Below are 144179 nucleotides of genomic sequence, written 5' to 3'. Positions count from 1 at the left end.
TATGTCCATCACTAGACTAAATCTAATCTTAGATCATATTAGATCAAGGACATTGATGTATATGTATAATGTAGTGCATTATTACAAATTGTGTTAAAGGATATATTTTTATTACATAATTTTTATTACATATTATCTTTTGATTCCATTACTGCACTCTTTTGTATGGTTTAATGGTAATTTGAATATATATTTTTAATTAGGTGGACACTATGTTTTTTGTTAATTTTAATTGCAATTAACCTTATCACGAAGATATAGTCACACAATCTTTGTTAATTCATCTTTTATTACCTTTATCAAATTACAAAATTCTGAACAAAATGTTTATTTTAAATGTATTTACATAAACTGTTTCATTAATGTTATTAATTAAAATGTATTAAGATTAATTAATAATTAGTTTTATAATTAAAAAATAATAATAGTTAAATAATAATAATTTTTTCTGACTGTGGTTCAAAATTTACTTGAAGTGTGCCACCGGTTAAATTACAATTCACATTCAAACTGTTGTAATGAATGTTGGAGAGAATTGAATCTTTGAAATCAAGAAAAAAACGCTAGGAGGCTTAGACCTGAAGAGAATTACCCTTATAGTTACCATTCGCATGTGCGCTAGATCATAAGCTTTAAAATGGGCCCTTATCATAAAATTCAATTGCCTAAAAAAGCCTCAAAAAGTAATGTAACTGAGAAATACCTTATTGTATTAAGAATATAGTATAACATATTATGTTGTATATTATGTTTACTATTAAATTGGTTAGTCCGTCATGTTTTGACAATGATATTTGTTTTGTTTATTGTATTATATGCTATTTATTATTCAATGTTACCTACTGCCGGCCGTGATGAGCACTAGTGGCGTGTGGTATATTTGTGTAGAGAAGAGTTTATAATGCGAAGTTTGATGTAAGTCGTGTACTAACGATTTCGTTATTAATCCATTTGAAAATAAATCCTAGTTGACATTATTATTCATAGGTGGCAAAGTTTTATTAGCAAATGTGGTAAAAATAACTCAAAGTATACAAGATTTTTAAGAATATTTCAAATTAAAATTTATAAATTTGCTAAGCAGCATTCAATTTTTGACATTTTAATACCAGATTTATATGTTAGAGGTAAAGTATATAATAAGGTATTCGACACATAGCCCAAAATGAACAAGGCAAGGTATGAACTAGAGCTTATCATACCTTGCCTAGTCATTCTAAAGAATGTCAGTTGGCACTGCAGGAAATGTATAACCCAAGTAGCACACATTGTTGGCCCAACGGAAACTTGTATTCGTTGGCTCTACAAAGGAAAGAATCGTTGGGCCTTTGTTGGATTTAAGTATAAAACATTCTAAAACACATTTTAACAAAAATATTTATTTATAACAACATAATTGCTATGGCAGCAGAATATAAGACGATTTTGGAAAAAATTGGATCTTTAATAAATGTAGTCATATGATGTTGTGATAGTTGTGATACTAGATACAGTGGTGGATCACCTGCTTAACATTATAATAATTATCATAATGCAAATAATTTGTTTTCATTAATATTCTTTAACTTATTTGAGCAAATTTATAATAGTCGAACAATTGAAGGGGTAAGAGTAATTATTAATCATATAAAAACAGTAATAATAACATCACTAATCTAATGGTAATTAAATAATATATATTCAAATACCAGTATCCTCTCCAACTCCCAGAAAAACAATTCAACTATTTGATGCCTAAACAGATTAACAGAAGCATATTAAATACTTAAGTATAAAAAATATTTTATGTATTGCGACCATTGCAACTGTTGGCTACTCTATTACCACTTGAAAAGTCATAATTTCAACAATCACAGATAGCTCAGAGATAATGTAAGAGGCTTATACGTCAAATGTATAGGGTTCGAGACCCGCCTGGGCACAAAAATATTTCTCTCGTTTTATTTTTTTTTTTTATAAACTATTTAATCAATTTACTCAAATAATAATAGTTATGCTTTCAATAATAAATCTTTATTATTTTGCGTTTTTTGTGTTTAGGCCCCATGGGAAGGTTGGCCCTTTGTTAAAAATTGGTTGGTTGGCCAACCGAAAGACTTAGTGCCAAAACATACCGATGGCCAACCATCGAAAGAAACGTAGGGACAACAATTTGCCAACACATTTTGCTACTTGGGAAAATACACTTTTGTGGCGCTTTTGTATCGTTGTTTGGATAGATTTTACCCAATCGTAAGTCCAATCAAAAATGTATCTACAGTTTTGATTCTATTTATAGCATTTACTAGCCAGAAAATTCGTTTTTGGATTTGTTCATAATATTAGTCATGTTTTAGTAATTTGGACTTAAATAAAATTAATAGCTTCCATTTTGGAATTTTAAATTGGACCTAGTAAAGTGTTTCCCTTAACGTATGTCTTTATTCCCTTAACATACGACAGTTTCGTAAAGATCGGTTTAAACAACCCAAAGATAAAAATGAAAATTGCCGATATATGGTTAACCAAGCGATCATTTTTGAAAAATGATATCATTGATTTTCTTTATATTTTGACCTGTGTATCCATTTATTTGATTTTTGCTGTTTACTTACAGGAAACTCGGTGTATAAGTTAAATAATAACTATACAGGGTGTCCCGGAACTCTCTACCAATATTTTAGGGCATTGATCCTGGGTAAGAAACTTACCTAAATATCATATTTAAATTGTCCGGAAGTCCTTAGCTACTCACACAGCCGCCATTTTGTTTTTTTCAGTTATTATTTTTTTTCTAAAGAATGGTTAAACATACGAAATGGAAACTTTGCACAAACATTTATGACAACTAGACAAAGCTACAAAAAAATTATGAAGATTTTTCAAATTCATAAAACAAAATGGCGGCCATTTAAAAATTTTTTTCTTAAATAACTCAAAAACCATTGATTTTACAAAAATTTTAAATGGCCGCCATTTTGTTTTATGAATTTGAATAATCGTGATAATTTTTTGGTAGCTTTGTCTAGTTGTCATAAATGTTTGTGCAAGGTTTCCATTTCGTATGTTTAACCATTCTTTAGAAAAAAATTAATATCTGAAAAAAAAAACAAAATGGCGGCTGTGTGAGTAACTAACGACTTCCGGACAGTTTAAATATGATATTAAGTTATGTTTCTTACCCAGGAGCAATGCCCTAAAATATTGGTAGAGAGTTCCGGGACACCCTGTATATTTTTTGTCACTTGTACTTTTATTTATAAGAAAAAGGGCAAATAAAAATATCAAGTTTTTCCAATAACATTCTGCAAAAGTACTGGCGTTGAAATTGTCCAATCTACCAATCAACTGATCCCGTAGGTGCCGGGTTGAGTTGGCGTCATTTTACAATCCACAATTTATGACTGTACATTCTTGTTTAACAGATTTATGGCTTTGTTAACTGTTGGTAATTTACGTTCCGGTTTGTTTGATTAAAATTCCTGACCATCTACACATTTGTATGCATGATAAACTTGCTTCATTGGCATATTATATATAATACAGTATTATATTATATAATATTATATTCATTGGCATATTATATTTTCCTTATAAAATCTTTTTACGGCCTAATATTGTAGCGAATAGATTTTATTACAGTTTTGGTTTTTGCTAAATTATTTGTAGCTAAAGAAAATAGACAATATTTCCTGCTGTTTATATTAGACGTTTGGATCATTATCAAATAATTCTTATAACCTCCTAACGACATTAAAACCTTTCCAAATAACAAAATAAAAATAGCTTTATTTTGTTTGTCATACATAAAATACCAAACTCTAACCTAGTTTATTTTTATATTCTTAAAAAATATCAACTTATTAACTTAGTACACAAACTTGATGTAAGCATTTTACATTATTGCATAGTCTGCATGTTTTTAAACATTCTACTTTAAACGTATAATTCATTCTGATAGCCCCTGGACTAAGTACATATGGCATTAGGCTTACCTCCTCCATCAGTAGTCCAAATTCAATTACTTAAAACGTACTTGTTTTGATGCATGCGGATCCGATTCAACTAAAACAATGTTGCAATAGAGTACCAATTTTTCCAATGGGTGCATTTTTTCCAGGCCATTTGACTCCAAGCTTTTAAAAATATGTTGCATTAGGTCCGTCCCTGCGCCTCTTATGGACTGAAAAATGGTAAGGTGAATACGGCTACGCATTCGATTATATTAATCAAGAATATCTGTGTTCATTTGTGTTAAATGTTGTGTTTTTGTATATTGACGACGACAATGTGCGTTATATTAATTTTAAGAAGCAAGAGACTTGACAATGAAACCGTTGTTTTGAATAGTCACAAAGACTTCGGCCTAATTAGGATTGAAGAGGTGGTAAGGTATGTAAACCAATTTTATATTGCTATAATATTGCACTACGTTAAGTAGCTCATAAAGAAATATTTCTTTTATTGAGATACAAATGAAATTACACTGATAAAGCATTTTTAATAATAATACCCCCGTCGCAGCAAACCTGCTGACTAAGACTAAATCTATTAAAATAACATTACGTTTAACAAGTACCACCTAGGTTTGCTGTCACAGTGAGGCTACTAAAGTGTGGTTTTAAAATATGAGTTGCTTACTATAAAATAAAAAAAAATTCCAAGTTTGATTAAATTATTTCCTTAAACTACGACATTTTAAATTTTTTTTAGCTATTTAAAATTGTTCAGAAATAAATTGGGAAATTATTTGTTTTGAGGGTCAAAAATAAAAAAAAACACATTTCTTACCCCATATTCCCAATATTCTCATATTCTCCGTAAAACCCCTATTCCCATGATCCGATCATGCTGTTTAAAATTCTCAAGTCGTCATGTTCACGGAAGTATATATATATATATAATTTGAACTAATTGTGTTTTTGGCCTCTGGGGACCTCAAAATGAAATAGTAAAACGGTCCCGAGCCTAGGTCTTACCGTGCCACCTACGGTAATAGCTACTTCCCTATAGGGAAATTTGCTAAAACAGAGGATAAATCTGTTATCGATTATTCTAAATGCAGTATCACGATATAATTTATGGGGAGGTTCACAAGCAACACATTGAAACTAATGTGACGTATGGCCGTATCATCAACAAGTATGATTTATTAACTTCTCTTATAAACTTTGCAATCAATCAGTTGAATGGAAACTTATATATCGATAGCCATGATACTACCAGCTGTCCTCCTAATTTATATAACATGTTAAAATCGGAATGTGAATTCACTTTACCATCTATTCCCCCGCAGTACATACAATTACGCAATTCACTAAACGCATGACGTTATGTACGACGCGGCTAAACTTTATTTCTTATGAAAATAGCTAATTAGTAATAACAAAAAACTTCTTCTGTAAAGTCGTACTTGTTGGACATTTACAACATTTCATTACGTTAGCAAAGTTATTCAGATGATGTAAAACTGTTATTTCGTGAAATCAAAACCTGTTGTTCCCTTGTTTGTTAGACAATTAGGTATTTTGTGTTTGTTTTCATCAAAGAATTAGATTGTCAAGATCAGTAACAATTGTATACGGTTCACTATCCCACTCCAACTTCCTATTCACAATAAGCCTAAAAAGTAAACGAGAGTGGTTCTACCTTTTTGAGCCATACAATACACCGTGTAAGTAGGTCTAAGCTTCACAACACAGTGTAAAGCTTTAGTCGTATATAACAACAAGAACCCCGGAGCTGATAACCATTTATGCCAAGGTCGGAGGCCTCACATACACAATCATGACGTCATAGGTTGGGTTTCTCTACTTCGGACGACACTTACCTATTATATTTTTATTTAAGTAATTAGCTGTTTATGACGTAGTTTATATCTGTAAGCTTGTACCTAGAGTAACCCCAATGCATAAATGCATAGTGAATAAAAAATATGGTATATGTTTGTAATTGTATGTGTTTTACAAATATAAAACAACGAATTATTGTTGTGATATTAAGGTTTTTTTGGGTTGAAAAAAAAAATAGACTAAAAGATCATGTATTATAGTGTTTGCCAAAGGTTTAGACATTTTTACAACCACATACCTCTTTTCTTTAGTAAATTGTAGTGAATAAATTTGCAAGAGAAAAAATTTTCATTTGTTGACTGTAATTAAAAACATACAAAGGTTTCCAGAAATAAAAAAAAATATTTTAATTTGTAACCCTAGATTTGAAATTACAAAATTATTTGGACACTAAAGTGGCCACGCTTTTATTGAAAAGTTAACTGTAATACAATTAATTAAATATATATATTTAATTGGTTAGGAAGCTAACTTGTAAATAAAAAAAAAAACATTTATATGCATAACCAGCAGCTATAACAGTAAACCTTTGGGATTGATTGTGAAACAATATACTTTTATACAAACGTTGAAACATATAATTTTTTGTATTATTCTTTTACTTTAAAACTTTAACACAAACTTAAGCTAAAAACTCCAATATTTACATTCCGCTAGGTAACTTATCCATGGTAAATAAGAATATCCATATAACAGTTGTTAATATTATGCCTTATGGTAAGCTAGAAGAATAGTAATCAGTAAGTACTACTAATCAATAGACTCAAATCAAATGAATGGAAAGAGAGCGAACGACGAATGGTTTAACGTAATTTTACTCATTACAGTGAAAATTATCTTTCAGCCTCATTCTATCATTGTCTAATTCGTTCTAGCCCATTAGCAACATTAAATATAAAATTTCCTTAGGGTTATTTTTTACAAAACACTGCAATGATAAAAATGTCTGGCCATCAATTGTTGTATTATAATATGTAACGAAGTGTTAGCTCGTCCTACGTACGGGAATTCAGTAGTCAGTTAAAACCGTGTACAATTAAGATCAGCCAGTTATACAAATAAAGGCAAAGTTTCTTGAAGTTTTAATGTGAAAAATCATCTTGTAAACAAATGTTGTGTTTCCAAATATGATTTTATTCAATCATAGGCCTATACGATATGCATTTTAAATCCGATAATTTTACAATAAAACAGCAATTCTGCAATTTTTACGATGTGAAAAGCGTTGAAGTGAGATTTGCAGCCGATTCGCACAGACGCACACTGTAGCCTACGGTAGAGAGAGTAATAGTCAATTGAGAAGTGTATAGACCTAGTCAACGATACCACCTTCCATAGCATACCTGCCTCTTCCATTATTAATCACCAAAATACAACTACTATACACAATTTCCAGTAGGTCTGAATAGAAACGACCTAAAATAAAACGGTAATATCCAGTAAAATTCACAGTACTTATAATTTAACTTTGGTGTCCTAACATCAATCCTTTATATCAATTTCACTGCATCAATTATAAATAAATAAGTGTAAACAAAGAAAAGTAAAATAAATAACAGTTTGTTTAGAAACAGCTGTTTAGTTCAAATAACATTCATTTGAAAAAAAAGAACTGGTCACATGTAGCAGGAATATAAAAAGTAAACACGCTAGTATAGCTAATGACGTAATTGTCAATGTTTACTATCCATACCGTTATCAGTTCTATCCTTGATAATTATCCACCCTCATTGAATAAACGTACATCATAATTTCCCATATTAGTTAATTTAAACTACAATATATTCATAGTTGAAATAAAAGTGATATTTTCACGTTTGGGGGCGCTGATACAGGCGCCCCTAAACGTAACCACAACTGAACACGGTTTCATAAAAGGATGGTTTGTCTAATTGCAGTATCCTAGGTCAATGTTGACGTTGTGTTCAATCTATGTCATCCATCTGTTTATCTTTGTATAAAACCCGGCTGAGGTTGTGGTGGTAATTTAAAATCGTGATTCCTGATTATTCTTGATCTTCTTTTTATGACATCAATATTTTCGGGCTAATCCAAACAAAGTTAAAGCAGACAAACATTAATTGTAAACAAAAAGCTACCATTAAGAATTAAGACATGTAAACATTGTTATTTTTCTAACCTTTCCTTGAAAAGTGGACCAGTAAAATAATTTGCATTTATCCTTTTTTATTAAGACTCGTGTACAGAGCCTCGATTTTGTACTGTGGTTTGATTAATTTTGGTTAAAACTGTGGTTTAAACTGAGGTCTAATTATCTCTACTAATCTTACTTATTTCCTATAATCAATGACAAAATTAGAGTAAATAAAATAACCTCATAGTTCCATAGTTTATATTTAACCAGCTGATAGTTAAAAAAAATTATACTAGGTGTACAATGCAGCTGTCTGCTTGCAATATTGAGCGGAGCCAGCATATTCAATGTCAATGATATATTTGGTTCGCATTTGAAATAGAATGCCTATTGGCAGTAGTAGGTATCCAAAGTCAATCATAAGTCATCAGGATTAAGTGAATAAATTGTCTACTTGCAGGAACCGTATTCTATGCTTCATCTGGTTCTCATAAATTAAATGTCTACTTGCAGTATCCAATGCCAATGATATATTTGGTTCGCATAAATGGAATGCCTATTTACAGATTCTAAAGTCAATAGTACGTATGGTTCATGTAGACGGATTGTTTACTTGTAGTATCCAAACTCAATGGTGCATGTAAATGAATAGTCTACTTGCAGTGTCCTAAATCAATGGTCCATTTATTTTGTTCACATAAATAAAATGCCTAATTGCAGTACTCGAAGTCAATGATAGGCTTAGGCCTACTTCTGCTTCACTTATATGGGATGTCTATTTGCAGTATTCAAAGTCAATGATACGTCGGGTTCACGTCAACGAATTGTCTAATTGCAGTATCGAAACTATGAGTGTTATATTTGGTTCACATTAGTGGAATTCCTATTGTATACTGCAAATGGCACGTCTTGCTCACATAGAATGCTGTAAAAGTTATTTACAGTATCCAAACGCAATATGGTGCTGCATCAGCCTAATTCCGGCAACCATTATTATTGGTTTAAGTCCTGTGGTACGATTATTTACATTTCAGATTCATACCTTCCCATATGGTTGGTTACTATGACTGTGCCAAATTTCGTGCAGATCGCTTCAGCCTTTCAGGAGGAGTATTTGTAAAACAAAAGCAGGAGTGTAGTATAAATAAGAGCTTCGCTCGCTTCGCTTCACTCCGCTCAATAATTTCTATACTGCAAATGAATCATGTTAGGCCTATGCAATACCTGTATTATTAAAAGGCGATAACGATTATTATTATATTATTATTACCTCGTTTATGTAGAATTTGCTTTTCCCTATTTTTCTTCAATGTCTTCTTTCTTCATTATTACAAAAATAATCATTTGTTTGAAGTCTTATTTGCATTGAACATTCATAAAACTCACCAATTCAATTACCCCAATAACTGTTAACCAGTATTATTGTTGTGAGGGGTTGGGGTCAGCCACTGGGATCGTGGAAATAGTTTTAATTATATTATTTATTATTTAATATTTTTTAGCTACAAGTACATTTTTTTACAAATTTACTTTCAAATCAGCAAGGGCGGTGTGATTTTTGTTGGTATGATTATGTAGTAGTGTTTTTTTTATGACCTCGTTTTATCTTCTCCTTCTCCAAGCAACATAGACTTAGGCCTAATTAGTTGACTATTCATTGAAGTTAAAAAGAACAGAACTATTTTACAATTAAATATAAACGGCATGGTTTTAATCACTCAATATAGAACTGATTGTTAATCAATTCGTATTACATGCAATACAACAATACAAATATGCTCTTTAGTATCCATCCGATTTTTTCTTTTGTACTGTATTTAAAATGTGGTCGATTTGTTGACTAACATATGTCGAGGCTCTTGTTTACTTTTTAGTGTTTACTCGCAAATAATGTCATGGCGACCAATTAACTCATAAGGCCCATGTTAAATTTCGAAAAGTTTGCATTCATGTAGGGAAAAGTCCTATGGTCAGATTTGTACCATTTCAGATTTATACCTTCCTATGGCTGGGTACTATGACTGTGTTAAATTTCGTGCAGATCGCTTCAGCCGTTCAGGAGGAGTATTTGTAAAACAAAAGCAGGAGTGTAGTATAAGAGCTTCGCTCGCTTCGCTCGCTCCGCTCAATTAATCTAAAACAAATCGAAGATTACAAAGATTGCTTTAAAAAATAATTTGAACATCCTAGTATTTTACTATGTATATTTTATTAATCTGTCATCCTCTTACAGAAGAATTTGACGTATCAATGATTAGCATTACACATAGTATAAATAGTCAACCCTAATTATGTCTTTACACTTTTATCCAAATGCTGAATTTGTGACACAAAAGCTGAATGTTTACAGCTGTTTTGTTAAGCAAATTATTTTATGCCAAAAGCTAGTTTAGAATCTTAGCGTCGGCTGCTAGACTTTAAAAATATAAAAATAAATTTCTAAAAAACTGGGACCCTAAACTAAAATTATGGCTTCCAAATTCCATATTTCTCAAAATTATATTTTTTTCAACACAAAAATCATGAAAATCCGTCGAGTGGTTGATTCAGAATTTTGAAATAAAAAAACACTGTTTCGTTTTAATATTATAGATAGTGGTATGCGCAATAAAATCGACAGGTATAATGAGATTCCCATTTATAGCTTTTTTAACTGAAACCTCAATTTTTGATCAACCACGTGGTTCTTTCTAAATAATTAATGTTGAAAAATCATTGACCAGTCATAGGTCCAAGATGAAGGGTAATAAAGACTAGCCTTCAGTAAGTTTAGATATTATAATAGTGAATAAAAATCGTGATTATTATTTCTTTTCGGTGCGATGTATAGTTTTTAAAGCTTTTTTCACCTCGGTAAGGCTCAAAAATATTATGGCCTATCAACATTTAGATAGTATTTTAAACAAGATTAATGTACCGGTATATAATGTAGCCTTATTACAGTGTACAGAGAACTACTTGTCCTTTCTCAAAACAGAGCATCTTGGCCGTTGTGACCGATTAGATAAAAACATATTATCTCGGTACATGAGGTTAATATTTTTAAAACCAAGCATGGAAACTAGTTTTATATAAAAAGAACAGTCAGTAGCTATTTTTTTATAACGGCTGGTTCAAGGAAAATAATGTGTTTCCAAAGCATTAGTTTAGAGCAAGGGAAAGAGAATAAACTGATTTGACCTTGTTGTTTTTAATTAACTTTTTCTTACTCTAAATCAGTTATTAATTTTTCCCACACGCAATATAATTTATTTACAATTTTACTTTTATGATTAAAATCAGCCGTTTTTACTTTTTTAGCACTGCAAATGCAAATGGATATTGGCATAAACTATTTTTGTCTAAGCATAGTGCGTGCTTACCGCACAATAAAACTAACCCTTATCTTTCAATTTGTACGTAGGTAGTTGTGCAGATTTACAACCCGTTTGCTTTCATTCTTATATTTAAGAAAGTATTACTAACAATATAAAAACTTACTGACTAAAGTACTGAGGTCCAATATTCTTCTTGTTTGCATTTTTGTGTCGTAGTGAAAAGTGCACAATTTCTTCAATTATTCCCGTCTTTGGCTTTGCCTCGTCATTTAAAATTTTGTGTTCCTGTGTTCGGCTTTACCTCACAACTGAAAACTGAGCGTTCACCGGAAAATTACCCTTGTATAACTATTGTACATAACTTATTGTGCATAACTATTGATATTGCAAAACTATTAATACAATTTTCTATTTCTGGCATGCTAGTTCCAAGCCTACGAACAACAACTCAATCTAAAGATAAGCCTATTGGGGTGTTTTGTTATTATTAATACTTAATAACACCAAAATAAATAACCAAATTCTGTGTGCATAATTTATCGCACGAAATTATCAGGTAAGTTCCCAAGCTCTTTGGAGGTTTACTGAGCTAAGCTAAACTAAACCAAATTACTTAGACTAAAACAATATATCAGTGTGATATGATAACAATATAGATAAGATAGAATTGGTAAAGAGTTTTGCACCGTATGTAAAGGGTTGGCAGCTGTGGGGTTCTTGTTGTCATTTACCTCTTAAGCTTTACCCAGTGTTGTTAAGCTTAGACTACTTACGTGGTGTATTGAATGGCAGTCCAAGGATAAAATATGCTATGAAGCTATCGGAAAACGGGCATTTGACATGCTGAATCTCTTTGGTTGTTAATGTGAGTCACAAGAAAACGTTGCGAGTTCGTAAGCTCAACAACTCATACCTATTTATTATGAATCTTAATTTCAGGAGTTTAATAGTACTATAGTAGTGCATAGTACTTTGAGGTTTAAACAAGTTATCGAACAATAAATGAATTGTTCTCTATAATTACAGCAGTTATTTACTATTTTGGTTTTTCTTAACAGAAACACTTTAAATATTTAGCTCATAGACGGCTTTTGTCTTTGTGGATAATGAACAGCTAGCAATCATTCACATTCCGTTTTTAGCGTATTTTTATGAAACAACTTACTGTGCAAGATGCTTACAATTATATCATAAGAAGAATGCTAGGTATATAAATATAATATTGTATTTTATACGAAAGTGACCCCTGTAAAAAGCAATAATATTACGATAACTTTTTCATGAAGTCAACACTTTCATCGTTTACGTTTCTCTCAGATATTGGTCAGACAAAGAGTTTTTTATCCTGGAGGTGGTCTTCTATTATTTGACTACGAGTAACTTGATTTGTGTGATTTTATAAACTTTGCTTAACCATAAAACTTATACTATATCTTTAATTTGTTTAGGCATAAATGTTATATGAGAAATGAAGCATCGTATGAAATAATTAATGTACTAAGCTTACATATGGAAAACTATTGGTTTTATTGTTCAAAAATACGTTAAACATGTTAATATTAATACTTTTACTGACCTCAATCCTGCACTAAATAGACAAAGAGCTGTTTTACCAATTGTTTTTAACTCTGCTATATTTTTTAAGATACTATTGTAGTGGGCCTGTTTTTAATAATACATTCTTATTTCTTTAAACTAAATAAAAAAATGTAGATAAAAATGGAAAATGATAAAGAAAGAACCCAACAAAGGAAGGGTCATATTTAAAACTATGGTGGTGGACTCTTCAGAAATTGTTATTTAAAGAATGTGTTTGACACTTTTTACCTAACTCTCTCTGTATGTATGCACCTTTATTTTCAGTGTTAGAAACCTAAACTGTTTTCAAAAATGTATGTATTACTACTAATGTAACTATGTGCAATATTATTATGGTGTATATTATAAATTAAAGATTAACTTTAAGTTTATTAAGAAATATGGAAATGGTAAAATTACTGTCAATTTAATGTCAGAAGAGTTTCTTTTGTTAAACTTCACGGTAGGCCTATAATTTGAGCTTGAGATTATATATTAGTGTTATACATAATGAAAATATAACTTTAATAGGATACACATTAAAAGCACAAAATGAGCATATATTTAAATTCAAATACGCTATAACATACTTAATTTACATAAAATATTGAAAAAATTATCCAAGCGTTTAGGTGGGAAATAGAACGTTATCACGTTTAAAACATTAGACATGTTTTAAGCTCTTCCTCAATACACTACAATTTGATGGGATACGAAAAAACTGATAATAATGAATAATATTAAATTAACTGCTAGCTTCCGTATTAGAATACATGTTTCTAATTGCAGTTAATTAACAATAGTTCTTTTTGGCAACTAAGCTATGTTATGTATTTCAAACCTTAAATAACTACTAATTAAGGTTCAATAACAAACAGACAAACTGCTATATAGAAGTTGCCAATTTTGGCATCCCGTCGTGTGATGTATGCGCTGACAAAGGGATTTGGCTAATTAACAGACTTTGGCATACATTACTCCGAACTTAACACGTTCCCGTATAAGCTGTTATAAATATTTTCATACTACTGTATTTAATTGTACAATACAAATTAATTTAATTAGTTTTACGTGAATGTCCCTACAGGGAAGACTTCCCCTAGTGTCTTGAAAAGACCTTGACCAATTCCCAATTTCACTTTGATGTCTCCAAATTATTTTTTTTTTAAACGCTTGTGATTTTAGCTTTGTAAGTAACTACTCTTATGCACCATTAACTCCAATCGAGTAAATTTTATCGTAATCAATGCTTATAAAACAAACTCTATAAACGAAAACTAACAATTCCAAAGGATTTCCTCTTATCATTTCACAATGTAATACACATTTTCAAAGCACTTAGGACTTCATACTACAGTTTTGTCATAATAACAAAGTGTAACCTTGAGTGAATTTTTTGTATATCAGGATGGTTTACATCATATATGTGGCCATTCATACGAACCCTAAATAACTATACAACTCTAAATCACAAGTTCAAATAATCCTAACACAGATAATTTAAAGTAAATATCTAAAATTCATCACCCAATACTTTCATGGCCATTACAAAGTTAATGATGTTTTAAGAGTAGCACATAATATTCTTTCAAATTCACCTCTGACCCATAATTTGTTTTCAAAATCACCAAGACTAATAGACAAAAAAAGCTCCTAACTTGAATTACATTCTTTGAATACCCAAACTACCTCCCACTTCCGAACCATCAGCAAAACCTCCGGGCTGTAATCAATGCCACAAACCACGATGTGCCACATGTAAATCGATCATCCCATCAAAAACCTTCATTAGCAGCCAAACTAAAAGATCTTATAACATAAATAGTAACTAAATAATGGTGTAAATACCTGCATCTATGTGATCAATGTGTTGCTAAAATGCAACCGGTTTCGACTCACAAAGGAGTCATCGTCAGGCCAGTACAGATGTCTTCTTGCTTCATTTGAAGGTCGTCAATTTGTGATAAATAAATACATTTAACAAACACACGTACACGAACATAGAAACGAACATTTAAGGTTAAAAACGAAAGATAATACTATAGCAGTAACGGGACACGACGTGATCGGGCGGGGGTTATGTCTAGACTCTCATAACTAAATAGTATAAAAAATAGCATAAAAAATAAATAGTAACATCACTTGTGATTCCACCAATGTCATTTACCAAATTTCCTTTCAAAAACTGTTCTAAAGACTACATTGGCAAAACCACAAATGCTTTTAGAGTACGTATGAAAGGCCACAGATAGTATGTAAACCATCCTGATATACAAACATACATGAACAAACTGTAGCTATTCATGCGTGAGAGCATTCTCAAAATTTTCCACAATGTTATTTATTAAAAGGAATAAGAAAATTGGCAAAAGACGCATCAGGCTAAAAATTAGGACAGCTTGAGATATTAATACTTAAATCTAAAACACCATCTGGTCTAAATTTGAGATAGTATACAAAAAATATGTTCTTTATTTTTTTTCTAAGTGTGTGATTAGTTTATTTTGTATATTGATTTAGCCGTTTGGCAATACGATGAAGAAACAATATATCACAAAAATATCGTCAATCATTGTGTAAATCGTAAAATTTTAATTTATGTCACTGGAGTTCTACCGTATTGAGCTCGTCACATACATGAAGGCGGTTATTCAGATAAAAAAAGTGAAATTAACTAAAACTGCAATTCTGCATATAAGAGTTAGTATTTCGATGAGAAACAGGTTCTAAGTTCCTATACAAATATATTTTATATAATTTACAATAATTTGACATGTAATAAACAATTTTGGAATATATTAGTTATATTTCAGGTGTAATGTATATTAGAGTATAAAAGTTAAAGCTTAAAATGATTTTGAGACAGGCAGAGTTATTGCGTCAAATTAGTGTTTTTGCCGAGCCAGATAGAATTAGACAAGAGTGGAGTGACAGGACCGAGAACATTTTTCACGCTGGTGAGAACAATTATGTTGAAACATTTGTCGCTCTCTTTGACGTTCAATCTAGTTACGTGAGTAGCTTCGTGTATCCGAATTAAATTTACACGAGTTAGAATTGTTAAAATGTAATTTATTTAGATAAAACTGGATATAGTGTTCCCTACAACAGATGATGTACACTTGCCGTAAAATATGTGAACGCGAAACAATAAATGTTACTATCAATCTGTTAGGATTACTTTTAGTTTCATAAAACTATAAATCTATACTATTATATAATTAAGGTGATATATGTTTGTCTGTGTGGCTGCCATGACTAAAATACTAAACCGATACAGCCAAAATTAAACACACCGATAGTCCACATATCTAGGAATGTCATAACACTATTCAATTCCATGAATTCTTCTCGGACTACGCCCCTTGGAAGTTTTATGGTGAGGTTGTCAAAAGTAAATATTAAGTGGTCTCCATGGGAGCATGAGAACATTCACGACTTGATTCACCTTTGTGTTGACATTTCAATGTAAACAATCAGAACTGTTGAATGCTTAAAATTTCAGACAGCTGATCCAAATTAAATAAATACAATATTTTACGAAATTATTTCTAAAACTATGTCATTGATTATGAAATTAAAGAAAGATTCTATAACTGTAAGTTATGCCAATTATGTTATTGATACATTTTAATGTTAAGAGTTAGACAATTCAATGTAGGCCTAGGTCATACTTTTTTGTATAAATTTTGTGCTTTTTGTTTATAAATTCGTTGGATTAGGCGGTATAGTACATCTTCCCGTTGCGAAGCATGGGTACAGAGCTAATATATTATAAAACAGCTAAATAGTTTTTAAGAAGAAGTATACCCTTTTATAAAGCAATAATGTAAATAATCAATAATTGCATATGCATACAGGTAACTTACATAATTATTTATGCTTTCATAGATTGCGTTTTGTTAAATAAAAAAATATTAGAGAACCCTAAGCTGAAAATTGTTTGATTTTGGTTTGTGTTTCTTTTTACCTGGATATGGCGTGGCAGTGGTAGCCAAAAAAATGTAATGCAATTTGTAATTGTAATTGTAATATAATTTAAATGTAATAATTGTAAAGTATTGTAATCAATTTTTAATTAATACAATTAAATTAGTTCATCAATAAATAATTGTGGTCACATTGTTTAACATTAATGATATATTACTTTACCATATAATATAATTAGAGACATTAATTTCCTAGTCAGTGATTCTAGCAATGTGTTGCGGGTATATTAAAACTAGTGGTAAGTGTCCTTAAGCAGATAGCTTACTAAGTGGTATAGTTTAACAGCAAGAGCGTAGCCAAGTAACCACAGATCACAACTCCTTAACTACTCTAAACTAACAAGTACCCAGTATGCCTTCAGAGCACCAAGTAGGAATCCCTGATACATAATATTTTGGTTAATAAGTTGCTGTCAAATTGTCTTATACAACAATTGATAGGACTCATTGTTCTTGGATATATTTTAACTTATATTTTAATATTACTTTTTATTTTTTATTAAATGTTTGTTAATGGCTTTTAGGTAAATATTGAAACAAAAATAATAGGTTTGTAAAAAACTTAAAAAACCCATTATTAGCGTTTTATAAATAAATAAATACAAAATATTCTCGCCACATCATAACTGAAGACTAAGTGATCAATTTACCTTTCGTTTCATTGGATTTTAACTAGATTATTTCTTGATGCATGTAAGATTAATTCCCTATTGAAGAAACTTCATGTTTTAAGAGCAACTATCGAGGATTTAAACTTTATGCTAAAAGGCAAAAAAGTATCTTTTTTGGTTAAAGGATATTGTACAAAATATTTCTCCATAAGAATAAAATGAGGATTAAAAATGAACAGTTTTTGGAATTTTCTCAGTAACATTTAATTCTACAAAACGTTCCAATATTAGAAACTCTCTCTTTTTTGTAAGCCCTACACGATGGATACATAGAAATGAGCTTTTTAATCTGTAGGTTAACCATTTTAAAAATCCCATTCTTGGACAATTTTAAAACTTCATACATAACATCATGTTTTATCACCCAATTTCGCTGTTTGTAAAGTCTATCCAGCCCTGCAATATTAGTGCCAATTTTTTTCAAAGACGGATAAAAATACTAGAGTAGTTATAATTCACACACACACACACACACACACACATATGCTGGGTAAATTTCATAAATAGCAAGGTCGGGTTATTATACTATATAATAGCGGGATTAAATGTGTGTTTGTGTGGGTGCACGATAAATTGAACAATTTTGTCTAAATTCAATCTAAAGCCTGCGTTCCCGTGGACAAACTTCTAACTAAACAGTTTGAATACAATCCAATGTATTTTTTTCAAAATGCATTTGCAATCAGTGTATTACAGCTTAGTTATATAATTTGTTTATTACTTGCCTTCTATTGAGTACCTTGCTGACAGATGGGATTCATTTATACAAGAATAAAGTTTAGTTTTGTTATAGTGTGAAATCACACATTTCCTTCGAGTGTTATTTTTGTGGATAATATGTTAAGGGAAATATTTTAGTATGAATCCAATCAGACAAATAGGAATTCGTTTAGCCAGCAAGTTTTCTGCGGTGGTTTATTTTGCATGCACGTTCGTAGTAGATGTGGAGTTCCTAAAATAATAATTTAAAATAGCTGCCTCTTCGTTGGACACTCTGTAGTTTGACAGTCTATCGACGATTCGTGCTACAACCTACTCACAGTAATGATGTGGGTTAGATGGAGATCAGTTCGTGTCTATAGGTATGGTCTGTTCATAAGTCTTCGTAATGTAAAATAAGTTGTACTATGACAGTGCTGCGATCCTTACCATTGCTTCCATACACGGCAACGTCATATTTAGCCACAGCCTACTACATCTTAGTAACGTTCAATTAGTAAACTAGTATGAATGTATTAGTAATATTGCGAGCCAAGTATTTGACGGTGCCCCGGACCTCCGCTGAAATTGTTGGGAAGTCTACTGCTAAATTCTATGTATTGCACTAGAATATTAAGCTCAAACAACAACGGAAAAATACAAATGTGTATACTAACAAAAGTTATTATTTCTTCATGTAATAAATATGAGAGACGGCTGACGCTTTATTACCGGCCCAACCCGCTTGGAGTGTATTTGCATACAGAAAAGAGACGTATAAGTCTCCGCATCAGCAGTCAATTTCCAAGTATATTGCAAAAGTCTTGCCGAACGACATAATATTGCATGTTTATTCTCTTTGCAGCTTTTATTATTCTTCCTTAAAAACTGTGTTTTCATCGAAATCTATATATGCTTGTTGTCTACGGAATTTATGAAATAATTCAAGCTGGCTTTGTTGGAATTTGAAGGTTCACACAGTGCTAGAAAGTTTGACAACGCGTTCCTTGGGGTTAATAGAGGAACGGTTATTGCTAAACCTATGTTACAAATTAAATCAATTTTAGTTTTTAAGTTGCCATTGATTTAGTTAAAAAAAAAAATAATATGAGAGGACGGGGCAAAAAAGTGAATTGCCTCTAGGTTTAGTATGTAAAACTAATTTCGTTACATTCCCAACACAGCAAAGTACCATCGTCCTCGGGGGTGTAGGAGGCGACGCTGCTGCCATAGACTCCACCACGACGACGCTGCTGCCATAGACTCCACCACGACGACGCTGCTGCCATAGACTCCACCACGACGACGGTGCTGCCATAGACTCCACCACGACGACGCTGCTGCCATAGACTCCACCACGACGACGCTGCTGCCATAGACTCCACCACGACGACGCTGCTGCCATAGACTCCACCACGACGACGCTGCTGCCATAGACTCCACGACGACGACGCTGCTGCCATAAACTCCACCACGACGACGCTGCTGCCATAGACTCCACCACGACGACGCTGCTGCCATAGACTCCACCACGACGACGCTGCTGCCATAGACTCCACCACGACGACGCTGCTGCCATAGACTCCACCACGACGACGGTGCTGCCATAGACTCCACGACGACGACGCTGCTGCCATAGACTCCACCACGACGACGCTGCTGCCATAGACTCCACGACGACGCTGCTGCCATAGACTCCACCACGACGACGGTGCTGCCATAGACTCCACGACGACGACGCTGCTGCCATAGACTCCACCACGACGACGGTGCTGCCATAGACTCCACCACGACGACGCTGCTGCCATAGACTCCACGACGACGCTGCTGCCATAGACTCCACCACGACGACGCTGCTGCCATAGACTCCACCACGACGACGGTGCTGCCATAGACTCCACCACGACGACGCTGCTGCCATAGACTCCACCACGACGACGCTGCTGCCATAGACTCCACCACGACGACGGTGCTGCCATAGACTCCACGACGACGACGCTGCTGCCATAGACTCCACCACGACGACGCTGCTGCCATAGACTCCACCAAAACGACGCTGCTGCCATAGACTCCACCACGACGACGCTGCTGCCATAGACTCCACCACGACGACGCTGCTGCCATAGACTCCACCACGACGACGCTGCTGCCATAGACTCCACCACGACGACGCTGCTAGAATAGACTCCACCACGACGACGCTGCTACCATAGACTCCACCACGACGACGGTGCTGCCATAGACTCCACGACGACGACGCTGCTGCCATAGACTCCACCACGACGACGCTGCTGCCATAGACTCCACCACGACGACGCTGCTGCCATAGACTCCACCACGACGACGCTGCTACCATAGACTCCACCACGACGACGCTGCTGCCATAGACTCCACGACGACGACGCTGCTGCCATAGACTCCACGACGACGACGCTGCTACCATAGACTCCACCACGACGACGGTGCTGCCATAGACTCCACGACGACGACGCTGCTGACATAGACTCCACCACGACGACGGTGCTGCCATAGACTCCACGACGACGACGCTGCTGCCATAGACTCCACCACGACGACGCTGCTGCCATAGACTCCACCACGACGACGCTGCTGCCATAGACTCCACCACGACGACGCTGCTGCCATAGACTCCACCACGACGACGCTGCTGCCATAGACTCCACCACGACGACGCTGCTGCCACCTGTCGGGATGGACTCGAAACTGTCAATGGTCATGCGAACTTGTACAGAGCAGTAGTTGTCGAAGTCCATTGAAACTATTTGCAAGGAGGTTTCCATCCACCTTACAGTTGGTAGTTCTCTAGCCTCGCTGCACCGTATAAATGCTGCTAGCTAGAAGCACTGTAAAACGTCAGTAATGTATATAGAACTAAAGTTACTGCTATCTAGAATTTTGGGTAGTTATTTATTATTTGGTTTTATGTTTCAAGCTTAAATAAATGAATGCCCTCCTTCACTAATATTTAAAATTACATATATCAAATATACAGGGAGAAATGAAGTTAGTGTTAAAAAATGTATGTGTGAAACTACTTAGTATTGGTGACAAAATGGCACTAATTTAGATTTCCATACCCTCATAGGTAGGAACTAGCAGAAAAGTTAATATATTTTTTAAAATATTTGTATTTGCTTAGATTAAATAGCCATAAGTGCTCTACAATTGTTTTTTTATTTAAACTTTATTGTCATTTTCAGAATCCTAATACATTTTTCCAATAGCAATAGTACTTACGCATTGAGATGAAAAATCTGTAAAAGCTTTTATTCTGCAACGGAGGTTTAAATTTGTGATTTTTGAGAAAATGCAAAAAGTTTTACATACTTTTTCTAAATTAAACTGGACTATTGAGAATGTCAAATATTACTAAAAACCTTTTCAGTAATAACCTTAAAAATGATATGTAAAACCTACTGTTTCTATACTTTTTAAATAGTTTCTCTAAAAAAAACCAAAAAAATGGAATGGCCAAAATCGCATTACTTTAAAATAACATTATACTGAGCCAGCACTCTGACACGCCAGCTAGAACTCCTTCGCCGCACTTGTGGCTGTTAGGGCGCTCAGCTCTTCGCTCATAAAAACTCACTAATTATCTTACTCCGAAACAGGCCTTTTTGGGCCTAGTAGCACAGAGAATATACCATGTCTGTGCTAGTGGTTAAATATAGGCCTACAATAATTTTGTCTATTTTAAGTAAATGGATAAAACAGGTTTACAGGTTTGTCTAGGGTAATTGGACAATTTCGTAACAACCTTACTATTAAATACATTACACATTACACATTATTTATTAGGACATTATTTAAGGTTGTACATTGTGCATGTTGTCAATGTTGTATTTAAAATTGAACATATTTTTATTAAAAACCAAATCATTGATTGTTTTCCTTAAGTACAAAAGAGTGGTATACATTTTAATCACATTTTGAATAAATCTTGTTTATGTAAAAACAATAAAGTTTCCTTTGTTTAGGACGAACAAAATATATTTCCTACAGTTTCCTGACAAAGTGGGCTTCCTTGCATTGATTGTAACGCGCTAATCGGTGCATTTAGTTACTTTTACCGTACTAATTCGTTTTCTCCCCACTCCAGTATTCCAACCAAATGACACAAAGCAGTGTGTTTATATTAGGCACGTAATACGTGTATGCTTGAAAATTGATTGGCAACACTTAAAGATACTACGACTACGATCAGTTGGTGCAGCGTTTCTCATTTCGTTAAACGAATGGATTTAAACATTGACTATTAGATACAGAAGAACCTAACCTAAAAACGTGTTGAATAGTGTTTTAAAGTATTATTATTTATAAACTTTATAATCACTGTAGGAATAATGTAATGTGCAGCCCGATCACAAAATTTTCGATAAACTTTCCTCTTTTTCTTGCGGCTAGTTCGTAAAACTTTCTCTCATGTGCAGCAATGCCACTTCACACACTAGTTGCATAAATAGCCTAACTATTGAAAGTTAAGTACTGATGAAAGAACTATTCTTTTGTTTGCAATAGTTCTTTGTCTTCTGGGCATTGCACACTACTGAATTTACTCAAACGTCCCTCAGGACCTTTTTGTCTGACTGCCTTTCACTTTTAGTCCCAGAAACACGAACTTTCTCAAAAACAAAATGCAGTTGCAAAATCTGATCAAAGACTTTTAGAGTGGTTAACAAGCGCTCTTTTATTCTTAGCAGTCCTCATAACGATGTTTAACTGAAAATGTCAATATGAGTATACTTCGATTATGTAATTGTTATTGTAAAACGGACCACGATAAGTTTTTTGTGTGCTAATTAGTGGTACGCCTACAGTATCATAATTAAAGTTGATGTAGCATGTAAGATCATTTTTTTAGTTTTATCCACGTATACAAAATAAGTACGACTGCAAAAATAAATCTCACTACTTTATTTTTACGTCAAAATCTATGCCACACACAAAGTTGAAGCGGATAAATTGATCGGATCAAAACTAGTGGCAAAATACATATTCTACATTATGACAACATTTGATTAACAATTCTTTTTAGGCGAGTATAAACTGTTAACTCTTTACATTTTTGTCATTCCGTAATTTTATTTTAGATTTTGTGACAATAGTCGACCGAAAATAACGTCATCAATAATTTGATTATTGATGACGTTATTTTCGGTCGACTATTGTCACAAAATCTAAAATAAAATTACGGAACGACAAAAATGTAATGTGGAAAGCTACGTGTTCCAATAAATAAAGAGCAATAACATTGCTCTTTATTTATTGGAACACGTAGCTTCGGTATTATAAATTTATTAGTTATTTCATTAGGTAGGATTTTTGACGAAACATACACCTTCAGCTAACCTAATTGTGCCTAAATTAATTTGACTCCAAGGAAATAAATGTGGCCATATGTATGTTACATGCAATAATCCTAATTTAAACAACCACACACAGAGTCATGTATCGGATACATCAGGTTTAAGCTTGTTAGTAGCCACATCAGCTATATCTTGGACGTAAGGCTGCTGACCACTGATCAATTATGTATCAGCACTTCATCTTGCCGGCTTGTGGCTAAACAGTCACTCCCTATCCAAAGGTTAGCACTTTACATCATCGTTAAATGGCTTTCGAACAACCCGTTGAGTATTTCATGCATAAAACCTGTTTGGATGTGACAACTAAATTAATATATCATCATATAACCACGTTTACCTGAATATAGTTTTCCTTACTAGTTTGTGTAACTTATATAATGTTATGTTTTAGCTTCATTTAGGGATATAGTTTTGAAAGTATTTAGTAGCCTACCTACTTGACAAGTAAAAACATTTGATATGATTTTTAATCTGTATTCTTCCACTGTCAGTTGTGTAAGTACCAGGGGACCAAACCATTACTTGGTATATTTTACATCAATTATAAAAGCAATATGAAGAAAACTCACGTTTTATCATAGCTTATATTGGCTTTTATTATATAGGGGGGTGCAATTTCAATTATCATGATTGAAATATTAACCAGGCAATCCACAACACATTAGTTTATTTTACAGCTGATGGATACACCTTTATAAAAGCCTATACCAGCATAAATATTGTTTTCACCACACTATGATTAGTGGTAATAGGGTATAGTGTGGTGAAAAATAGCGTTCGTACCACGGACCGAAATGGTTTTGCAGCTCTCGATCGATTTAAGTTTTCGACTTCGTCTCGAACTTAAAAACTATCTCGAGCCGGCAAAACCTAATTTTCGGCCCTAGGTACGAAATATACTATTTGACAGTTGAAATCTGACATAGTTTACATTTGACATAGGCTAGTTACATCTGATTGCAAGTAAAATAACTCTTTTTTCCAAGGCCTTGAGTGTATCTAATATTATAAACTTTTTACATACTTCAATTATAACAGCCCATGTTTTAACTATTTTAACATTGTTCCAGGCATGAAATGTGGACACACATTTATACATATATAAGTTTATATATGTATAATTCAACATATGCATTTATAAAAATACACTATATATGGTTTAAAATGGAACCAAACAAACTTACTAAATAATACTGAAATGACTAACACAACTGCAAAGGATTTTTTCACCAAACTAAGATGTTTTTAGCTGGTTTACAAAACGTTAATTGGAGGCTGGAAGCTACGTATTGCTGTCCATGCCAGTTGTCATCGTCATTTGGGGGCCGAGCAGGTGATTACATCCCTTGGGCCGAAAATCAGATGTTCACTTATGTACTTGAAACATTAATGTATATTAAATACCCAAGCAGTGCATTGCAATAGGTTTGTTTTACTGCGCTGCCTGGCAACTATTATTATTTCTGCTGATTTCTTTCAATATTTCTTCACGTAACCGTTTTAGTTGTGTCGACTTTTTATTTTTATAACTACGTGTAGTGTGGGGAAAAATTGTGTCTCAGCCACGGACCGAAAGTGTTTTGCAGCTCTTCATCGTTTTAAGTTCTCGACTCATTTAGTGTTAAAAAGTAAGCTTCTTTATAGTTAAAGCGTTAAAAACATTTAATTGCAAGTATATGGTCTCCCGAGAACTTTACGTCTACAAAAGAATTATTCAAATTGTAGGTACAACTTTAGGTTCTCTTACAAAACTTTGTCCACAGAGATGCAATATTAAAAGGATTAAAGGATTAAAAGTCTGGTGTTCTAAAAATAAATGTTCTTTATACTTAAGGTTCCTTGACTACAGACTAATACATATATTGTTTGTATTATTCAATATGATTTTTATTCAGACATTAATTTGTTATCATCGACATTTTCCAAGGGTTTTCAGAAGAGTTGAACATTTACAGTTTTATTTCAGCTGAAATTGCCATTTATGTATGAGAAATTGCCCGTAAAGTTGTAATTTAATTATATTTAATTAAGAAGGTGTAATAAATGTTTTTTCAGTCATACATTTTACTTATAAATCGTCCAAAGTAACATGTATGTAATGCTATATCATAAAACACCCTCTTACAGTTTTTAACATTCCTACGTTCACGCAAGAAAATAACTGTAAAACATGCGATTACAAAATATTTTATTTTGATTCGTCTACAGTAGTAGTAAACTTAACAATACTGCCTTTTCCATCAATAGGTAATCCACTAGTTTTCCTAGACAGGGCTATTAATTTGTTTCCCAAGTAAACGACCTAGTGAATTCTACGGACATTACGGCATGATGTGAACGTTGTTTAAACAAATGGCTTTAATCGTGCAAACATCTTTGTATGGTCTTTCATAATCCTCTGTAACCTAGATTTTTGACTGATGAAAAAATATGTATAGTATTTAAAATCTATGTACTTATAAAGGTTTTTATACAACAAGGGTTTTCTCAGAAACATCCCTTTTTCAGCTGTCCATTTTAACTCATTTACAAGATTGAGGTGTTACTTTAAATGTTACTTATCCAGCGCACCTACAAATGGCAACAAAAAAAATCATTACTTTAAGGGCATTACCCCCCTTGCATTTTGATTATTTCAATTATTTGAGAGTTCGGGGGTGAATCACTCTTATTTTTTTACAGTAATTATCTAGATCTTTGAAAAGTAAAACTGTATTTAATTATTAATTTTATGTTGCAATTTAGATTTGAATCCTATTAAAATGCGCAATTTTTGAACGGGTCCCCTCGTAATATTGAATAGTAGACAGTGAAACACCGTGAGTTAAAGTATAAAGTATAATTAGTGAGTCGGTGGCTCAGTCGGTAGCGTCGCGGACTTCGGGCCCATGGCAGCGATGTCGTGGGTTCGGATCCTGGTCACTGCCGATAACATTTTATCAGTACAGTTCACCTTTGTACTGTACCGGCTCACTCCTTGCTTTGCTGTAAACGATCCACGCACGGGCGCTTAGTCTATGTGGACGGGCAAATGCAAGGTTAAAAGAGGCCGCCAACCTCTTTTTTTTAAAAAAAAAAAAAAAAAAAAAAAAAAAAAAAAAAAATCGAACTCCCCGCAGTTAAGTATTTTTAATTTATTTTGGTAGTAATTAAAATCCCATTAGTACAAACAACTAAACAAAAGGAATTACTATTAAGGTTAAACCTATGTTAAACCTATGGCTTTAGTTTCTATTCGTAAATATTAGAATAATTAATTAAGTGTACGAAAATGCGATTTTAGGTAAACAAAAAATATTCAATTCAAGTGGGCTTCTGTATAAATGTATTAAAATATTGGACTTAAGTAAGAGGTAATTATAATTCCAAATAACAATTTCAAATCTTCAGTTCTTGGTGCTGGATAAATTATTTGTTCGCCCTCATTACCATGATTTGATGGCCTATGAGCTGTGGTCAGCATTATCTGATCTCTCTCTATCAAAGGTATTGCTGAGAATCACTCTCCATCATAAAGATCGTTGTCTTTTGTTTAGAGTGTAGTGTAAAAACATCAAGTTTCTTCAAAGGATGTTATTTTACTCCACATAAAAAAAATCATTTCCTTATTTTTGTGCGTATCATAGCATGTAGATTTTTTGTATTTGAGGTTCAAAAGTGACTTATCATCGAGCAGAAAACCTAAATATATATTTTTTTTTTATTCTACTTTTTCTGGTGACTGGTAAGTACAGAGGTACAGTCTCTAGGTTGAGGAATTAAGGATTAAATGAGATGGAAATTAGAAACCGGTTTAGTAATAATAATACATTTGGTTTTGTTTTGATTTACCTGTATTCTATTGGTCAAACATCATTTTCTAAAAAATATCATCGTTTATTTAATTTCCCATTAACATCAAATCGCTCTGTGTGTAAACAATTGCAAGGTCATCAGCAAAAGCAAATATATGTCGTTATAAGGCATATTAAAGAGGGAGATATTAACACAATAAATTGGGTACCTGAGTTCGTTGACCCATGTTATTACACACCTGTTATTACCAGGGGCGGGGGCGCTACTGAAAGCATTATTTTGTTTTTACTTGTTGCCTCCTATATATGATGAAATTCTTATGTCACTCAAAGGCTGTACCTCTTACCCCTACGGTTTACAATTTATTCAAGAGAATGTTGTGGAGATCCAAGTAATTTTCAAGGTTTTTTCTATCAATATAGGTCTTTTGTTTTCAGATTGGAATTAAATCCTTGGAAAATGTGATCAGTTATTGTTATAATTACATAAATAAAAGGCAAAGCCCTCACTGACTCACTCATCACTAATTCTCCCACTTCCCATTTACCTAGGAAGCTGAAATTTGGTACACTGATTCTTTAGGCATTAAATAGGAAAACTAAGCTATTTTTATTCTGATCGGACTCTCGGGCTCCGCCCCAGTGGCTCTGGAGTTTCCCATGTTAACCTTATGAGTACTCATATTTAAATGGAATTAATGAATCTTAACAGCTGTTTCAATTAAACAAGTTGGTTCTGTTCTATGATGTGCAATTAGCATTTAAGTTACAAAGATTACCAACAGGGTGCAGCACACTATTATTTTTTTAAATTTATGACTACAGACATCTAATTTGCAACCAAAAGGTGAGTGAGCGTAGCGAACGAACTTCAACATGGAGGCGAGTTAGCGTAGCAAACGAGCTAACCTGAAGACGAGTGAGCGCAGCGAACGAGCTCCAACCTAAAGGTGAGTGAGCGTAGCGAACGAACTTCAACCAGGACGTGATTGAGCCATGCGAATGAGCTCACTTATGAAGTAAAACGGGGCAAAGCCCGCGGGTACAGCTAGTAATTACATAAAAGGTATTGATTTTAATAGATTGAATTCAATAGATATTAAAAATACAAAGAAATGGACTGCAATTAAAAACAGTGTAGTGGCGAAAGGGATATCATACGTTGCAGGGTCATACCTGCTGCAGATATTTAAAACTAGTAGACTTCTGAGGAAAAAGTCCATGTGAAATAAAGATAAGGAAACTATTTGTTCTTACAACCTAACTATACATTTTTAACTATTGTAAAACTTTGAACATGTTTTTTATAGACGTTAAAGATTTTCGGGAATATTCAATATAGGATTTCGGGAATATCTAAAAAAAGAGTAACATATAGTTCCCCAATAACTTTTTAAACATATATTTGTTGTATAAAGGTTGTTGTTACTTTTAAATACAATAGTTAAAACAAATTTTCCTGATGAGTTGGGCTAATTTCTTTTATTACAAGCTAATAACGAAGAGACCAAAACATTTGACCACCAAACTAATGTATTATGTTTATCTTACAGCGTTCCACTTGACACGTATCTATTAAACATTCCGTTAATTGTATAGAAAACCATTTCGTGAAATTACCATCCATCACACAATATTATTGGAAAAAGTTATAGAAAATTAAGAAATTATATAAACACAGTCTATGTTTCGACTTCAGACTGAAAAAGATTCAGTTTGCATAACAGTTAAGCAGGTTCTTTACAGAAGGCTCCTAACACAGTTTAAAATATTACTATGGCAAGTCCAAGTTTAAATCTTAGTTTTTACGTATATAATTTTAAGTTTATGTATAACAATTTAGATTAAATAAAGTAAACTATTTAATATAGTGCAGTAAGAACTGTATATAAACTGCACCTGTCACAACAAATATAGTTATCCAACATGTTGAGCCGCGGTAAGAGTGATAAATGGGCTCTGGGGTGACCCGGAGAGGACCTGCGATCAATTATAGACACCAGGCTGGACAAACATCACATTTATCTGCTACGTCTCCTCTCCGCCTAGTATGATAAATATATATAGAAGGAGCAATGTATCAAGTACATTTTATTATGATTACCTTCTAAAATCAATTATGTATTGTATAGCTATTGTATTTTTATCAAAACAAGTATAAGTATTTTGAATGTTCACTCAAATAATATTGCTAAAAACACATGGAAATAGACAAAAAAAATCTGGAATCTAATATTGTACATATATTATATATATACAACTAAAAATTTAAGAATAATACGACGTAAAACAAAATGCAATGACATTCAAAGGATATGTTTTGGCCTCATAGGACGGATGCGATTTCTGTATGAATCCCAAGGATCCACAAACTTTCCACATATACTCTCTTTCACTACGCACATCACAGAGGTATTTGTACCAATGTACGTAAATTCGTAGTTGACAACCTTGTAGCAGCTTTTGGCGAATGTCCCTATAGGGAAGTATCTTACTGCAGGTGGCACGGTAAGACCTAGGCCCGGGACAGATATACTTTTTCATTTTAATGTCCCCAAAGGCCAAAAACACATTTCGTTCAAATGCATATATTTTCTCTCTCTCTCTCTCTCTCTCTCCCCCCCTCTCTTTCTCTCTATCTCTCTCTCTCTCTCTCCCTCTCTCTCTCTCTCTCTCTCTCTCTCTCTTTCTCTCTCTCACTCTCTCTCTCTCTGTGAGAGAGAAAGGGGAGTTATATATATGTCCGTAAACTCGATAGCTCGAGTAGTTTTTGTCCAATTTTCATTAAATTTGGTTTAAAGGTGTAAGGCGGGATAAAACTTTAAATAAAGTCTTTAAATAAAAGTTTGCGAACCAGCGTGATCAGACCATGAAAACGGGGTTTTACGAGAAGTTCTATGGGGAAAAATTGGTTTTTCTCATTTTTGACCCTCGAAACACAAAATTTCACAATTTATTTTAGACCTTTTTAATGAGTTTAAAAACAAACAGTTTAGTATATCAAAGTATTATAGTACGGTTATTGGTAACGGAGGAAATAGCAAATATATAAATTTAAAATTCACATGTTATTCTTAGGGAGAATGGGGAAAATATTGTAAAATGTTGTAGTTTGCTTGTTTATGGATATATTTTGATAAAACTTGGAAAATTTATATATTTTATACTAGACTATTACTATTTTATCAATAAACATACTTTATTAGTTTCCTTGTAGCAGCCAACCTAGGTACTTGTTAAACATAATGTTATTTTAATAGATTTAGTGGAAAATCAATTATGACAAATGGAAATTCTCTTAGTCGGCAGGTTTGCTGCAGCAGGGGTATTTTTACTTTAAGTGTACGTAATCTCTAATAAATTATAAAAATAAGTTGTATAGGCATATCTCTTATGTATAGTTTGATTACCTGAAATAATAACAGGTGATTTTATATAAACGTTAGTAACAAAATGTATTCGCTGTTACATGGATCATGTCATTGATTCGCTGAAAATACATCAAAAGTCATGTAATTCTTTGACCAACCGCAAAGCATAGAGAACCACTTCGTGTTAACATGTGGTGTGGCAAAGTGGCCTTCTATTAAATAATTCTAGAAACCATATCATGAAACCTGCAGACCCTTACAGCTTCGCTTAATTGTTATCAAAATTCCAGGGGTATGGTCATTAATAAATAAATTAGATTATGTAAGTAAACATTATAACATTAAAATATGTATATATTTCATTTTTATCCTCATTTGGCTGCAACAACAGGCGATTCAATTTAATTTTGTTTACCGTACACCAAAAATTGTTTTTTAATCCATGCAAACAAATTATAGATTATAAACGAATTATTAGGTTAATGCAATAGACTACTCTTTACGTACTTTGAAATGGTGTATTGTTCAGACAGTTAGATTTTCAACTGACCGGTTTAAACTGAGAATACTTTTTATCAGACTAAATACCAAGTATAACTTAAAGGTTGATATTATGTTCAATAGATAAATTATAATTTAGTTCTTGGCTGTTATTTTAACAGAACAATTATTTTGTAGTAATATTATTCTTTAGTTATATAAAGATAAAAATAAAAAATAAGAATTATTGATGCATTTGGCTAGTACAAAATATAACTTTGTGTTTTATATTTTTATATCTCGTGTTTTATATTTTTATTAAATTCGACCATAGTTATATTTCTCATGTAGTTTTGTATATATCTTTTTTGGATTGAGGACCTTGACTATATAAACGTATATAAAGAGTTTTTTTTTTCCTAAAATAAGTAATCGTAAAGATTAAATTACAATAAGTTTTAATACATTCTCCGATTTATGATTTGGGGATTAGTACAATTACTTTAGATGTGATCCAAGAAAAGAAATAGTCGGTACACTCTTAAGCTGCGATAACAGTGCAAATAATGTGCTCTAGTTTTTTTATGCTGAAAAGTCAGCTAAACAAAATCAATGGTATCCTTGAATCGTTGAATCATTTAAAATGTGAACAAACCAACATACTCAAGATTTCAACCTATATGAAACAAATAGGTACAAATATTTTTTTATAAACAAGCATTTATAATCAGTATGAATCCAAAATGTTAAAATACAAAATTGTATAAATGAAAGGAAAATATATTCTCGGTTACGTACTCATAGTTCACCATTTGGTCTAGTAATGATAAAGCAGTTTTAAACAATCAAAATGTTTACTTTAATCTATATATTAATAGATAAAAATGTTTCTTTAAAACCTTTTTCCTCAGCTCGTGTGCATCGCATAAAAATTCTACGCATACTGTTGAAAAAATATATTCCTGTAGATGTGCAGAATAAATTAGAATAGGCTCAAAAGTAAGCACAAAAAATCAAAGTTAAATTAGAAAAAATTAACACGCGCCTTATGGTTTGCTATGCTGGTGACCAAATAACAACGAAATATAAACAGAAAATCAAAACAAATAGAAGCAATTCCAATCACATGTTTTATTTACAGCGTAGGGTGAAGATAGATAAGTCTGTAAATTACATATTTTTGGTCGAGTATTCAACTACTGGACGACCCCTAATAATATTTAAAATGGAAATAAATGTATTATACTTTTCTATGAATGCTTAACTTAATAGGTATAAATACAAATGACATAGTCTAATACTGGATCAAATAAATATCACAAGAGTTAAATATTTAGTAAAATATGTATTTAATATTACATCAAAAGATTTACTTTTATTAACTTTACAAAGTAAATTATATCATACCAAGAAATTTCGTCTAAACTATCTCTATATTTTAAATTTACTGGGTGCATAATAATTTTATATCTACAACGCAGCAAAGCAAAACGATATTAATCTTATTCTTTTTTTAAACGATTAAACGTGTTAAGATATAATAAACGGGTTACTAATCATAACGTTTTTTCTAAAAAAATTTTGTTAATTTACAGTTTGTAAAAAGATAAAAGTCAAAGGCGTGTTGAATTAAAATATTATTTGATTTATTATTTATTTATTTATTTACAATACCTAAAATATTTATTTTGTTCGAATAGATATTTTGTCTTGAACTGTAATCCAAACCGATGAATACATTGTATTCATTGTCTTAACAAACCTTGCCCTACTGTGGCCGGAAAAGTAAATACAGGAATGCTTATACACGCCCGCCATCTACATTTTAGATTATGGCTAGTGGTTTGATGGTTGAAGGGGTGGAATAGGTTGAGCAACCTTTAGGGTTCATGAATCTCAGGGGAGTCAAACACTTCCCTAACTAAACCTTGGTAAAAGCCTTCATGGGTTTATAAGATTCAATTACTTTTTGTTAAGAGGAAAAATTAATACTTAATTGTGTAGAAAAATAATGTCAGAAAGTGTGATATTAGTTTTGTGAATATCTTTATAAAGATCTTTGTATTACAAGGAGTTTTGTATGGGAAGTTACTAGATACCTAATGTAATTGCAGTAATTATTCGAGTATTTATTACCTACCTTTTTAATCCCTTTTTTAAATAAATGTATTATTGTTTGATATTACTTTGTTTTCAAGTTAAACTCCACACGGAACTAATAACCAAAATAAAGACTAAAGAATGTTTCACTTGCCTGGTTATTGTCAAAAAGATTCCGTGTAGTTTGTAAGACTACAGTGATTCTTTTCTGCAAATTTAGCTCATCATTATCATGAGACACTAAACTGAAAATGTACTATTTTATTTACTTACAATAAAGGGAAATTACCCTTAAATTATTTAACAGATAACACTTTTAATGAAACAATCACTTGTAACTTGTACTTTCAATACTGGAGTTTCACCTGTATTACAGGACCAGAACCTGTAACTTTTATAAAATAGGCCCCAGTGGTACCATCTATAAAACAGGTAGGTTAGTTATATGTCCTGAACACTGTAAAAAAAAAATCATCAGGTGACGCTTCATTGTTTAGTACTGGTCTCTGGATACGGTGCCTACTTACAAGACTCCAGATTTCTTTGCATGGATTAGAAAACATGATAGCCTCGGAATTGAAGGCTCTCTTATTGTAGTGGCTACGGAGAAGCTGCATAAAAATCAAATTTGGCAAGTTATGGAGAATACAAGTTTTATCAGCCTTACGAGGAACTTTTCTACTACCTCCAGGCACTATTTTTTGTTCATAACTGAAAAGACAGTGTCACACGTTTCAGTAAACATACCATATGGTGTAAAAGGCTATTTTCGAATAAGATGTATGCTGAAGAGAGTAAAAATTATGGCTCACAAGGCACCACTAAGCAGGGGGAGATCATTTTCATTATCACTCTCTTTACATCCTGGTGACTAAATATCGGATTTTCCTTTATGTTATGAGAAAATTACAAAATTATCCATTCACAAAATAAAGTAAAAACGCCTGGGGCCTGTTTCATAATAAACTACATACTAATATTAGTAAATCAGCTAATCCCACAGGGCAAATCGTAGCTTGTAACTTAAAAATACTTTGTACTTTGTTATGAAACCGGCCTCAAAAGAAACCATTATTTCCCACATACAAGAAATCATCAAACATTGGACCACAGTGTGATCTGTGGCTCATTACACACAAACACACACACACACAGAAATAACTAACTTCGATCTCAATTTTTTTTATCGCGGGCCCAAACGGTAATCCACCACAATTCAAACTAAAAAATGTTGACGATAACAATACTTCTTCCCTATAGGGGGAGAAATTAAAAAATAACTACCTTATCTGATATACTATTGTTTCTTTTACTAACTCACAATTGTCACAAATATAAATGTATACTCAGCAATATTATTGTGGTTTTTTTCTGTTCGAGTCGTGTTACATGTTACATTTGTTACGAGTGAATTTAAGACTTATTTTTATCACATCCATGTTAGTAAGTACTACTTTAAATTTCAATGAACTAACCAAGACGTTGGTTTTACGAGAGGTAAATTTCATACTTTATATTAGGATTCGTACTAGAAAAAAACTATTAATGTATAAGCTCTTGTCTCAAATGTAGCCAGACTAAGGTTAAAATAAATATCACGTGAGTTGATTGAAATGTTTGGAAATCAGCTTACCCAAAGCTATGTTGTCCCTGCAAACACCATCCCATCTGGACGAATCAATTACACTTCCCTGAATATTTACACCATACAACTCACTGATCATATAGTTATATTTTCCCCTACTTTTTTATATTAAAATAGGATCAGTAAGTAGTAAAATAAACGAAAACACCGAAATGAAGTAGATTTTTATGTACAAAGAGTTTAGGTTTAAATGTATCCCGGTTAACATTTATTTTTGACTGACTAGGGACTTAAAAAGGACCACTATACAATTATAGTAGTTTACACAACGATTGCGTTAAATTGGTCTTTACTACACGAGAAGGCTCATGCCTTAAAATCTTCTACGAGTGTCGTAAAGACTATTAACGCGAGTTGCGTACACTACTTTACCTACGGCCGTTTTTTAATTACTAACATTCTGGTTTTAAAATACTAACAATTACTACTCATAACTTCTTGGAGAGGTTTTGTTTTAGTTTATTGTCATTGCCACTGAAAGTGATGCAACGACTTATTGTATAATCAGCTGATTTCATGTAATTACGTGTTTGTAAAACTTAGTTAAATAATACGAGTTGTGTGAAAAAGTGATTAAGAGGTTTTCAAAATAAACCAGAAGCACATTTTCATTAATCAATTTAACCTTATTTTGTTTCGTCCATTTAATGAATTGCTGGTATGCAATTTTATACCTTTGTTTCGGTTTTGGTGGCAAAAGATTAGCACAAACAGTTTGTGCTCTCATTTCCATCTCGTCAACTTCACTTTCACGCTTTCACTAACTGACATTTTTAAATCAGTTTAATCTATCTTCCTTTAGCTTCCACCAACTTAGGTCAAGAATACGCGAGTATCAACAGGAACAAGTCAGATATCAACAATTAAAATTGTCAACTGATCAGCTTAACCTTTTCATGTATTTTATAATTTGAAATGTTAAAGTTTGTTCCGAAATATTTTAAAATTTTAATAATTTTTTACTGTTTAACCAATTGACATGATTTCATTTTTATTTTATTCCTTACAACTTAAAAAAAACTTATGTCTTTTGAAAAATAAGGTAAAATAGCTAGACAAAAAGTTACAAACTTAAAAACACACTTAAAATGTAATTTTCCTCTAAATTATATAGAACCCTTTTTAGTATTTAGTTTTAAAGCCAGAATTATTATCATAAGAAAATATATTAGCAATTTTATAACAAATAAACAGTGGTAAAAATGTCATATTTTTATGTAATACTTTAGAAGTTATTCAAACGTTTTTTTACAAGAAACACGAAAAAACTAACATTCGGGAAACGGACGGAAACAGCTGACACTTTTGTGTAAGTACAAAGTAAATGAAGTGTGATGATGCATACAAGAGGTTCCAAGTAAAATATTAGCTCCCTAAAGAATTATTTTAATTTTTTTTTAAAACAACCATGTTTTTAAACATAATACAGCAATTTCTCAATTACCTGTAAGTGGACTTGAGTAGATGATGTCAATTTCATGTTCTACATTAAATTTTGAATAAGAATAGTAGAAAATGATTGTAGATGAAAACTCCATTGTGAATAGTTCCAAAGATATGCCTATGATAAATATTTAAAAAAATATTGGTCTATTGAATTTTTCTACACATTGAATACAAGAAAGAAGCAAAGTTTGTTGAAAACTGTGCCATTTTATAACCTTTCCAACCATATGCTACACTATTAAGCTTTAGATGTGCTTATGTTCGCTTAAGTGGTTTGAGTACTCCAAAACATGGTGTTTTTTTTATTTTTTTATTTTAAACATGGATGGATAGTAGGCATGTATTCAGCAAAACCTGTATTATTGTTTCAGGTTGAACAGTAAAAACAGTAAAAAGGTTCCCTGTTTTTTAGAAACCAGTAATACAAACAATACCCCCGCCGCAGCAAACCTGCCGTCTAAGCGAATTTCCATTCGCCTGAAATGATTTAAAAATGAATCTATTTAAATAGCATTAGGTTTTACGAGTACCTAGGTTTGCTGCTACAAGGAAACTAATAAAGTGTGTTTTTAAGTAAAATAACTATAGATTAGTATAAAATCAATAAATCTTTTACCAAGTTTGATCAAAATATATCCATAAACAAGCTACAACATTTTACAATATTCTCCATAAGAATAACATGGTAATTTTAAATTTACAATTTTTTGAGTTTTCTCCGTAACAAATAACTGTACAAAAACACTTTAATGTACTGAATTGTTTGTTTTTTAAGCTCTTTAAGAAGGTCTAGAGAGAAATTGGGAAATTTTATGTTTTGAGGGCCAAAGATTCGAAAAACCAATTTTTACCCCATAAAACCGCCCATAAAACCCTGTTCCCATGGTGGGTAACATTTTATTATTTTTTTATTATCAGATTGACATTAAATTTTACACACATACTCAGAAAGGTATGTAGAATAGAAAAAATGACACATTTTGCAAAATTTTAAAATAAAAAAAAAATTCCATTTAACGGTGGCGGATCCCCGTAAACAGGAGGCACTTAAAATCCAGCTGGGGCCCTGTTTATATTCTAGATGGCAACTTATACCATTATAGGTATATCTGATTTCGAGCTACAGTCAGCATCCAACCATACACTCGGGAGTAACGTTATCAGCTTGTGTGGCGTTAAGTGTTAAGTGAAAGTGGGTTTATATTTGGGGTTTAACGTCTAAACATGTACTAACACAATGTATCAAACCTAATGAATATGATTTCACAATTAAACTATATTTACCCTTTTCATATACAGGGAGCGGCAAAATGATCCGACAGTTTTTTTTGCCGCCCTGTTGAGCGAGTGAGTAGTTGAAGGTGGTAGGATAGGGGCGTTTTAAAGCCGATGTGCGGACATTTTTAGTAGCCATTGAGCTGTAGACGGCTGAGCACCATGTATTTGTAGTGGAAGTATTTTTAAATTGGCAGTTCCTGTGTAGCTGTTCAGTAGACGTTTCAATGTGGGTCAAAGAAGAAAAATCCCAACTCGAAACACCATTTTTCTGTGGCTGGGTAGATTTAGAACTACTAGTTCAGCATTGAAACTAAAATCAACAGGTCATCCAAGGTCAGCCCGGACGCCAGAGAACGCCAAGAGAGTAGGGAAGACTGTGTGGCGTGGTTGAAAGTGCGATTCGTCACTCATAATGACATTTTTTTCACGTTTACACTACACAAATCGATCACTTGTTCTGAAAATGAGATGCACTTTGCATGACCACTGGGCTTCAAATTTTGGACAATTGCCTTTTTATACGAATGGAATGCAGGTCATATCGTAATACTTTTCCACCGAGCGGCCCGACATGTGCAGAGCTGCAGTTTATCTACGTGCTGGCCGCCGAGGACTAGCTTCCACAGCTTCTCCTACTCTCTAGACGTTCTCTGGCGTCCGTTTGGACTTGTTGACTTTTTTTAATGCTGAACTAGTAGCTCTGAAGTTACCCACCCACAGCAGAATGGTGTTTGGATTTGGGACTTTTCCCCTTGGACCCACCTTGAAATGTCTACTGAACGGCTACACAGGAATTTCCACAAAAAAACACTTCCACTAAAACTGCATGGTGCTCAGCTGTCCAAAGCTCCATAGCTACTAAAAATAACTGTGCATAGACTTTGGAACGCCCCATCACACTCCACCACTCACTCACTCGAAAGGGCGACAAAGAAAACCATCAGATCATTTTGTCGCTCCTTGTATTTATATATTTTTTTAAATATATAATGTTATTATTTGTGATGTGTTTGTATGTGAAGTGTAGTACTTTGAGGATCATTTATAAACACTATTGAACACGATATTAAGTCATAAGGTCATTTATTGTTAAATTGTATCAAAACAACAAATTATTCCAGTGATGTTTAGTTGTCAAATATTATATAGGAGTTGTCTGTCAAGAAATATAAGCTAAAATACTTAAATACAATTTAATATATTACACATATAAAATACTAGTGAGTTTATATAATTGTGTCCCATTGTTCTATACGTGCAACTGGAGTCTAAACTTGTTTATTAATTAGCTTATTTCTATTTGTACATTTTCCCTTGTAAATATACAATTCTTCTTCCATAAGCATTCATCACATTTCCTTTCTTACAGTTCTTTAAAATACACATTGTCTTTCATTTTGTCTAATGAGTGGCCATTTTGTAACAAGTGATGTGCGACATTTGATATTTCCGGTTGGTTGTTTCTCCATGCAGATGTGTGGTTTATATATCAGTTCATGGTTAAACAATAAAAAGCGTAACTACCCATATGTAAAAGCAAAATTACTTCTGTACAAACTAATAGAAATGTCTTACTTATTATGTAGCAGTTAAAAAGAATAAAATAATCCGCAATAGTAAATAAGTACGCAGTTTTTGATCAGCCCAAAGAAGAAACTTATTATCACGAAAAAAGACGAATTGAATAATCATCTGATCAGACCCTTATTCGATCAAAAATCTACCAACAAATTTGGGGTTACAAGTTTCTGTGAACTATCTTATCAATTTACCATTTAATAAAATTCTGCGAAGTTATTTACAATTTAATTACTGAGCTTTCCACAATACTTTTAGGGCAAATCTGAATTTTAAAAACCCATTTTAATCTTTTTAAGGCTAGAAAGTAATGGATTTGATTCAAGACTCTTAAACTTGATTTTTTTAAATACTTTATTATATTTTAAACTGAATGCAAATCAATTATTATGCGATGAAACTTACAGTCTCTTCTAAAAAAATCATAATTAAAAATCTAGCTGTCTTGATTGTTATTATTAACTTACATTGTAAAAAATTGTGGAACCATTGATAATGATAAAATGAATAAAAAAAACTCTTAGCTGCAGAACCTGTAAGAATCATGCATTAAAACATACTTTACCAAAATACATGTAGTGGAAACCAAATACCACTACAATATATATTGTGTTAAAAAGTCCCGGAACAGCTTAGTATTTATTTTATCCAACATAGGTACAGTTTTGTATGAAGATATTTATCATAAAAACCTACCTTTTTAAGCAATTATCAATTTTCTACTCCTCCAGGGAAACGGCCCACAAATAGTAAGAAGTAAATCTCTAATGTAAGCATAGATTAGCATATGCACGTCAAATTAAAGGTCTTTACCAGTAAAATACTATGCCGCAAATTGAAACTCAAACGGACAACCGAGTCCAGTAATTTATAATACGTACGATGCTGATAAAGGAGTTATCTAAACTTTTAGGCACTTCTCTACATAATGAGTGTACGGTAATTTAGAAAATGTATTTTTATTTTATCTATAAAATATTTCTCATTTATTGTTTTGCCAACAGACATGAAGTGTGGTGTAGCTACTATGGCAAAGGATGCTAAAACCTAAGGGTTAAAACCACGTAGGAATATAGTAGGAGAAAGCAAAGATGTGTTTATTGTTAAAGCGGATTTTGTTTGATGACCAACCGTAATTTCAGGGTAACTGATGCAATTCAGCAATGTTCAAAGCAAAGCCTCTTTACAATCCAAACATTACATTTTTTGGGATTGTTCAAGAGCATTTGTTTGTACATGGATTTTCCCACTAAAAATTATGTAATTCGAATTATTTAGTTTAATAAATAATTATATAGTTCCATTTATTCAAGCGCGAATTTTGAATGCATATTAAATTCAAATTCACTTTATTGTCACATAAAAACATTTGTACATAGCAAAGCTGTTAAACTGGTGACATTCAATCTAATTCAATCTAAACCTAAAAATACAATTAAGTTACAGAACATTTTGTCTGACTCTAAAACAACAATTAGATTAGAGAGATATAACAATACTCTTTTAATTTCGTAAAAAGTCACTTACAGAGTAAAAGATATAAAGTATTCTTAAAACTCTTTAAACGGATTTGGCTTTTAATGTTTGTCGGTAGATTATTAAAAAACTTCATACCCATGTAAATGGGGCCCTTTTCATATATTGTTAAGTTATGTATTCGGTATTGAAAATTGTCTTTGCTCCTTGTGTTGTATGCATGTAAATGCTGCTGTCCACAAAGAAGATCAAAATTCTTCTGAATGAACAGTAAGCATGAATATATATAGAGAGAGGGAAGGCTCAATAATCCTAACTGTTTAAAGATTGGCTTACATGAGACTCGTGCCCGCGAAAAATAATATATTCATATCTAAGAAAGAGTATTGATATTACATTCTAATATCGTTATATTTTTCTAAAATCTTTAGGCCTAATAAGATTTGAATATTAAATAATGATTACTAATACTAAATGAAACGTATTACGACAAGTTGGCAGCATTTACTTCCACATACCAATCTCAAAACATTTAACAACTGAACACATAAAAGTATTTTTTCTGTTTTGGCTAATGTCCCAATTTATAAAGGACGTTATTGAAGAACATGAAGCCACTTTAGCGTAGTATATTTAAATTTTTTTTTATCCATGATTAATTCAGAACGGTTTTAAGTAAAAAAAAAAGGGTGTTGCTAAGTCAAATAAAACCTCCCCTATGAAACAAGCATCTATCCGGGTGCAATGAGGCCATGAATATTAACAGACTTTTTAAACCTCGACTGATCTTTTGAGCACCTATTTATCTTGCTTTAGCGTCAGAAGGGCTTTTACTGTGGGACACTTTTGTACATAAATTGAGAAATTAAAAAAAATATTTTAAGAAGATACAAATGGTTATAATATAAGGAAGTTTTGTAATTTAATGTTGTTAATATAACCTTTTTAACATATATTATTAGTTGTCCGCATCTTCAACCACATATCCACTTTAATGGTTGATAAATATTATTTTAATTAATATACGTGATCAACTTTAGTCGATTCTAAATTATAAGGTGTGCTAGCAAACCAATAACATATATATTTAAAATGTTGAGAATCGAATCCAATTAACACATGTATAGTTAAGATACTCATTAATAGAAAATATGTTAGCCAACCACTCGGACTAGAATATTTCTATCTATATTATCTATATTTTTATAACAAATACCATTTGTATGGTTTAAGATGTTTTTTACCAAGCCTAAATTATGAAACGAAGATTATAATTTCATCCCTAAGATTAGATTAGATCCGATTATATCACTTATCCCTTACTTTGCAACTCACCTTTAAAACTGCATAAACATGACGTTATTATAAAACAATGACCGCTGACTTAATGCCAATGACCTAATATATTATTTTCTAAGGGAAGAAATAAGCACACCAATTTCAATATAATTGCATCATTACTAATTAAATTTGTGTAATCGTAAATCTGTAAATAGTAACTTATGTGCTATTTACTAAAAACAATGTAGTTGTAAATTGTATATCACCAGACCAGCCCTAGGAATGTTAATCCAAGTAAGATCTATTAACTTGTACAGAGTCAGGAGTCGAGAGCAAGTTGACTTTAACTCAAGTTTGACGTTGGATGCTGTCAGAGGCTACTCCTCACAATTAATCACTAGCAGCGGAGACATTCTGTAACCATTACCTCTGCCATAGGCTCCGTCAAGTAACGCAGTGACTTGCTATTGGCAATAATATAAAATGCACTGTATTGCAGTATTTTATTTATTGTGTTTACTTCTTATGCCTAACAGTTTAGTGTAATAGAACGTTTATGATGCAGTAGAAAATCAATGAAAACTAAAAAGTGATAATAATATGATACGCCTTGTCTTATTACTGTATTTGCTTCGATTTTTTAACCGTGTATAATATTAATGCACCTGTTGATTAGTTTTTTTATTAAAACAAAAACGTTGTTATTGAGGATATATTATATTTTACTTCTATTATTAGTAGTAAGATACAGCAATATATTATTATATCACAAAACACCAATGATATGTAGTCCCCGTTAAACAGTGGGTGGTGTTGAGGTTCTTTGTCATTGGGCGTGGCTAAGTAACAAACAACACTTTTATTTTTTATAGCTTCGCTCGCACTACGTTACCAAGCCTCTAGTCCTGGCCCTACCATTTAATATGTTTTAATATTTAATATGTTTAATTATTTTTCTTACTACAGTAAAGATTCGTTTTACCAGCGATGGTTTTACCAGCGAGACTGACAAGCGGAATTATACGTGTATTCTCAACTAACATTCCACGGGCGTTGCACGTAAAACGAGTCGCGGGGCATTGCGGCTGATGGGAGTGAACACACTCATCTTATCTCGCTGAATTTTTTCCACGGACGTTTCTAGTTTTAACCTGACTGATTTACTGTACAGTGAGCGTGGAGGGGAGGGGGGGCGGAACACGGACACGGACGATTTTTATTGCCAGTGTGGCATGCTCTATCTCAGTCTCACTGGTTTGCCCGAAAAACCTATCTCGTAAGACGAGTGTGGCTACGGGACAGCTATTTTGAGAGAACGGCTGGGCGTAGAAACTCGGTAGGGGTGTCTAAAGAAAGGTCTTGGTCTGTAGATACGCGATCAAAAGAAACAGGGTAGATTCCATCGGGGCTTTGCCCCAGTGGCCTTTAAATTACGACCATATGGATAATTTTACACTACTTTTAATGAACCAGCTGTTAATATTAAAATTGTATTCAAAGGTCTACTGAAACCGTCAAAATTGATGTTTACATTATTATTTATGATTTTAAATTTATTCCCCATTGCATGGCAAGTTTTTTTTTATAGTTTCAACAAAATGATGAATTTAAGATACATTTGAAATGTTTTGTTAAAACATCTATGCTTTATTGCCCTTAGAAAATTTTTTATTATGAAATCAGTGCGGCATATCAATTTCAAAGGAACATATGATTATTCCTTATCGGGTAAGCATATATTTATTGTAAGGTTGGCACTTGCCTTTTTTTGCCTACTTTCAATCACCATTTATTATTGAATTCAAGAAAGAACACCAGAAATTCATTTATTGGTATAAAAGTTGTCGATAATCGGGTTGAAAATTGTGCCATAGATGAGTACCTTGAGGATGAGAGCTCAAGTCCAAGTTTTGGAACTATGGAATATGTTTCATCTATGGTTTTGGTGAAGTAGGTGAATTAATGTCAATTCAGGTATTTAAAAATAAAAATTGTACGGGGTTTTTACTTTGATATACACATCCAGCTAGGTCGAACAACACATCTAAACTTACTACATACAAAACATTCGGAAACACAACAGTACCATCACATCTCATCGCATTTGCATAATTTGTTACCAAGGCTGGACTAGGTTATGGATTTGGTTCCGCTAATGTTCAAGATTTGTGGTCAATTTTCCTACAATTATGGTTCATTCCATCCACGAAATACATGCACAGCTTTATGTTATCGATCTGGTCAAGGCAAAACTACCCCATAAGTTAATCAATTAGCAAGTAAGTACAGGATGATTAAATACATGGGTCGATATGGCATGAGAAGGAATTAAAATTGCTTGGATCGAAATAAGAATGTTACTGCTTTCTGGAGAATCAGATATTTTTATCAAATACAAAAAAAAACTGATTTAATATGCTGATAAAATTCTGTATTTTTATGACCAAAGATGAAGATTCACTTATAAATCCGAATACAATCTGAATGATTTTCCTAAAGCAGTTGGAATTAGTTGTTATTAATATTGACTCTTTCCGTAAAATGATACACTAATTATATGAACTCCTTTTCCCATATAGTGAAAGTGGCTTTGACATGGAACAAACTCATGAACAAACAATTATAAGACTCCTAAAAACCCTTTGGGGCAACCTAAAGCCGATAACAAGGTAGGAAATATTGTGTTAAACGAATTTAAAAATCACGTTTTTTTTAGAAAACATAACCGTCATACTTATTATTATGCTTATCCTCCATTATTTAACTAAGATTTTAATAACTTCACTCTATCTATTGCAGTTTGCCGAATTTACACAAAACCTCAATATTAACCATCGATTTCGACGGGGTTTCGGTAGTATAACTTATTTTAGAAATAAATAAACTTGAATTATATAAACTTTTAGGCCTAATTGTGAATAACTCTTGTTACTTACATTCTTGACAGCCGGTTATATAACTATGGAGGGTTAAACGTGGAGAACAAGTGGTCACATCACCAATCTTGACAAGACTGGATAATTTACTTTCGAATACAACCAGTTAACTTTATTCGTTCATATATGTTATATTTCTATATGAAATTTTTATTATAACAAGAATATTTATTTTTCAGTAACTATAACTATCGTTTTATTCGTTTTTGTTTAAAATTTTAAATAGTGGTCAATACTTTTTATTCATTAAAATTGATTGTAAGATAGTACCATGCAGTCCTGAATTTGTCTCACTTATTAATATAAGTTATATTATATTAATATAATTTATTCGTTTAAGATGAAGCAGATGACGACAGCGAGTAGAGGGTAACCTATTTGGATACTGCGGACGCATTTGATGTAAAACTACTCTAATGCTGAGCATTTTGCCACCAACCTAGAGGATACGTTGTTCATGATACGTTTACGTTATTTTTCTTTAGTATAAAGTGCTTCAGCTGTTCAAAAACATACTTTGACAATGAATAGGCGTAAAAACATTATACTACGTTAGCTTTTTTTACTTTTTGTAGGCTTGTTTTGGTTATTTATTCAGTTAAGTGTTAAGTTGTAATGGGTATAGATAGTTTTTAAGTAGATAATATTTGGATATTTAAGGTTTCGGATATCGGGAATAACCTGCAACACATCAACTAATATACAAAACACAGATTTTGATTCGTGGATGTTTACTTTTTCATATTAAATCTCTGCAGGTAGGGTTCGTAAATGAATAGATTATTTGGTTTTCCAAAGCAAGAACAGGCCACATAAATATACTGATAGTGTAAATTCAAAAGTATCGATCTGTTTAAATGCAAAATAATATTTTCTTCATAAGGATAACATTGAAACTTTCAAGACCACTGGTGCAGAGTCCTGAGAAGTTTTCGAAGATTTGATATCACAGAAACCTTGCCGGGGGCGTATAGAACATCTCCCCAAAGTTTCTTTACTATCGGTTGGCCAGTTTGGTAAAGCATAAAGGACAAGCAATGTTTTTTTTTAAATCAACTAATGCGTGCTATACGAATCATGTCATAATAAAACGAACATGTAACGTATTTGATTTAATATTCCCTTTAAACTCCATTGTTAGTACTGTAACACTATTCAATAGGTTCTCACATTTAAAATCTTTAATAGCTTTTGCTATTTATGCCCAATGTACGTATTTACTAAAATGCGACCTAAAATAATAATATATATTTTACTTGCCACACCCATTTGTGGTTTACTTAACATTTCAATTATATAACAAAACAATAATATACTGGAACGTGGTGACGTTAAAAAATTCAATAGTTTGTAGATATATTTGTGGTTGTTTAGAATAGTTAAATTCAAGATATGATTTTCATTTGTTTTTATTGACCTAAAGTAGTGTATTTGAAATTTCTTAAAACTTACGCAACAGTACATTAATTTAGTATAATTTTTTTATTAGTAAAAAAGAACAATATTGTTCTTTAGATTATGCAATATTTAATAATATTTGTATTACCAAATTAAAATTATATGCTTTGACAAGCATGTCGAGAATAAGTGAAGCATTCTTGTCAAGTAGAATGGTAAACAGACTCTGGGGAGACCCAGTGAAGGAAGAGCTGTGACAAGTCATGGACATATTATATAAGCTGTACAACTATTTAGCATATCAATTAATTGTGGATATAAATTAGTTCCAGTCTTAATTAATTTAGGAATTTAAAGGTTAATTACGTGTTTTCAACAGATAATAATGCTCTTTGTTGTTCTTAAAAGGTTAAACAATTATCCAGTTACTTTATCGTATAAATTGGAATCGTATTACCATTAGAGATAGTTTTCATAGCCACTGTCATTGCGTGTTAGATCTCATAATCATCTAAATGACAATCAATTGGAAATTAAATAAAAACACAATTCTATCAATGATATATATTTAGTTCCTTTGAAATATATTCTGACAATTAATTATTGTGAGTAGATTTATCGTATTTTTTAGTTTCCAAAGTCGAGATTAATTCATGATTACAGTATGTGCAATGTACGACTAATAGCTTTAAATGGTTCGAAATGGTCAAATAGATGGTTAGATTTTTTATGGTATCTGAAAGTTAGTCTTATAATTATGTCAAAGGTACGGTCTGTCAAAAAAGTAAGAAAAGGTATATAGGCTAAATACTCAGGTTGAACTATCCCTAAAAGAGCCTCTTTGTACAGAGAGGCGCTTTAGGTTGAACTAAATCCGCACGACATTCTTAACAGCTTTTACTTGGGCTGTTTTACAACAAATATGTTAACACTATATTTTAATTGTATTAACTAACCATATTTGGTTAGTTTATTACGTATATACCAATGTTAAGCTTTTTAGTGTTGACGATATAAATATTATTTTGAGACAACATGGCAAGGAAAAAACTCTAAGTCTACCCACCAATTAGAATGGCAGTTACTGACAGTGAATAGAAAAAAATACATGTGAAGATAAGCTAAATTCCCTCCTCTTATTTGTTTCCTTTTCATATCAAACATTACGACCTTTTCTAATAATATGCAGAATGTTATAACATATTCAAGTTCACACCCTTGAATAGCGAGTTGTGATGATAATTTATTTCTGGTCCTTCCAAATCATAATATACATAGTGTCATGTCATTCACCATCAATTCCCACCACGGTATCGAGTAAACAATCTGACAGTAACCCCTTTAACGGATACAGCTTTGTTGTTTATTCCCCTATAAAAGCTTTACTGAAGGACATTCTAGCAGTAATGGACGTAATTTAGCATAGTTGTAATTTGTTTTCAATTAATCTACGCGAAATAAATATTTCGGCAATTTAAATTAGTTTTGATGATAAATTATGTTACTATGGTGCATTTAATAAATTTATATTTGTAAATATATCATATTTTTCTCCTGAAATGACACAAATAATGACAATATACATATTGTAGTTTTTATCCTGTCAAAATTTTAAATATTTTGTATATTTTAAATACAAATATTAACAGAGGGCCAGGCTTACAAGTGACCATGGGATTGCATCTTAGCTGGAACAGCTTATTGTGCACCCTCATTCACAGGTCCTCATTCTCCGTCAAATCCCAGGTCCTTTGTGAACCACGAGAAACTTTTCACTATGATAACCTGTTCTTTCCTTTATAATAGTAATAATAATAATAATAAATGGTCTTTATTCAGCAAGCGTTTTTCAGATATTTACAATTCTGCTTTACAAAACAACTCTTGTCATTAACCTACCTAAACTATAAATAAAAACAATCCATCAAACAATCTAAAAACAATATAAATAATCAATCTTCTCTGTGGTGATACAATGTAAAAACAATCAATAATAGCGATCTTTAATAACAATCTATAAAAATAATCTATGGCAGCTGCTTATCCTGACGTCTTTGCCACGAATGGCTTACCTGGACAGCTTCCCCTTGATTTTTTTTTGGCCTCAGCCTCCATCCGTTTCCTGTCCGGGCATTTACATAAATAGTATATTAACTTACGATTAACGTTGTTTTATGATGCGTCGTTAATTCCATGATTCTCTAACACAATGTAGGCTATAATAAAAACATTTTTTTTAAATTGTAATTATTACTTTACTTATTCAAAATAACTTTAATACTGGCAAAGTTATAATAAAATGAAATTCGTTTTATGACAGGCAAAGAAAGTTATTGCGTCAAATTAGTGTTTTTGCCGAGCCAGATAGAATTAGACAAGAGTGGAGTGACAGGACCGAGAACATTTTTCACGCTGGTGAGAACAATTACGTTGAAACATTTGTCGCTCTCTTTGACGTTCAATCTAGTTACGTGAGTAGCTTCGTGTATCCGAGAGAAATTTACATGAGTTGCAATGTTTGTAAACTGGCACTTGATTAGTTGCAACAAGATGGATTTTTCTATTGTATGATGATTTTCTTATGATATGTGCCGTGCAATGGTGAGTCGCATTTCCATATAAAAATGTGTGACCATATGATGTTAAATGTGTGTGATTATTGTAGGTTTGAAGAGAAGTATTTTATTTTTAATTTATTAAGCTTGGAATTACTATTACATATCAATAGACTTATGAAGTAATGATTTCAACTTTTAGAATAAATTACCAAAGATAATTTAAAAGATAACAAAAATATCAATGATTAATTGTTTATGTTGAAAAGCTTATATAACTTCTTGGTTAAATGTTTTCGAAAAGTTACAGACGTACAGATAATTAATTTTTATCAGCATACGATCCAAAACGTTTTCATTGGTCACGAAAAGGAATAATCAATAATAATATTCACAAGCAAAGCATTCGATGTTTTCAAACAATAATTGTAATTTAATCCTAACATAGTAATAACGTGACCACAGTGGAGTCTAAAAATATAATGTACAAAAGATAATAAACGCTGGTAAGGAAACTATGGATAACAAATAATAAATCAAGAGCATACTCACACTTAGGGATGTCAATGAAATTATATTAGTGGATCACTATTTATAGCATAAAATTTATTTGTAAAATCTTAACAATTAAAATGGGTAATTCCTCTTTGCTAGATCAAGATCATGTTGAATGAATTTAATGATTAATGTTATAACATTTTGCTATTAGCTCAAATTGCAAACTGTAATCTCCTGATCATAGATTATGGCAATGTCTTGCAGGTTTTAAAACTAAGGGTATGAGTTTTCAAACGAATAGTTTACCAAGTAGTCTAGTTGACGAGCAAGAGCGAAGTAAGTAACCACAAGATCGGGCGCTACAGTCCCAAACTCCTTAACTACTGCTTTCAATATTAAAAAGTACTTAGAACATAACACTGATTCGAAAGGACTGGTATATTCCTTTTCCTTTAACAGATAGCGATATAATTTGTCTTGTTTTCAACAATCATTTTGACATACAGAGCTAATATTTTTATTTGGTTGTTTAGTTGTTTATAAGATTGCAGCAAGTTTACTTGAAAGACGTATTTATAAACATTGAAACTAAAATATACGAGTATTGTTAAAACTGAGAAATCGAATTACATAGTATTCAATTATGTATTAAAAAACACATCAATAGTGTAACAATCACGCTTTCATTCATTCAGTACACTTGTTCTAGCTATATTTGAACGTTAGTTAAGATTGCAACCCAAGTTTACCACTAAAAAAACAATAAAATTGGAAATTCGATAACCGACAATAATGTATTTCACAAAATTATGGAGAAGTAAGCATTTTTATTTTATACTATGCACGTAAGAGTTATTGCAGTAAAATAGTACAGATATACTTAACGGTGGACAGTATACATAAGTTTCTTTTAAAATTATGGACATAGCTTATTTAATATCGATAGGAGTTTTGGTAGTATTAACCACATTAAATTATTTTATGGCCCAGTATATTACGATAACTATTATAGAGTATATAAAACCTACGATTGGTTTTTACGAAAGTATCCGTTTCAGTTCAGTTCTTAGAATTGAAAAGTTTCACATAACAGCATTGATTACTTTCTTATAAGCATAGTTTTACTCATAACAACATGGCAAACTGATTAATGAGTTTCAAGGATTAAAAGAGAAGAAGTAAAATTGTAATGATTCGAACTTCAACTAATCAGCTGTTCAGGCCAATTTAATTATTGAGTGGTGCAATAAATTAGTGTTTGGTTCAATGTTTCGGTGTATCACTGTCAATGGTAATGAGAGGTTATAAACGAAAACATGACCACTCTTATAAGTTATGAGTAGTGATTGATAGTAATTAAAACAATGCCGTAGGTAAAGTAGTGTACGCAACTCGCGTAAATAGTGTCAACGATACTCGTAGAAGTTTTTAAGGCACTCGCCAAGGCTCGTACCTTAAATTTTCTACTCGTGTCGTTAACACTATCTTTACACAATCGTTGCGTAAACTTCTATATTCATTGAATGATCAACCATATTTGGTAACTAACGCAATTAATATCATTATTGTTTTTACACTTATTAATCTTAAAACAATGCTAAATGCTCAAAATATGTATAATTTCACTCAGTTTATCGCAGTTAGATGAGTTAGCGTAAGCCTTGAAAATAACCGTCGATTTCGACGGGTTTCATCTAGTATTACTATAACAAGAATAGGATTTGTTTGTAAGCCATTAACGCCGATTTGAACAAAACATTGTAAAATCCTTTATCAAACAATGGGTCGTTGTTGCATAAACTAGTATTATGTGAAAATATAGCATTCTGTTGTTTTTATTGCATTTTTAATTTTTTTAATTGATTCAAAAACACTACAGAACAAAAAGTGTGTTTGTAGATACTGCGCGACCAAGCAAGGACAATTAAGAATATTATTCAAATACAGGAAAGGTTAGAACAGAAATGTATCTGTATGAATTGCAAAATGTCACATACATTATGGAATTAGAATCAGCTTTGAGTATTAATATAATTTTCAACAATGAGAGAAAATATCTTTATTATTAATTTGTATTAAATACCTGACGAGTCACGATGATTTATGAGCCACGTTGGGAGATAATCTTTGTTTATACTTTACCTCTAAAAATACGAAGAGTGATATAAAAGCATGTACACCGCGACTTGCTTATTTCTATAGGTATGCATTTTTTAAAGTTATCTTGAATATTGAATACTTGAGCTTTTAATCCACATAACATAATATTGCAAATACATATACTGTGTATATATTATTAACCATGTTGGTGTTTTAGGATGGTAAATTTTTATAACAAATTAATATAAAAGTGTTTAACAAGGTTTAATGAGCGGTTATAATTTAATAAAGTAAGGAAACGCAAACAAAACTTGAATTATTTAATATTAATATATATTTAATGTTTTTAATTTATTAATATATTTTAATATTAATTTCAAAACTTGACTCAAGAAAGAAAATCTCGATGGGATATATTCATCGTCTACTAACTCCTAAACAGCTATTTTCTTGAACAGTAAAGATAAACTTAGTTTCATAACTAGCGCCACAATCTTCACCAACTCGTTTTACGGCATTGCCATAACCTTACATAAAAAAATCTCACTAAATGTAACTGCAATTTTCTCAACAAATTTAAAATGTAAGAAAGTAAGATATAGTTTAATGCTGGTTTATGCTATAAGAAATACAAATAAATGTGTGTTTAATATTTTAAAAGTAGACATTACAACAATCGTGGTTATTATATTTGCTGCCTCTCTAGTCATCACAAATGCTACATTTACATTGTCGTTCATGAACATTTAAATTTTCCTCCCCTCTTGGTTACCTGGTCCTGTGGTGATATATGTTGGTTGTTCAAAAATATTTTAACGCACGTGGTAAAATTATTTACTTCTGAAATGGCATAGGCTGCGTTGACTTAGTCGTATTTTACTAAAACATAATACTATCTTGAACAAAATTCAATGCATTATACTCCGAATTCCATGTGCTTAGTAAAATCCTCTTAGTGACCAAGATATGCACCACCTAATTCCTGTTATATATAGCGTTACATATACCCTGGTAAACGTACAAGGTTTGATGCAATTTGGTTACGTATGTTGAATGTAATGTTCGATGGATTACTTACCTTGTGTGCATGAACTACTATCAAAAGATAGTTTAAAGGATTGATCAAATAAACACTCACATCTCTGTTTAATATAAACTGAGGTATATATTTTATTTATGTACACAGTAGAAATATACAATATTTAACCATATGAATTTTTGGCAGAGACACAATTTATTTACCAGTGTTAAAAGAAATAAACTGGAATTATAAATATTTGTGTAAGTATCGTAACAATACTTTTACAAATAACACATACGTATATTTAGACCTACTAATTCAATTGAGAACCAAGTTCTTATAAGGTAGTTAAAAGTTTTTTGTAATTTGTGTAAAAGAGTTCAGTATTTTATGCTATGAGGTACAAATAAATTGAAATTGATCAAAACTGTATCTTTGGAGTTAAATCAAAAGAAAATACATTTTTAAAGTGGCTTTAGAGGCTAAGAACTAGCCTTTAAAACACGAAAACCTTTCTTGTATGAATCACGTATTACATATTATAGTATATAATTAAATGTTGATTTGAAATTATATTTTGACTTAAATGAATTCCAATAGCTAGCTCATATAAAAAAAAATATTCTGATCCTTAATTTTTTTTCTTTGCTATATTAACAAATATATATTTAAACAATGGTTTGGTTACTAAAACCTCTAAATACTATTATTGACCTCAGTAATCAATATTTTTAGATAGATGTTTGAAATGTAAAGTAAACACAGCTTTGGTCTTATTTTGTTTATTTGGAACAACCTTATAACCAGATATTTTTTATCAAACCCATAATTATCATATTAAGCAAATGGTTGCATTAAAATATTATTATTTTTAAATTTTAAAATATTTTTTGGTATTTTTTACTAGGAAAATCTAAATGCTGACAGAAAATTCCCAGTTTGTCATAAATAATTTGCAAAGAACCCAATAGTTTATTTGTTTTTATATAGCATCAAAAAAATCATTAGTATTCAAGAACTTAATATAAAGTGTGGTTTTATTATAAAAATGTTAGAAACCAAATGATAAATGTAAAAATCGTTAACATGTACAAGAAACGTGATTACAAAAGCAATGTAGACCAGAACACCATCACTTATGATCGTTAATGTGGATATTGGACTGATGACATTGCCTTTATTTCCAGCTGAAATGGATTGTACCGAATATACCAGAATTAGCTAAGTAAAACACGTCTAAAAGACTAAAAAAGGAAAATATGCGAGTACGTTGTTGAATATGTTAATAAACCTACTTTCTAATTGAAAAGTCCTTTTAACTCCAATATAAAATTAAACTATACTAAATTCCTCTGCATACTGACATCTTCACTTAGACGTTTAAGGCACTGAAAATAGTACAAACGTCATAAGTATATAAATAAATTTAAACTGTAATATCAATTTAAAATTGTCTTCAATTAAGTATGAAAATGTGGAAACACTTTTTAATTTTAAGGATAGTATAACCCATTTTTTAGATATTTACTTACAATTTAAACTACTCGTATTTGTAAATTTCTAGGAAAACATTTTTGTTTTTTAAATGTAAGACTTCTAGGAAAATATTTTTGTGGGAATATCGTCGTCAAACTGAATCTATCATCATAAAATGAAATTTGTTTACGAGACTTCAATGTTGTAAATTTTAAACTATCAACAGAAGAATTATTGATAGAATAAATTATATAGAAATGTCACTAAAGTTATATGGTACTGAAAAAATTAGTTTACATAATTGACATAAAAGAATTTCAATAATAGGTCATATTGCCAAAATATTAAAACATCAAGCTATCAGAAAATCTTGAACAAATGTTTTATCTCGAAGATTAGATAGCCGAAATATTTTAAACAAACATTTTATGTATTACTGACCCTGACAAAATAACTTTTTAAAATTTCAATCACAATAATGGTTTTAATTTGCAATTTTATTTTCTAAGTATTCAGGTTAGAGGTTTGAGTGCCACATGTAAATTGAGATAAAATATTTGATATTTAACTTGTTATAACCTTCAAAATAAAAAATATATATAGCCACCCAAAAGTATTAAATGAATAAATTTAATTTTATTTTATTTTATATACATTTGTTGAACTATGGATCAAGTAAATATTCTTACCTTGAACAACTCTTAGCCTGAATATACGAATCTCGAGCTTTTAATTTTAATAACCCTTAAGCACCTCCTTACCTGGAAAAGAATTATTTGAATTTGATTAGTTATCACTTTAATTTGTAGACAATGATGGATGCGGTGAGAATGTTAACAATCATACAAAGTTCAAGGACCCAAATACAATATCGAAGTAAAAATGAGTGTCTCTACTTTAATATTAATATTAGTGTTTTACTACTTTCTTAACTCTTTGTCTTTTAATATTCATTTAATTAACAATGTGTAAATTTAATGTAATTAACACTGACAAAAAAAATTGAAAATATTTTTTAAATATGATTACTTTTTAAAACACAAAATTATTTTGAAATCACGCCATTTCGTTCTGATTGATCGTCAAGTGGTACTTGGGGGAGTCTTACATAAATGTTTGTAATGGCTTTGACGTTGAAGTGTGACATTTCATAACACCTAGTACTTGGGTTTAGAATAGACTAAACCTTATTCGTCAGACACTCGGTATATAGGCAGTCTGTCGGCATTTTCTACTTACACTGGCCGGGGGCTAGACGGTGCTCTCCTTGTGTCTGAGGGCTGTCTGGGTTTCAGCATTCCTGAGACACGGGGTGACAGTCTCGCTGCTGGGCCAACCTTTATGCCATCTCACCGGCACGTCCGTTATCTAAGAGATATAGAAAACATGTAAACATCTCTATAATACAACCGTAGGCTTTGTAATAATGATGTTTAGGTCATAGGTTGGTTATTATTAAATTTAACAAACACATTTGATTTTAAATTATGGTAGCAAGTAATTACGAGTGATAATTATCTGCAACTAATGGTTATTAAATGTCATTGTTTGAGCTTGTGCCAAGTTTTTAAATTTTATATACATATACAAGGCTTAAGTTACAAGGCTTACAGGATACAAAGTGTAACAATCAATACAATATTGATTGTTAACATAATGAACATAATGAATTGAGTAACATAATGAGCCAATTTAATTAGAGCATGAGAAAATATTTAAAAATTGTTAATGAATACCTACTCTTGGACGGAAAAAAATAAATTTATATCGGATGTATAATACTTTTGGGTCGAAAATGCATAATTATCTAAGAATAGGTTAAAAGATCCAAATGCGTTGTAAAAGACAAATATAAATAATATTGGTATTAAGATATTATATATACCACGTGGGTGTAGGTGAGTGGAGGCAAAGCAGCAGTGCAAGGACTAGTGACATGAGATGTGTCCCATGGGGGTACAGGGGACAGCTCTACTCCCACCTCAATCTCCTCCACCTCTGTTAACAAAAAGCAACATATGTCACTCGCAATGTTTTCTTCTGAAAATATATTCACTTGGGGATATTTTGACAGAAAAAAGTATTGAACACGCTTTTATGTCATGCACATATGTTTTTATTTCAGTTGGATAATACGAAAGGTCAACTAAAATAAAAGTTATATTTCTATTTTGTTGTTTTTATGTGTTTTCAATGCTTATTAAAATAAAAATATTTAATTAAATTTGAAAGTGAAGTGAAATAGTGTTTCTGATGTTAAAAAATATAAATACGATAGTTATTCTTCAGGATTTTCTTAGGATACATATGAAGCTTTGTTTCGGTTGGGATAAACAATAGAGCTACGCAAATATTTTTGACAAACAATATACTAAAACTAACCAGTAGGAATAACGTCAGGATTGCACTCGTCTTCTGATATAGGTGGAGGCAGCGTGACAGAGGTTTGTGCTGACGTAGCCTTGTCATATACAACAGGCTTTGGATCGGCAGCATGTCTTCTCCGCTTCAGCCGCAGAGTCAGCACAAATATCAGCACTATTAGGACAAGGCCAACGCATGCTCCAATAGCCATCAGCATTAATGGGTCAACATCGTCCATTCCATAATCTGAAACAACACCTTATGGTTCATTCATGTTTTAATTTCAACGTTTACTTGTGTAAAAATGATATATTTTATCTTACCAATAAAAACTAGTTAATAAAATATGCATACATATTTAGATGTAACGAAATGTTGCAGTTACGTTTTTCTGTATAGTTATTATATAGATGATAGATAGTTGAACTAATCATTATGTATCTCATTATGGTTTATTTATAATAAGGAAAAAACATAATTAGTGCACTGTGTTGATAAGACATGATATTCGCGTGGAAATTGAGTCTTACGTAAGCAAACATCATTATTATTTATAAACCTACAAGTCATACTGTTTATCTTTGGTTACAGGCGACTTACCAGAAACTCTTTGGTAAAGTATGGTGTGTTCATATTTCTCCGTGGTTTCTAACAGCTGTACTACGTCAGGACTGCGACCCTTGCCGTTGCTGGAATACACGGTGATGTTGTATGTGACTCCAGGCTCAAGCTCAGTGACGTTGAACACCAGTAATCCACGAATACTTATATTGCGGACCAGGTACCCGACGTTGTCACGGACCTCTGCGACAAACTGCTGAGGTAGCCCACCATCAAATCCTTTGGCACACCTCACTTTAAGAGTTCTGTGGTCTTTGTAGGGTACTGAGCAATTTGAAGGAGTGTCTGGTTTACCTACAACGAAATGAATAAATTATCATTTCATTACTGAAATGTGATACGCTCAATATATGTATATAGTCTTATTGTAAGAGATACTCAAAAACGTTTATTAAATTATTATAAACCATAAAAGGGATGGCAATGCCTTAATATTTTTATCTGTTGTCCTATACCCGTACAATCTAACATGAATTGTAAGTGAATAATAATCGTGCGTGCTGTATTACGTACCTATTCAAATCCCTCCAAATTTATCATTAAACCATTACATTACTGTCAATAAAAGAAGGAACTCCAATAATACTAATGCGATACTTAAATACACCTAAGCTGTGCATCTGATCCAGACTGATGATTTAAAAAATGACACAAAACTTGACCGAAACGAAAATCATAAGTGGTAAGTTTAAATGAGAAATAGTTTTAATCCCAAGAATACCGATGATTTCATCCGAATTACTCATTGAATTCAAGATACTAAAATTTTCTTTGCGTCTTGCTTTCGCAATCGCCATTATAAGGCACAGAGCAATCCCTGACTATCGCCAGTTAAATTTAGAAAATGCATCATTTATTTCACACTGACAGCTGTCTAGGTACGCCTAAATACTGATATATTTATACACGTAATGAAAAAAAAAACAAAAAACATTGTTTATCCACTGGTACTAATTAAGTAAAATAAATATTCAATTTTTTTTTTTGTATACTTATCGTAAAGAACAAATCACCATTTAAAATAATAGTTGTCAGCACAGCAACGCGTGCCGGGTTATTGCTAGTACAGTAAATGTATATAATCAAAATTGTAATATTACTTCATGTAATAATAGGATAGGAGACGGCTGACGCTTTATTGCCGATTCGACCTGTTTGGAGTGTATTTGCATACAGAGGCTCTATAAGTCTTCGCATCACCAAACAATTTCAAAGTATATTGCAAAAGTCTTGGCGAACGACATACTATGATGTGTTTATTCTCTTTTTATTACTCCTTAAAAGAAACGGCGTTATTAAAAAAATATTGTTATAACCTTTGTCTAAGGAATTCATAAAACAGTTTCAGTTAGATTTTTTTTTAGTTTGAGCCTTAAATGGCATTAATTTGGACAACGAATACAAATCCTCTATGAAAAGCACGTCTGATGAGCTAAAGTCAGTCAAAATGTAGTGACTGATATCCGTAGTTGTGTGCTCCTCCACCATGAGCGCTAGTGACACGTTATTTTGTCACGCGATGTCTTCTACTCTCTCTAACTTCAAATCTGCCCTCTCGCTCGCACTTACCGTAGGGAAGAAAAACCCGACAGCGTTCTTGGTGTGGGAGAGCACAACTACAGATATCGTTTTCCAAATTTTGACTGACTATTTCAACCCGCTTGTTTCTTAGAGGGTTTGTATTCATTGGTTTGGGCAACAAGTATACTATATTTAATTGAAATGGTCTTCACAAATCACGTTTACGCTTAGTGCTTTAATTATTGCTTTTAAATTAAAGCTACGAGAAAAATGACATTAGTTTATCAAATAAATTGTAAATTAGAGGGTTTTTAAAGAGTGTGAATTACCTGCAGGTACAATATGGAAAACACAGGGCACTGCCTGAGAACCAATTTCGTTACGGCCCCAACACAGCAAAGTTCCATAATCCGACTCCACCACGGGGGTGTAGGAGGCGACACTGCTGCCACCTGTCGGGACGGACTCGAAACTGTCGATAGTACGACCTTGTACAGCGGAATTGTTGAAGGTCCATCGAAACCATCGTACCTGAGGGTTGCCATCCACCTGACAGTTGATTGTAAGCTTCTCTAGCCTCGCTGCACCGTACACACGCTGCTGACTAGTGTGACATTGGGGCCCGACTGCAAAGTATAGAAACCAGATTAAGTTTTTCCTGTCGAACTTTGAGCAGTAACAGTACATTACCATGTGGCTTTATATTTAGAGCATCAATAACTGAAAGCCTTGATTTTACTAATATTTTAAGTCAAACATAAAATGAAGAATGGAAACCATAAGTTAATGGTTTTCCAAGGTCTAACGGTCTAACAACTACAACAGGTAATTTAATTCTGTGTATTTTATATAGATTTTTCATCGTTCTATATTTAGTAAGCAATGACATTGATCTTAAAAAACCATTGATAAGTAGACAATATCTAAAAGGTAAGCCACATTGGGCTAGTTTGTAATGGGTTGATACTGAGTGGTTTTAGATGCTATTTATTATATTTTACTGACCAGATGTTAGTAGTAAAATAATGCACCAATGCCAGAACCATCTGTCAATGGCATACATTGTATCCGTTTAATTTTTTTTAATTCTGAAACTAGTATGGACTGGGTGAACCTGTTTTTATGGTCGTAGATATGAACTTGCTACTAAATGGCAGTGTAGCACCTTCTCTTTATAATAGGTAGTGAATTACTTTGAGATTTTTTATGACATGAGTGGTTTGCTAAGTATATCAATACAGGTTCAACCTACATTTAATATCTAGGTGGAATGGAGGACTCTGGCCGTCCCCTTCGGAGTTTGTGGCTACACAAGAGTACGCCCCAGTGTGGGCTCTAGTCACAGACTGCAGCACCAGGGTCTTAGTGCTGATGAACGTCCCTGCGGACGCATTGTTACTAACTGGCCGACCCTGCACCATAATAGAAGCATTGTAGCAAAGGTATTTAATATTTTTCTTTTTCATGGTATGAGGAAATCAAATTGGAGGCTTTCAAATCTTGAAACAATTCAGGTTACACATATTACTGGGCAAAAACTTGAAAATTGAACCTACAAAAATATTTTAGTCAGATTTTAAGTAATGTTAAGTAAGCAAGTGGCTTAAGTAATATGTAACGATAAATGTATATACACTACGGTATTTTTTCCAGTAATAGTTAATACTTACAGTTGAATCGTTCATTTGAATCATATTAGACCAAAAGTAAACAACAAACAACTAGTCTTTTCATTTTTAAAAATTTGATTAAAATAATGGTCTGATATACTCGGTGCGGTCATCCATAACCAAGAACAGATGTAGCCTAAACATGGATAACCGACTTTGGTCAAAGTCGAAAATCATATTAAATCTAATTTTCATCAAATAAATAAACTATACATAACTTTTACAAGTCTGAAAGCGAATAAGTTGTCGTAATAAAAATAAAATTTTTATGTTCTTAGCGTTCATTTATTTTTTATTTACCTAAACGAAATCAGAAATATAATTCATCAAAAATATTTTGCATACTTTTATTTCTGCTAAAGTGTTTTACTTTATTTAAAATGTTCAATAAATTTATTATGGTTGTAAAACTTAAAACTATTTACTGCACAAAACACTCGCACCACGTGAAGCGAAAAACTCTTGGCTGTGCCGTTGTAAAAAGTGCAATAAAAGTTTTAATGGCTAATTACGAAATGAGGTCACCGGTTTTACTAGTGATTAAACTGTCATGCCAACGTATTTATGAGCAATCTTTATTGAATTCAAATTGAAAATGCCGGAGCAAATGATGATACGCATTATTTTCTGTTATATTTAAAATGCTATTTTATTTTGTAATATTACTGGATATTAACTGACCTTATTCATCAACAACATCAAAATCACAAGAAAAATGACAAGCAAAATCATGTTTTTTTTTCAACAATACAAAAAAATGACATCATAGTCACCCATAAAAACAGTTTCTAATTTAACATAAATTATAATTTTAATTATTACCTACGACCCATCAAATCTAATTATTCCAAAAAGACTAATATTAACTTAACACTGGTGTAACACCACAATATTTGTTAAACCATTATTTGAAATTACGAGAGTATAAAATGTTTGGTTTTAGTACTATATAAATTAATTGTAATGGATACGAACAATATGCATACATTTTTATCGTTTGTAATCTGTATTCACACAAACAAAACCCTCACAGTTAACTGATTTAAACCTTTACAAAGTATTATTATCAGTTTACTTTTAAGTTAGTTTGGATAGGTAATTTATCAATAAATGTAAGTAATACTGAAAATAAAAAAAAAACATATAGATACTAACGTTAAAATAGTCGTCACACCATAGGTGATTAAGCTAATGAGTTCCTGTAGAGCTATATACTTTTGCCATCCCAATTCTACCATATATCAAAATAAGGTTTGTCAAATTCTGAGTAAATACTTTTATAAGTAATATAGTAAAATAATACATATTTAAAAAAATCTTATAGTGCACACATATTGACGTTTATGACCAACTGTTTAGCATTGACAGTATTTTATAGAATATATAAATTGATGTCTACAGTTGTTATAACCGTGTATCAATGATTCCTTATAACTTATCCTCAGCCCATCAGATATTTTTATTTAAAAGCACGTGTATAAAGTAAAGCTACAGTTGGCAGGTATACAATACATTGTGCATCCAGGTAACCCTCCTAGCCAGTGGGTTGGCAGTGACGCTGCACTCAAAGTACACGTCCATGCCTTCTCTGATGTAGGAGGCATTGATGTTGCTTCCAAGTTCTACCCCAACTACTGGAACATCTGAAAAAATGTAAAGTTGCAAATCAGAATAGGATGCATCACTTTTAAATGTCTATAATAATCACTATTAATTTAATTATTGTCAAAAGGCAACGGAATGAGTCAAACTAAACGACAAGATGCGTGTGCATTTTTTTATATTAAAACATAATTCCTTATACCAAATGTAAGAGCTGTTTACTAACAGAGCTGGTAAAGCTAGTACTGTTTTTAAAGTAAAATAGTGTTGTATGCTTTTAGCGGAATTCAGTTTATCCTGTATCCAGTTAAACTAATTGAATATAGATTTTTTCAATGTGTTAAAATTAATCTGAAGATGTTTGAAATATAGAACGTAAAGACTATTTATGTGGTTTATTTTGAAAGAAAAAAAAAACATGATGAGATTATAAATGAGTTACACAAGCTATTATACGTGAATGAAATATAAAATTAATATTATTTCCAGATTGTATTTATGACTTACATTGTATGTTAAGTGTCCATGAGTCCTCGAGCGCGGAGGCTGGCACGTTGGGGTTGGAAGCACGACAGGACAGTGAAGATCCGAGGTCGTCAACGTCAGCCATAAACGTGACACGACTGATACTGGAGTTGCCATCGTTACTGGGCTAACAACAATAACGTCATGTGACTGTGATCCAGCATAATAATTGCAATTCGTTATTTTTTTATTTCTTCGCCAATATTACTATTTTAGGTTTACAGTAACCGTGTGTCCTACGTAAGGATGGTAAGGTCAACCTCTTATGTGGACAATACATAGGTTAGTATGATTGTAAGTTATGACAGCGACACTCACAGTGACGCGAGTAGGCACGTCGAGTCTGGAGCCCCCCTTCCACCAAGTGATGGTAGCTGGTGGCCGCGAGCCAGCACTCTGACACGCCAGCTCGTACTCCTTCCCCGCACTCAGTGGTGTGTTTTGGCCCATCAGCTTAACTGTCAGTGGTCCCACTGGAACGTATTGTAATTCACAAATTACTACCAGTTAGTTTTATAAACAGAGATGTGGTATAATTTTTGAGGATTATAGTTGAACTAGCTGGCCTGACAGACTTCGTCCTGTCCTAATGTGGTTTGATGTCAAATGCTCGTTCATTTTCCAGATGAGCTCGTTCGCATGGCCTTTAGGTTGGAGCTCGTTCGCTGCGCTCACTTGCCTTCAGGTTAGCTCGTTTGCTACGCTAACTCGCCTCCAGGTCGAAGTTCGTTCACTACGCTCACTCACCTTTTGGTTGCAAATTAGCTGTTGTCATAAATATAAAAAAAAATAATAGTGCTGCACCCTGTTGGTAATCCTTGTTTATTTAATGATATTGAACATCATAGAACAGAACCAACTTGTTTAATTGAAACAACTGTTGAGATTCATTAATTCCTTTTAAATATGGAAAATCATGAGGTTAACATGGGAAACTCCAAAACCACTGGGGCGGAGCCCGAAAGCCCGCTCAGAATAAAAACTACTTAGTTTTCCCATTTAATGCCCAAAGAATCGGTGTACCGAATTTCACCCTCCTAGTTAAATGGGAAGTGGGAGAATTAGTGATGAGTGAGTGAGTGAGTGAGTGAGGGCTTTGCCTTATATATATATATATATATATATATATATATATATATAGAAGATAACATATTATGTAAATACAATTTTATTAGAAAATATATCTTTGCAAACCAGTTTGCGCCATATCATCGTAAGATGTGCATGAGTTTTTTTTAGCTAAACAGTGTTTGGTCGTTTTAGGCTTAGGAACTATAGGACCACTCACTGGAAGTGTTTTAGTTAATTTTTTAACAGTATGTGTTATACTAGAGACAGTATTATAAAATACCTCATTGATTGCCTTAAATGTATGTCTACATATCGAAGAATGGAGTTAAACACATTGTGGAGACTTAAATTCATTTGTTAAACTTTTTGCTTTTTCTAATGAGTATTTACTTGCTAAAAGAGATTTAACTGTTATGATATCTTGCCGAATCGATATTGTAGAAAGTTATCGAACACACGATATTAAAGGTTTGGCTTGAATTGTTTTTTAACTGGTTATAAATAGATTACTATGTTCGAAACAGTAGTGGTTTGAAATTTATAAACGAAAATCTATCTACCGTCTCCCTTGTTACCATAGCCAAAACAATCCATTAATTCTATACCGTTGGGAGTTCTTCTGTAACTACCCGTTGATATTAGGGAACAGACTTGAGGCACATTTAGCGAGGTAGCCTTAACTCAAACACCCCTGAAATAAACCTCCTTAAAATCCAAAGTCTTTTGCCACCTAAAGGCTTAACATGTTAGTATTCACACCATCATTACTTTTTTCAAAATAGGCTATCTTTTACAATTATGTTGGATTTTCAAAACTTGTTCTCTGGGTGAAATATAATGCACGGTTCAACAAACTCTAATAATATTTAGCCCAAAAACATTTTCATCGGTAGATTTTTATTTAAGGAATGAATTAACTGCTTTATTTTGAAGAAAATATCTTTGCCAAAATATGTTTTAAAATTTGTTTAGTAAAACAAATTTTATTTAAGCAAAACTATAAAAACCATTGAATAAATTATCTGATTTATATTACTATGGAATTGTTTATCTTCTTTTTCAAAATATGCAATGCATATTTAGACCTGCAAAATAAGTTATTCTTTAGGTAAATACTACCCGATAAAAATCCATTTTGCTTATTTTCATAGGAACCGATATTGGCATCTAAAACATTTAAAGTTACTATAGTGCTTGTTTGGTTATCAGAAGGTCACTGGTTTGATCCTGAGATAAGGCAGTAGCTTTGACTAACGAAACTCGATCATTGGGCCTTAAATAACTGATGCTTCCTAATAAAACAGCGTATCTTAGTTGCAAAGCCTAAAAAACCCTATCTCTCCATTATATCATAAAATTACTCTACATTTACCTTAAATATATATTCAGCTTAGAATATGTATGTTAGTGTGTATTGATGTATACAGAATTGGTAATTTATGAAGGATTATATATTTACAGAATATGTCAAGTGTAACTGAGACCCGGAGTGCTGCGAAGTTAGGTGAAGTAGAGGCTCTGCACTCGTACATCGCCCCGTAGTGTTCTCTGGTGACGTCCATCAACAGCAGAGTGTTGCTGACTTGTCCATCAGACTGATCGTCCGACACAGGGTCCACGACGTCCTCCTGGCGATACCACGTCACTGCCGGTGTGGGCCAGCCTGCACAGGACAGCATTTACGTGGCGACATATAAAAACTATTCTATTAGTACGACCTATAAAAATGACACAGTTCCAATGTTTTGGAAATGCCAAACTAAAAGTAAAAGATACCATTCCACGGCCATAGCAGACTTTCATATTTTGTTTTCGAGAGATGACCACTTCGTTGGACTAACAAAAATAGTGGCCGACGTTTCGTAAGCCTTACATTAGTCCGTACTCAGGACAAACTTCCATTCAGCTGAGTAATTTACTTTCCTATTGTATCTAATGGATTTCTGCAAACTATTTCAAACGACGGCTACTCTTTACACCTGCTAAATCACACAAATGCCACCTTAAGAGACCAAGCTTGGATAAGGATTATGTTTTGTTATAAAGAAGATTAAAAATTTATAAACAATATTACATTATTAATTTAACCATCAACAAGAAAGATTGACCTTAATAGAAAACTTGAAATTAAAATACTTTTCTAGCGATTGGTAAAAACTTTTATTAACTCGTTTTAGCTGTGATAAAGTTGTAATTGTTTGTTTCTCTTAAATCGAAATAAGGTCGCTTGATGTCGTGTGACATACCCCTGGGACGCAAAGTAATTGATTCCAGTCCCATTTCAATCTGTCGCAGAAAAAACAAAAATGGTTACATCAGAAGAGAAGTTCTGTCAAGTAATATTAAAATGTTCATTTAATGTTTCTTTCTAAACCCCTGCAGCCAATTCGTATGGGTTAACTTTGATAACGTTTTTATTTAACGAAAATGACTAACAGTGCAAATATTAATTTCTAACAAAAACACTAAAAATAGCATATTTGTTCCTTTACAAACATTATCCTATATGTTAAATCTTAGTAATAGTAGTAATTGACCTACATAAACTATTATTTAAATATAAAACAATCGTGACTTAGTTTGTGAATTTCTTCTAAAGTCTAGTTAATTTGAGTTATTAATACGGTTAAAGGGTTAATTCAATACCTACGTATCAAACCCGGTATAGTAAAATAGTTGGATGTATTTGTTTACACCTTTTTTATTACAGCAACATGGAAAATACAAAAAATAAGTTTTTCAACAGATATGCTGTATCAATCCTGCAGACTAAGTGGATTACAATTTATCTGATTCGTTTTTCATTAAAATATCAAACTCATTTTCTGTTTTAATTACGTTTAATACAGTTAAGTATTAAAGTTTGGTGATACAGGGAACCTCATAGATTATTTTGTTGAATTGGTAAAATAATTAAAATAAATAAATCAGAGGAATTTGATAATAATATAACCATAACAAGCTAACTACATTACTTGTTCTTCATACGATTAACATGGAAATTTTTCATTTAAAATGTTTTTTCTGAGTAACCATTACGTGTACAACAACTATTCAATGTACTTTTTTTAGCTATACAAATTGGTTTCGAAATAAATAGCAAACATTTATATTTTTTAAGGCAAAATATAAACCCCAATTTTTCACTCATAACACCCACTAAACACTGTTTTTTATGGTCCAAACATGCTGGTCCGTGAACTCGTTAAAGAAACTTAAATGTTTGTACCAAATTCCATTGAAATTGAATAATATTTACTCGAGTAATTATTGTCCTAATGGAAACACTCACAAACTTACATAGAGTCGAGTGCGGGATTACTATACGAGTCCAGCAAACACATTATGGACGAGTGACGTAGCCTACGATATTTTTTACGCTATACTAAGCTAAATTGACAATAAAAACTGTACTACAGTAATCCTTATATTTTCACCGACTTAAGGACTAACAATCTCTACTCGTACCCTTTAAGAGCAGCAATGTTTATGTTTATAACACCTTATTGCAAAAATAAAATCAGCTGGTGTCTGGAAACAGCTCATTAAAGTACAGTAGTACGTAACGAAACACCATTTGATTAAACTGGTGGCAAACAGCCTTTTCTGGACTAAACCCTTGCGTGGGGTTCGTTAAAACAGTGTAATGCGACGTAAAAGCTTGTTCTCTTTATGCGAAATTTGCTAAAACAATAAAACGCGGCAGAATTAATTTTTCCTACAGTTACCTAACAATGTACATGTTCTCGCACTGATTTGAGAAAGCAAAGTGGCCAATTCGCTCATCAGTGAGACAATGTTAACATTGTCTCACTCTAATTACTTTGTCTCACTCCAGATTTGCAACGTGAAGGCACGAAATAGTGAGCGCGTAATATGCAGGCAACGTCATCTGGGCGCGAAATACGTTGGCAGCACTGGCTGTAAATCAGCTGGTCAGCTGTTGTACTGTTTATTTGTCACTTCACATTAAATGTTATATTAAAAGTTCACTTCTGTGTAAAAATAGGTTATGTTCTTCACCAATTTATTTGTTTTATGGTAACTGTAGGAAAAGTATAATGTGCAACTCGAGTTCAAAGTACAATTGCCTCACTCTTCTCACTAGTTGCACAAATAACTATAGTTAGTCTTACTTGTAATGTGTATAAGTATAATATATATTATAAGATATATAATACCTGTAATGTGTACGTAAGTTTGATATTCATCTTAGAAAACAATGTATACGTAATATACACATCTCTACATTGATGGGTAAAACTTGTATACCTCCGGTGGCAGTGCAGACGATCTCTACATTAGTTCCTTCAGCTACAGGTCCAAACGTGGGTTTCTCTATCCTCCGCCCTGATAAACCATCAAACAGCTCCAGACTTTTAGGTGGGACTAAAACAAAATCAAATTGTATACTCAAATCAGCTTTGATCTTACAAATTATATCAGCTATTTCTTTGGCTATTATTCTTTGGCGATGATTTCTCTTTACATTTGGTTATTAAGGGGAATTTGTTTCTAAGGAGTTTTGAGGAAATTTTAGTTATTTGTCGTTTATGGTGAAAACTCAGTTTTAAGTTTAATTAACTATCATTAAATTCACCAAAGCTCTTGAAAATTACTAAATGTCTGAAACTTACATTTTAATATATTTTATTACAGTTTTAAGCCAGTAAAATAAAATTTAATCTGCAATATCTTTTGTTTATGACTAAAATCTATCAATGATTGGGAACAAATATCCGTTTAGTTACGTAACTTATTCAGTAGAACAACGCACACTACACTTGATTAAGTAACGCTTCTATGTCGTGAAGATTGATGTTGTTTACAGAGTATTCTACTGTATGCTGCACTGGGGAAACATACAATAAAACTGAAAGTAGCGTTAACTCAGACAAATGGATAAGCTTCTTTGTTTCCAGGCAAACAGTTACTTCTTTCATTGTGCCAGTTATAATGCGTAAATAAAACATGCTTGGTTATAGATTAACAGTTTGCGATGTTTACATAATATAAACAAAAATTACACTTTGTTTTGATAGTTTCTGTGACAGTATATTTTAATAGTGTCATCAGGAAAATATGGCCAAATTTTGTGATAGCTTATAGATACCATTTTAAATTAAGCTGATGCACATCTTAGTAAGAATAAAACTTCAGATATCACACCACCACAAACTTTGAATATCCAGTGAATATTTAGTAAAAATTTGCCTAGTATTGAATTAGTGACACACGCTTAGCTTGAAGCTGGATTTTTTGATGAAGCAAGAATTTGAAGCTGCAAATAATTGCACATAAGTTTAAACACTAGTAGCATAGATAAAACATACTCCCGCTTAGTATATGCTAGTAGGCTACGTTAACAGTTTTAGCCTTTCATCTTGTTAAAACTGCTGTTTCTCTAGCCAGGGGACCATTGATGAAAGGCTTAATAATCCAGAACAGCTCGGTCTTTCTTATTTGAATTTAAAATTTTGCATCTTTAAATGAATGATTTTGAAAAGTTAAATATAGATTAAAATATTTGTTTAAGTGCATCAGTCCAACACTCCTGAAATTAGAAAGGTAATTACACTTTTCTCTGGTCTCTAGATACCCAAAGTACACACCTAAAACTGTTAAATTGACGTAGTAGTTTTTGGTTGGGGAATGTTTGAAGTCTACTCTGCATTTGTAAATACCAGCGTCTGCTTCAGTCAGAGACCGTAAACTGAGACTAGAGGCTGGGTAGTCCGCTGTATAAATCAGTCGACCTTTGAACATAGGGTCCTCAGACCAATGCGTGGCCTCGTCCAGACCTCGACCCCTGACGTCCATGCTGAAACATGACAACATACTTGTCAACACACTTGGGCAGGATACGATATAGTACATTATAAATCAGTCGACCTTTGAACATAGGGTCCTCAGACCAATGTGTGGCCTCGTCCAGACCTCGACCCCTGACGTCCATGCTGAAACATGACATTTAGTCAACACACTTGGGCAGGATACGGTATAGTACATTGTGACGTAAACATTTTAGTATATTACCAAACCGTCAAATCTGTTGAACTGTTTCACTGGTACAATAAAAACATCACACAACACAAAAAGTTTCGTCTGTTTATATAATAATGTTTATATAAAAATCCATAGTATTTTTAGAATATAGGATGGTAAAAAAATATGATAAACCATTTATCTTATCTTATCTTACTAATATTATAAATGTGAAAGTTTGTGTGTTTGTTTGTATGTTTGCTTGTGTGTTTGAAGTTCAATCACGCATAAACCACTGGACGGATTGGGCTGAAATTTGGCATGATGATAGCTTACATTCCCGATTAACATATAGGCATATTTTTATCTCAAAAATCCTTTCGGGCTCCGCCCCAGTGGCTCTGTAATTCCCCATGTTAACCTTATGAGTATTCATATTTAAATGGAATTAAAGAATTTAGTCAGCTGTTTCAACTAAAAAGGTTGGTTCTATGATTTTATGGAAAAGCATTAAAAAGTTATAATATTTACCAACAGGGTGCAGCACTATATTTTTTTGCATTTATGAAAACAGCTAATTTGAACTAAGCAGCAACAAAAAACTGTGATTCGCAATGAGAACTGTCAAAGTAGGATTGTTTACAGCTATGTTTATGTTTTTCATTTAATGAATGATTTGTGATATTTTGCGAATTGTTGATAATTTATTTTTCTCTATATGGTTTAGGTGAAGTGGTAGAACATTATGGCTATGGTAGATGTGTTATACTATAGAATACTGTAAATTTAAAAAAGCAAATTTTATCAAACTGTGTCCTTCCTTATTGCAAACGCAAAGCTTGAGTATAACTGCAATAAGCATTTTATACTTATATTCCAACCCCGTACGAAGGACGGGTACTCTGATAGTCAAGTATAAATATGGGAAAGTATTTATTTCATTTAGTTTAATTATACGCTTGTTACCTGCATTCGTCCATTTAAGAATTAGCATTTTAAATAATGACTTAAGTACAAATTTAACTTTATGTGGCTGTAGGTATGGCTATTGGTAGACTTTTAATCAAACTAATATAAAATTACATTTTTCAAATGTTTGGTAATGAATGCTGCAATAAATGTAAATATTAACACCATAGTTGCAGTGTAAAGCTGTGTTGTAAATGTTATGTCTGATCTTAAGGTACATTTATGTGGACAAAGATTATATAGGTATTCATGATCAACGCACCTGTAGATAGGAGATTTTCCATCGTCCTTGTACCAGATGACGAGAGATAGAGAGTCCATGGTGATGGGTGTAGTCAGGTCACAGGGAAGAGTGGCAACACCTCCGAGCTCTGCCTCCGCCTCCTCCACAACGACTGTTGGATACACACCATGTTATCAGAGAGTTTTGACTATTATGTCCTTGATGACAAAGTTATGATGTTGAGTATCAATGGGTGTAGTCAGGTTACAGGATAGAGTAGCAACACCCCCGAGCTCTGCCTCCACCTCCTCCACCACCACTGTGGGACACACACTATGTTATCAAAGCGTTTTGACTATTATATGTCCTTGATGACAATGTTATGATGTTGAGTGTCAATGGGTGTAGTCAGGTCACAGGGTAGAGTAGCAACACCCCCGAGCTCTGCCTCCGCCTCCTCCACCACGACTGTGGCATACACACTATGTTATCAGAGAGTTTTGACTATTATGACTATTATTATTATTATGACTATTATGAGGGATGACAATGTTATGATGTTGAGTGTCAATGGGTGTAAGCTGGTTACAGACCAGCTATACTTACAACGCATACACAAAGTATTAACATTTCGATGTAGATAAAGCGGAACCATTCAACATTTACCCACGTGACAAAGGTTCAGGATAGCGTTTGTGGTTATAAGTATGTAAATTATCTATACCTCTTTCTTCCCCCACAACTGCAGCAATAGGCACATTTAGGATACTTGAATTCTGGAACCTCAATACACGTTTAATGGTTGGTTTTTACTGAAATGTATGAAAATGTTGTTTAAAGTGTGCGCCTTCAAGGCTAAAAGTCACACTTTGGTTCCAAGTGGTCAATCAATGATTCCATTAAATAAAAGGTTGACGATAACAATTTAGAGTATAGCAATTAGAACTACAAAACACCTAAAACATATTTCAGTAATAAAAGTCATTGTAAAATGTTAGAACAAAACTGTATATTATTATCATAGAAAAATGTAAACATTACATTTAACAGATGTTTCAGATAATTGTAAGAGCCAGGTAATGTGATATAATATAATATATTACAGTCTTCCCCTCTAAAAAGAGAACAACAGGTTGAAGTCTTGGAGTAGAATACTCATAACTGATACTTGTGTGGTGTAGATAGTTAACTTTAGTTTTTCTTCTTCTTTTTTTTCATTGGAGCGGGTGTATAGCTTAATAGCTTACTGGAGTCGTGAATAGTAGAAGGTTTTGTCTGGAACTGGAGTAGATTATTCAAAATTAACAGGAGCGGGAGTTAAAAACTGAACAGGAGGGAAATCAACTAGGGGTCGTAGAATTGACATGGTCGATTTGTAACTGTTGGATACTGCTGTTGGAGCTGGAATGGGATACTTGTAGCTCACTGTCGGGGCGGAAGGAGTTAAGTACACACTGGGCGGAGGTAAGTATCCATAGCTAACTGCAGGCACTGTTTTTGAATACTTGAGAGTCTTCAGGGGGGTTGGATTAGAATGTTCAAAGTGGGGTGTGGTCATGTACTGGACTGGTTTCAGTGGTACAATCGGTGTTTTGAGAAATTTCGGCACTACAGGTTTCACAGCTGGGTAAGAGTACTCGTAGAAGACAGCTGAGGCGGGTGGTGTGTAAGTTACTGGTATCAATGGCATTTCGTAGGTTATTAGTTGAACTGGAACTGCGGAGTAGCCGTAGCTCACAGGTTTGACAGAGGGTGGTGGAGGTGGCAAAGAGCAAGTTACAGCAGGCTTAAATGGCGGAGGAGCTAGGGTGGAAGTGGATAGTTGAGAATCTAAGGGAATTTTCAGTTTTTGTAACCAATCTCGACCTAGTAATGGTTTAATAATGTTATCCACAACAAACAAGTTCAGGTTTGTAGATTTGTTACTGTACCAAACCTCAACTTTGGCAACACCCAGAGGTTTAAAGATTTCACCAGTAACTGTTTTAAATGTTGTCGATGTTGGCTGAAGAGTTCTGTTGGGGCAAACTTTTTGAAGGTCTTTGTTATTGATTATAGTTACTGGACTCCCAGTGTCGATTTCAAAGGTAAGATTACCATTTTCAATGTTCAGTGTTGTCGTGAAATTTTCCGTTTGTGAAGTAGTGGAGGTAATACAGACAGGAATGATTCTTCCAATAGAAAACGCATCATGTTCTATGTCTTCTTGAACTATGGTATTTACCTTGCGATGACTTGATTTTGTTAAGGTTGATATGCAAACTTTTGAGATATGACCATGGTTATGGCATAAACTACAAAATAAGGTGTTAATGTCCCTGTCGCACGATTTTGCCATGTGGTTATTCTCACCACAACGCACACATAGTCCTGCAATTCCAAGGCGCTCATAAAACTTCTTACGATTATTTTGACTTTGTTTTGCTGATGTGTTATTACAATCATAGTTTTTTGTACAAAAAACTCTAGAAACTTTATTTATTGAATCAGTTTCATGAAATGTTTTGCAACCTTTTTTTGATGCTTCAAGAGTCAGAGCCTGTTCATACGCACCTTCAAAAGTCAATTCTGGATGCTGAAGCATCTTTACACTGATTGTTTCATCTCGTAATCCTCGAATGAATTGTGCACGTAAAAACAAATCGACTACTGAAGATTCACAAGAAGGGCAGTTGAAATTGCATGTGAATGTAAGTCTTCTTAGTGCAGCTACAAACTCAGATATGGACTCTGTCGGACATTGAACACGTGATAGAAAAGTATGTTGTTGCACAAAAACATTGGGTTTTGGACATAAATGTTTTTCAGCTATTTTAATCAATTCGTCGTAGCTTTTGTTTGATGGTAGGTCTGGAGATACAAGACTACCTAGTAGCTGATAATGTTTTGGTCCAATACAATTGATCAATATTCTTGCTTTGATTTGTTTGATTTGTTGTACTTCATCTTCGTTTCCTGTAATGTTTTTCAAATGAAAGTAATTTTCAAGTCGTTGTCTATATGAATTGAAATCTTCAAGATTTTCATCAAATGAATCAAAATTGAATGATGTGATTCCGTTCTGGGGTGTTGAAGGTTTTGGATTCTGTGCATGGGTTTGTATGATTTCATTAAACTTGTTCAAAAGCATAGCCTGTTGTTGAACAAACGTTGATAAAATTGTTGAAAGGTCTTCAGTCATGATAGTATGTTAATTTCAATGTTTATCCTGTAGAAAAGTGTACGAGTCATTAAAAATCCCGTCCTCGTCGCCACTAAAACATATCTATATAAATAAAATTAGAGTTTTGTCTGTACATTGCTCAGAATTATATACTTTTAGGTTATTTTTACGTTTTATACATTAAAGAAGCAGAAACGAGTCTTATCTCAATTTCTGTCTGTCTGTCTGTCCCTTTGTCTGTAACACTCAAGATGGCATTTTACGCAATCTTCTCCGTGAAAACCAGAGTACATATCAAGATCCAAGTCATTTTAATGTATTCACTGGATTGGCGAGAGTGTCTTTAGTGATTTAAATATAGCCTCACTACTTTGTAAATAAAATTACCGACGTTCAAAATTGCAGTTTTGTGCGATTTTTGTCAAATTTTCGTTCAATTTTTATCACATAATCGTCTATGAAATAACGAACAGCTGTTCGGATCAAGATTATTTTTTATAGCTGTCAATGACATGTTTACAAATGTTGTTTACAAATACCGCAACTATTTCGAATCACGTTTTGAAAGCAAATCCCAACCAAGTGAGATTAAAAACGTTTTTCTTACAGAACGGATTTAATTAATCGCAAGTGCAATAATATAGTCTAATAGTGTAACCGTAAATGAAATTAAATAACTAGACATCGTCCAAATCGGAACCAGAAATTCTTTGAGTATAAAATGTTTCTTGATTTTTGACAACCAGAAAGAAGAATACCTTGAATCAGTGTTTTTTAGGGCTGTGACACTGAAATGATCGTCGCCAATAGCTTACAAAAAAGGTTTCCACTCATTGACGGCGCTTCAATGGCGATTGTGTAAAGTGTAAAGTAAAAAATCACAACTGCAGTGGGTGATTGTAACAGAGGTTTAACAGAGGAAGTGCTAAACTCGCTTTTCCAATGTGTCACTTTCTGTTTCTACTCACCGTGTGATGCAATCGCTGGACCATACAGCCAATAGGCCCATAGCTCATATCTTGGGTACGTAAGCCTACATATTTATTCATAACAACCTTTTTGACGACGATCCTTGATACCGGTACTTTTCCATAGAATACATGGCCTACCTACTTAAAAAATAAAATTACAAATGACCAAACCCCCAACATTGTGTGATTTTCGTCACATTTCCTTCTAATGTTAATAGATATACTAATCATTGTTTAGAGAATGCGTAATCTATTAAATAACAAAAAGTTGTTTGGGTAAGGTTGCTTCTTTTTCAAACTGACACCGATAAGTTTACGCTATAACTTTTTACGAGAAAATCCAAAAGCAAGAGATCAATAACCTCGGGACTAGATATTAATGTATTTAATTGGTCCGATTTACTGTAATTCTTAGGTAGGTTCTTACGTAGGTACTGGTTCTTTTCCTTGGAACCGGTAGTTTACAAATTAGATATCGTTGGTGTTGCACCTTATTTATTAGAGCCGTCCGTATTCAATTTAAGTGATGTCTTAACTCTGTATAAGTTTTGCTTTTTCTGCCTGGATTCCAAATCTTAGCTTACCCGGTATGCTAAGAAAATGATAACCTATTTGAGTAAAACATTTGTTGGGCAAACCATCATGAATTGTTTACGCCTTTATATTGTTTATGTATCAATAGTTCGTGGCCTTTGTTGGATTGTTGTATTGTGTTGTTTTGTTGTATGTTGGTAACGCATTAATGTCCTTATTTCTCAGTGTTTCACGGAATGGACAAGAGTACCTTTGATACTGAAAATGTCAACCGGAGTAAAGTGTTAAATGGTGAGGTTGAGGTAGTACTTTAAATACGTTTAAGTTAACCGATGTGGAAAGTAACTTTCAATTATAGGCCTACTTTAGGGCTACGCTTCATGGATCTATAAAACATTTTTAAGTTTAATCATTGGACATATGGACCAACACGATCCGGGTGACATTTAATTGCGAAGCATTTATTTTGGCTTGAACTGTCAGATACTGTATTTGCGAAGGTTTATATATAATAGTTTTGCCAGCATATCTGCAAATATGCAAACTAATTGCTGTTCTTAATCTTAATATAAGAAGGTTTCAACTGACTACTATAAGATCCCCGTGCGTAGAACGGGCACACAGCTAGTTTCAGTAATAAAAGTCATTGTAAAATGTTAGAACAAAACTGTATATTATTATCATAGAAAAAATGTAAACATTACATTTAACAGATGTTTCAGATAATTGTAAGAGCCAGGTAATGTGATATAATATAATATATTACAACACCTTAAACATTTCTATGGCATAAACACAAACATGGACGTTTTAAAAAGTGTTACTGTGATGGTAGTAAATAGAATGTCATCGCAACCGTGACTAAGGTAAACATTCGTATTTTTATTCTGATGGCTAGTGATTGTATTGCCTCTCTCTGGCATGAATGAATAATGTTATAGTATATTTCGCTACTAGTCTTAAAAGTGATCTATTTCGGGTCATTATAGTGGATTAAATGCGTGGCGAAGCCGACGGTAGAGGCATTTCTCGAGCCCCAGAATGGATTTTCGAAACGAGTAGTAAACGGTACTTTTTTCACGATGCGAAAAACCACACTATGAAATTATTAAAATAATATATACCCACAGTTTAGTAATTTCCTTCTATCTTGCCATAGCAAAAAGTTCATTTATAGCATAGTTTTCCAATTTATGTAAATGTTAGCTGTTGATCATTATTTTTTGTAATAAAAAAACAGATACATTAGTGCTACTGTTGAGCTAAACAGAAACTTTGTTTGTTTGGAAAGGGCAAAGTTTAGATTGGGAAAGGAACAACTTTGTTTATAAAAGGAAAAATTTTGATTTAACATAATGTTTAATTCATAAAAATAGTAAAATCATATGTTTTGATAGAATGAAAATCCACGATTTTCGTATAGTTCAGCTGAGAAGAAATGAGCTATATTCGTATATTCATATGGACAACAGAGTGAAGAAATAGTAGTTTTTATCACTAGGAGAAAATGTGACTCTTTTTGGTACGCAAATGTGTTTTACAAAGTGAGGCGCAGCCGAGCTTTAAATACAGTTAAGTACCAAAACGACACTTTCGCTCCGTGTGATGAACAACTACTATTTTCATCGTACTGTGGAAATAACCTTCTTATTGTAAAAAAATAGACCACATAATTTTAGGTTATAAAAAGCCGTATCGATGTATAAATTTCGGATGTTTACGGACATAAATTAAAATATCGTGAGATTATCAGCGTTTCCATAATGTACTAATAACACGTTGTGGTTAGCAAACTGACAAATTTACTTATGTTTTTCCGTTCCTTATTTGAAGATACCTAACAACAATGATTTTACGGAACATTATAGGACTAAAAACAGCTTTTTCCGGACAGTAAAATTAAATAGTAGTTTTCATCCCTAGGAGCGAAAATGGTTCTTTTTCGTGCATAATCGTGTGTTACAAGAGATGCAGAGCCAAGCTTGAGAATACGATTAAACACCAAAAAGACACTTTTGCTCCGTGTGATGGACAACTATTTTCATCGTACTCTGAAAATTAAGCGTCTAATCGTTACAAACTTAGACCACATTATTCTAGGTTTAAGGCGTCATCAATGTTTACATTTCTGTTGTTTGCAAACATAACTATAAATACTATTAAATCCATCTCTATCCATCTCTATGGTGATTAGCAGTGTTTTCATAATGCACTGATAAAATTTAGCTAACCAAAAGATTTACCATATGTATTTTCTGTTCAATATTATTTTGAGTTTGTCAAAAATAGTAGTTTTCATCAAAGAGCGAAAGTGGCTCTTTTTGGTACCCAATCGTGTTTTACAAGCGAGGTGCAGCCAAGCTAGGAAATATATGATTAAGTACCAACAAGACACTTTTTCTCCATGTAATGAAAGACTATTTTCATCATACAGTGGAAATACGTTTCTATTAGTTATAAAATCGGACCAGATAATTTGAGGTTATGAAAAGTCGTGACCAGTGTTTACATTACTGTTGTTACAAACATAACATTAAATATTGTGTGGTTATTAGTTTTTCCATAATGCACTGATATAATTTTAAGGTTAACGAACCGAAAGATTTACCATATGTTTTTTTCTGTTCCCGATTTGAAGTTACCTGAAAATAATTATTTTGCTAACGATTTAGATAATTAAAAACGGCTGCTTTGTGGACAGTATGATGAAAACGATTACTTTACGGACGATATTTCAAGAGCTAAAAACGGCTGATTTCCGGACAGAATTATGAAAAATAATTAACGTAATCAAATTATTTACCAATCATGTTCACATAGAAACAAACAAAAGAGCATTTTATTTATTGCGAAGTATAAAATTATATATTTCATAGCTATTCACTGACTAGACAATTTCTTTAAATCCTTCGCCTCCATTGTGTTGCATACTACCGCATTGTTCTCTTACTTCCTTTAAGTCATTTACCATATCTGACTCCTTTTTCCTGTTTAGCCCCAGAAACGATCTTTATCAAAAGCACAATGCAATGGCAGCAACTGATCAAAGACCTTTGACGACTCAAGGGCGTTGACAAACGTTCTTTTGTTCTCAAAGCACTTTATAATCATGTAAAATTCAATGACAAACTAGTTGAGGCATTCGCAATATTTTATTGTAATCTATTAGTAATGTAGATTGCTTTAGTAAAATAGATTGTTTTAATAAAATAAATTGTTTTAGTAATATCGATTATAAAGAATTGGTGTAAATACCTGCATTTATGTGATCAATGTGTTGCTAAATTGCATCCGGTTTCGACTCACATAGGAATCATCGTCGGGCCAGTTCAGATGTCTTCTCGCTTCATTTGAAGGTCGTCAGTTTATAAAAAATTAATACATTTAACACTCGCACGTACATAAATGACATAAATACGAACATTTAGGGTTAAACGGGACACGACGTGATCGGGCGGAGGTTGAGTCTAGACGTAACAATGATTCCTATGTGAGTCGAAACCGGTTGCAATTTAGCAACACATTGATCGCATAAATGCAGGTATCTATATATTAATTTGAAACTGTTTTTCTTTGTCACAGCTATTTTGAGAGAACGGCTGGGCGTAGAAACTCGGTAGAGGTGTCTAAAGAAAGGTCTTGGTCTGTAGATGAGCCATCAAAAGAGAAACGTGGTAAATTCCCTTGGGGCTCTGCCCTAGTGGCATTTGAATTCCCATCCCATGTTATTCTTATGGAGGAAAAACTGGGTTTTTGTCCCAGCTAATTTAAGAGAACGGCTGGGCGTAGAAACTTGGTAGGGGTCTCTAAAGAAAGGTCTTGGTCTATAGGTGAGCCATCAAAAGAGGAACGAGGTAAATTCCCTTGAGGCTCTGCCCCAGAAGCCTTTAAAGTTGCCTCTTCAGATTTGTTTACATTACGACCATATGCATAATTCTACACTACTTTTTAATGCAACAGCTGTTAATATTTAAATTGCGATTTATTGAATTTGTCAAAATGAAGTACAGTATTTGCAATGGATTTTTCTGATTTTAAAATTGATTTTCTTCTGCATCGTGTCATGTTTTGCAATATAATGTCCTATTACCAAATCAGTGGAAAATCCTAATATCACAGTAACTTTTAATATTATTTCTTATAGAGTTAACTTATATCTATTGTATGGGTTGGTTTCTGCCTTTTTTACCACTTCTTGGAGATTGTACGTAGGTGATATTCTTTGGCATATTGCATCTGTAGACGAAGCTTGGGTTAATGTAATTATTACAATGGAAAAGAGCGAGAAATCCTGGACAATTTGATATAGGCTTAAAATAAAACTGAATTAACACTGTGCTACATTTCTTGAGCAATCATTGAAATAACCGATTTGCAAACAATGGAAACATAGAAAAAGTCATAAAACACAACCAAGTAGAAGAAATAGAAATAATGTTTTTTTTACCCTAAAAACACTAAAAAAACAAGATCAGCTTTTTGAAATAAGACAAGATATTTACAAAAGATTTTGATTATATCTAACTGTTGTGTAGATTGTGAGTATTTCCATAATCTTTGAGTCGCCTGTAATGCTTCGCAATTGCTCGAATTCGAGCAACAGGTACACTAGTTTACATTAATATTTTAGTATTTCAATGCGATCAGGAGGCTAAAATTCAATATAATAATATAGATCGTTTTAGTAATATAGATTTGTTTGGTAACATATTATTAGTAACACTAATAATAATAATAATAAATGATAGAAAACTATAATTTTGCAATTGTCATTTAAAACGGACCATTGTGAGTTATTCGTTAGTTGGGGCTTTAGGGCCTCGAAAAAGCCTAAAACACAATCCAAGTTTATTTATCAATGTTATCATACTAATATTATAAATGTGAAAGTTTGTGTGTTTGTTTGTTTGAAGTTCAATCACGTATTATCTACTTCTCGGATTGGGCAGAAATTTGGCATTATGATAGTTCTATTCCCGATATAAAAGCCAATTCTTATCTCAAAAATTCGTTTGTGCTCCACCCCAGTGGCTCTAGAATTTTCTATGTTAACCTTTCCATTCTTAAACTATGTTCTTTAACTATGTTTAACCTTCTATTAATCTTATGAGTATTCATATTTAAAAGGATTTTTTAGAATTTTGACAGTTGTTTCAACTGGACAGGTTGGTTCTATGATATTCAATAGTACTAAAAAGTTATAAGGTTTACCAACAGCATTTATGGCAACAGCTAATGTGAACTAGCAGCAACAAAAAACTGTAATATACTATAAGAACTGTCAAAGTAGGATGTTTACAGTTATGTTTATGTTTTAATTTAATAATTGGTGAAAAGCATTCAACAGAGATACTTCGTTACTTGGTTGGTGTTGGAAAATTATGCAAGGAGTTCCACGAAACTTTAGACAATACAAATTATTAAAAATATATAGAATGAACAGAGAGTGTATACACTGCAGAGCATTAAAATCGAAAGATGAGACTGCTGGAATATGCTGTTCTGGAGGACAGAGTCGATGTCAGAGTCGATACCGCTATGAGAGAACTGAAGAGACGCAGAATTTTAGGTTCAAGATTTTATGTTGTAAGATTTTTCAGTCGGATATCAAACAAATGGTTTTAATTTAATTTTCGATTGTAATTTAATCATTGTAGAATGGTTAATCGTAACATGATTCTTCTTATGTGCGTGACGCAACAAGTATTGAAAATATCTTGTTTTTGTTCGTTGGCGAAGCCTCTACAGATAATTATTGTAATGATAGTAATACTCTGTTTATTTCTTATGCTGTATATAATATTTATGGTAACACCATTGCAGGTAAAGGCGCGGGTACAATTTATTTTACAATTTTACCACACATAGTTCCGTAGGTATATTTTTGTGACGTCGTAGTAATAAATGATTATGAACGCTGCATTGAATATTATAATGCATACATTTGATGAATACATTTGAATATTACAAGAACTCGGCTCGAGTGTTACTCTGATTCGGGATACTATTCATTGATACCTAACATAATATTAGTTTAAAAAAATAATAGAAAATAATACAATATATAGGAAATAATGTATATAACAAATTGAAATGATCACTTACTCGTGTAAAAGTTTATTCTTATTTTATATGCCACAATTATAAAAGTATGTCATAACATCTATTTCACAACCCCAAACAAATATTTGTCTTAACTTTGGGAAATAAAAGCGGTCACATGTAAGTTTTATGTAATGACCCAAACAACCTCAAACAGAGTCATGTATCGGAACCATCTGGTTTAAGCTTGTTAATAGCCACATCAGCTATATCTTGGACGTATAACTTGCAGGGCTGCTGACCACTGATCAATTATGTATCAGCACTTCATCTTGCCGGCTTGTGGCTACTGTAATTGATCATTCCCTTTACATTAAAGGTATCTAAGGCTATCACTTAGAACTTCATGATATTCTCTTTAAATTCCTTACGGATAAATCTTTAAGTGATTACGTGGTGATTAAGTAACTCAAGGTGTCTGACTTGTTTGTATATGCAAATCAGATTCATTTACTGAACAAGTTAACGCACCAAAGGTACCTGAATATATGTATACCATACTATATGCATAGTATATTATGTTTAAACTTTTATAGGTGCTGTCTGTTTTACATCTTAAATCCATCCATTTTATGGCTAGAATCTTCCTAAAAACAGGTTTTTTTACTGGGATGTGGTTAAATGAATGGTTGTTTAAAGTGGTACAAAATGTTATTGCTATGGATTGTTTTTCATTGATATATGTAGCCTTATTTTGATAATATATAATTTGATCAATTTAATAAATTAACATTTTATTAAAGATACGCCTTTAATTTGTCTTAATATTTCATGTTCGAATCTCTCCAATCACCAATGGTATATCTATGTGATAGTGCCGTAACCATTTAGGACTACCCTGAAATGTATAAAACAGTTCCAGAATTGAAAAAATTTCAACATGTCCGAGGATGTAAAGGTGGGATATTTAAAAACTACTACTCGTTTGGCAGGTGAAGAGGCACTTAATCTTGGTGATCTTAGGTTAAAAGGCTAGTTCCTTTACGTTGTAGGTTCAAAACTATGAAGCCTTTGCCATCAGTCAGCTTTCAATACCTAAAACTCTCTGACTGGTTTTCCTCTTTTATGTAAGATGGCTTAATACATTTAATTAATCGATTTGTTCTTAAAATTTAAAATATTTTATTGTACTAATTACATTGATTCTCACAATCTGACATCAATCTTCTTCGACTATTCGTTTTCTTAATAAATTTAAATCAAAAATTTTGTTTTTAAATGTAAAATTGACATACGAGCAATACAAATTGTATGTAACCTTTCTAAAGTATTTTTACATAATGGTTTAACCTTTACTTTTGCCTACCTAAGATTATAACCATTCAGTCAATTGCATTTCAAGTCTGCGTCTACTCGTTACCAAAATGTTCCAATGTCCAATAAAATCTTGGTGTCTCCCAATTTATCTTGACGTTGAATAAACAAAACATATGAAAATCTCCTGTTTAAACACTGGTGCCGTTAAGTATCCTTGTTGCAAGTATTTAATATAGCAAGTTAATTGTTAGGTGTATTGTACATGGTGAATCTTCTAAGCTGTCCCAAACAGATTACAGACAAACGGCTTGACATATAGAGATGAAAAAAAAACTTTTCCACACTAATTCATACCCAAGGAACAACGTAAAAATATGTTTACCATTTTAAAAATACAGCGTGTTCGAGAAACTGAAGGTCAAGGGATTCGAATCTCAGAGTTTTCAAACGCAAACATATGTCATGTTATGTACCATTTTAAAGCTCCAGACTAGGCAAACAATTTAGTGAAAACAGAACTCCTATATCTTCATCCGTTTCAAAATGGCGGCATTTGTATGGAAAATATTAATATTTACAAAATCCCTGTATCTTGAAAACCACACAAGTTTTTTTCGTTCTGTTTGAAAATTCTTAGTACTTGTGAGTTCAGCTTTACTTTTTTATGTGAAATGTCAATATTTTTTACAAATTAATTACTTTTTCAATGATTTAATTTTTTTATGTTGGTAGCCTTTAAAAAAATGCAAATAGCAACATATATGTTAAACATATGTTAATAGGCGTATCATTTTGAAGGTCTTGCAAAAACAAACAACTTTTTAATTGAAACCCAACGTCGATTGTTAGTAGTTTTTTAGTAATTAACCAAAACTCCAATTGCCCATATAAAATCCATGTTAAACGTAGAGTACTGGAGATTAGTGGATCCAGATACACTATCCAATACAGTACTGCACGATCAACATTGATTTTATATGGGCAATTGGAGTTTTTGGTAATATCTAGAGCCTACTCTCACTATAAAATAGCGAGTATTTCCAATTTTATTTAAAATTCAATTGAATATGTGGTGAGCTGATTTCATGGAAGATCCTAAACAAAATCAATTTTATCTTATGCTACCCTCTAAACTTATACATCCACCAGAGAATTATTCAAATGTTGAACAAAACTTTACGTTCTCTCACAAACTTTTGTCCACGGAGAGGCAGCATTGCTCGACTACAATGTAACTTAAATTAAAAGTATTCACCATATGGTTTTGATAAAATTACATTTTCTTCCTCTTTTAGTAGTTCCACTAGCTATAGGGTATTTTACTACTCTACCTCTACTAATAAAAAATAGTTAATGCTTCAGATATTAGAATATTGTTATAATCTAAAATTATTTTCTTTAGTTATTTTTTCAGAATTGTTGACACTTGTATTTTATAGTTTAACGTTAGCTCAAATTATAATTTATATCAAATAAGAATCTACAAATTTCTCTATAGTAATATATTAATACATCCTCTAGTGGTTTTGAATATTTTTACCTGTACAGAGAGATGGTAACAATTGAATTTGCGTTAACAGTTTTATTTTAATGTATTTGGTAGTAACTTTCAACAAAACATCCTCGTCTGGCGAAACCCTATCGTTGATGCTAGCGGTAATGGCCATTGTCGTGCTATCTCTGTAACGTCATTACTCACATCTGTAAGTACACACTTCAGTGTCATCCACGACACTCACTATCACTATCACTATCACGCTGAGCATCACTAAGAGATACGATATTAGAACGATTACGAATATCGTTTATCTTGTTTATATTCTGCAACGTAACAGTTTAAATCCATTGTTCCACAATACTATGTCGTATTTACCTTCATTGTTATCTATTAAAAAACTATTTCAACACTTAGGACACCAACTTCCGATTTCTGGAAGTTATTTTTTTTTTCTAAAAAGATTAACTACCTATAAATCGCCAGTTTAAATAAATGATTATAAAAAAATATCAAAAAATATAAAATATCAAAAAAATCAACAACAGCATGCAATAAATGTTAATGAGGGCTGCCATTCAAAAGCTATAGCCTTTTAGCTAATTTCCCTATAGGGAAGTAGCTATTACCGTAGGTCTCATGGTAAGACTTAGGCCCGGGACCGATTTACTTTTTCATTTTGATATCCCCAGAGGCCAAAAACACCATTCGTTCAAATTTTTATATATGTATATATATATATATATATATATATATATATAGATTTATATATATATATATATGTGTCCGTGAACACGATAACTTGAGTAATTTTTATTCGATTTTGATGGAATTTGGTTTGAAGGTGTAAGGCGGGATAAACTTGAATGAGTTCGCGATCCAGGATGATCGGACCACGGGAACAGGGTTTTATGGGGGGTTTTATGGGGTAAAAATTGGTTTTTCTCACTTTTGACCCTCAAAACACAAAATGTCCCAATTTTTCTCTTAACCTTCTTAAAGAGCTTTAAAAAACAAACAATTCAGTATATCAAAGTGTTTTTGTACGGTTATTGGTTACGGAGAAAACTAAAAAAATTGTAAATTCAAAATTCCCATGTTATTCTTATGGAGAATATTGTAAAATGTTGTAGTTTGCTTGTTTATGGATATATTTTGATCAAACTTGGCAAATTTATTTATTTTATAGTAAGCTATCAATATTTTACTAAAAACACACTTTATTAGTTTCCTTGTAGCAGCAAACCTAGGTACTCGTTAAACCTAATGTTATTTAAATAGATCAATTGAAAATCAATTCAGCCAAATGGAAATTCGCTTAGACGGCAGGTTTGCTGCGGCGGGAGTATTTTCTATAACATTGCAGAAACTGTTCAAAGTACCCCGGTCCTACGCAGAGCGACTTATACTATAGGGTCGGCCTCTAAAGGATTAAATAAATATACTTTTCACATTACATTTTAGTTCTTGAAACAATATGAACCTTGAGACAAAAATAAGAGACGGAAAATTTTACAGTTAAATGCAATAAACTTAATTGAAAATCTGTTTAATGATTTGGATGATGTTACCATGAAAATATTGAAAGACTCACAAACACTTAAGTGCTCGTTGTGTAAAACGAACTGGATCGATAAATTTCGATTGATTAGATAAACCTAGTTTTTTACTAATAACTAAAAAAGTAAGGGGAAAGGAACAAAGAAGAGTTATAATTAAAACTGACGTGGTGGACACTTCTGAAATTTTAATTAAAGGATGTATTCGACGAGTTTTAGTAATCCCACAGCACCGTTTCACTTTTATTTCCAGATAAAACTTCTCTAAAAACATTTTCTTTTCAACTGATACGTGATTATGGCGAATCAAATGTGCAATACCATTAAGCACACGCACATTTACATAACAAAGACAAAATAAAACTAAAAACATAACAAATATAAAAATATGATGTCTTTATTTTGGTGTATGGAACACAACCCATTATTGCGTACATAGAAAATATACATTTCTCAATAAATTGAAAATACTGTATAAATTTAGTCTGTTATTCTATTACTATCCTGAACATTGTTCATATAGAACGTAAGCAGTCTTCACGAGTTACAAGCGAACATAAAAAAACCAATTTTTATGAATATTTTATAACCTCAACTATGGTTTGCATCACTACAAACAAAACTGCACAAACTCCATTTTATAAATTGAAAGTTATTAAATTATGTCATATGAAGGTGTGACAAAGTTGAATTTTTAGTTAAATTGGTTAACATAAAACCCAAATATAAATAGCAAGATGCTGAGTGGATAGTATTGCACAAACCATTAACCACAACCCACAAATGCATATTTTTATAAACTCTTTTTCAGGTATAAACATTCAATTACAGAGCAAGTATCGAGTTTATTGGTTGATATTTAATACACACCGAAAGAATTACAGAGTAACACATTGCAATTAAAACAATGCAGTAAGGAACGGAATATTATACATACGTTGCAGCGCGATACCTGCTGCAGCAATTTATAACAAGCAGACTAGTGAGGACAGAGTACATGTGAGCTGAGGGAGGGGAACTTCATGGCCTGATAAACTAACCATAAACATAATGGGAGACTACAAATTACAACTTCAGGAATTGCGTATTCTATAGATAGTAAACATCTATGGTTCCTCTTAACCTTTTAAATATATTTAAAAATATCTTCAAACAGTTTATGCTTTAAATAGTCGAAACATCCTATCTTGCTAGGATGGGTCAAAATTAGTTTTTTCTCATTTGATCTCACCAATCCAATTATAAAGATAAAGTTAAATTACTGAATAAAATACAAACAAGCTCTTAACAAACATAGCATTGTGCTGTCATACAAATAATGTAATAAAGTACGTATAACAATTACTGTAATGGGTACCTACAGTTTATCTGCGTATATGATATACAGTTCTGGAGGTCATATTTTATTACATCCGTCTGATGTTTAATATAAGAAGGACTTACAAAAACGATTTCTCCTTCCCAAGCCATGTCATGAACAAAGGATTGTATTAATGAAATTTAAGTACAAAAAATCATCATTTGATTATAAAATTCTATTAGGGACGAATAGATTAACATAAATATGGTTATACATTAATCAACGATTGAGAATCACGTAACCACATCAACAATTAACTGTCATGGTACTAAATTAGGTATATGTTTTTTGCGTTACAGAAGTGCCTAGTAATTATCTTTAGTTTTAAGAATATTATTGTGATCTTGCCATAAATATTGGTAATTATATTTAAACACATTTTGACAAAAAAAATTTTAAGTTACACTCATAAGTTCTGTAGCGTAAATAGAACAATTTTTTACACTTTGTCAGAGGAGTATGATAAAGGTAGTTTTGTTAACGTTGGTCAAGCTATTTCACTCAAAAACTATAATAATGAGTAATCTGTCTGTGAAATAACTTAACTGAAGAACTGATGACGATGGTAGAGGTTTAACTCTAATAAGGAATCCAGGCATTTAGCTAAACACAAAAGGAATTTACTAAACTTATTCCAAGTTCATCGAACCATAGCATCAGACTAAAGTGTTTGTTTTCATAAACAATTAATTTTACTTATATTTTGAAAATCCAACTTTATACTTTACGAGACCATTAAAAATATAAGTTTTTATTTGATTGTACATAACAATCTAAAATTACGAGCAGGAAAATAGTTTGGTCATGCAAAAAGCTGTATATATTGTGTTTAACTAGTATCACGAATAATTGTGTCAAGGTGTAATTTAATAGTGTGTCGTAATTTGGGGTTTTGGTTATTGTAAATCTTTAAGACAAAGTCTTGTATCCACGTAGAGTATTCTATTCAGGTCTAAAATGTCCACACAATAGATTTTGTACAAGCGTATGTCAATAGTATAACAATAAAAATATATAGTTTTAACTTGTAAAGGCATTCAAAAGTAAACTTTAGGCTTTGGATAGTAGGCCTACTTATAAAAATGGTTTACATTAAACTATCCGATAGATTTTAATTTAGGGCCCTATTACACTTGGTCATCGGTTGCGTCACCAGCCTTTGGTGACTGACCGATGATTCTGGCCCGTGACCAGACGAGTAACCACTGGGGACCAAGATTTGTCGCTGGGCATTGAATCAAATGGCACATATTACACACAGTCACCGGTGTTGCGTCACCACTGTATTTTCGTGTTCTGCCAGTTCAGATTGTTGCCAGTGTAGTGGGTGGAGGTACTGATGGAAAAATATGAAGAAATTCTTGCTCTTTTGTTGAGAAAAAGGAGGAGACGAGCAAGGAAAATGTACGTGCACCCCTAAGGAAAATGTATTGGTATCTTTTTCACCACTACATTTTACATTAAACTGGCTTACTTTTACTGAGTCTTCTTCCCCTTTTCCTTTCCCTGCATCTCTTCCCCGTTTATTCACTAATGTTTGTTCACTGGACATTTTTTAAACTGAAGAGGTAAGACGCGGATAACAGAGTACTTTGTCCTTCAATGAGGTGACAGCGCTGAATATATGTAGACACTGGAGTGGAGGAACTTTGGAGGTTGGTCTCACTCCTGGTGACTTCTCTGGTGTTGAGGCTGGCTGCCCGTACAGTAACCAGTGATGTCACCAGGTGACGCCACCGGTGGCGTCGCCTGGTGACCAAGTGTAATAGGGCTCTTAGAACTTACCTTCTTTGTTGCTTCCTAAGGTTATGGCCGATCAAGATCGACCTTCTTAGGCCGAAGTGTGGCCTCTGCGAACTGCTTGACATAGTTCCATAAGCCTTTCCTCTCGAGCATAGCTCCAATGATGATGTCGAGAGTAATGTCGTCGCCGATCTCAGAAATCAATGAAGCTCGGCGGACATACCACCTTTCACAGAAGAAAAGGGTTTGCTCGGCCGTGTCTGCTATGACTGGACAGTCCACACATTACGAGCTGGCGGCCCTCCCTATTCTGTGCATATACACATTCCGAGCTGGTGGCCCTCCCAATTCAGTGCATAAAGGCCGAGAAGAACCCATGACCCAACGAAAACTGGGTCACGAAATACCTGACTTTGCCATGCTGCCCTTCCACCCATGGTCGGATGCTTGAAGTGAGCCTGGTCGTCCAACTCGGCGTTCTATTCGCGCTGCCAGCAATCGAAGTTGCGGTTGCACACTTCTTTAGCATCAGTTTCTCTATCAACTTCAGGTATCCTGCGGTGGATCACCTGTCGTCCCTCCCGAGATGGAAGATGGGATTGATATACTATCAATTACCATGACTGCAGACTCGGAGACGGTGTGGTAGGCAGGAGCGACTGAGGCTCATCAATGTTGGGCGCGGGAAAGCCGGTCACGGAAGACGCGCTTCTTCAGAACATGGGCCCAGACCTCAGCAGCGTACAAGAGCACTGATTTGGTCAGCAGACATCAGTACGTGGCGTTTGCAGATGCGGTGACTGCTCTTAGTAAACGCAAGGTAAATGTCGGGGTTTCTCAGACCCGCCGGAAGACTCTTCTGCATTCAAGTGTGTGCTTTTACACAGCTCTTAAGTGTGTACATATCCTCTTAATAAATAAACGTACCAGTTTACAGTTGTACGAGCACAGTCTCAAGTATCACTCAGGGTCACTTCTGCATACAGTAGGGTGTCAAAATCGGCCGTTTTGGTGGTTTATGAGTCATCCATTGGCATTGGAGAGGAAAGGAATCTACCAGAGTCAAAACTATATTAGTAAGGTTGTCACAAAACGGAAAACCACTAACGCGATTTCCAGATGTGGCAATAGAGCTCCATAACATAGAGCTGCGTACTAGCAATAGTTTTAAGAATAATAGTGTTTTAGTTCCAATAGTTTCAGCAGACAAGAAACTTGAGGATGGCCACATAGATAGTATGTATACGAGTATTAAAAACAAATCTACTTCAAAAATCTAAACGTTTTTACCTATTAAACAAATTTAAATCCAGGTTTGGCAAAAAAAGCATTGCAGAAACTATTAACTGACGTGTCCATCCAGGATAAAGCGTTCTATCGACTATCGGTCACGTTTATTTGTTGTAGGAAGATAATTGATATTGCATGCCATAAACACGCTACCGTTTATATTGATTCGGTGGTTATACCCACGATATAATCGCCTTTTCACTCGCTTAATTTGATTGTTGGGGATTATTCTATTGAGTTAGATTGTATAGCAATGTTTAGTAAAACTTTGCAATCACAGACTGTTGTAAACTTTTAATCTTTTTTTTAATAGATAGGTGACGTTCTGTTCAAGTAATAATGTGTGATACTGTTTTTTTAGTGAGAACTATTTTACTTGATATACAAGTAAATATACTTTACATATGGAAACTAAATTAAGCAATAATACAACAAATATGTTTATTAACATTTTAATGTGATTGATATTAAGTTACGTGAAGTAGAATAAAATCAAATAGCTATATAATTAATTAATTATCTCTCTAGTACCTACTGCTACTGCTGCTAGTAGTTATATTACGAGAAAAAACTTTTTATTTGTCAGTACTTGTACATATTATTTTACTTCACATTATTTATCACCAATGATGATGAGTCATTGTCTAAAACTGAACATCCTTGATTGATGTTTTTTTACAGCGTAAGCTAAACTGCAGCCTCAACCTGCCTATTAAGAAATAATTAATGACATAAAATGTTTAATGGGATCGTATGATAACTATGCTCTAAAATTTGTATTAACTTCAATTCATTTGAAACACTAAAATCTTAAAACAATATGAAAATTTATCAGGGAATATTCTCCAAATCCTGGACAATCTAAAAGAATTAAATTCAGTATAAGCCTACTCAATAGGAAAGTTAAATAAATTTCATGATGGTTTTACCAAAGGGCTGTGCCCTAAGAGCCCTAAATTATTCAATGTTAGCCATATGAACATTCAATTTTAGTTTTTTATCGTATACCAGTTGATTGACAGTTTTTATTATTTATACCATCAATTCCAAAATATTTGTTTTTTGTAGTTGTTTTTTATTGTGACATTTTAGGTATACTTTTGTAAAACAATGATTTTTCAAGTGGTGTTTACTTGGCTATTGCGCTTTTTATTGATTCTATTTGGCATTACATAACCTTTGTTAACTCTATTTTCAGCACAGTTTATTTTCGTGACACATTTCAAATATGTTTCAAACAATTTGTCCAGTTTTGTTCGTTCAGAAATATACCAATCCAGAGTACAGTACCATTTAGTACCTAATATTAAATTGTAATTTAATATCGTATTTGGCAATTTTTAGATCTTATTTTACAATTGTTACGAATGTTGATGTCTTATCAACAAATGTACGAATATGATGCAACCGATATCGAGGTCATTTTAATGAAAATTAAAACAATAATCATTAAATGTTGAAAACAATTCCTCCACATTTTAGGTGGCACTGGATGCCTCCTCATAAGCAAAAATATTAATGCTTTCGATCTGCTGCTGGATATTTGATATAGGTAAGGAATGTAGCCTAACAATCGTAGAGAGCCCTACTCACGAAGAGTTGTTGACGAAGTTTTGATAACTTTTAAAGACTGAGAGTATGGACTCACAATGATACAGTATACAATAACTATGTCCCTACCAATAGCTACAAGCAATAAATGCTTAAGCCTTTAAAGAACCAACATATGAATTGATTGCATTGTCATGCTTGTTTGGCTTTTGGGCTAAAGTGTCCATGGTCAATGTATGTGGTCAATGGAAAAGTGAGACAAAGTAATTATGTTGCAGTTGCAGAAAAGTGCATTAGTTATCTCTCTTTGCGGCCGGAAGCCATTCGAAGTCTTTTTGTCGTGTTACCTCTGAGATTGAAATTATTAAGGATATAGGCTACTAGTGTACTATCAAAGGAAATTCGTTAAGGCAGCGATAAAATTTGAAAGTGAAAGCTTGCCTACTTTCAAAGTGCGAGGACAAACGCCATGTAATGTTTAGTTTATATCCATAATTTCATGATTATTCCAATTTTTGCAGCACTGATTCAAAGATTATAAATTTATTTTACCATTACGAGATTACCCAAGCGAATAAACAGCTAGTATGATTCATCTCTTACAAAGACGTAGTTCATAATTAGTAGGTATTTGTATCAAAACGTTAATTATCAAACAGTAAAATGGTTTGATCGTTAAACTTCTGTACGGTGAAACAAGATTAATGAATAAAACACATACATTCATAAACGCTTTGTGCAAAAAGTGTTTTTCTCTGAAACTAAACAGAAGACTTGTTTTGTAGAAATACATCAGTCTTAGGTTCGGATTATGTCTTACTTTTATTCATCTAATAATTTACATTTAGTGTAGGATTGATCAAAGTTAGCTAGTGATAAAGGCATTGCTCACTAATCTGTGTAATTATGTAGAAATCAGTCGTATACTATTTTTTTTTTACTGAGAGTGTTTCAAAGAGCTACTAATGATAAGTTGAATATTCATGGGATGTTTTAGTTAGAGCATTGATGAGTTATTGCTTTGTTTTCACCGTTTCAGAGAATCTTTCCAAGAGTGCATGCAAGTCGTTATGTGGGATGTCTGTAAAGGCAATTGTAACAATTTGTTTATTTAAATTATTACGTTTAATTGAAAAAATACCGCATTTTCTCGGGGAGATATCAATACTTGTATTGTTTAGAACAGAAATGAAATGACAACATTCTCATAAATTCACAGATATTATTATTTTCCTTTTTGTTCATACGCATTTAAAAGTATGACTCATTTCACTATTTTGCAAGAGTACAAATAAAAACGATGATAAATCATGACAATAATTTCGTAAAACGTCACAGCCAATGATTATGATGTTTGATTTTCTTCTAACATTATAATTGCGAGCATGTGTTGTGTCATTACTAGTATGTCAATTTCCAATATGTAAAATTACGTTAAATTATCATAATTATCAAAATTATCATAATCATATTTCATACTCATGATTTCCTGAGAGTTAAAGGCTGCTAGTAAAAAATAATTTTCAAAAATTGTATTATAGCAATGTCTATGTAGTGATGTCAGTATAAACAGGAAAATTGAACATATCTAAATGATTTCCCGAAGTAAAACTAAATGAAAATAACGTTATACAGTTAAATAAGTTAGAGTTTTAAATAAGTTCCCCCCTACTTTTTTCTACATTTATTAAGATATCAACTCCAGACTACGTCATATCATTGTAGAGTAGTTAGTACTTCATTTTGACTGGGTATAAATTTTTGGCCGCCATCTTGGATCCGCCATATTGGATACAATTTTTTTTTCAAATGTAAAGGTAGGGTTGTGACCCATGGTTTTAAACTAGATTTTTATAGTAAATATGATGCTGCAATCCGTTTTAAAAAATCTTGATCCATTCTAAAGTTATGAGAACTTTTTATAACATTATTTTTAGCCCATTTTAACATGGTGCATTTAGAAACTAAGAACATAATCACAAAATAGTGCTAAATAAAGATTTATGTATATTATGTGGTGTATACTTATCTTTATCTAGCACTATTTTGCGATTATGTTCTTAGTTTCTAAATGCACAATGTTAAAATGGGCTAAAAATAATGTTATAAAAAGTTCTCATAACTTTAGAATGGATCAAGATTTTTAAAAACGGATTGCAGCATCGTATTTACCATAAAAATCTAGTTTAAAACGATGGGTAGTCCACAACCTTTACCTTTGAAAAAAAAAAACTTTGTATCCAATATGGCGGATCCAAGATGGCGGCCAAAAATTTATACCCAGTCAAAATGAAGTACTTACTACTCTACAATGATCTGACGTGGTCCGGAGTTGATATCTTAAGAAATGTAGAAAAAAGTAGGGGGGGGGGACTCATTTAAAACTCACCCTGTATAATGGTTACAAGAGGTTCTACCCGCGAATTCACGGGTGTAGAGAAGCCTAAATTAATTTAATAAACGTTGACTTTCCCTATTTCATTTAAAGGACCGAAGTTCGAGAAATTGTCATCTGAAAGGATATTAAAGGCAGTGGAATTTTCATACTTCCTACGTCCTAAGGTGGCCGAGGTGGGTACGGTTGTACCTGAACTCGCCGCTCTCTTTCACGACATCTTTAATACTTTAATACTTTACTTAAATACCTTTAAATGAAATAACCTGTTAAAGATCGGTGACAATCTCTTGAAATGAACAACATACATGGTTTGTTAATCTTATATTCATCGTGTTTCGAGCACCTTTAATCACTCACTTGTATCAAACCACTAGAAATAGCTCCACTGTCCATTCACTGCACCTCTTTTAAGAACATAAAAGTAAATCGTAAAATAAGAAAACAAAAATGTAGACAAAAAACGATATCGTCAATTGCATTGGCCAGCTGTTGTTCACTAATTAATAGAATAACGTTAACTTCCAAAACATGCAAGGCGTAGCCCTTTGGAAATCAGGCTGTGGGACAGAGCCCTTAGGGAATTCGTCCATATCAATTCTTTTTTCGACAAATCTACACACTTTAAGCTTCATTTTGATTTTGTCATATGCCTATATTTTTATTTGGTAAATGGCCTTAACCGTTTACATAAAATTTGATTGTATCACTTTAATAATATAATAGATTTAAAAAAAACCTACCATACAACATACGTATTATGTAAGTTGAATTTTTAAGAGCGTGCAAAACCAATCGACGGATAGCGATGACTTTTCCATTTCCCCACACAAATAAAATCAAGTTCTCTCAAAAAATAATGAAAAATCTTCATGAGAAAAGAGCTTAACACAAGAAAACATTTTGGTGGCCTAAACTTTGCTAATCTTTCTTTCTATAAGTAACTTTTTCAAAGTGTATTTTGTTTCATTGCTCTTATTAAAAGTTCAATTGGTTTTACAATAATTACTATTTCTCTGGAACAAAATATTTTTAAGTATCTGGTAAGATCTGGAGCCGGAAACGATTTGCTTGTATCCAGATGCAAAAAAACACTATCCGTTCGAATTCATATATTTATATTTATAAAATCCAATTTTGATGAAATTTTTAACAAATGTTTAAATTTACATTTATTTGAACGAGTTCGTTCGTGAACCAGCATGGTTAGGGTTATTCTATTTGTCACCCTAAAACGTTACATTTTGCAGTTTCTATCTTAAGCATTTTATAGGGCTTAAAAATCAAATAAATTTGTAATTGGAGCGGTGTTATGCGCTCAATAGTTAAGGAAAAATTTACAATGAAAACTATAAATTTAAAATGTTATTCTTTTGTAGAATACTTAAATTGTTGTTGTATGCTTGTTTATGAACACATTTTTGTTATATTTGAAAAAAGTATTTATTTCATACTATGCTACAAAGAATAAAAAAACTATTTTTTACCTCCCTACTGCGGAAAACCTAAATAATCGTTAAACTAATGCTATTTAAATGAGAAATACAATGATATTTTTAAGCAGATATTTTAGTGTAAATTTGATGACGCCATAGGCAATTCGCTTAGTCTGCAGGTTTGCTTGATGGGGGGTATTTTATTTTCTGTTATTTGCAATTAGTAAGCAGTTGTTTTATCAGGTATCATATTTTATTTTAACGTGCTAAACAATTGTGTTTTTATTTTGTTGTGCACGAAATTATTCCACATTATTGAACATTTTAGTAAACCCATACAAGTCAAATGTTGATTGATTCTGATAGGGCGGACCTTGCCCTGGTGCACATCAGCCACTGATGTGGGTTTTTTGTGCTCAAGTCAATTTTTCTTCTTCCTTATTTTCTTTAATGTAATGTACTAATTTATTTTGTAGTGGTTGACAGTACTTTAGAGTGGGTACACTTGGTAATTTATTTATTAAACGATTCTTTATTAGTCGATATGTATCATGAGTTTTAAGTTAACTTTAGTGTTTTCATATAGAAAAAATCTATGAAATGCATTGAAAACCTTTTAAAAAAAGTCTAAATTTACCCAAAAAACAATGTTCAATGTTATTTTAGTTTCCCTTTAGGGAATTATAAAGAGTAATATATAAAATATATAGTAATTGTTTAAACTCTTACAAATTTACAAACGATATTATGAAAATAAGTTGCACAATAATTAACAATAATCATGATATTATTAAACTATGACAGCAACACAACCATATTTCCAATGTATTAGCCCTTGTAAAGCTATGTAATAAAAGATCATAAAAATTGTATACATTTATATTTTTATTTTTTGTGAAACATGATTTTATATAACTACTATTTTCTACTCGACGTAATTAGATATTAGTGTGGATTAAGAATAACGTTGTTCATTATCAAGGTATATGTAAAATTTGCATGACCTTCATATAACAACAATTCACAATTGTTTACCATACGCATGGATTTTGTGGATTTTCGTTTAACCATCAATCCAAGAACCCATTATCGTAAATACTTCCTACTAACTTCAGACTGCTATTTTAAAGCATAAAACAGATATTTTATATGGAAAATAAGAACTTAATTTGTATAAACACAGTTTTTGTATGGTTAGAGTGGTTAGAGATAATAATCATCATATATATTAAAACGTGACACGGTTTTTTATTACACAATTCTGAATCAACCACTTGGCGGATTTTCATGATTTTTGTGTTGAAAGCAAGACAATTTTGAGAACTAGGGAATATCGAAGCCTTAACTTTAGTTTAGGGTTCCAGTTTTTTTTTTTTGTAAATTTAGTTTTAATTGGTTTAAAGTCTGGCAGCCAACGCTAACATTCTAAACTAGCTTTTGGTACAGTTTAATTTGCTTGACATAACAGCTATAAACATTTGGCGTTTGTGACACAAATTCAGCATTCGGAGTAAAACGAAAAGACATACGTAGGATTGACTCATTGATACTATGTGTAATGCTATAATCAATGATACGTTCAATTCTTCGGTAAGGGGGTGACAGATTAATTAAATATATATAGTTAAACATTATAATTTCAAATTATTTTGTTACGCAATCTTTAAAACCTTTGGTTTTATTTTAGTGCAATATATTTTTATTTTATTAACAGGATAAAAAATAAACATACGCTAAAATATAATAGACAAATGCTAAATATAAACATATGCTATAGAACTAATCGAGGCTCTGCCTACAAGTCTTAAAAGTAACAGGTATGTAAATTATTTCACTGGTCGACCTTTTGAGGAAGAAGTAGGAAAATAACAATTTTTAAATGTTTTAATTCATTTTGTTACCTTTTTGTTTGCAATAAATGTTTACTGTTCAAGCTTTGTTTGGATTAGGCCTGGAAATATTTATATCATCAAAAAATGAGATCAAGAATCATCAGGAATCACGATTTTAAACTACCACCACAACCTCAGACGGGTTTTATCCGGAGATAAACAGATGAATAACATTGACTAAACCCAACGTTATCATTGATCTAGAATACTCCATTTAGACTTAACATACATTTATGAAATCTAAACAGTTGTTTGGCGTGTGTTCATGTGTAGTTACGTTTGGGGGTGCTGATGTAGCAAAATATTACTTTTATTTCAACTAAATATCTTATGGTTTGAATAAATGGATATGGGAAATTACCATGCACATAGATTCAATGAGGGTGGGTAATTATCAAGGATATTAGAACTAATAATGGTATGGATAATAAATATAGACAATTACGTCACTAGATTTACTAGATGTGTTAACTTTTTAAATTCCTTCAACATTTGACCAGTTCTTTTATTGAAATGCATAGTTAAACCTCTATAAGATGAATTTCAAGGGGTAGGGCAAAACATTCGTGCTATCAAGGTATTCTTAATAAAGAGGTTCGTTTTATCGAGGTGTAATACTGCCGTTTAATAATAGTCGTCTTAGGCCCGGTTTCCCCAAAATGGTGTAAACTACGTTTATAATAAACTAGTTTATTTTTAAACTCCGTTTAAAATGTGTGTTCGGTTTCTCCAACATTTTACTGGCTTCGTTTAAGATAAACGGCAATTCGAGTGGTTGGCAATCCTGAATGTGTATTTGTAAGGAATCTTCGGTGGGCTTTGGGCTAGTGTTTTCTACAACCACCACAACGCTACGCTACAACTCAGTAGAGCAGACAGCAAAGTGCGAATGCAGCTAGAATAACATCACTGTTTAAGGTTATGTTATCAAGTTATTAAAAGTTGTTGTCAAATTCACATTCATTCCGTTTATTGAAATGGTAAATTCTGTCCTTTTTTTTAGTAGGCCATCTTGTTCTAGGTACTAAAGTGTCATAATCTTCATCTTCTACTTCTTCGGAAATGTCTATTAACTCTTCCGTTTGAGGGGGTAAATTAGTTACTGCAATTAATTAATAGTAGACTAACTTGAAATAGAATCAAATGTACTAAAAAAAGAACCTAATAAAAACAACAAATTAAAATATAAATAAAACTTCACTTAAAGCTATCCCTAAACCAAGCCTATTTTCGTCCAAATGAATTTGTAGTTGCTTCAATTATTATTGTTTTAACACCTACTTTTTATTTTGATTTGAGGTTATGTTACTGTTGTAATTTACTAATTTGAACTCAGTTTATTTTATCCCCAGTAGTTAAACCAAGTCAAGAGGTGGTTTAGTTTGAACTTAGATTAATACCTAGTTTAAATTTGGGGAAACACAAATCAAAGTTAAACTAAGTTTAAATCGCCGTTTAACTTAAAACTAAGTTTAAATGAGTTGGGGAAACCGGGCCTTAAAGTGTATTTCCTTTCACTTAGATTTAACCTCTATAAAGGACTATGGAATGAAGGGGCATGGGGGGGGGGTTCATGATGAGACAATCTTATGTTTGTTTTCAAAACTACGTACTGGTGAGGTTAAGATTATTAGAAATTATCCTTATAGAGTTGTCATACTCGCCCTGTAGAGGTTTTGTGCTAAGAATATTCGTTGTATAGAGGTTAATCAGTTCTAGTCTATGTCATAATCAAATTCGTCCTATGGATTTTCTTAACCTAATTACTACTTTTTATAAAGGTGTTTTTTGCATTCACCTTCATGAAAGTTTCAAGGGAAATCGTCATATACAGGAATTGGTTATTCCGAGGCTAGTACTAAAGAGGTTTGACTGTAATAACTTGCCAAGCTTAAATTTAAATTATACTTAACTTATTTTTTTACATTTAATTTAAACACTAGCTAAATGATTACAAGATACAGATACGTTATATATTGCCTGTGTTGAGAAGTAAAAACTCTTTTTTACTCTTAATTTTTAACACCTATAATGAACTTTAGATATGACGGACTAAACCAAACAACCGCAAGTTTAAGGGTCAAAAACGTGAATCTTTAAATTTGTTTCCATTCAGTGTCGTTAAAACATTTATCTCTGTTCTTTATCTTTTGATAGAGAAGATGAGTCATCGATAGTCAACAAACATTTCCATTACACTTAAGTGCTTTATCAACAAATACAATGAACTAGTTTATCAACTTCATTTTATAGAAAATTTACGATTTTGGAATTTATCACAAATAATACGTTATTTGTAACCTATTAACATAGGATGTCTAATTTTAACTTATTCCATATTTGTTGCATGTTTTTAGCCCACATTTACGTTGAATATAGCTCTAAGTGTAAAAACTTTGTTTTTTTTTTTACAAGACACATGGGAATGAATTTAAATGTTTGATTCGAAATAACTAGTAATAATATCCTTTAAAAACCAGAGTAAATGCTACGAAACATCCCCTAAGTTTTTTAAAAAGTATTACTATTGCTATGCATATGAATTTATTTTCCAATGAGTATTTCTCATATTGTAACACAAAATAATCTTTAAGCATAAAATATGTAATAGCTGAAGGTTGATATATTTTTTAAGAACCACTATTCACTGTGAAACAAACAATTACTGGCCATATAGTGATTTCTTAAAACAATTCTGTTAATTATTATGATACAAATGTTTAATCAGACTTACATATATGTCTTTATGTAGTAAATATAACGGATATAAAATGAATTGCATGTAATGAAATGTGTCCTAGCTTTAGTGGTTATAAGAACAGTAGAGATTGTGCTGCAGTTGTATTCTGCAATTACTTTTTCTCTTACCTGCCTCCGTAGGGATGACGTCAGTAACGAAGCCGTTGTTGTAAGGCTCTGTCGACGAAGCAAACATCAAACAACAAAACAACAGTAACAACAACAGGTAGTCATTTGTCATCGCACAGCTACTATTGTTGTACGGTACCTGTTGCCCCCAGCTACAGTAGTAACATGTAAGGCCCCACCCAGTACAGTTCATGTGTGTGCATTAACATAAGTATATTATTTAATTTTATATTAAAATAAGCAAATGATAATCGCATTTGTATTCACAGTTGTGGTAAGGTACCTATTGATTATTTTTTGAATCTTAGTAAACGAACTTTTTAACATCGATTTATTTTACCGTATTGATTTCGTAAAGAATAAATAGCATTATATTTGCTTAAGTAAAAATCCTGCTCACTAACACAATGCTAGTATTTACGTTTTGAGGTTTGATGAATATTTAAGATAAACAAAATATTACAAAAGTAGTACAGTCACAAGTATAATAATAAGTTATAAAAATATAATTAACTCATTGATTGTTCACAAAACACATAGAGTTTCGGCAGTACTATTCACAAGGTGACACAGAAATGCGCGGTACGCACTGCAGGCGCGGACTGGCACCCCATAGCACACAATCGGCCTCCACCACCCTATCATTTGTGGCAAGATCTGAGTTGTAGAAAACGATCATCCCATACATCGTTCGCAAGCATTTTCTCGTATATTATATTTGAGAGGTTCACCAGATAACGTTTATGTAAGATGAAAACGATCCCTTTTGAACCTGCCGGTACTCTTCGTACACATTTCTTACTTAGTACAAACCTTTATATACTCGAATATATTGAGATAAATATGTTTTATATTATTTCTATTTCTTTAAAACATTTGCCTAAATAGTGTATTATTAAACATATGTTTGCAAATTATTGCTTTGTCTCTTATAATCACGTATACAATGAGAGCTACACCATGTTATGTTCAGTGTCTTACAGTTAAAAATCTTTTATACATGTTATACAATAAAACCATAAAATATAACATACTCATATGATAGTCAAAGAACATAAGTGTAACAGCTAAATGTCATTTTAATATATACGATTCATCATATAAATTAGAATGTTTATTGGTGATTTTTCCACTTACTCCAAAACAGTAAGCTATATTTTGAAAAATCTTGCTCATGGCTTTGTCCTGTAGGTCTTTAAGCTGGCTTTGTTATAAATACAAACAATGTAGAAAAGTATGATAGGTCAATAAAATTTAAAATTACAACTTATTTGAATCGCTAGTAAAGCCAGTAGTGTTTCAGAATACTTGAATGGAAAGAATATATTTTATTCTAACACCAATGCAAAAAATACACATACAAAACTAAGAGTATAAGGGTCTAAAGAGATTGTTTTCTTTAGACCTTTATACTCTAAGTTTTGTGTTTTAAAAAGTTTTGACAATCACAAGAGGGCAATCATTCAGGTTAGGGCTTTATTGTGCTACGTAATCGGTCTGCTCTTTATAATAAAAACGTAAAACAGAGAAGCTTGGCATAAGCATATCGGTGGTTTATACAAAACTACTATTCTCGGATAATCCTTTGATAATAGTTTAGTTAGGAGTCAAGAATTAACATAGGATGTCTAATTTTAACTTACTCGATATTTGTTGCATGTGGGAATTAATCAAAATCAAAATCATGGCCATAATAAAAAAACCCTGTCAGTATGTCGAAATGAATTTAATTTATTTTCCTAGTCATCTTAACATTACTTGTTTTTTTATAAATAGTGTTTTTTTTTATTTTCGAATAAGACTTAATTATAATAAAAGATTTATCATTACATGATACATCATTTTTGTAGTACAAAGACAAACTAGAAGGACGGGTAATTCTCTTGAACGTTACTATAACTTAATTCATCTTATTGTGTGGATTGTACCAGTTAGTATGCAATTCAATTGTGCCAAACCCAGAGCCCAAACCTTTGGCAAAACTCAAAGGTGTCAAACCAAATTATTGTGTACTTTGAATATGTCTTTTCGCCTTATACCAGAAAACAAATTCATAAAATAACTCCAAGAATTTCTTATCTCTACAGCTATTCTCTCTCTTATAAAAAGAGAAAAACATTCTGAAACCAAGAAATTCCGTTTGCAGAGGAGGAATGCAATAAGCGCACACTTAGCACTTGTATGAGGCCGCCTGTCGTCAACCGTCCACTCGTTGCTTCTATTGCGGTTTTTATTTCAACACTCAAAGTTTATAGGATTTAATTTGAATGGTGTAATATAAATAACTATTGATTTTTTTAAGTTACAGCCCATTGATTATTTAAACGTATTAAAGGAATCATTTGAAATGTTGCCGTATTCCAATAGTCACAATACAATATAATAATCGCGTTTTAAATCCATATAAAGCAAGTGTTGACATTAAAATGAAATCAGATTAAGATCAAGCTTTAATCAAAATAGCTTATTCCCTATATAGGAAAATTGCTAAAAGTGAAGTAATATAAACAGACAAAACCAATTGAACAGACAATTCTACGCTACTTTGGCTACTACTGAACAAAATAAAAAAATAAACATAATCAAGAAATTAATGACAATAAATTACATATCAATGGAAATATATTCTTTATTGTAGCAACAACGCCTAGATGCATTCAGATAACCTTGTGTAAACTAGCTTGCGTTGGGTTGAGGTCCAACGTCCTCTGTTTGGTATGGTCATATATAAATAAACATTAAAATAATGTGTATTCGCATGATAAACCAGACAAGGAGAACCAACATGGATAAAAGTAATATAGAATAGTTTGTAATAAAGATAGTTTATAATATAATTGGAACTTATTACAATTCATACAGCTGACTATCCAAAACAAATAAATGCTAGGCCTATATTTTTATCATAAACATGTATTTTTGTAAATTAACAAATATACCTTTTTAAATAATTTTTAAATGTATTTTCAAATAGTGCTATTAGCCAAATTCAATATATTTTATTTTAAACCATTTTTAAACCGAATTTGATCCTGTTAACTTTCTTTTAAAAGTAGGAAAATGTCGTAAAAATATTAAAAGCACGTCTTTCAGATGGAACAAGTAGTCGTCAGGAAATTACCACACTTACAAAACTGTCAAGTCTTAAGGAGTAGAAGAATTCCTCTCGGGTCCTTCCCAACACAAACATTCTCTAAGTTCCTTATCTTTACACGTTATCACATTTCAACTGAATTTATTTTTATTTAATGGTCGAATAAACCCCTTTTTAATGTTAACCTTAGTTTAGGCTAAAACTTAAAAAGAGGTCTTATTTCAAGGATTTTCAAATTATTCACGTTACTTCAATGATATTCTAAATTATCTGTATGTCGCAATTTATGCATTATTGAGCTTTAATGTGTTCCTAAAATAAAGTATACTCCATATTAATGTAAACAAACTACTAAATATATAATACCCCCACCACAGCTAACCTGCATACTAAGTGAATTTACATTTACCAATTCCCTGGAATGATTACCTTAAAATTGTCAGATTTAGTTCCTATTTAAATACAATTTAGTTTAATGAGTACTTATGTTTATTAAAGATACTTTTATTTTCTGTTACATAACAAGTTAAAGTTTAGTTTTAATTTTTAAGAAAATGAAATCGTCACAGGCAGCGGCGACCTTGTAATCAGTTAAGTGGAAGACTGGACTCACTGATAAGATACTGATAAGTTTCTTTGTACACTGGCCACATGTACTGGATAAAGTGGCCAGTTAATTTCCAAGTCATATTTGTATCCATTGTGTGTTTTTATGAGAGGAAATAAATTCATTATTTCATATCATTATTTCATGTTTACCGTTACAAGGAAGGTAGTGAGGTGTGCTAAGGTGTGTGTTTTAGCGAATTTCCCTATAGGGAAGTAGCTATTACCGTAGGTCTCATGGTAAGTAAGACTTAGGCCCGGGACCGATTTACTTTTTCATTTTGATGTCCCCATGGGCCAAAAACACCATTCGTTAAAATTTTTATATATGTATATATATATACATAATTATACATAATATATATACATAATTATATACATAATTGGGATTTATATCTATATGTGTCCGTGAACACGATCACTTGAGTAATTTGTATCCGATTTTGATTAAATTTGGTTTGAAGGTGTAAGGCGGGATAAACTTGAATGAGTTCGCGATCCAGCATGATCGGACCATGGGAACAGGGTTTTATGGGGTAAAAATTGGGTTTTCTCACTTTTGACCCTCAAAACACAAAATTTCCCGATTTTTCTCTAAACCTTCTTAAAGAGCTTAAAAAAACAAACAATTCAGTATATCAAAGTGTTTTTGTACGGTTATTGGTTACGGAGAAAACTACAAAAATTGTAAATTTAAAATTCCCATGTTATTCTTATGGAGAATATTGTAAAATGTTGTAGTTTGCTTGTTTGTGGTTATCTTTTGATCAAACTTGGCAAATATATTCATTTTCTACTAAGCAATAATTATTTTACTTAAAACACACACTTTATTAGTTTCCTTGTAGCAGCAAACCTAGGTACTCGTTAAACCTAATGTTATTTAAATAGATCGATTGAAAATCTATTCAGCCAAATGGAAATTCGCTTAGTCGGCAGGTTTGCTGCGGCGGGGGTATTTTATGAAAATGTAGATAACTCTTTGGTATAAACAAAATAGTCAAATTTGATTAAACAACCTTATATATAAACAAGTGAACCATAAAAGTTTATTAATTCTCCATAAGGATAACATGTGAATTTCTAATTTGTATATGGATTTATGAAATGGTTTTTTGGCCTCTGGGGACCTCAAAACGAAAAAGTAAATCTGTCTTGGGCCTAGGTCTTACCATGAGACCTACAATAATAGCTTTTTATAATATAATAGCCCACATAATATTCGCAAATAACTTAATGATTGATTGATATTTCAAATATTCAGTAATGAAACACCAGCTTATAAAAAACAATTTTAAAATCTGGTCTCGGAAATATGAATAGTGAAAGAATTATAATTATTTACTAACTTATTTACGATTATAAATGATTATTCTTAGGAGTATCAAGTTAGGGTCCGTTGGAAACTGATTATAAAATTAAAAATTAGGGCGAAAATCTGAAAATGTAGAAAGACTGAATATATCAACACTAAACTAATATTTTTGCAATTTGTACTGTTGGACTTTTATGTGTAAGATTCAACATCGTGCTTGAATGAAAGTATAACACTTCGGAAAACACTTGTTTATCCCATCCTAAGAGTGCACATTTATTATCATACGTGACTTTGAAGTTTACTCCTAGTTTTGGTTAGTCAATTATTATTTTTAATAATATTTAATGCGCGTTAATCCTTTTATCACTAAATATATAATTTTTGATATGTAGTGTAGTAGTTCCGAAAGGAACGTTTCTTAATTTAACACTAACAAAGGTTGCAATTAGAAGGTTCATCAACAGCTCGCTCGTTATCCTCAGGATTGTGAGGCTGACACAAGTCCAGGCTGTAATGTAATCAACACTGACCCTAATGAAGTTACTCTCATTCCGGATTCTTCAGATGAAGATTTGCCGTAATTGTTACAGTATAGTAGAACAATAAGCTACGTTTCAGATTAAGGTATTCTTAACGTACCACCTCTTCCACCATTCTCTGGTAGATACGATTAAGTGTTTACATATTTTTGACTTCCTGTCATTTATTTTGCAAATATACTAAGTTAACCAGTATCATTATAATATAATGTTATTTTGGATGCAAAAAAATAATAAACACATTCTATCCATAAGGACCAAATGTAGCCAATTTTTAAATTAAGAAGAAAAAGGGTTACATGAGCTACTTACATGTCGAAAGTATATAATCTTTCTTAACCTTTTGATACTCGGTGGTATAAATATGACATAAATATGCTATAGTTATGCTACAGTAAGTAGATTCATCAGTCGGGTTTTGTTAAAAAATGGTTTTTAGTTCAACATTGATTAGTAATTGACATTAGCGCACTCTGTCGGTGGCACAATTCAACTACGTACATTTTAAATTTAGCACTGGCAACGATTTTAACATTTAAATGTTAATTATAGTTCTATATGCTTGAACTTATCGCCTCACGATTTGACGAAATATGCTATGTGTTATTTCTAAATAAAGTATCGAAATTAATATTAGTAATTGCCTTTGAATGCAGTAAGCTTCACAAGGACCTAACAGCTTAAGGGTTGTTTTCCTTTCTTATTTTACTGGAAGAGACTTATATTTATTATGTAGGGAATAGTTGTTTTATTTTGCTTTCTTGTTTTTAATTATTATTTATAGGACCATAAAACAAATGTTTATGTTTGACTATAATTGGACTTAGTAATTCTTTGACCTAATCACATTGCTATGGGTAAAGAGCAATAGAAATTATGTTTGAATTATTTTGACGATTTTTAGCATTGTGTTAATAATTTAGACTGTTGGCCAGAATGATAAGGAGTAGAGAGAGATTGACGTAGGAATAAGAGTTTAAGTAGGTTTTTTTATTTATAATTTTTATACTAATTTTTTATTGAATGTTAATAATATAGGATAAAATAAATAAACTCGCCAAGTTTTATCAAAAAGTATCTATGAACATTACAAGCAAACTACAACAGTTAACTTTTCTTTAATAACAATATATAACATAAGAATTTTAAAAGTACAGTTATATTTGTAATTCCCTCCGTAAACTTCAATCATATAGTACAACAATGCTGCAATATAAAACCTTTTGTCTTTAGAATATGGAATGGAAATCGGAAATTTATATGTTTAAGTGAGAAAAATATATCAAATCACCCCGTATTCATTGTTTCTATTACCATTTGGTTTGCGAACTCAATCCAGGTGTAATAGAACTCTAAATATTTATTCAAAATTTATTTGACATCGCACTAAAATAATCGAGTTATCGGGTTCACGGACACACACTGTACCGATGGTAGTTAGTTTTAAATTGAAATAACAAAAACAAAATCAAATTATTTTACCATTGGCTAGACTAAGATTAAGAAAGAGTGTCCAGCAGTTTAAAAGATTTAGTTTTGTAGGGTTGGTAGTGGTCAGTGATAACCAATTTCAAGTTTTGTCAGTTAGTTAAGTTCACTGGAAAAATGGTCTACTAATATGTGGTTGCTGTAGAAATTGTAAGTAGATTTTAATATTGTTAAAAATAAGATTTTAGGAGATTTATTGTATATAGCATTTGTAGAAATCATTTTTGGAAAAAGATGTAAAGTAAAGAATAGTTTTCAAATCAATTTTATTGCATTTTACAAGAAAAGAAAATAAGTATAGTTCATACAGACCGGTCGAGTTTTGTTCTAGGAGAAGCACATTTTCACAAGGTGTTGTAAGGATCTTAAATCCATTTTTAATTATTAGAATTTGTAGAGAATAGTTTTTATAGGGTTTGCGTGATGTTTTCAGACAGATATCAACCACTTCTTGTTCACCTTCTTATGATTGGTACTGCCAGTGCTTAATCCAGTAGCTTCTTTGTACCAGTTCTAGTTTGCATGGTATCTGCTAGTGCCAGTTCTGACCATTAAACCAGTGTCTCTGATTAAAGTAAGATCTTTCCAGTATTTCATTACTTAGCTTAATATTTGGAAGTAACAAGAGCATATTTGATTTTACAGTATTTGGAAAGTGTATTTTGAGAAATTTGACATCCATAAAATAAATATATCTTTGGGCTACTTTGTCTTTTAATTTATCTCACTTCTACTACCAGCTTGAATTAGATTCATCCTAAATTGAAGTATACTACCTAATTGGCTACATGGTAGGGGTATAACAGATACACATAATTTTAAAGATACAGTTTTAGGAATTCTCTCCCTAACCGTCAGTCATAAAACAACGTTTTAGGACCCTAAGTTTATTGTTTTTAAGCACTTAACGATGGTGTGGAAAAAGGTTTCATGTTTTGGGAGTAAAAATTGGTTTAAGCCAATTTTTATCACATAAAACCCATCATAAATCCCCATCCCCATAGGTCGATCATGCCCTTGAACTAGTTCAAATACTCGTAGATTACACATTTGTTCCGAATTTAATCCAAATTGGATGTTTTTTTTATTTTTTTATTTACCGTGCTAATGAAAATAACTATAAAAAATATAATCATTTTTATCGTCGGCTAGTCTTACCATGAGACCTTCGATAATAGACATATTTCCCATGGAGGAAATTCACTAAAAAGTAATCAAAAATCTTACTTATTTTAAGATAACATCTCACTTCACTTTTGAGACTGAACCAATAAATCGAATTCATGAATACCAGGTTGAATGTAAACCAGTATAATGAAATCGTACTGATATTAGAACAGTCTGTGTTATTCAGCCCCACTTGACGTCGGAAGCTGTAATTAATTGATTCTCTGAATAGTACTCAACGTCTTGAGTTTGTTGCAAATGAATGCCATTATGTGTTATTGAAACCATGGTTTCAATAATAAAAGCTAAACGTAAATCTGCTTTATAATGCTAATGAAGCTTTCTTTCAATGTTTCATTGAATTGCGTAATAAACTAATAATGTTATGTATTATGGTATACCTTTATTTACATAGTTTACAATTATCTATAATGCCCACTTAATAATGATTTTAACTATAAACATAAGAAAATAACGATTTGTTACCTAATATATATATATATATATATATATATATATATATATATATATATATATATATATATATATAATAAAAGCCAATAAACTGCATGGTTGTGACACTACTAAAACAAATATTAATAATAATGGTTTTAATGGAATTAATTTTGTGTTTGAATGGGGTGGGAATATAAGTGATCCTTGAGTCAAAATAAAGAGAAAATCTAAATTAAACTTTTTCCAAAACCACTTTTTCACCAGATATCCGCCATCTTGTGAATTTTACAAAAAACATGTTTATCTTTGGATTATTTCAACCTTAATCACCCATTCATCTTAATGCAACTTGGTATGTATATGTAGTAAAAGAGATCCATGTTAGCAAAAATATTTACCTTGATCCAATGTTAAATTTAAAAATGGTGGCTAGTTTAATTTTTTTTTCATTTAAATTTAAATTACAAAAGAGAGGTTGATTTTTTGAAATATTGTCAAGAACACTTGTATTTAGCATTTAAAATTTGCTATTAAAATAAAAGTTTCAAAAAGATCTCGATATATCAATAATAACAACCCAAGAAAATATTTTAAAAATATATTGTTCTTACTTTAATTATAAAATTCGTTAATATATTTTTTTTCCTATTATGACACTATGTCTACTTGTAGTATTAAAAGTCAATGACACATCTGGTTCCAGTAAATGGAATGTCTACTAGCTGTATTCGAAGCTAATAGTAATCTGGTTTACATAAATGGAATTAAAATTCTATTTGCAGAATCCTAAATGGATGGTGTGTAGATCTAAATAATAATCCATTTTGTAGTATACATTATTATTACGATACTATTCCGATTGTGCTTTCGTTTTACTATATTTTTAAAGTCCCTATATAAATGGCTTGTTAATAAATAAGTTATGGCTCTTTTGTTTACGTTTTTATTACCACTTTGCATAACCGTCATGACGTTCAATCATCCCAAAAGGCCCAAGTTAAATTTCTAGAAAAGACTTGAAGTCATATTTGTACTTTCCCACAGTTAGTTTGTTACTACGACTGTGCTGGATTTCATGTGGGACATTTCAGCCGCACAAAAATAGTGGAAATAAAACAAATGCGGGAGTGTTTGTATAACATTTTCACTCAATTAATCTACTATAAAGCAAATACTACTTAGCTAATATTAATAATAATCAAACACTTGAAATGGTTCTAAATTGCTGTTATAATCAATATGACCCAAACATTTGTGTAAGCTAACATTTAAGCAACTTATGCAAAATATACTTGAATTTATGTTGAAAATAGCTAGGGAGAATGTGGATAAACCCAACAAAGGCTCTTTGAATACGCTACATGGTATAACCGTTGCCTCCACTAAGCCTGCATTGCTCAAATGCAACTTTATGAGGGACTGACACTACATCAACAATATACTTGTGCAAATATTCGTAGAGCAGATGTATGGGAATGTAGATAGTTCACGTCACATTACCTGCGCCTATCTAGGTTTATGCTATATGCAAATTATATCTTTGATATTAAACACCTCATTTGTAGCTCACTAACAGATAGTCATGTCTTTGCGGCTCATGCTAATTGTAAATTAGGTTAATAAAAAAAAATATCCGAACACAAATACGAAATATCATAACGTGTCACAACGGGTGTCATGGTACCTATATTATTAGTAAATAGCATGCATCATTTGTTTAATGTGACCAAAGGAAATTAAATAATGAAATGAATGTACATCCTACTGATGTAAGTTACTTGAAATTTGTTTCAAAAATGTATTATGGATGTTTTACCATATCATAGATTTGAAGAAACAAGGTTTTCTCTTTCGCGTCCTCTCCCCGTTTAAAGCATGGGTATAGTTTATAAACTAACTACTAGTACTAACAGTTAGTTTATAAACTTAAAATATTTTTTTTTTTCAAGATAATGATAAATTAAACATTACTTGTATTGTAGTTGCTAACAGAACTAACTGATTTTAAATGTTACTAAGACTTTCAAGTGAGAGTCATTGCAAGGCGATACAGCTCCCTGCTCTATTGGATTAAGCACGGGACCACCCCGAATGCTTCAGTTTAAAATACTAACGCCAAGAATAAACAGTCTCTTTTATTTCTTTGATAACTATCCCCAAAAATATCTTTTACAAATACAAGTATTCCGCGATGATGGTGTTTTCCAATTTTTAAAAGTGCACTTGGTTCATCTAAATAATATTATATATTTAATGTTTTATTAAACAGTTAACAATGTAGTAATTAATTGAAGTAAGTAGTATTGAAGTAATACCGGAAGTTCACTAAAAGGAAGGAAGAAACTCAACCCTGTATTTATCATGTTTTATTCATCTTGCTGCCTCAAAACATTACACAGACTTAACGAGAGTCTCTAGAGAAATCTTCTCAAGAATGTTTGTATGCTTTGTGAATTATTATGGCTGAACGTCAGGATAGTAATATAATTACAAACATTATTTTACATTGAGGCACCGCGAAACTTGTAAAACTTAATTGTTTAAAATAATCGTAAAAATAAATAAAACAAATATCATGTTTGTACGATTTTGTGATTGTTTTATAGCGTATGCAGACATAAGAGAATGTACGTTTACATTACCTAGGTAATGCACTACTAGCACTGATAAGAAAAAGAAATGGTAACGTGCAAAATCATATATTGTTACAGAACTATTGTAGGCATATTTTCCTTATGTATAGTCAGATCCTAACGATGGGTTTCAGTGACTGAACAATAATCTTTTCAGTCACCTAAGTTTGCAATGATTACATCGTTGGCTCTAATATTATTCTTTATATTAATTTTCCAGCCATAATAACTAGACAGTTATCCCCTTTATGGACAATTCGCTATAATTGTACGTGGATAACTTAAAATTTGAAAGCTAAACAATAGTATACGTTCGACATAAGCAGTATTCTTAACTAAATATATTAGATAGATAGTAAATTTTTTGAAACCCTAACTAAATGGCACAACAAAATAGTTTTCTTGATTTCTTTAAATATTAGGTTGGTAAGTCTACTAATACTAATGTATTGTAACCAATGCTATTTAATTTGTAAAAAGACTGCAATTCATAATTGTCATAAGAGAACAGGACTAAAATAATTCCGGAGGTGTTCCGGAAATGTAGAGTTGGGACAGTCATAAATATCTTGAACAGGAAGAGAGAAGTTACCGTTGAAACTTTCCTTGCATCTCAAACGAATTGCCATTATGTTATCGTTGCCTGTATCATCCTGAGTCATAAAAACTATCATGAGTTTGACAAAAAGTATTAATTTGGGAATCAAGTTTTTTTTTTAAATTTCAGTAAACCTATTGCGATATGCTTAAATATAACTCTACGCTTTTGCAGAATATTTACAGTGTGCTTTTATTGAATGAGAGTATCTCATAAATAAAATGTAGTTTTTTTTAAGGATATAAACGTTATAAAAAGTTTTTTTTACAAGTTAAAAGTAAAATAGTTACAACACTTTTAATTTTTTATCATGAATAAATGAATAATGGACGGCAGTTACAATAGTTTTAAAAATAATGCTATCCATAAGTAGATTACTAACCTTACTAACCTTACTACCTTACTAACCTTTTAGTACTAACTAAAAAGTCTAGATTTCTTGTAGAGTTACAATTATTAGCAATGAATAAATGCATTCTAAAATATTGTTTCTTCGACCTTGATGAATTTTATTTGGATAGAACATAATATACAAAACTAATCAAAATACTATAAGATATTTTATTCCAATATAAAGGTACTGTATATCGCCTGGAGTTTTGAGATAAACACCCTAAAAGAGCAAACTATGTATAATGCAAAACCGCTCACACGGCCTGTGGTCTCTAAACATTACATACGCTTATGATATCCCTTTGTGGTGCGATGCATCTGTTACATGTCAGTCAATCTGCCCCAAAATGTATTCAAATGAAACTTTTAATATGCTAAATATAATTAAAGATTTATGATTTTTTCAAATGATCCACATGATTTATTATGATTGTCTCTGTTAAAATCCTTACAGTAAATTAAATATAGACCATCATCAAAGGTTGTTAAGTTTTAAATACTTTAGTCAGTTTATTACTTGTGCAATCTAGGAAATACACGTAGACCAATGTTATAATAATTTATGAACAAATTTCATATTTATAAATAATGCTCAAACGCTGAACTATACCATATTATATCACATAACCACAGCTTAAGAATGAAGCTAACTAAAAATAACTGTCCATAGCTTAGTACATATGCAAGTTTTCTATCTCATTTGCACAACAAACACTTAATGAATAACTAACACATAACTATTTATACCTAGACTGATATTTACACCAACATTTTTCAAGCAAGAATGCAAAGTTGTAAAAGTTGTAAAAACAATATGTCATCATTGGATTAGAAATTCGTTTTACAATAAATTAACTTTTATGTAATGGCCTACATGTATCCAAGGAAATATTTTTTATATTCAAAGGTTTCCATATTATCCTTATCAAAGATTTAAGTGAAACAAATTAGTATGCCCGTCCACAATACATATCTTTATAGGTAAAAATATCTAGATGGGTTTGTTTATGATACGACAAATCAAAAGAGCTAAAAAAGGGAAATAAATATCCTAATACTTAATATATTAAGTATGTAAATTGTTTTATTTAAAAAATATCCTTTTGCACGGTTTAGTAGCTTCTAGAAGAAGCAATTGGATGTAGAAACATAATTCGAAGTCTAACTGCAATTTCCATGTATGCTGTAGCTTTGTGATTTTTTAAATCATATGGATATTGAATATATCCTTATAAAAGAAAATTAATAATACGGTTAGTTAGTAAAAATAACCGCTAAAGTGAAAGCTTCTTCGTTTGATTATTTTCCAGAAGAAAACTTTGCTGTTTGCAAAACCCCTGTATTTGACACACATTGATATGAAAGTAGGTAAGTTTGTTCAATTTAAAACCTTGTAGACGTTTACTTAACTTCAGTGGGTTAATGCATTGAAAATAAACCTGTAAGTAATGTTCGTGATTGTTTTTTATACAACAGATATAGTAATTATACTATAAATTTAATATAATTTGCTATTAGGCATAAAACTAAAGAGTACCTTATTCTCATACTGTACTAGTAGAATTACTAAAAAAATTAGAAATTTGCTCTATTAACCAAATGGGTATTAAATTAAAGTTTTTATAAGGATATTCAAAGGCGGTCTATTTGCAGCTAAGATAAAAAAAAGTAAAAGACTTTTATAATTCACAATGTTTTCTCAAAACATTAGGTTTATATTTAAACTTGCTCAAGCTCAAAATACGTTGAAATTGGGTTATTTAACTTTTTTACGGAAAAGATTTTAAAAACAGTTTTCCACTATTTTTATGGTAAGCTATATCTAAATTACGATATTAGTCACCATTTCTGCATAAATACATAGATTCTGTATTTATAATGCACTAGCTGTGTACCCGTTCTACGCACGGGGATCTTATAGTATCAGTTGAAAACCTTCTTATATAAAGAACAGTAGTTGGTTTGCATATTTTCAGATATGCTCGCCAAACTATTTATTATACATAACTTCATTTTATGTCGTTTGTTGTTGTTCCAGATCGGTATGACAATCAATAAAAGGCTAAATTACCTGTGTCCACCGGTCGATCCTAATGTATCCTATCACAGGATAAGCATTTCGGCGAAATTAAATCGCCATCATCAGTCCTAATATAAGGTCTTGAGCTTCCCCATTAGGTGCATCTTGGAGTTTTTGAAACACATACACGAACTGTACACTTATACACATAACGAATAAAACATAAATACACGGTAGGCCTACTTTTATTTTTACTATGGACAAGTAGACGCGCGTCGGTCGTGTGCCAAGTCTTGACTGAAAACGCTCATTTAAAAAATGTAAGTTTCCCAGCAGTATACAACACTGATTCAAGGTCTATTTCCCGGTTATCAAAACTCAAGAACAATTTTATGCACAAAGAATCTCTATTTTCATTTACTGTTACCCTACAAATTATTGCACTTGCGATTTATTAAATCCGTTATGTAAGGAAAAACGTTTTTAATCTTAATTGGTTTGGATTTGCTTTCAAAACGTGATCGGAAATGGTTGCGGTATTTGTAAACAACATTCAATATAAACATATCAGTGACAGCTAGAAGAAATAATCTTTATTTGAACAGCTGTTCGTTATTTGAAGAATATGTGCTAAACATTGGGAGAAAACTTTACAAAAATCGCAAAAAATTGGGTTTTTAATTGTCCGTCATTTTATGTACAAAGTGGTGACGCCATATTTTAATGGCTAAAGACAATCTCGCCAATTCAGTGAATGCATTAAAATGATTTGGAACTTGATAGGTACTCTCGTTTTTCAGGAGTAGGCCGCGTAAAATGGCTCTTGGGTCGTAACAGACTGGAAGACAGACAGAAATTTAGATTAGACTTGTTTCGGTTTCTCTAATGTATAACACGTAAAAATAACCTAAAAGTTTATGATTCTGAGCAATGTACAGACAAAACTCTAATTTTATTTATATAGATACACATTTTAAAATCTAAATAAACCAAACAAGGAGGATATCAAACATTTTATTTTGTTATGACTAAACTTTGACAGAGAAATCCTGTTATTTACTAGTGCTTCTAACAAGACCACACTGTCCACTACAAAGGTAACTATTTGGTAAAATGTTACCAAACCACATTCATTCAACAGAAGTTTTAGACGGATTGTGTTCAAGTTTCTGTAAGTTTTGTACACGAAATAAATTTATATATTTTGGTCCAACCAGACGAGGAGAATCGACATGGATGAAATTAATATAGAATATTATGTAATAAAGATAGTATATAATATAATCGAAACTTATTAAAATGCATACAGCTGACAATCCAAAACAAATAAATGCTAGGCCTATATATTTATCAATAACATGTATTTTTGTAAAAGAACAAATATACCTTTTTAAATAATTTTAAGATGTATTTCCAAACAGTACTATTAGCCAAATTGAATATATTTTATTTTAAACCATTTGTAAACCGAATATAATTCGAGAGAAAGCTCTTAACTTTCTTTTAAAAGTAGGAAAAAGTCGTAAAAATATTAAAAGCACGTCTAGCAGATGGAACAACTAGTTGTCAGGAAATTACCACACTTACAAAACTGTCAAGTCTTAAGGAGTAGAAGAATTCCTCTCGGGTCCTTCCCAACACAAACATTCTCTAAGTTCCTTATCTTTACACGTTATCACATTTCAACTGAATTTATTTTTATTTAATGCTCGAATAAACCCCTTTTAATATTAACCTTAGTTTAGGCTAAAACTTAAAAAGAGGTCTTATTTCAAGGATTTTCAAATTATTCACGTTACTTCAATGATATTCTGAATTATCTGTATGACGCAATTTATGCATTATTGAGCTTTAATGTGTTCCTAAAATAAAGTATACTCCATATTAATGTAAACAAACTACTAAATATATAATACCCCCACCACAGCTAACCTGCATACTAAGTGAATTTACATTTACCAATTCCCTGGAATGATTACCTTAAAATTGTCAGATTTAGTTCCTATTTAAATACAATTTAGTTTAATGAGTACTTTATGTTTACTGTTACAAGGGAGGTAGTGAGGTGTGTTAAGGTGTGTGTTTTTTATGAAAATGTAGATAGCTCTTTGGTATAAACAAAATAGTCAAATTTGATTAAACAAGTTTATATATAAACAAGTGAACCATAACAGTTTATTAATTCTCCATAAGGATAACATGTGAATTTCTAATTTGTATATGGATTTAGTAAATGGTTTTTTGGCCTCTGGGGGCCTCAAAACGAAAAAGTAAATCTGTCTTGGGCCTAGTTCTTACCATGAGACCTACGGTAATAGCTTATTATAATATAATGGCCCCTTGGGAAATTCGCAAATAAGTTAATGATTGATTAATATTTCAAATATTTGGTATTGAAACACCAGCTTATAAAAAACAATTTTAAAATCTGGTCTCGGAAATATGAATAGTGATAGAATTATAATTATTTACTAACTTATTTACGATTAGAAATATCATTTGAAGATTATTCTTAGGAGTATCAAGTTAGGGTTCGTTGGAAGCTGATTATAAAATTATAAATTAGGGCGAAAATCTGAAAATGTATAAAGACTAAATATATCAACACTAGACTAGAATCTTTGCAATTTGTACTGTTGGACTTTTATGTGTAAGATTCAACATCGTGCTTGAATGAAAGTATAACACTTCGGAAAACACTTGTTTATCCCATCCTAAGAGTACGCATTTATTATCATACGTGACTTTAAAGTTTACTCCTAGTTTTGGCTAGTCAATTATTATTTTTAATAATATTTAATGCTGGTAAATCCCTTTTTTCACTATATATAATTTTGTATATGTAGTGTAGTAGTTCCGTAAGGAACGTTTCTTAATTTAACACTAACAAAGGTTGCAATTAGAAGGTTCATCAACAGCTCGCTCGTTATCCTCGGGATTGTTAGACTGACACAAGTCCAGGCTGTAATGTAATCAACACTGACCCTAATGAAGTTACTCTCATTCCGGATTCTTTAGATGAAGATTTGCCGTAATTGTTACAGTATAATAGAACAATAAGCTACATTTCAGATTAAGGTATTTCTTAACATACCACCTCTCTGGTACATACGACTAAGTGTTTACATCTTTTTGACTTCCTGTCATTTATTTTGCAAATGTACTAAGTTAACCAGTATCATTATAATATAATGTTATTTTGGATGCAAAAAAATAATAAACACATTCTATCCATAAGGACCAAATGTAGCCAATTTTTAAATTAAGAAGAAAAAGGGTTACATGAGCTACTTACATGTCGAAAGTATATAATCTTTCTTAACCTTTTGATACTCGGTGGTATAAATATGACATAAATATGCTATAGTTATGCTACAGTAAGTAGATTCATCAGTCGGGTTTTGTTAAAAAATGGTTTTTAGTTCAACTTTAGTTAGTTATTTACAATAGCGCACTCTGTCGGCGCAATTCAACAACGTACATTTTAAATTTAACACTGGCAACGATTTTAACATTTGAATTTTAATTATAGTTCTATTTGAAGGAACTTATCACCCCACGCTTTGATGAAATACGCTATGTGTTATTTCTAAATAAGCTACCTAAATAAATATCAGTAATTGCCTTTGAACGCAGTATGCCTAACAGTTACCTACAGGTGCCTAATAGGTGCCTAACAGTTACCTTACAAGTGCCTAACAGGTGCCTAACAGTTACCTAACAAGTGCCTAACAGCTGTAAGGGTTATTTTCCGTAGTTTATTTTACTGGAATAGACTTATATTTATTTTGTAGGGAATACTCGTTTTATTCTCGTCTTTAATTATTATTTTTAGGACCATAAAACAAATGTTTTTGTTTGACTATTATTGGACTTAGTATTTCTTTGACCTAATCACATTGCTATGGGTACTACGATGGAAATTATGTTGATTGTTATTTTGACGATATGAGTATTTTGTTAATATTTTACACTTTTGGTTAGAATGATAAAGAGTAGAGAGAGATAGATGTAGCAATAAGAGTTGAAGTAGTGTTTTTTTTTAATTTATAATTTTTATACACATTTTTATTGAATGTTAATAATATAGGATAAAATAAATAAACTTGCCAAGTTTGATCAAAAAGTATCTATGAACAAGCAAACTGCAAAAGTTACCTTTAACGTAAACTTTACTTCATTAACAATAACGTACATTTCAAAAGTACAGTTATATTTGTAATTCCCTCCGTAAACTTCAATGTACAGTACAACAATGCTGCAATATAAAACCTTTTGTCTCTAGACTATGGCATGGAAATTGGAAATGTATATGTTAAAATGAGAAAAAACATTCAACCCCATATTACTTGATCTATTACCGGTCGGTCTGCGAACTCAATCCAGGTATAATACAACTCTAAATATGCATTCAAAAATGCATTGACATCACACTAAAATAATCGAGTTATCGGGTTCACGGACACAAACACACACGTAATTTTAAAGATTTTTAGAAATTCTCTCCGCAACCGTCAGTCACAAAAAAAAAACACCTTGAGACCCTAAGTTTATTGTTTTTAAGCTCTTAACGGTGGTGTAGAAAACGGTTTTATGTTTTGGGGTCAAATTTGGTCTAAGCGAATTTTTACCACATAGAACCCATCATAAATCCCCGTCCCAATAGGTCGATCATGCTGGCCCTTGAACTAGTTCAAATACTCGTAGATTAGGCCTACACATTTGTTCCGAATTTAATCCCAATTGGATGTTTATTTTATTTTTTATTTACCGTGCTAATGACCATAACTATAAAAAATCTAATCATTTTTATTGTCGTCTAGTCTTACCATGAGACCTTCGATAATAGACACATTTCCCATGGAGGAAATTCGCTAAAAAGTAATCAAAAATCTTACTTATTTTAAGATAACTTCTCACTTCACTTTTGAGACTGAACAAATAAATCCAACTCATGAATACCAGGTTGAATGTAAACCAGTATAATGAAATCGCGTTGATATTAGCACAGTCTGTGTTATTCAGCCCCACTTGATGTCGGAAGCTGTAATTAATTGATTCTCTGAATAGTACTCAACGTCTTGAGTTTGTTGCAAATGAATGCCATTATGTGTTATCGAACCAGGGTTTCAATAATAAAAGCCAAACATAAATCTGCTTTATAATGCTAATGAAGCTTTCTTTCAATGTTTCATTGAATTGCGTAATAAACTAATAATGTTATGTATTATGGTATACCTTTATTTACATAGTTTATAATTATCTAAACTGCCCATTTAATAATGGTTTTAACTACAAATATCAGAAAATAACGATTTGTTACCCAATACATATATAATAATAGCCAATAAACTGTTTGGTAATAATATATTACCACATATTACATACAGTTTTGTATTCACGTCATATATTGTTATGCGCTTTAGGCATATTGTGGCGTACACAACTAAAAAAATATTCATATTAATAGTTGTAATGGATTTCGTCAATTCGAAGTCTACTTGTAGTATTAAAAGTCGATGGCACATCTGGTTCCAGTAAATGGAATGTCTACTAGCTGTATTCGAAGCTAATAGTAATCTGGTTTACATAAATGGAATGGAAATTCTATTCGCATAATCTTAAATGGATGGTGCGTAGATCTAAATAATAAGTAGTATATATTATTATTACGATACTCTTCCGATTGTGCTTTCATTTTACTGTATTTTTAGAGTCCCTATATAAATGGCTTGTTAATACACATGTTATGACTCTTTTGTTTACGTTTTTATTACCAGTTGGCATAACCGCCATGACGTTCAATCAACCCAAAAGACCAAAGTTAAATTTCTAAACGTTTGAGCTCAAGTATAGAAAAGACTTGAAGTCATATTTGTACTTTCCCACAGTTAGTTTGTTACTACGACTGTGCTGGATTTCACGTAGAACATTTCAGCCGCACAATAATAGTGGAAATAAAACAAATGCGGGAGTGTTTGTATAACATTTTCACTCAATTAATCTACTATAAAGCAAATACTACTTAGCTAATATTAATAATAACCAAACACTTGAAATGGTTCTAAATTGCTGTTATAATCAATATGACCCAAACATTTGTGTAAGCTAACATTTAAGCAACTTATGCAAAACATACTTGAATTTATGTTGAAAATAGCTAGGGAGAACGTGGATAAGCCCAACAAAGGCTCTTTGAATACGCTACATGGTATAACCGTTGCCTCCACTAAGCCTGCATTGCTCAAATGCAACTTTATGAGAGACTGACACTAAACCAACAATATACTTGTGCAAATATTCGTAGAGCAGATGTATGGGAATGCAGATAGTTCACGTCACATTACCTGCGCCTATCTAGGTTTATGCTATATGCAAATTATATCTTTGATATTAAACACCTCATTTGTAGCTCACTAACAGATAGTCATGTCTTTGCGGCTCATGCTGATTGTAAATTAGGTTAATAAAAAAACATCCGAACACAAATACGAAATATCATAACGTGTCACAACGGGTGTCATGGGTACCTATATTATTAGTAAATAGCATGCATCATTTGTTTAATGTGACCAAAGGAAATTAAATAATGAAAAGAATGTACATCCTACTGATGTAAGTTACTTGAAATTTGTTTCAAAAATGTATTATGGATGTTTTACCATATCATAGATTTGAAGAAACAAGGTTTTCTCTTTCGCGTCCTCTCCCCGTTAAAAGCATGGGTATAGTTTATAAACTAACTACTACACTAACAGTTTATAAACTTAAAATTTATATAAATTTTTTTTATTCAAGATAATGATAAATTAAACATTACTTGTATTGTAGTTGCTAACAGAACTAACTGATTTTTAATGTTACTAAGACTTTCAAGTGAGAGTCATTGCAAGGCGATACAGCTCCCTGCTCTATTGGATTAAGCACGGGACCACCCCGAATGCTTCAGTTTAAAATATTAACACCAATAATAAACAGTTTCTTTTATTTCTGTTGATAACTATTCCCAACAATATTTTTTACAAATACAAGTATTCCGCGATGATAGTGTTTTCCAATTTTTAAAAGTGCACTTGGTTCATCTAAATAATGTTATGTATTTAATGTTTTGTTAAACAGTTAATAGCGTAGTAATTGAAGTAAGTAGTATTGAGGTAATACCGGAAGTTCACTAAAAGGAAGGAAGAAACTCAACCCTGTATTTATCATGTTTTATTCATCTTGCTGCCTCAAAACATTACACAGACTTAACGAGAGTCTCTAGAGAAATCTTCTCAAGAATGTTTGTATGCTTTGTGAATTATTATGGCTGAACTTCAGGATAGTAATATAATTACAAACATTTTACATTGAGGCACCGCGAAGCTAACTTGTAAAACTTAATTGCTTAATGATCGTAAAAAATATATTTAATCATGTTTGTCTCATTTTGTGATTATTTTATACCGTATGCAGACTCAAGAGAATGTACGTTTACATTACCTAGGTAATGCACTACTCGCACTGAAAAGAAAAAGAAATGGTAACGTGAAAATCATATATTGTTATAGAACTATTGTAGGCATATTGCCTTTATTTATAGTCAGATCCTAACGATAGGTTTCAGTGACAAAATAATAACCTTTCAGACGCCTAAGTTTGCACTGACTATATCGTTGATTCTAATATTATTTTTAATATTAATTTTCCAGCCATAATAACTGAAACAGTTATGCCCTTTATGGGAAATTCGCTAAACTTGTACGTGGATAACTTAAAATTTAAAAGCTAAACAATAGTATCCATTCGATATAAGCAGTATTCTTAACTAATTATAATAAATGGCAACTTTAGATGGGTAGTAAATTTGTTTAAACACTAACTTAATTGTACACCGAAAGAGTTTTCTTGATTTATTTAAATATTAGGTTGGTAAGTCTATTAATATTAATGTATCGTAAACAATGCTATTTGATTTGTAAAAAGACTGCAATTCATAATTGGCTAAAGAGAACAGGACTAAAATAATTCCGGAGGTGTTCCGGAAATGTAGAGTTGGGACAGTCATAAATATCTTGAACAGGAAGAGAGAAGTTACCGTTGAAACTTTCCTTGCATCTCAAGCGAATTGCCATTATGTTATCGTTGCCTGTATCATCCTGAGTCATAAAAACTATCATGAGTTTGACAAAAGGTATTAACTTGGGAATCAAGTTTTTTTGTAATTTGAGTAAACTTAATGCGATATGCTTAAATAAAACTCTACGCTTTTGCAGAATAAAGAAAGATATTTACAGTGATTTTTTATTGAATGAGAGTATCTCATAATTAAAATGTACATTTTTTTTGTTTATAAAGGATATAAACTTAAGTTAAAAGTAAAATAGTTACAACACTTTAAATTTTTTATTATGAATAAATAGATAATGGACGGCAGTTACAATAGTAAAAAAAATGTTATCCATAAGTAGAGTGCCTTACTAACCTTTTAGTACTAACTAAAAAGTCTAGATTTCTTGTAGGGTTGCATTATTAGCAATGAATAAATGCATCCTAAAATATTGCTTCATCGACCTTGATATTTATTAATTTTATTTGGACAGAACATCATATACAACAACGAATCAAAATACTATAAGATATTTTATTCCAATATAAAGGTACTGCATATCGCCTGGAGTTTGGACATAAACACCCTAAAAGAGCAAACTATGTATAATGCAAAACCGCTCACACGGCCTGTGGTCTCTAAACATTACATACGCTTATGATATCCCTTTGTGGTGCGATGCATCTGTTACATGTCAGTCAATCTGCCCCAAAATGTATTCAAATGAAACTTTTAGTATGCTAATAATAATTTATTTTATTTTATTTTATTTTGCATGCTACAAAACAGAATACAAATCCCATTTACATTGCAGAACTGTTCTAGTTTGTAAAAAAAATTGAGAACATGCTATGAGTTCATAAAATTGAATAAAGTGAATCTTTCATAGACTAAGAATAATAAATATTAATTATTAAATAACAACAACAATAAATAATAGTAGCAATAAGTAACAATAAATAAGAGTGACTAAGAATGACGCAAATAAATAAGATAAATAAATAAAATAAGAAACAAAACATGAGACACAAGATAACTGATAACTGATGAAGGTGAGAGAAATTAATAACATTAACCATTATGTGAGATTAAAGATGTTTTATAAGAGGCTAGGCGCGAGTTAAAAATATCAACGTTGTTTGATATTGAATTATAGTCTCATCATCGTGTTGATAGGTGATTGAGCCCCTAGGCAAGTCCGTGAGGAGGACGGACTGAACAACGCGCGGGCTCTGGACGAGGGTCGGTGAACAAGGAACGCTAAACGAGATAAGAGCTCGCTGTCATCAACCTTATCATTGAGTAGTTTGTGTAGAAAGATAAGCATCCCCATATCACGACGTTAGACTGACCATTTCAAACAAGTTTAAAAGAGTATGGTAAGATACATCAAATGTGAAGTATCCAAACTTCTTGAAGAATAAATATCTAAGGAATTTGATTTGGGTTTGCTCAATCATGTCGACAAGATAGGTTTGATGAGGATACCACACAGTTGCTCCAAACTCAAGTTTAGGCCGTAACAGGGTGCAATATAAAAGTTTAAGACTGTAAATGTTGGTTATAAAACTTCCTGGTCTGAATATGAAGCCAAGAATTCGATACGCTGATCTACAAGACTCAATTACATGATTAGAAAAACACTACTTGCTATCAATTGTAACACCAAGATCTGTGACACTACTTCGACTACCCAGTAAATTACCATTCACGGAATATTGGAAGTTAACAGCGCTGTGAGTGCGTCTGGTGTAACTGACAACAAAACATTTATCTGAATGGAATTTTAAACCCACATCACTCCAAGCCACTAGTCTATCCAGGTCTTGTTGCAATAGAAGACAATCACTAACGTCGTTTATTTCTCTAAAGATCTTTAGATCATCAGCATAAAGAAGGACTTTACTATTCAACACACTGTTAACGATGTCATTAATGAAGATTGTGAACAATAAAGGGCCAAGGTTCAAACCCTGGAGAACCCCTGAAGATACAAAAAATTCAGAAGATGAACTTCCCTGAAAATAAACAAACTGTTTTCTATTATGTAAGTAGGTAAAAAAAAAAAACGCAAACCATTGCAGGTGATACCAAGGAAATTCAGTTTTGACAATAGTGATAGATGGTTAACTTTGTCAAACGCTTTTTCAAAACCAGTATAGATGACATCAACCTGACCTCCTTTGTCCAAGAAGGAAATACAAAAATCAGAAAAATTCATCAGATTTTTAAAGAATCACTAAAGTGAAAGCTTACTTAAGACTCTAAATTATTAATATCCTTAGATAGTATTACCGGGATGGAAAAAAATAATATTATTTAAAGCATCTGGGTTAGGGGGATATGGGTGAAAATAGTAGTGTTTTTAGTTGTATACCATATTTTAAGAACTACAACATTAAGCGAAAATTACGCTAACTACAAACATAATATACAATAGATTTCTAAGAGGAATGGCCCATTCATAATCTTTCTAAAGAAAACTGTTAGAGAGTTAGAAGATTGCAATGATACGGGGGTTTATACAGAAATTAGTGCTGCTATGTAAAGGCAAATTCTGAAAAAAATTTTAAACTCACTTGTTGTCTTGGAGTCATCACCAGTATTATTAGTTTAAATTTTATGTGAACAATTTAACAAAAATAGTAAATGTTTAATATTAACAGCAAATTTAAAAAATGTTGGTTGATGTTAAACAGTTACAACGTGTAAGGGTAAACCATCGATACCCTTACTCCGATGTATAATACCCTAAAGTTGGAGTATACAAACTATTAAAGAATATAATTAAATTATTAACACCAGAGTACGTCTAAGCCTTCTTGTACCGCCTAAAACCGGTGACACCACTGGTTGGGAAGTCACTTCCCCTCCAGGAGGAAATTTCCCAACCAATGGTGTCACCGGTTTTAGGTGGTACAAGAAGGCTTAGACGTACTCTGGTGTTAAAAATATTTTGCCATTTCATAAGCGGCTATGCCTAATCTTACTTATGTATGTATGAGCTGGGCCTAAAGGGGTTACTTTTAAAATTGTAAAGATAAATTGGCCTGGCATGGCTTTTTAGTTATAGTGGTCATATAATATTAAAAACACTTTGTTAATACTCTTTCGTATAACTTTACAAAAAGTTTATCATAGTGCATATTTTTTATATTTGTAACAATTTTTTCAATCCATAACCTAAATGATCAAGGAGGTAAAATGTAAGGGCCCTTTCACTTGTAAATTGTAAAGGTGTTGACGTTTAACTGCGTTGACGTGTTCAATGGTAGTTATCAAGGCGTGGAGCCGTTCCCCACAACTGCTACCTGTGTTCCGAGGTCAACCACAGACATTTCGTGACTCAGATGAAGTAATAACTAACTCACAAATAAACAATTGTCGTGGGACTTGACTGTGATGTTGCAATGGACTTGAAACCACCTGGGTTGTTTCGTGTTGTTATGGTCGTCTTCTGCTTAAGCTCAAGGTAGAGTTCTTAACAGAAGTTGTGTGTCACAAAACTGAGGTTGGTAAAAACGGGATATTGCCCGTTAGGGCTACTGGTGAGTGTTTTTGTGTTGAGTAGGTCTTAGTTAATGTTGTACCTTATTTAGGAATGATAGATTGGTAAGTTGGGCGTTTTTAGGCTAGTGCGGTTATTAAAAAAGATATAGAAGAAGTGCTAGGGAATGTCTTAGGTCCGGACACAACGAGGAAGAGAAAGTATCTGAGAAGCGATTTTCCTGTTTTATAATGGAAACATTATGGTGTAGTGGTTACGCTACTTTGGTAACAATATGTTTTATTTAGGTTAACTACGTACCCAGTAGGAATTCAAACAGTAAATAACATATCTTAGACAAAACAACAAGACTTACGTATTTTTTTACTATTTCCTGGTGAGGCTGGCATTTATAAAAAAAATGCTACACAGGAAGTACATTTAGTCAATCTTTAATAATACTTTAATAAGGTGTTTATTCGATTTAAAGAACTAATATTTTTTGCTGGAATCCTTCATTCATCCACAAATTTAAATTGCCATACAAAGATAAATTACTATGCCCGGCCATTATCTGTTATCTAAAAGCACTTCAGTACTAACTTAATCACTTTATCTGCACAAGAAGCAGACCTTCAGCCAATTACTTTGCTTCTTTAAGTGCAGAGAGTTTTAAATGGTTAATTCCGATCTTCAGTAGTTACTTTGTTACTAAACAACTATTTATTTCCGTCCAACAACTTGTAGTTCTAAGCGTCGTTGTTTGCCACTGATCTTATTTTAAATTACGTATGGTCTATTTTGAAATATATTGTTGATAAATAATAGCATATTAGTTTACTAAAAATATGAGTGTGTTAGATTATATAAAGGTTAGCGAATTTCCTATGACTTTGTAAGATTTTGTACAGAAACCCAAAATACATTGAGCTTGAATTTCGTTTGATTATTTTCCAGAAGAAAACTTTGCTGTTTGCAAAACCCCTGTATTTGACACACATTGATATGAAAGTAGGTGAGTTTGTTCAATTTAAAACCTTGCAGACTTTTACTAAACTTCAGTGGGTTAATGCATTGAAAATAAACCTGTAAGTAATGTTCGTGATTGTTTTTTATACAACAGATATAGTAATTATACTATAAATTTAATATAATTTGCTATTAGGCATAAAACTAAAGAGTACCTTATTCTCATACTAGTAGAATTACTAAAACAATTAGCAATTAGCTCTATTAACCGAATGGGTTTCAAAGTAAAGTTTTTATAAGGTTATTCAAAGGCGGTCTATTTATTATTTGCAGCTAAGATATATAGTAAAAAGACTTTGATAATACACAATGTTTTTCCATAACATTAAGTTTATATTTAAACTTACTCAAGCTCAAACTACGTTGAAATTGGGTTATTTCACTTTCTTTACGGAAAAGATTTTAAAAACAGTTTTCTACTATTTTCATAGTAAGCTAGATCTAAATTACGATATTAGTCACAATTTCTGCATAAATACATAGATTCTGTATTTTTAATGCATACACATTTTAAAATCTAAATAAACCTAACTAACAAGATATCAAACATTTTATTTTGTTATGACTAAACTTTGACAGAGATATCCTGTTATTTATTAGTGCTTCTAACAAGACCACACTGTCCACTACAAAAGGTAACTATTTGCTTTAGGTTTACCAAACCACCTTCATCCAACACAAGTTGTAGACGGATTGTGTTCAAGTTTCTGCAAGTTTTGTACACCAAATAAACGTAGATATTTAGGGCAAACTATTTTTGGCTTTAAAAAATAACTGGACTTTTTTCCGAAAAGATTTGATCTTTTTTTACATTGACCAGGTTCGGTTTCACTCAAACACAAAATGAATACTTCGCGAGCCCTAAAAGAAATAGTTAACCAGAAACAGTATGCCAAGTTCGTGACATACAAATTTATGCCTTTATCTCATATAATATAAGAGGTCATTAGTAAGTAGTCAGTGTAGCAAAATTATCAGTATACTGGGCAGCAAATCGTGGGTGTTAAAGCAATTTATCTATCTCCCACTCACGCGAGAGAAAATATCAACTATAAAAGTAATTATGAGTCTAATGTTTTAAATTAGGGTAATTAAACTTCGTACTAAGCTCTCCACTATAATCAATATTATTAAGCACAACTGATATATTAAGTTGATTTAGGATTTGATTTTGTGGTTATGGACGTGATGTTAGAATAACCTCACTTTACTAATTGACAGGTAGCTAAATTAAAAACAATTGAACATAATTTTTACACTTTTATAATTGCTGAATAATTTTACAAACATTTTTAAATCCATTTAGTATGAAAAAACTATAGACCGCGAAATGTTGTTAAGCCCCATCTAATCAGTCGATCGTGACACTATAACATTGACAGACAACGAATTTGGCGGGGATCATAGTACTGCAATATTAAACTAAGTATTGTTCATAATAAGCCATAAGTTCAGTGCTTTTCAAGTTATACATACGCACATTGGAATTCATATAACCGTGTAATACATTAGTTCAATACTTGACCACTAAAGCTGTGGACTTCGGATTATAATGGAGTTAAATTTTATTTTATTTTTATTTTATTTTATTTTATTGTATTTTATTTAATTTTATTTTATTGTATTTTATTTTGTTTTATTTTATTTTATTTTATTTTATTTTATTTTATTTTATTTTATTTTATTTTGCTTCCGACCGTCCAAACAAACCAATTAATAATTATTTTTACAATTCAGATGCAATGTGACTATATCTAAGGGTCAAGCCAAACATGCAATGGGACCTATGATAACTACTTAATAGAAATATGTTGACAACAAGAACAACGAACTAAACACTATCAAAGAGCTTTTAGAATGTAATCTCTTAATGTAATTCTAATATAATGTTATGTTCTTAAAATTCCAGGTATCTAGTTTTAATCTTACATAATCTAAAGACTTTCTGATTTTTGAAAGTTATAAAGCTTTTTTTTAGTTTTACAAGTAAATACGTTTGTAATAAATTATTATTATTATTATTTAGTTTGTATTTTTTTATTTAGTTTAATGATGCTATTTAAAACGTATCGTCAAAACTTTCTAATTAAAGAATTTTTGTTTGATTGATTGATATATGGGAATTAGATCGCTGTGGACCATGTCCTTATTACCCAAGCTGTTTAACGAATGCAAATTGCCTTACAAAGATAAATGGCCGAGAACTGCCATTATCCGCAACCTTAAAGCACTTCTGTACCAACTTTTGTCTGAACAAGAAACATACCTTTAGCCTATTCGATTAGCTTCTTTAGGCACGGGAAGTTTTAACTAGTGAATTAGGAACTTAGTTTTACTTTACTATTAGGTTAAAGTTATTCTTTGCTGTTAACTTTTGCTTAAACTAACGGTATTTTGAAATTAAACTTCTTGTTGTTAAAGTTGTGGATTGTTAATTATATTATTTTAAATATATGGAAGTGCATTCGGACAGACTTTCTTGATCAAGAACATAATATGAGTGAAAAAGAAATCAGAGTGCGCTAAATTATGTATTTTGAAAAGCCTAAAGACATTTCCTATATCTTCATCAGACTTTGTGTAAAACTAACTACCTACCCATTAAAACCTCTTAACCAACTGATTATAAGATCAAAAACATTCCACTATTTCTTTCTTTCGTTTCACCTGCTACGCGTCTTTGATAACTATATGCAAAGGTTGAATATTTAAAATAGCCTTTAAGTACTGTAGTACTATATTATATGAATAAAGGTTCTGCAATGCATGTTTTATCAATTATCAATTATAAATTATCAATTATTTAAGATAGGGACGCCACTATGTGCGTATTTTAACCCAAATATGAGAGAAGGATGAGTGTAGGATGAGTGGCGCGATCTTGTAGTCTTGTTAGTGACTAAGGCCGACATGTTCCTTAGACACAGCTGTTAATTAATAGCACATACAGCTAATGGCAACTAAGGGACCTACAGTTTATTGTGGCATCCGAACCACATTTTTCCTCGTAATTAACGAATTGGTCTTGGCGGCTACACAAACCTCTATTGTGTAGCCGCAAACCTGAGCCCGTCCAGCCGTGCGCACGGTGTTGTAATCATAATATTTCGTTATCTAAATGTTTCGTACGTGTCGTGTATGTGTGATAAATGTAAAATGAGTTTGGACTATTTATTGAATATATCGACTCTGTTGCTACAAAGCAACATAGAAACAACTTCAACCTAGTGACATTGAAGCTGAGGATGACCTGATGGTTGAAACGCGTACTCCACAGCAATTTATGGATTGATGACGTAAGTTATTTAATGACTTTTTTATAAAAATATATTTTGTACGAATCCAATCAGACAAACTGAAATTCACTTAGTTTGCTGGTTTCTGTGGCGTATTAGCTGATTAACACATATTGACAGAACTGCAATAGATAGTTTATTAATTAATTGGTTTAAATAGTATTTTAAATGTTGCAGTGACAATATAGAGTGTTTTATTGAACGTTAAAAGAACTAAAGTTATCTTCAAATGTCACTTTAAGTAAATTATTTGAATTTACAAGTGTACCGTCAAGATAGAATTGAGTTGAATCAAGCCTGATTAGTGCCATCATGATGCTATGCGGGTGCTGCATCTGTGATCTTCTTGCTTTTGAGTCGGTAAATCTACTATTACAATGAATCTCATCAACGAGGTTCTCTATTTAATTTACCAAATTTGTAATTGCAAAATTAAATTAATTTTAGTTCTCGGATATTTGGGGCATGCTTTTATACGAAAACAAAATGTTACAACAAATTGTAAATGTTATACCTTCGCCGTGGCAACCCTGAAGACCAAAGAAATTTCCATTTTTTACTTACTGGATCTTCAAAAAAATTTCATATATATTCCGTAATTTAGTAATAGCTATTTACCCTACAAGTGTAGTAAGAGCGTTATTACATCAAGCAGGTAAATGTTGTGCAACGAGCGGAAGCGAGTTGCATAATTCCCCTTACGGATGTAACACGCTCTTGTACGTGTATGTAACGTGTAACGTACAAGATTTTACCTGACCCGACAATATACAAGGGGTTAAGTACAATATTTTTCACTATCCATTGCACTTATCTTCTAACAGTAACGTTCTTTTACAAACAAAAGCTAGGTTAGGAAAATACTTTAAAGCAGAACAACCAAATTCAAGCGCACAGCTGATTTCTAGCGTTGAACGTTGTTGGCTCCATAGAGGTATATTTTTTTAAGTTGAGCACTCAATGTTATTTAAATGGGTTTCATTACTTCACCGAGTGAGTTTTTGAAACTTTACATCACTCGTGAAGTAAAGAAATTGTATTCATCACGATTGGGATAGGGAAGTTTAACATGGCGGGGTAGGTAAAGTTTGTTTAACGAGTACTTTGCTACTTAGGTTTGCTGAAACAGGGATGGATTAAGGGTTTATTTAGTAAACTGTCATTAGTTTAGTATTAAATAAAACCATTTATCAAATTTTATCAAAACACGTTCATAACCAAACGACCCACAACAGTTTACCAGATCCGTCTCCAGCGGAAAGCATTAACACACTAAAACTGGCCCACCCTGACTTCTGAGATGGAAAACCAGCGTGCTCCCCAAAAAACTCTTAATATGAATAATACCCCCGCCGCAGCAATCCTGCCGACTAAGCGAATTTCCATTTGTCTGAATTTATGTTCAGTTAAATATATTTTAATAACATTAGGTTTAACGGGTACCTAGGTTTGCTGCTACAAGGAAACTAATAAAGTGTGTTTTTGAGTAAAATATTAATAGCTTAGTAAAAAATAAATAAATTTGCCGAGTTTGATCAAAATATATCCATAAACAAGCAAACTACAACATTTGACAATATTCTCCATAAGAATAACATGGGAATTTTAAATTTAATTTTTTTTTTATTTTTTTTCGTTACTAATAATCGAACAAAAATACTTTTGTATACTAAATTATTTGTTTTTTTAAGCTCTTTAAAAAGGTTTAAAGAGAAATCTGAAAATTTTGTGTTTTGAGGGTCAAAAGTGAGAAAAACCGATTTTTACCCCATAAAACCCCCGTAAAGCCCCGTTCCCATGGTCCGATCATGCTGGTTCGCGAACTCATTCAAGTTTATCCCGCTTTACACCTTTAAACCAAATTTCATCGAAATTAAATCAATTTTGCTTGATTTATCATGCTAACGGACACGTACACATAAAAATACATATACATATATACGGTATAATGATATGTATATACGGGATATAGATGAATTAAAACAAATTGTGTTTATGGCCTCCTTACATCTCTAAACTAAAAAGCATATTCGTCTCGGGTCCAGGTCTTATCGAGAAAAACTTGTTGATAAATAAATTGGGAAACTGTTGCAAATTGTGTGTTTGTGGAAACATTTTGGTCAAAATTGACAAATTTGTTAATTTCATACTAAGATATAAAATCTATTTAAAACACACCTTGACCTTCCCTTCAGCAGCAAATCTAAGTGCTTATTGAATTTAATGTTAATGATATAGGAAATATATTAGTCAGTTGTAAGGCAATATTTTAATGGAACGTACATGGAAATTCGCTTGGTCCGCAGGTTTGGTGCAATGGGGTTGTTTATCATAAGAAATTAACTGTTTCTTAAAGAAATTTAACTTTGGCAAACGTTGTTTAATGGAATCTGTTTTTTGAGGCGCAAACGCTAGGAAAAAGTCAAATTCGACAGTAAAAATATGAACTAAATATAAAGGTCTACATAGTGGAATTTTACCATAAAAAGCTACCCCACGTAAATCTCCGCCTCAATTTTAGATTTTGTAAAACACCGTTTTATTGCAAATCCACACTATAGAGGAACCCCCCCCCCCCCCCAATAACAAGTTTGATAATTCTAGGTCGTATATTTTTTGTGAGATATAGTGATAATCTGTCAGTCAGTGATATGTGCTTTTAGCGAATTTCCCTATAGGGAAGTAGCTATTACCGTAGGTCTCATGGTAAGACCTAAGCCCGGGACCGATTTACTTTTTCATTTTGATGTCCCCAGAGGCCAAAAACACCATTCGTTCAAATTTTTATATATCTATATATAGATATAGATATATATATATATATATATATATATATATATATGTGTCCATCCGCACGATAACTTGAGTAATTTTTGTCCGATTTTGATAAAATTTGGTTTGAAGGTGTAAGGCGGGATAAACTTGAATGAGTTCGCGAACCAGCATGATCGGACTATGGGAACGGGGGTTTATGGGGGGTTTTATGGGGTAAAAATAGGTTTTTCCCATTTTTGACCCTAAAAACACAAAATTTCACAATTTCTTTTCAAACCATTTTGTAGAGCTTAAAAAAACAAATAATTTAGTATATTGAAGCGTTATTATGCGCCTAATTGTTACGGAGAAAATTCAAAAAAATTGTAATTTTAAAATTCCCATGTTATTCTTATGGAGAATAAGTCAACTGTTGTAGTTTGCTTGTTTATGGACATATTTTGATCAAATTTGGAAAATACATTAATTTCTTACTAAACCGCAGTACCTTTTAATATTTTACATAAAAAAACTTTTTTACCCTCCCTGTTGCAGCAAACCTAAGTACTCATTAAACTAATTCTGTTTAAATAGGGAATAAATGTGATATTTTTAAGGAGACATTTTAGTTTAAATCCAATCAGGCAAATGGAAATTCGCTAAGTCTGCAGGTTTGCTGCGGCGGGGGTATTTATAAGTACAGAGATTTAATCACACGAAGCATTGTATACCAAATAGAGGATTTCTCCTGATCTCTGAAGTAATTGTCATACTGATGCATTGTATTGAACTACTGAACCAAACACTATTTGCCTGTTGAGTTGCGCTGATAATAACAGTTATTGTGTTAGGGTAACAGCTCACTGATTCTGTTTTGCCAATTTACTTCTCCTTCATAATTCTCTTTCATTTCAAGTTTCACAATTACTAACATTGTTTTAAGTGTAAGCTTCGACCATATTGTTCTTTTTAGTAATTTAGGGAAATGGGTTGTTGATACTCTACAGGCTATATCCAGTATATTGTAGTCGAAAACGAAAAAAAAACAGTTAAATTGATGTGTAGTAAAACCTAGTAATACTTCTAGACATAAGAATAAGTTTTGGTTTTTCCTAAGCATTTTATATCAACGAGACAACTTGATAATGTTGACTTTCCATAACAGGAAAACAGGCAAGAAAATTATTCATTACAAGTTAATTTTAATGTTTACTTGAGAGCTAATAATATAACGTAATCAGTTAAAAATACCTTTTAAGAAACAAAAGTATTTACAATTCATTTTATACAATTTTTTATTCATAAATTTTATAATGTAATAATTATAAATTTATAATTTATTAAACTCTGTAGTTAAAACGAGGAAATGGTTCATATTCATTTAGTTTCGATCAAGCATTCAATTGAGTTATAAAGCTATACAAATATTTCATCAGGGTTTTGGTACTTTTAAATGAGGTCTTTTTGAGAATTTACAGGTACTTCATTGAGAGCTTGACAACTTTAAGTAGATATAATTGTTCACAAACTAGTATTGAGCGGATGCCTATTTTTTTATTTTCTTGGAAAAAAACTGTTAATTCAACCACGGATCCAATTTTCTCTATTAAATTGTACTATTTTTCCAAAATAAAATAAACTACTTGAAATATTATTAAAAAAATGTCTGTGTAGTGGTGAAACGACTAAGGTATGTAGAAACAATAGGTCTATATTACTCTAATTATAGTGTATGTTATAATTTAGTTATGCAAGATAGCCTGTCGCGACTACAAGCGTTGACGTCACCTCTGGGAGAGACGGATGACTCAATATCCTGCGTTGACATTACAATCTCAGCTCTCAGTGAGATGTTGCTGTGTAGCGATTGTCTGAATGCCTGCATCACTAGATCTTACATCCTTGCAATTGTCTTTTTACCTTTTTTATTTAATAATAAGTTTATGGAATGTTGTTAGTAATTATCTTAACAATTTAACCACTATTTAACGATCAATAATTATAGTCATGTAACTATTATTTTAAATTGTTATATAGGTATTTTCTAGTAATATGTACTTTTAATTTTTTATGTCTAAAATGTACACATCTAATTACTGATTGGCACTTATTAACACGTTAGAAAAGTATAGACACAGTGTATTGATATATTCTTCGGTTTTAATTGAACTTAAAAGCCAGAGTGTAAAAAACTAGTTTATTTTGCAGTTTTAGGTGACCAACTTTTTCGGTGAGGTCCAAAACAACCTATGTTGGACTAAATCATATATTGCAAAAAGTTTTTTTTTTAATGTAAGTTACCCTAAAAATATTGAACATGACATGTTTTTAAATGTAACGGAATCCAAGATAATAATAGGTATTACGTGTATGTTTGATAAAAACCGTTGGATATCAGTTTAAATGTTACTCTCTAGCAGAAACAAATGACTTTCTGATAAAAAGAGCACGTAATTGTTTATTGATTGGGTGGCTCATTAAGGACGCTTCACTAAAATCCTTCTCGATCTGTTATTAATATTGTTACCACAGTAAGAAATAAGATTAGTCACAGTAAATTCTCCAAAGTGTATGCTACCCAATAACGGTATAACCAATTTTTTTATAGATAAAGTTGAAGTCAGTTTTAATTGCTAATTACCCATTAACATGTTTTTAATAAAAATACCAAACTGGTTAGCAGGTTTTATTATATGTTCAATAGCCAACTTAATTTATGATCTATCTATATGCAAATTACTGTTTATATCTAAATTTTATTTTAAAGTTTATTTTTATTGATTATTTATATTATAGCATAAACGGTACAAAAAAATCAAAAGACACACACACATTAAATTGGTAATTAAATTCTGGAGCATATGAAATGAAAATGAGCAGTAGCGGCCTACAGCTGTATTCCTATGGCATGATCTGTTTTCCAAAAGGTAAAACTTACTTAAAATCAAGGAAATAACCAAAACATTATAAGTACTTTACTTGAATAACAGTTCACTTCCACGTAAATTTAACGATCGTGTGTCCTGAATGCAGTTTATCAGGACACGAACGTACATGCGTAATTAATGAGTAGTTTAAAGTTTAAGTGTGCAAAAGGTGAAATAAAGTGTTGAAAACAATCTTGAAGAATCTTTTTAGCACAATTGATTGATTAAAGTATACTGCGAAAAAAGAAATATACATTAAGGAAAACTAGCATTATTTTCTGATAAACTGACAAACTAACTTTGTTAGGCAAATATTATGTGAAAATAGCATTAAAATTTACTTTTATAGAGGTTTTAATACAATAGATGTAATAAACAATTTTAAAATCATTCATGTAAAAACATGTGAATACGCGTTGCTTTACATTTTGGGCTCTGGAAACATACAGCGGGTTGACGTTATCCACTGTACTATGCAACAGTAATGGTGTATTGGTTTATACCTATTTCATGAGCCATCAGTGATTTAAACCGGCAGTGAGATTCAGATGTGGATTCTAACATTGCCGTCCCGAAAGGATATATGGTGCAATGCTTTTATATTGATTATGGGATAGGTCAATTAGTGTTTAGTTTGAAATGGTTAGTAAAATGATTCATTGCGCACCACGGCCAGTGTTCACGGTTCATTTGACTAGTAGGTTTCAGGTGAGTGCCATTTAAGTTGATTGGTCCTTAACGTATTTTTGGAAAAACAAAGGGTTTACCAAGCGCATATTTCATAAACAACTTATGCTGTGATGTCTTAGTAATTTAGGATTTTACAATTACAACCAATTAGATTAAGTGTATGTTTACTTATATAGCTTGGCCAACTTTATTTTTATTACCAAAACTATTGCTGTTTTGCAGTGGGAGGTAGGTAGGCCTATCTTTTAAAATGTATACAGAAATTATACTAAAGTTGGCATCGTGAAATCTTATTAGTCAGACTGTAGGGAATTGTTGTAAGATTATGAAATGGATTTAGATTGTTTATACACTTTATGATTATAGCATTTCTTTGTAATATGCAAAATATCGATTAAGAATGGAACTATTGTTTTTGCTTAATACATAATATTATTCTAAACAGAGTTCTCAATTATTTACTCATTTAAAATCCAATCTATACAAATGTTATATAAAAAAATATTGTGAATGTTATCAGAACTTCTCTCGCATACGGACCGTCACACATATCACATAAATAAAGGCACAGCGGAGTGAAGTCTTCTAACTGTAGCTAGAAATATTGCTTGGAATATATGGAGCATGAAACTCTTAACTATTCAGTTGTTTTATTGTTTATTAGTTTCTGTGAATTACCTTGATTTGGCAATATTATATGGAGTGGCTAACGATCAAAAGTACATTATTAAGTAAAACTTAAAAGTATCTGCGAATAGGATAACGGTGAATATGTACGGATCTTTTTAAAACACGAAACACTTTAAGGGTTTTAATACTACCTTAAACCTGAATATTAAACATAATATTTTTCTAAAAAATATCATAGCTCAAACAAGGAGTAAATATTTTCAATTTTAGACGCCTAACACACATTTCACCTTTTCTAGCCCTTTTTCCGTAATTCATACTAAGCTTCCCTTACATAGTACTCAATTTAATCGGCAAGCATAAAATGCAATTACCATTTTCTTAAAATCTTTAAATATTATTTTGAAACTAAAAAAATACTGTATTTAAAAACATAAGTTTATTAAATGTCTATATTAATATTAAAACGAAGAGGTGGTTTCCGTGTGTATGTCTGTTTGTAAGAAGTAAACACGAAGCTTTCTGACATAAATGTCACTAAAAATATAGATACCACACTGAGGCTTCTTCTAAAACGTTGATCGACATTGACCTAGGTCTAGGTACGTAGGCTTTCCAGGTGAGAATGCGAGAGTGTGTTGTAAGTATTGAATAAGCTCAATGTTTTTCAACGTTAAAACGTAAGGTACAATGTTTGCGTTTTTGTTGAGACTCAAATATAACAACCATATTTACTTCATTTAACAACTCTACACAGGTGTTTAATACAGCACTAGAGTACCCATGCTGCTCCGCAGCGTTGAAATAAATATCGATATAAAGTCAAAATAAAAAGAATTCGAAAATAATTCAAATTTATGTTTTTGGTCGAGCAATACAGTAAATATATGGGGATGCTTGATATGAAATCTGTGCGTGCATACCTTCAATTTGAGACCTCAATCATGAAAATCGGTCTGGTAGAAGAGCCAAACGAACTCGGAAAAGGAAAACCAAATGTTTTAAATATACAGGGTGTCCCGGAAGCACGATTTTTATTTCAGCTGCAGTTTTTTTTAATACGGACAAAATGAGAGTTTAAAAATTATAATTTTAAAAAAATTATTGTAGGCCTAAAACTAAAAAAATATATAGTTAATTTTTTAATTAAACTGTCATAACCTAACCTAACTAACCAAACTTGCTGATAATGACAAAATTGAATGAAGGTTTACTAATAGAAAAAAATAATTCTGTTCACAAAATTAAACTATAAATGCCTCCAATTAAATTTTATATTTTTTAATTATAAAATTAAACTGTGATAACCTAACCAAACTAACCAAACTTGCTGATAATGAAAAAATTGAATGAAGGTTTACTAATCGAAAAAAAGTTCTGTTCATAAAATAAAACTATAAATAGCTCAAATTCAATTTTATAAGGTTTTAATTATAAAATTTAACTGTTATAACCTAACAAAACTAACCAAACTTGCTGATAATGCAAAAATCTTAGATAAAAAGTTTGTGTACTAAATGGGTTTCGAACCTGGTACCATAAGCTTCGAAGCCAGGCACGCTATCCACTAGACCACCGAGGCTGATGGCTTCGTTCCGTTTCATTGCGCTAATGGTGTTCCCTCAGCCAATAGAATGCCCTCATTTTGTTCTTATTAAAATAACTGCAGCTGAAATAAAAATTGAGCGTCCCGCAACTCTCTACCAATATTTTAGGGCGTTGTTCCTGGGTAAGAAACATATCTAAATATCATATTTAAATTGTCCGGAAGTCCTTATTTACTCAGATAGCCGCCATTTTGTTTTTTTCACTTATTAATTTTTTTCTAAAGATTGGTTAAACATACGAAGTTGAAACTTTGCACAAACATTTATGACAACTAGACAAAGCTAGAAAAAAATTATGACGATTTTTCAAATTCATAAAACAAAATGGCGGCTGATTAAAATTTTGTTTCTTACATTTCTCGAAAACCGTTGATTTTACCAAAATTTTACAAGAATAACTTTTTTAAGGCAATTTTATTAAAAATCGATCGACACCTTAATCTTTAAGATCGGACGAGTATTAACTGAGATATGGCAGTTTTAGTGATACGTGACCGCTTTCAGCATGCGCTGCAACTAATATCCGGCGGTCACGTATCACTAAAAATGCCATATCTCAGTTAATACTCGTCCGATCTTAAAGGTTAAGGTGTCGATCGATTTGTAATAAAATTGCCATAAAAAAGTTATTCTTGTAAAATTTTTGTAAAATCAACGGTTTTCAAGTAATTTAAGAAACAAAATTTTAAACAGCCGCCATTTTGTTTTATGAATTTGAAAAATCGTCATAATTTTTTTGTAGCTTTGTCTAGTTGTCATAAATGTTGTTGCAAAGTTTCAACTTCGTATGTTTAACCAATTTTCAGAAAAAAATTAATAAGTGAAAAAAACAAAATGGCGGCTATCTGAGTAACTAAGGACTTCCGGACAATTTAAATATGATATTTAGATACGTTTCTTACCCAGGAACAATGCCCTAAAATATTGGTAGAGAGTTCCGGGACACCCTGTATAAGATTATTTCTTTGATATGAAATGAAATGAATTGCTTTATTTTCCATTTAGATATATAAATGTAAATAATTGTTTTAAATTAATACCACGAACTATGAGGGGTTTTACTCAGAGGTAGCTTCTACTTATATTTTATATCATTTTTGGCTTTGCAAAACGCAAATAACCATGCAAAAATTAATATTTTATTGTATAACTCAATGTATGGTTGCATTTGGTTGCTTTTTACGTTTCGATGAAGTAAGTGGTTGTGTTTTGCAACAGAGCTTCAAGTTAAAACCATCAGAATAGCATAATATTAAGTTGTACCATTACTATTAGCATACTTAATGAGTATACAGAGTGTTTGTGAACTCTCTCGAAAAAATTCACAGGATTATTCCTTGGGTTAATACATGAATATTTTACATTATAAACATGGGTCACCGAAGCCTCGTTTTCCGTCTGTCTGTCTGTATGCGTTTTTTATAAATAACCTTATAACTCGAGTTTGAATCAAGGTACAAACTTTAAATTTGACACACTTGTGTATTCTAACGTGGTACACAAACTAGCAAAATTTCATTTCGTTGACTGTAGCCGTTTCAAAATGGCGGCCATCTAAAATCTTTGACCTTAAATTACATGAAAACCACTAGAGTTACAAAAGAAACAAAAGAATAACAAAATGTAGGACATTTTATGCCAAATCAAATGACACCTAGATCTTAAAGATCGGACAACAAACAGCTAAGTAATAATTTTTTTTAATAATTAATAATTTCTTTACTGGCTTTTAATTGTTATTGTTTATTCATTAAAATCATCTGATCCTTTCTACATTGTTACAACAATGTAAGACAGCTGGTTTGCCCTAACCACAACATTTAGTTTTTTTACTAGATGGTAAATGTATTAAGTGTCCTATTTTTACCTTAACTATTGAGATCTGTTTAAGGTTACGTAATGTACTCTGTATCAGATGATTTTTTAATGAATAAACAATAACGATTAGAAGCCAGTAAAGAAATTATTAATTATTAAAAAAATTAATAACTCAGCTGTTTGTTGTCCGATCTTTAAGAACTATGTGTCATTTGATTTGGAATGAAATTTCCTACATTTTTTTATTCTTGTTTTTTTTTTTTTTTTTTTTTTTGTAACTCTAGTGGTTTTCATGTAATTTGAGGTAAAATATTTTAGATGGCCGCCATTTTGAAACGGCTATAGTCAACGAAATGAAATTTTGCATGTTTGTGTACCACGTTAGAATACACAAGTGTGTCAAATTTAAAGTTTGTACCTTGATTCAAACTCGAGTTATAAGGTTATTTATAAAAAACGCATACAGACAGACAGACGGAAAACGAGGCTTCGGTGACCCATGTTTATAATGTAAAATATTCATGTATTAACCCAAGGAATAATCCTGTGAATTTTTTCGAGAGAGTTCACAAACACCCTGTATATTAAATCCAACACTAAAATTGAGTATATTAAAAACCAATGGTTGGTGCGCAGTTTACTTTTGTATCTTAATCAATAAGGTAATTGTGAAAATGTAAATACCATGATTTAAAAACTATGGAACGAGTGAAATTACAGTACGGTCCACGAGAGTCTGCAGTACAGGGAGGAGCCTATTTACCACGTGACTTCGAAGGAGCCTATGCAGACCGCACGTTGTAGCCAAATCTAATTATACCAGCGGATTTGAAAATATTGTTAAGTATATAATTATACAGTATAAAGCCTAAAGTACCCATGAACTTTTGAAAAAACTACAAGTCACACCTTCATACACCATATACTTAAAATGTTCGTCATGGCGAGAAACCTTGCGCAAAACTATCCATTAGCCTATTTCATAAATTGCCCTTTAAGGTCGTAATTGCTTTCCAAAGGGAACTTTCCATATATCTAATAATGTTATTACCTTAGCTGTACTTATTTGTATGTTATTCTTTCAATTTATTACCTCATAAAAATCAGGTGTGATTTTTGTTTGTATTGCTGTATTCTGTTTTGTTTATTTCAGCTTAACTTAACCATCAGTAGTTTTATTAATACTTATGAAGTCAAACTGGTTGAAGCCCGTGGGTTACAACTAATTTCAATAAGTGTCGAAAATTAATGGACGGGCGATGTTGCAACGTCGTGTTAGTCCAGTCTTGATATTGGCTGCCGCCAACTGCAGACTCTCGTGGCCCCTAGTTTAGACTTAAACCAGCTGTTCGTATATTTGGGGTCTTTTTGTTTTATTTATCAGTATGCAATTTATATCTTAAGTTACTTTTTTTTACGAAAAGTGGTGATGGTTTTGTATTATACCATTGACTATATATACCTACAGAAGACAGACCACGCTTATGGGCCGGTAGTAGTGTGAGCCAGGTCTCGGGAGCAAGTATTTGATGTAAGCTGCCGGTAGGCGCGCGATAGTAGGATTTTTTTCTATCTGCGCTCTCTCTCCCACATTCCCCCTCGCCCCGCGGCCAGCTCTGCATCGCTCTCACTCGCACATTCCTTCTCGTTCTCTCTCTCTCTTTGTCTCGCTTCCCCACCGACCACGTGCACGTGACTGACACTGCTACGCTACGTCGCTACCGTCGCTACACTGGCTACACTACACTTACAACTTCGGGCAATGAATACAAGCTGGCGCTCGTCAAACACACGATAACATTAGCATGTGTTGCGCGATTGTGTGGTACGGGAACATATGATATGATGTGAACGAGTACTCAAATAAATATAGGCATAATTAATATGTTGCGCAAAAATATTGAGTACTCGTGGTATTTTAAGTAAGTTAATTGATTTGAGTTTGGATAAGTACAAACTTCAACGTTAGAAATAACAGCTTAAAAAGGATAATGCTTTAATTAATTAATTAAAGTTGAGCACCATTTATTTGCATTTCAGTTCTCGGTTAAATACAATATGTGCGGTAAATAATTGTATAACAAACTCATAAAATAGTATATTTCGTACCTAGGGCCGAAAACCATTTCGGTTCGTGGTACGAACGCTATTTTTCAACACACTATAGCCTATTAAAACTATTTATCACTATTCATCGCAATATTATAATGCACACATAGTCAACACTACAAACACTTTAAGGTTATGTGAAGAAATAATTTGAGGAATCATCAAAAATAATTATAAATAGTTGCTAGGCAGCGTTGAAAATAAAACAATTATATTGTAATGCTATGGATACTGAATGTGTATTTAATATGCATTCGTGTTGTAAGAAAGTAAGTGGACAGCTGATTTTGCGTCCCTAAGGATGTAAAAACCTGCTCGGTCCCCGAATAACGATGACAGCTGGCATGGCCAGCAAAATGTAACATTCAGCCATTATGTAATGATAATTAACGTATGTAAAACAGCTGAAACATCATAGTGTGGTGAGAACTACATTAAAGCTCTGCAAATATACGTTGCTGTCTTTAAATGTATTTTTACATCAATAAAATAACAATATATTCTAGAGGTTAAATACTTTTTTCTTCAGTATGATAATATTTTTGTTGGGCATCACTCACCTTATTGAAGTCACGAGAACGTAGTCCTTGTCATGTCACAATCATACACAGTTCATTGCACATAAAAATATACAAAAATAAAAATAAATCCAAATTTAAAATATTAGACCAAAGGTGTTGAGAACTTTGGTCTAATATTTTAAATTTGGATTTATTTTTATTTTTATTTTTGTATATTTTTATGTGCAATGAACTGTGTATGATTGTGACATGACAAGGACTACGTTCTCGTGACTTCTAAGGTGAGTGATGCCCAACAAAAATATTATCATACTGAAGTATTGACCTCACCTAATATACCATGTCGTTTAAGAATACTTTTTTCTTGCCAACGTAATTCATTAGTCGTCTGCATAGCGACCTCAAGCGACATCAAGGTGTCATTGTCAAGCCTGGTAGATAATTGAATACATTACGTTACGCATTTTCAAAGACAAACAGTTTATTTTTAAAACGAAATCATTCACGAAAATAATATTGCTATTACAGTAACACGCAAAGAAATAGCACCGCAACCACATTTCGTGTCCTGAACCACTGATTAGGTCTACGAGTAGAATGAAGTATTTTTATTTATTTATTTATTACATGCACGGCAAACGCCATTTTACAAGAGAGTTTAGTTTAAATTGATTGTCAACTGACATTTAGTCTGTTGTCAACTACACTAGTGTGTACGCAGTTAATCAAGGTCAGACGTG

The 144179-nt window shown here is 32.1% G+C and overlaps 1 protein-coding gene across 1 annotated transcript; it reads right to left on the bottom strand.

Moving 5' to 3' along the window:
• Positions 1-52783: 52783 nt before the first annotated feature.
• LOC128998078 (uncharacterized) lies at positions 52784-88863 on the bottom strand. The gene is made up of 21 exons (XM_054424069.1): positions 88781-88863; positions 88587-88744; positions 71970-72357; positions 71658-71668; positions 70823-70873; positions 70594-70726; positions 69230-69334; positions 68990-69198; positions 67650-67766; positions 64837-65040; positions 62625-62779; positions 62289-62433; positions 61692-61822; positions 59762-59921; positions 58839-59135; positions 56968-57282; positions 56386-56613; positions 55889-56001; positions 55243-55371; positions 54693-54764; positions 52784-53915 (listed from the first exon to the last, which is right to left on the bottom strand). The coding sequence occupies exons 1-19, from the start codon at positions 88861-88863 to the stop codon at positions 55255-55257; spliced, it is 3120 nt and encodes a 1039-aa protein (XP_054280044.1). The 3' UTR covers positions 52784-53915; positions 54693-54764; positions 55243-55254.
• Positions 88864-144179: the final 55316 nt, after the last annotated feature.

This window comes from Macrosteles quadrilineatus, unplaced genomic scaffold (assembly GCF_028750875.1).
Source record: "Macrosteles quadrilineatus isolate MER2022 unplaced genomic scaffold, UCM_ALF_1.0 Scaffold_1__1_contigs__length_201487025, whole genome shotgun sequence".
Classification (NCBI taxonomy): Eukaryota; Metazoa; Arthropoda; class Insecta; order Hemiptera; family Cicadellidae; genus Macrosteles; species Macrosteles quadrilineatus.
Note: the sequence above shows the minus strand (reverse complement) of the source record. Positions and strands in the feature narration are given on the sequence as shown.

Bases quoted from the DNA above. Each gene is read 5' to 3' on its own strand.
- LOC128998078 (XM_054424069.1), bottom strand. From the start codon at position 88,863: ATGTCAAGCAGTTCGCAGAGGCCACACTTCGGCCTAAGAAGGTCGATC. The intron at 69,199-69,229 runs GTGTGTTGACAA...GTCATGTTTCAG, and splicing joins CTATATCGTATCCTGCCCAA to CATGGACGTCAGGGGTCGAG. The intron at 57,283-58,838 runs GTAATTCACACT...ATTTCGTTGTAG, and splicing joins TTTCCATATTGTACCTGCAG to GTAAACCAGACACTCCTTCA.